Source organism: Cornus florida, unplaced genomic scaffold, assembly GCF_030987335.1.
Source record: "Cornus florida cultivar Cherokee Brave unplaced genomic scaffold, ASM3098733v1 CherokeeBrave_3.0.0_Hap2_Chr05, whole genome shotgun sequence".
NCBI lineage: Eukaryota > Viridiplantae > Streptophyta > Magnoliopsida > Cornales > Cornaceae > Cornus > Cornus florida.
This window is the reverse complement of record NW_026775575.1, coordinates 110,764,364-110,908,542: the sequence shown is the minus strand read 5'-3', so window position 1 is coordinate 110,908,542 and position 144,179 is coordinate 110,764,364. Positions and strand designations below refer to the sequence as shown.

At 35.1% G+C, this 144,179-nt stretch overlaps 8 protein-coding genes and 1 pseudogene across 10 annotated transcripts in view; 3 read left to right on the top strand and 6 right to left on the bottom strand.

Annotated features, from left to right (window-relative positions):
• The window catches only part of LOC132308567 (phytosulfokine receptor 2), a 4,642-nt gene extending 4,122 nt beyond the window's left edge, over nucleotides 1–520 (bottom strand). Inside the window, exon 1 of the mRNA XM_059806683.1 lies at nucleotides 1–520. This exon is cut by the window's left edge and continues 4,122 nt beyond it. The gene's annotated coding sequence lies outside the window, so the exon portion shown is untranslated.
• Nucleotides 521–16,637: 16,117 nt separating this feature from the next.
• Nucleotides 16,638–36,836, top strand: LOC132308566 (uncharacterized). 3 transcript variants are annotated; one of them, XM_059806681.1, is made up of 12 exons: nucleotides 16,640–16,980; nucleotides 17,945–18,009; nucleotides 18,796–18,894; nucleotides 20,056–20,188; nucleotides 21,125–21,184; nucleotides 22,429–22,488; nucleotides 23,696–23,818; nucleotides 25,692–25,763; nucleotides 27,799–27,936; nucleotides 28,888–29,043; nucleotides 35,412–35,519; nucleotides 36,442–36,836. In XM_059806681.1, exons 1-12 carry the CDS (start codon nucleotides 16,756–16,758, stop codon nucleotides 36,472–36,474), a joined length of 1,272 nt encoding a protein of 423 aa, XP_059662664.1. In that variant the 5' UTR covers nucleotides 16,640–16,755; the 3' UTR covers nucleotides 36,475–36,836. The 3 variants fall into 3 exon arrangements, with proteins under 3 accessions (XP_059662665.1, XP_059662664.1, XP_059662663.1); XM_059806680.1 differs by having other exon boundaries at nucleotides 16,641–16,980; nucleotides 28,879–29,043; XM_059806682.1 differs by lacking the exon at nucleotides 27,799–27,936 and having other exon boundaries at nucleotides 16,638–16,980; nucleotides 28,879–29,043.
• Nucleotides 36,837–51,160: 14,324 nt separating this feature from the next.
• On the bottom strand, nucleotides 51,161–52,718 carry LOC132308564 (early nodulin-like protein 3). The gene is made up of 2 exons (XM_059806679.1): nucleotides 52,342–52,718; nucleotides 51,161–52,160 (listed from the first exon to the last, which is right to left on the bottom strand). Exons 1-2 carry the CDS (start codon nucleotides 52,511–52,513, stop codon nucleotides 51,358–51,360), a joined length of 975 nt encoding a protein of 324 aa, XP_059662662.1. The 5' UTR covers nucleotides 52,514–52,718; the 3' UTR covers nucleotides 51,161–51,357.
• A 3,682-nt stretch (nucleotides 52,719–56,400) lies between these two features.
• LOC132308563 (probable bifunctional methylthioribulose-1-phosphate dehydratase/enolase-phosphatase E1 1) lies at nucleotides 56,401–66,154 on the top strand. Its single transcript, XM_059806678.1, has 12 exons — nucleotides 56,401–56,759; nucleotides 57,117–57,253; nucleotides 57,981–58,076; nucleotides 58,250–58,369; nucleotides 60,378–60,467; nucleotides 60,795–60,977; nucleotides 61,075–61,230; nucleotides 62,798–62,947; nucleotides 63,026–63,127; nucleotides 65,225–65,334; nucleotides 65,435–65,553; nucleotides 65,971–66,154. Exons 1-12 carry the CDS (start codon nucleotides 56,522–56,524, stop codon nucleotides 66,060–66,062), a joined length of 1,593 nt encoding a protein of 530 aa, XP_059662661.1. The 5' UTR covers nucleotides 56,401–56,521; the 3' UTR covers nucleotides 66,063–66,154.
• A 1,829-nt stretch (nucleotides 66,155–67,983) lies between these two features.
• LOC132308562 (VQ motif-containing protein 4-like) lies at nucleotides 67,984–69,127 on the bottom strand. Its single transcript, XM_059806677.1, has one exon. The coding sequence runs from the start codon at nucleotides 68,841–68,843 to the stop codon at nucleotides 68,184–68,186; it is 660 nt and encodes a 219-aa protein (XP_059662660.1). The 5' UTR covers nucleotides 68,844–69,127; the 3' UTR covers nucleotides 67,984–68,183.
• Nucleotides 69,128–71,890: 2,763 nt separating this feature from the next.
• LOC132308560 (dynamin-related protein 5A) lies at nucleotides 71,891–78,819 on the bottom strand. The gene is made up of 9 exons (XM_059806676.1): nucleotides 77,725–78,819; nucleotides 76,844–77,035; nucleotides 76,529–76,735; nucleotides 75,634–76,062; nucleotides 75,084–75,311; nucleotides 74,813–75,008; nucleotides 73,565–74,234; nucleotides 72,337–72,644; nucleotides 71,891–72,228 (listed from the first exon to the last, which is right to left on the bottom strand). The coding sequence occupies exons 1-8, from the start codon at nucleotides 78,091–78,093 to the stop codon at nucleotides 72,458–72,460; spliced, it is 2,478 nt and encodes an 825-aa protein (XP_059662659.1). The 5' UTR covers nucleotides 78,094–78,819; the 3' UTR covers nucleotides 71,891–72,228; nucleotides 72,337–72,457.
• A 1,589-nt stretch (nucleotides 78,820–80,408) lies between these two features.
• On the bottom strand, nucleotides 80,409–86,511 carry LOC132308559 (uncharacterized). Its single transcript, XM_059806675.1, has 10 exons — nucleotides 86,289–86,511; nucleotides 85,171–85,271; nucleotides 84,826–84,957; nucleotides 84,273–84,346; nucleotides 84,066–84,171; nucleotides 83,372–83,440; nucleotides 82,583–82,647; nucleotides 82,387–82,485; nucleotides 80,769–80,868; nucleotides 80,409–80,661 (listed from the first exon to the last, which is right to left on the bottom strand). Exons 1-10 carry the CDS (start codon nucleotides 86,464–86,466, stop codon nucleotides 80,599–80,601), a joined length of 987 nt encoding a protein of 328 aa, XP_059662658.1. The 5' UTR covers nucleotides 86,467–86,511; the 3' UTR covers nucleotides 80,409–80,598.
• A 17,837-nt stretch (nucleotides 86,512–104,348) lies between these two features.
• On the top strand, nucleotides 104,349–105,399 carry LOC132309969 (G-type lectin S-receptor-like serine/threonine-protein kinase At2g19130; annotated as a pseudogene).
• Nucleotides 105,400–106,737: 1,338 nt separating this feature from the next.
• On the bottom strand, nucleotides 106,738–111,505 carry LOC132310481 (proton pump-interactor 1-like). The gene is made up of 6 exons (XM_059808653.1): nucleotides 111,338–111,505; nucleotides 110,983–111,162; nucleotides 110,569–110,763; nucleotides 107,977–108,075; nucleotides 107,330–107,884; nucleotides 106,738–107,232 (listed from the first exon to the last, which is right to left on the bottom strand). Exons 1-6 carry the CDS (start codon nucleotides 111,488–111,490, stop codon nucleotides 106,924–106,926), a joined length of 1,491 nt encoding a protein of 496 aa, XP_059664636.1. The 5' UTR covers nucleotides 111,491–111,505; the 3' UTR covers nucleotides 106,738–106,923.
• Between the last annotated feature and the right edge of the window lie 32,674 nt (nucleotides 111,506–144,179).

The window sequence follows — 144,179 nt, the reverse complement described above, 5'->3', positions numbered from 1 at the left end:
TGACAACTTGCAAATGAAGCAATCACCACCAGTAAGCCCCAATTAAACACTCAATCAAAGGACATCAAATCCCTAGATCGTATACAATACACTCTGAAACGAAGAAAGAAACTTCTTCAGTACTTCAACACCTTTGAACCAAAAAAGCTCACAATGAAAACCCTAGAAGAGACTGTCTATCAAAAACCCATCACTTGAAAGTGAAGCAAGAAAGGACTCCCTGTGAAACCAAAATCAATTTAATACAATTTTTTTTCTGAAAATGGGTCTTCCCATTTTAAAACTAGATGCCTAGCTTTAAATTTTCAAACACAAAAGAAGAGGCTAGGTCTAAGCACACTTAAGAAAAGGACCGTAATTGCGACTTTAGTAATGCAAAAAAATCAAATTTTTTCCTTTTTAATGGACAAAACAGTGAAACACAGTGTGGGGGTAATTTGAAATGGTGACACAAGAGCTGACTTTGGTTCTTCACAGTTTTCACAGATCTGAAGTCTGACTGATTGTCAATACCCACATTTGTCTCTTTCTTTCTCTCTCTAGAAAAATATTTAGTGAGGGAGATTTTTTTTCATAGTGCAGATCACGAGTCAGATTATCATAACCCACATTTGTCTTCTTACCTTTTTCTCACTAATCTCCCTCTAGAATATATTTAGTGGGATTAGTCCATTTGATGACGCGGGACATGTTTGGTGCGCTTTAACGACGACTATAGAATTATCACTCCCAAGTTTATGTAATGCGCGTTAAATACACGCTTCATCTTTTAAAAATAGAATCACGACTTCAATATCTTAAATGATAAAAATTATAATTTTGTTTATTTTAAATTAACCAGGTCAGAGCTTAAAGTTAAATGAGATAAAATTTATATTAATTTTTTATTAACCCCTAAAAATGTTCTAATACATACATGTAGCCATTGTATCTATACAATTTTTATTTTTATTTTGTACCATACGGCACTTACTATGATACATATACTAAAATTATATATTTTTACATGTATATATGAAAAAAAATTACATAATTCTCTCTTAAAATTTTTATTTTTTAAAATTATTTTTAAAATATTGTATTTCTTTTCTTTGTTACTTTTTAAATTTGTTTAATTTCCTTAATAAAAAAATTAAAATTTCCTTTTTGAATCAAATTCTAATTTTTTTTCCTTTCAAAATTCTCTCATTCTCTTTTTTAAATTTTGTTAACTATTTATCTTTCTTAAACGTAATTTCTGGCTCCGTCCATGCTAGTTGTGTTCAAATAAAAATAAAATATTAACTAGTTATGTCCTGTCATAATTAGGATATAGTTTGCTTTTCTTCAAAAAGAAATATGATAAAATACCAATACAGATATGATTGACATAATTTTCTTTCTTCAAAAAAAATTCAACCGCGTATATACTATTTTTCTTCTTGTATACCTAATATATTCATTCTAGTAATATAAAAGATTATATACATTCCATATATTTATATATATAATATTATAACTAATAAGAAAGTATGGAACTTTGTAGAGAGATTGAGAATTCTGAAGAAGATTGAAGAGTTGGTAGGAATTGATAGGAGAAGATATTCAAGTTGATTTAAATTATAAATATCACAAAAATATATTACGTAATGAACATGGTTATGAAATTAGAACACTACTCATCAGATGGTTTTCTTACCAGGTGAATGAATCGCCTCCTTCTCAAAGTCTTCTCTTCTTCTTTAATTCTCCCATTCTCTTTGCCTATAATGACGAGAGTAGTATAAAACTCTATTTACAATTACTCTTTACTTAAATACTGTAATACTTTTCTTTTTTTTACATTCTAATACTTTCCTTTTTTTGATTGCCTTGTTTTGTTATTAAAAAAAAAAAGGTATACACAAAGTATGAATATTTACGAATATTTATTTTTGGTGAAAGTAACTTCTAATATTTCACCCACATATGAATTTGTCATTCTGGATTTGAACATAGTTAATTATATATATACACACACATATATATATATTCCTGTATCACCAAATATGATAAAATCTGATAGTAATATAAAATAATATAATTGGAGGATTTTTTTGTAATTTAAAGTAAAAGAAGAAAATTGCACGAGCGCGTGACATAATTAGAAATGTGGGGGAAAAGAAAGAGGTGAGAATTTGATGAGCGGTGGAGTGATGAGATTTGACCTCATTTGGACGGTTTTGATGCTGCGGCGCGGTAGGCGCACGTCACGGGGTACGGCAGGTGATCTCTAATTTCCATCCCCAGGGTTGTCGGGTCAACCACTTTAGCCTACTTTCATGTGAACCCACCAAATCCCACTCTCGAGTCTTTGTCACTCTCAATCCCAATCACTCCTCAATTCACTTTTCTCATTTGATAATATCTCCCAATTTCTTCTTAATTCCTAACCTTCTTTTCATCATTATTCTACAAAAATATATATTTATATTTATATATACACTATAATAAAATATATATAACAGGAATTAGAATCTCAAATTTCATTATTAGAGCGGTGAAATTCAAAGTACAAAAATTCATTTTAAACTTGGATTAGAACATCTCCGAGGCCTTCTCAAATAGTTTTTCAAACTCAAAATATATCAAGTGGATAAAAATAAGGCACTCTAATGGCCTCTCAAAAGACCTCTCATATTTTGAGATTGTCAAAAATATTGTTATATATAACAACTCTCAAACTCAAAATATAACAAGTGGATGAAAATAAGACATTCTAATAGATTGATATTATCAAAAGTTGTCAACAACAACTCCAATGGACTGATATTTGGGTTGTTATTTTCAAAATATAGCATGTGGGTTTAAAATTGGCTCTCCTCCAATGGCATGCCTAATGGGTTGCCAAAATATGACATTGCCAAATATTGTGCTATATTTGGCACAACACATAGCTATTGCAAAATCTGCTATTGCTCTCTCCTTCTCTTTTTTCTATCGCATGGGCTGCTAATTTGGTGTTATACTTTTGTATATATATATGCCAGTTGTGCTTATATATATGTATATGTCAGTGTTGTATGTATATATATGTCACTGTTGTGTGTATATATATGTATATGTTAGTGTTGTGTGTAGATATATGTATATATATATGTCTGTCGTGGTGTTTTTATTTATTTATTTTTAATAAGGCAAATAAGCTAAATAAAATACAAACACTCACAAAAAAATAATAAATAAATAAATAAATGGTTGTTGAAAATTGTAGTTGGGAATGATAGTTGAAAAATAATAGTTGTTGTGTCAAAAAATAATATGTTGGATGAAATGTAACATTAGAGCAGAATTGCTAAAATATACTCCATCTGTCCAAAAAAAAATGTTATGTTTGTGAGTCACGATTATCCAAACAAGACATCTAATTTGGGACGGAAGTAGTAGTATTTTGACATTGTAACTACTCTCAAAATATAGATTTGTCATGCAAAAATAGTATTTTGCATTGGAGATGGTCTAAAATGAAAATAAGGCACTCTAACAGGCTCTCAAAACATGTAATGGTTGTTTTGTAAAAAAATAACATTTTAGATGAAATGCACTATTAGATCATAATTGTAAAAATATAGCATTTTGGCAGTATAACTCCTTTCAAATATAGATTTAGCATGTAAATGTAGCATTTTGTATTGGAGATGATCTTAGAAAAGTAACTTCAGTGCGTCTATCATTGCATTTAAGGTCATATTTTAAACTATATGTAATTAGAGTTAATTTTATAGTAAGTATATTTTAGGCAAAATAAAATTTTGGATTTCTTGAGTAGGTTAGTTGAACAAAAAGTAGAAGTGAGATTAGATTCATGTAATCTAACATGAATATAATTAAATATAGTCCTTTAAAAAAAAAAAAAAAAACACATGAAAGCACATATAACTTATGATGTGTAGAAATATTTATATTATAAAATTTACAAAAAATAGAAAAGCCTATTTAGCTTTTATGCGACATTTATCAAACATATTTTGATGTGAAAAATAAACATGTAACCCATTTTTGTGTTCTTAAATAAGAAATTAAAACAGAAAGAAATATAACTTACTCTTACTTCTTGTGAAATTTGGAATAATGACCGTGAAATGAAAAATTTAAAAATATCATTGCAACTCGATTAGGGTTTTTAAAAGTAACGGCTCAAAACGTTTGTCGTGATTTATCAAATCAATATAATGTGGTGACCTTGTGGGCAGATATGTGTAAACGTGTGCAAGTGACATTAGTAAGTTATTATACTGGGTAAGTTATATGTGCACAATCAATTCCATATCGCCTAGGTATGAAAAGAGAAAGTACTATTATACTGTGTTCGACTGAGATAGGAGATGTTACACATGATAATCTTCCCTAAAATACTATGGGGTGATCCCTCTTGATTCAATATTCCTCAATCCATTCAGAATTCGCTACAAGGTGGGTCCACTAATTATGTCAAATTAACAACTCCATTGACAATAATAAAAATTATTTTGTGAGTCACAATTTTGGGCGGGAGGAAGTAAAAAGTAAATGTGTTTCGGTGATGGTTGATATATATCCATCATATGCTACTTTGGCCAGCCACTAAGTTTTTTCTTGTTTTTATGATATGAACTCAAATTGTTTTAAACTTTCTTGGCAAGCTTCATTCCAATCAATTGAGTTTTCCCATGGGTTGATGGCCCATGATGAACCACACGAATGATTTTGCCTTTTAGAATGTTGACATTGTTTAGTGCTAACCTTTAGGTAAACAAAAGATGTCCACCACTTCTTGTTTATGATCATCCTGATCATGGCTTCATAAAGTTTGTGCCACCCAATTTATTATATCTGTCTTAACAGGTGTGTGTGTGTATATTTTATACTTATATCAGGATTCATAAATGCAATTTGTGTGCGCCAATCTAAGTCCAACCCCCTTTTCATGATCTTGGATTAATATTTCTATATATAAAAAAAAAAAATTTAATATTTCTTAATTAGGATTGGACCCGGACTAAAAAAAACTCAATTCAAATTTAATTTGGGTTGAAATATTTGTAAACCAACTAATTGTAACATGCGGTGTTTAAGGATGGCAAAATATCCCACTCATCGGGTACTCGCCTTATCCTGACTCGTTTAGAACAGTTATGACAGTTGTTAAATGATTTTGGGTCGTTTAAAACAGTTATGACAGTTGTTAAATGATTTTGGGACGGGAATGATGGTTAAAATTGAAAACCAACATGGTTATGGTGGGGAGATGAAAAAGATCATCCCACCCTGTCTCATGTATATTGATAAATGAATTACAATTCTATCCTTATATTTTATTTTATATTCAATAATATTATGTATATATTAAACAAATCCTAATTTATTCTATTCCAATCATTAAATATTATTTTGTATTATTCTTATTTGAGAACTTTTATGTATTATTTTGATATTCTAACAATAATTTTATTCTTAAGTTTCAATTGATCGATAAGTTGAATCTTGTTTTTATCAGCATAATAGAAAAAAATTATTATCATTGTTTAAAATTTATTTTATTATTTACTTTCATTAGATTCATATTACAATTACGAAAATACCCTGTAAAACTCGCCCCTGCTTTGCCCCACCCCGCCTCCACTTTGTTTAATAAACGGTTTTGAGGTGGGAATGAGGGTAGTTATTCTAAACGAGGATAAGGTCCATCGCACTTGCACCCATATATTTGTTTTTAAGAGCTTTAATAAATATAGTGGAATTAATAAGAAACTCACACACTACCCTCATAGTCCCTTTTATGTGGTAAAAAAAATACCACTAGACTGCAGGCTGCAGCGATTGATGGCTCAATACTATCTATAAATAAGCATAAACTCGATTAAAAACCAGGAATCACCACATTCAAGCTTAATGATTGGAATTAGGTCGATAAATTCAGACACTACCGTGCTATTGAGGACAATTACCTTGAAAGATACGGGCCTTAGGAGTCAAGAACAATTACCAAACAATTACCAAACGGTCCACACTTTAAGACGGCCCATGGGCCCTGGGATGGTTTATTGATTAATCCATCACATTCACATCCAAGTAGCTGAGCTCGTAGTCTTTTGCAAAAGTCAATTGTTGTTAGGGGTTAGTTAAAAAAACCTTAAAATTCTTAAGCTTTCACTCAAATTTCAATCAATTGGTCAACAGTCCACATCAGATAGTATATTGAAAAATGTTCTTCGTTGCTTGCCAGCCCAGAAATCTTTTGTCTGAGACAAAGAGATAAATGATCAGTCCCTCTTATTCAAAAAAAGTGGCCAAACATGACCCCACTATATTAAGAAAAGTAATGTTCTTCATATTCAAGGACAACCCCACCAAGCTGTCTTTGATAGGAAGGCATCTTTTAAAGGTGAAAGTGACTGAATTGGAATTTGATTAATTAACTATAACCCGAATGATTAAAATAATAATAATAATAATTTGACAGAAAGAAGATAGAAAGAGTAATTAAAGTTGAACACTATTTTGCACACATATTGGTTATATGTGAGCATTTTGAGATGAGGTGATGAGAGAAGAGCAATGAAGTTCTTGTTTCAGTGCCCCTGTTGCTCTTGTTTCTGCTTCATGAAGCCCAAGAAAGGCAAACCAAAGGAGAAGGAAGTTAAGGGAGATTAAAATTCTTCAACCTTGTCAGATCGCCGATGCAACTCAGTAATTTTTCTCTATCTTCTGCTTAATTTAGTGATCCTATAATGGAGAAGATGAAATGTATCTACTTTTAACTGAAGTAGGCTAAATATGCCTATATTCTCAATGTTTTAGATGGAAAATAAAAGGGTACTGTGTTGATCATTTTCCAAATGTTTTTGTTGCCATTTTTTCCCTGCAAATGTGATGATCCAAATGTGATTTGCAGAGAATACGTTTGCTTATGCATGCTAGAGGTGCTTTGTCATTTATTAATCTTTCTCCAACATAAAATTTATCTATGTTTTAATTACAATGGAATGATGTAGATTATCCTAATACCAAACAGTCAAGACACCACATTAACATATGACCATGGTTTCTTCCCTTGTGTTTTGATTGTTGTCCAAATCAGAGATATCTACTATGCACATTAGCCCTGTGTGTGTAGTGTGTGTCAGAGAGTGGTTGTCAATTAAATTGCTGATTGGAGGAGAGGGATTAAAGACACATAATTATTTCTTTGGAAATTAGTGCGGCGAAGGCGACTCGGACAATTTGTCAATTTGTTGGTTACAGGGCAATGGAGACCAAAGATGGAAGCCGATAATAGTGAGCATGAATTTGATGCAGGGCTTCTGCTACCTGCAATTGCTTGTTTAGTATTTGTAAACTCAATAATAATAATTGAGCTAAATTTATTCTCGTGGTTGATTTATTGCATAAGTGGGAGAAATGTAGGTAGGCCTCTCTTACTAATTTGCTTCATTTGTGAAGCAACCAATTCAATCACATGATAGATATATAATTGTAATGGAATAGAAAGACATTAAACAAAAGGGATCAACGATTTAACTCGGATAGTATTTCTTCATTCCAAATGAAAATTAAGGATTTGAGTTTCATGTGAGTGCTTGCGTGAATGACAGATTTTATTATTATTATTATTAAAAAAAAAATGAAAAGTATATAGTTTTGTTTTTTAAAATAATAATAATAAAAGTTTCAGTTGGATGGAGATGTCACATTAAAAGGAAAAGAAAAATGGAGAAAGAAAGAAGGGTATATATTGTTTTTACAAGTCAGGCTAATGCTTTTGAGAAACTAGTTATCCTCTACTATGGAAGAAAAAAAATTGATTGGATAGATATGAGGTTGTAGTCCAAATCTTTGATGGAATTTGGTGAGATAAATGGAGAAATTACATGATGTATTTGGTGAGTTCTAGAACTATATATTTCAACCAATGACATGTGAAAAATATGTGCACAAAAATCTATGATCTGTAATATGAGAAAATAATATACAATTGCAGATATTTGATAAGAAATGGAAAAATCCAGAAAAACTAAGGAAATGAAAGTATGCTATAAATACTAGTAGGTTGCTGTTAGAGAATTATCCTTTCAACATCCTAACGTTGGGCTGCTCGAAGCAATAAAAGAAACATTGATGTGCAGGGTTGTTCAATTTGTTATACATCATAAAAATGTTAAAACACTATTATGATAAATGTTATTTACTCTATTATTAATAAAATACAGATACGGAGAAGTATAGTACATCCGCCTCGTTTTGTTTTTTTGCTACTTGACTCGAACTTTGTTCGGCATGGTTCGGTATGGTTAGAGGTGAACTTGATTGTCTGCGCTCTACCGTTTCATATTTTGTATTTTATATAGTATTTTTCAAAAATCCTCAACTCCCCGCACGATAAATTCATGAGCCTATATAAGGATGGAAATGTAATGGAATAAAAAAGTCTCATTGTTATATCATATTTGTCCTAATTAACCAGTAGTGTAGTGATAAAAGAGAAAACAAATTAAAAGATATATTTAAAATTACACCAAAAAAAAAAAAAAAAAAAAAAAATTGAAAGTAAAATAGACTTTTTAATTAGATGAATAAAAGTATTTTTAAACTTATTTGTTTACAATAAAGAAATAAAAATACTTCTATTTCCTTGATTTTGGGTAGAAGACATTTGGATTCAAGGTTTCAAAAGAAAGGATTTGGGTTCAGTTGTATAAGAACTATACTTTGATGGATTTGAGATGATTTCGAATGAATGATTTAAGAGAACTATACTTTGATCGATTTGAGATGATTGCAAAATGTTTGTGATAAACTATTTCTCCACTAAATTTTATTATTTTGAATTCCTTTAAAATTTGATAAATGTGATCAGCGACATTCTTAGTGTTTCTTTCAGACAAACTTGTTTGACCAAATTTGTTAAAAATGACAAATTTGTCATTCCTTAAATAATAATTTTGCCTTTTTTTTATATGAAAATTAGGATATTATTGACTTTTCACATTTAAAGTCATCTTTTGGTAGTCGGCAAACAAGTTTAGAGGTGGTCAAAGTAATAAATGATGAACGGTATACCTATATATAATTTGTCTAAATCTTAAAGGAGGTCATTGTAATTAACCTTTATTAAAAATATACTATGCATTTTCAATAATTTATAAATTGTTTCATGTTTTGAAAGGACTAAATCAAACGGCATAGTTTTAAAATTGCATGCATTTTATTAAAATTTTGAACTAAATTTCTTCTTATCGAAAGTATTGATTTAGTGATTCCCAAATGCATCAATAATTTTGTATCCATCATATGCAAAGAACCGAATCCAAACTGGTGAAAAAAAAGAATTCAAACTCCACCTTGGATTTCAAATGTGACCTAGACCCAACCCATTCTATTACACAGTTAATGGATTAGATGGGCCATGGTAGCGTGAAGAGTCCCACCAATGGGAACGTGCCAGCACTCTTGGAGAAAGGATTTATTTGAATACATGTTCTATTATTTTATTTTAAACTTATAACATTGTTTGCTTTTTATTTATATCTTTCTATTCCCATAGTTGCAAGTCACAAAATTAGCTTCGCTTGTGCTTCTGATAGTCGTTTAGTGTTCCTGTTGGCACAGAAAAATGACCATTTATAGTTTTTAGTCCCTTGAACCTCATAAATTAGGGGCTTGTTGGGCTGGTTCAACGCTTGGAGTGTCTCTTCAGGCCTTCTGGTTGGTTGTTGTGACATGGGCCTCCTCCTTCGGCCCAGTTTTTTGGACTCGCTTCTTGCTTGATTTATTGACACGTGACCTCTTGCTAACGACGTTTCTCCATTCTTATTCTTATTATTATTATTATTATTTTTATTTTGTCTTGCAAGAAATTCAGCTGCGTTACTATTTTGGAGACTTAGAACTCCCACTTAGCTAAAGGGAGATACCCTCTAAATTATATTTTAAAAGATATAAAAAAAGAGTGACCAAAACTTTGGTGGAATGAAATAATTTTAAAATTAAAAAAAAGGAGTGCAATTTTAAAGAATAAAAAAAAAAAATTCATGTGACTCACCTATTCGCATGGGATAAAGGCCAGGAGGAGGAGGAAAAAAAAAATTAAAGAAAATAAAGGAAGAAGAAGGGAAAAAGAAAAAGAAAAAAAAAATAGGGGTAATAGATATGAGGAAGTGTTGGCCAATTAGTAGGACAAAAAAAGGACTAAAAAAGGGCAATAGAGGAGGTGTTTGGTAACAGGAGATAAGGTGCACCAGAAATAATCATAATCCAAGACAAACCAAACACCCAATTCTTTCGGTCCTGTTTGGTGTTTGTTCTACCTTGTTCCCAAAATGCTATAGTTTCACTATTCTAGCCCAAAACTTGTTTGGCATGGCCTGTAGTGTTTTCAACAGTGGTGGAGCATTTTGGAAGAATGGCCCAAAAGTTGAAACAAAATTTTCTTGTTCCGCCTTGTTCCCAAAATGAGGCCGGCCCATTAATAATTGTAGCGGGTGGAACAACAACCTAAACTTGTTCCATTTTGAGAACAAGTATAAAGGGAATCGGTGGAACATTTCTAGGGTTTTTTGCAAGGCTCAACAGAAGCGATACACAGGTTGTGTTGTACTTGACACAAACGCGGGGTTGAAGCTTTCCGAGAGTCGTTTTCTTCTCACCGGTGAGTTCCTCTGCTTCTTCTTCATCAGAATTCGTTGTGCTCTGTATAAAATTGGTTTTATTGTTTGAAGATCGGGCTTTAAATCGACCAGTGTGTATGCAAATCTGAAGAGAGGAACCCTCTGTTTCACCGGCGAACCCAAGCTTCGCCGCTGCTCTCTGCACTCTCGGATTCACAGGCGATTCTCAGTCTATTACGTTCATCGTTGACACCAAGTGAGTTTCTCGGCATTTTGGAGTTCTTAAAAAATCTTTAGAAGTGTGAAATTCACCAAATCTCACTTGGCATTTCTGGTTATGTGTGTGAGCGTATATTTATATTTGTGTGTATATACACACACACTGGCACACATAGGTATATATATGGATACATGGATTACAGAGACTCAAAATGTTTACTATTTTTGTTGATTCTCTGTTTTGTTCTCAACTATTTGGAAAGTTGAAGTTTGCTTTGTAGATTTGGTAAAAAAAATGCCTGAAAATGAGACGTTTTGGAAGTTTGCTTTCTGTTTTGGATTATAAAGACTCAAAATGTTTTGGAATTTTGATTTTCAAAAATGCCTGTGCTCCCAAATGCAGCATTATAAAAATTTAAAATATTGAAAAGGGTGTTAGGATTTGTCTCTCAAATCCCTAGTTTGATTGACTTTATATTTTACGAGTTGTATCTTAAGTCCATGTTTTTATGGGTCAGTAGGAGTGTGTGTGTGTGTGTGTGTGTGTGTGTGTGTGTGTGTGTGTGTGTGTGTGTGTGTGTGTGTGTGTGTGTGTGTGTGTGTATTGGCACTGTACTATTTTTGAGATCTCTATTTATTGTAGTGAAATCTCTTCTTTTTTGTGTATGAAAGTTGGTTTTGACCGAACCGTGTTAAATATTGTGTTTGTTCGAGTACTTTATTGGCTTTCATTGAATTTCCATATTTGTGTGCTTCCCTTGACCTAACAGTGTACTTAATTGTTGTAGCTATCAATTTTATTTCTGTCTAGTTAATCTCATTCTCACTGAATGACTCAAAAAATGAGATAGACTAATTAAGTGAGAAGTTGGGCCATTACAGGGAGGACATGAAGCATTAAATTCCATCACCTATTGTTATTCAATTAAATATAACGATAATTAACTACTAATTTTGCTCATGCTAAAGATTTCTGATAGAGAGATCATTGTTTAGTGCGATGGTAACAACTTTAACCTAAGCTCTTCCTTATCTATAATGATCTAACCCAAACAGAGCCAAAAATCCAAACACTAACTCTGCTTATTCCAAATCCTTTATTGCAAACACAACCTAAAAAGTTTTAACCATCGCTGACACCCAGACATGAACTGCATTTCTTGAAATTCCTCTACCCATTTCGATATAAAATATAGGGGGAGAAAATTATGGCATATAAGCATTTAAAAACTTTATAGTGTTGTTATGCTGCACTCATGGTTCTTGTAGACATATAAAACTAATTACTTGAACAATTATATCTATTTAGAAATCTACAAAAAAATTATGCGAGTGTCATATTATGACAGCTTAGTAAATGTATTCGTACTTTCTTAATAGGAGATTACAGTTGTTAATGACCCTTTTAACACATTCTTATTAAAACTATGTAATTAGATGGATATCAATGCTGACAATGTGGTGGGAGAAGAAATAGAGGACTTTACAGACAATACCGATGATGGAAAACTAGTATGGGATGATTCTCATCTTGAAACTTTCATCATCTGTATGGAAGAAGAAGTGAAGGCTGGTAATCGGAATAACATAACTTTTTAGTCCAAATGGTTGGAAGAATATACGAAAAGGCATGACGGTCCGTACAGGTAAGAACCATGTACCGAAATAACTTAAGAGCAAATTCAACCACATGAGGGTAGACTGCAAAGCCTTTGTGAGTTTGTTAGGAGAACAGGCGTGGGATACAATGCTGAGACGGGCATGGTTATAGTTGAAAATGAAAGATGGACTAGATTGATCAAGGTTAGTTATTCAAATAAATGTATGTTGATTTTACAAAAAAGTATACTTAACTAATATTAATAGTAATTTAATAATTTGTAGGTGAATGCTCAATATGGTAAGTATCGAAAGAAGCCATGCAATCATTTTGACAAGCACACTACCATATTTGGAGACACATACGCTACAGGTGCACATGTCCATACTTCCTACAGTCCACCCATTCTCAACCAAGCCCCCGTACACCATGAAGGCACACATACCTCATTTGACCTTAATGATGATTTTGCTGAGTTAGGTCGTCATGAGTTCACTCCTTCTCCTGAACCTCGTGGTAAGAAACGAAAAAGAGAGAGTTTTGCCTCCATATTGGATCGTGTCATGGAAAAAATGAGTGACACTTATAGAGAGAAAACATATCGAATTGAAAGGGCCATGGTCACTTCTTCATCATCTAATATGAAAACAGTTCATGAAGTTGGGCAGGTTGAAGTCAATAATCCAGATAAGATAAAAGGTGATTTTAAATTATGTTGTTATATTTTGAATAAGTTGGAGGGCGTTGATATGAAACAATATGCTAAGGTCACCCAGATGTTACGTAATGATGAAGTTTGGAGGGATTTATTTCTTAATGACCTTCCTGATGATAAGAGGGTTGGTTGGATCAATGGAATTTGATTTGGTATGTTGGTTTTATTATGATTTTGGATGACTATACTAGTACGTTTTTATGACTTTTGGTGTGTCACTTTTATTTCTTATTTGGTTTTGCAATTACTTTGGTTGATTGTAATATTAAGTATACTCGTATTTATGTTATTTAGTTTTATTGTAATGACAATATAACTATTTCACTTGCTTTGATTTTATTTGTTGTCTTGCTTTTATTTATTATTTGGTATTTTGCTTGAGATAATTGTAATTTATCTCGTTTATTAAATGTTGTATTATACAGATGGATATTAGGACAATAATCGACTTGTATGATGATGGTGATGAGGAGAATGATTGTGTCATCATAATGGCATGTGTGTTGGACTATTATAAGAAACATTACGAGAAACGACCTTGTAGGGATTCTCTTTTAACCGGGGAAGCATATATAATGGAGATCTTGCATGGGCATGGAAGTAGATGTTTCAAAAATTTCAGGATGTCTACCTCTGTTTTTTTGAAGTTGTGTGGAGAGCTTAAGTCATTAGGGTTGAAAGACTCTACAGGGGTAAGTATTTATGAACAAGTTGGCATATTTTTGCTTACTTTAGCTCATAATGAAATGAATCGTGTGGTCGTAGAAAGATTTCAACACTCTACCTATACAATTTCAAAATACTTCCATGCGGTTTTACAAAAAGTCTGTGATTTAGGGAAACAGATTATTGTCACCCCAGATTTTAGCCAAGTTCCTAACCATATGAAGAAGTGAAAAAAGTACTACCCTTTTTTTAAGAATTGTGTAGGGGCAATTGATGGAACTCATGTCCATGCGAACGTGCCTGTGGACCAGCAAATACCATTTCGTGGTAGGAAGGGGGATGCCACACAAAATGTAATGGCTGTTTGTGATTTTGATATGATGTTCACGTACGTCGTAACAGAAGGTGAATGTCATACTTGCTATAATTTTGCAATACTTATTTAAAATATCATGGTAAAAAAACGTGCCTTATAGTTTGTAAAATGGCAGGGAAATATTATTTGGTGGACTCCGGGTATGTCAATCAACCGGGTTTCTTGGCTCCCTACAGGGGCCAACGGTACCACTTCCAAGAGTACCGTAGAGCTTCTCGGCAACCCCAAGGTAGAGAAAAAATATATTGCGCAATATAATTGAGCGTTGTTTTGGGATGCTTAAGATAAGATTCCCCATCTTGAAGCAAATGCCCCTATATAGGTTTGAAGCTCAAGTTGCTATTGTTTTAGCTTGCTGCACACTTCATAACTTTATAAGAAAGGAGGCGCATGTAGATCCAATATTTAATGATGCAACTATGGAGGCGATGATAGATGAAATTTTTGGAGATGATGATGTTGATGTTCAGCCTAATGCGTCGCATTCTCGCTCGCGACCAATGAGTATTGTACGCGATCATATTGCTGATACTATATGAAATGCAAGTCAGCACCCTTGAAATATGATTTACATGTTTATCATGTTTGGATAACTGTAATAAGCTTTTTAAACTTGTTCCATTTGTTAGTATTTGGATAATTGTAACAACTACTTTATTTTAATTATTTGTTAGGATTTGGATAACTGTAATAACTACTTTATTTTAACATTATTTTACGATTTCGATAAATGATTCTCTTTATATTTTTTATTAACTTCTTTGGCTCAGTTTAATAACTTGTATATGCAATCATGTATAAGATACAGGGTGACGGGCCACCTTGTGCATGTGGAAGGGGTCGAATGAATCTTTATACTGCTGGAACTTCTAAGAATTATAGACGTTTATTCTATAGATGTCCAGCTTGGGAGGTATACAATTTTCTTTGTATTAATAAGAATATTTTAACTATATCTTAGTGTTACAAGTGCATTTTAGTAATGTACAACTCTTTGTTCTAATTTAGTCATATGATCGTGCATTTATATAGTTGGATGACATGCACCAACATCTGCAAGTGGGTGGTCATGTGTAGGAAGAGTTGGAGGATGTGTTGCTGTTATGCAAGCTTAACAAAATCGGTAAAACTACATTATATATGGATGTTGTTGTTGTCTTACTATAACTATATTCTTGTTATTTTTGCTCATGTTGTTGTTGTTGATTATTGCGGCTGTTGAGAAATGATACAATATATTAGTTTAATTTTATTTCATGAACTTTTATTGTGCCTGTTGACCAATGCTGTAATATTTTTGAAACTCATGTATGTAATAAATTAAAATTCATGAAATGTGTAATATATTGAAACTTTATTTCAGTTCCATATTGAAATAATGTATGGGACAACTGTCAAAATAATATGCAGCATTAATAGGTTTTGCATTTTATAATTTATTTTAATGATTTTTATAATAAACTAAGATAAATGGAGAAACAATATATATATATATATATATATTAAAAGTTATATCAATTATATATTAAAATTATACAATAATTAATTTTAACTTTATACTTAATACAGTTAGAAAAAATGTATTCAAGAAAATATTATTTAAAAACATTATTAATCCAACATATTTAATTATTTTATTTTTCTACTGATTTTGGTTACACTTTCAGTCTTCCAAACATGTTTTGTTCTCATATTTCTTAGAATAATATATATTACCAAATATGTTCTACCATGTTTTTGTTTCAAAATTCTCAGAGCAAATTTTCGTCACCAAACATGTTTTGTTCTCATTTCAGAATATCACACTACAAAACACTTGTTCTGTTCTAGGCTAGAGTATTACACTACATCACACTACACTTCCCAAACCGGCCCTTGGTCTCGATTGTTGGGCTGATTCAACGCTTGAGTGTCTCTTCAGGCCTTCTGGTTGGTTGTTGTGACATGGGCCTCCTCCTTCGGCCCAGTTTTTTGGACTCGCTTCTTGCTTGATTTATTAACATGTGACCTCTTACTAACGACGTTTCTACATTCTTATTATTATTATTATTATTATTTTTTTGTCTGGCAAGAAATTCATCTGCGTTACTATTTTGGAGTCCCACTCAGCTAAAGGGAGATACCCTCTAAATTATATTTTAAAAGATATAAAAACAGAGTGACCAAAACTTTGGTGGAAAGAAATAATTTTAAAATTAAAAAAAGGAGTGCATTTTTAAAGAATTAAAAAAAAAAAAATTCATGCGACTCACCTATTCGCATGGGATAAAGGCCAGGAGGAGTAAAAAAAAAAAATTAAAGAAAAAAAAGGAAGAAGGGAAAAAGAAAAAGAAAAAAAAAAACAGGGGTAATAGATACGGTAATAGATACGAGGAAGTGTTGGCCAATTAGGGGGACTAAAAATGGACTAAAAATGGGCTATAGAGGAGGTGTTTGGTAACAGGAGATAAGGTGCACCAGAAATAATCATAATCCATGATAAACCAAACACCCAATTGCTTGAAGTACTTCCAGCGAAAACTTTCCGTGGCACCAGCTTTATCCTCTCTCTCTCTTTCTCTCAAACCGTACACCCATGTCGAGAGGAACGGACCGTCTGCTGAAGAGCGCGAAGCAATTCGCAGACATTCAGTACAAGCTCTTCACTCGGCGTTATGGCCAACAATTGATAGACATTTTTGAGTTCCCAATAAAGTTCGTGTTGTCTCCTTTCACTCTCGCATTTGACATTGCCGGCTCAGCTCCGCGTGGGTTCGGCGTGCCCGAGTTCATCTCTAAGCTCTCATATTCTGCAATCTTTGTAAGTTCTTGTATCATTATTTTATCTCTTGTCACAGTTGTATGTATGTGGGAATTCGTTAATTTGAAGAATTTGTAGTTGTTTTCATTGATACACATCATTTGCTTAACTGGGTCAGCATTTGTTTCTTCATTTTGTTAGTAGGATGTATATATATATTGATCTTATGTCAACCCTGGTAATTTTGGTTTAATTTGCATATGTATCGCTATGAGTAACAGGTTGAATTAGATGACCTTTTGTTATTTGGTGAAATGGTTAACCAAGTGTTTGTTTATTTTTAAAGTTCTGGTTGAACTGCGGCAGGATTGTTTAAGTGGGTCATTTGAATGATACTAGTTAATTTGTTAGTGTGGGTCACCAGATGTTTGTTTGTTTGTCTCCGAACCTTTATCTCATTCCGATTGTTTGTGAAGATTGGCATTGAACTAATCTGAAATTTTTGTTGAAGTGATAGTGCTCTGTTTACTTGCTAATAACTGGTTTGTGGAGTTCACTTATACCAATTTCACTACGCTTGAAAATGAATCGGACAAGTCCAGCAAATCACAATAATACGTCCTTGTAGTGGCCATTTAGGTTCATTAGAATTAAAATCCTATGAATTTCACCATTGCTTGATGTAAATAGTGGTAAAAGCCTGAGCTGAGCAGTGCAAGGACACGTGTTTGAGTTTAAGAACAACCACTTCACGTACAGATAATCCTAAAATTAGGTCTGCCTACAGTCTTTTCCTCCTGGTACTTATGTGGCAGGACCAACAGTGGAGAGTGACCTAATTTAGACAATTGCATCCTACAATTGTACTCTCGCATTATGCATTGTGGTACTCTCGCATTATGCATTGTGGTAGTTGGTAATGAGAGAGTGCATGTGATATGATATCCATTTATGTTCTTGCTAGCATCTTTGATACTAACGTATAATTCTAAATACTCTTGCTTCTTTCATTGGTTGATTGCAGGCTGTTGCTACTCTTGGGACTTATGATATCACATTTGAGCTGGCAAAGAAGGTGCTATGTCAGAGGTGCTTTTAATATCCCAGCTTGTCTGTGGTTTATTTTCCTGATACTATATGATTGATATGTATTCGTCATTACCTATAATGATAAATGGGATGTGTTGATCTCTTGAACTTTGATCAACATCTTGTCTTGATTGTCTTATACATGATGCACTATGTGATCAAGAGATCCCAACCACTGAAATTACTTGGCATTTATGAAATCTTGACTACATGGATTAAAGTTTCTTCCCCCTGGGTAAGTCTCATTAAAGTGGCAGATGGTTTCCATCAGATGCCTGATGTTGCTATGAATATTTGAAATGATTCTGGAAAATTTTATGCTGGCTGTCATTTGAAGAAAGAACATTGTCGTACTGTAATGCTGTGTTTTTTATTTTTTTTATTTATAATTATTATATTGAGCTTGTAAAATGATCTTTTCAACACGAATTTCCACTTTTGGTCAGAAGATGCTGTATCTGTTTGTTATATACTGTTTTATGTTCTAGTCAACAATTTTGAAATTATGCTTGTTATCACTTAAAGCGTGAAAGTAAAGAAGATATTTTGTCTGGTTTTTTTTTTTTTTTTTTTTTTGGTGGCCAAATTCTCTCTCATGAATTAGAAAACATAAATTAAAATTTAGTGGAATCAGATTAAAATTTCTCAAATTAGAGGCATTACGAGCTATTCGAACGAAAAACAACTTATATGTTTTACCGTTTAAATTTATCCTGGTGCCTTTTGAAGGTAACAAAATTTGGCTGAAGTTAAATGATTCTTACAAGAGTCAGAATTTGATTGCAGGGATTGTAAGACTTGCAATGGATGGCAGGCATTGCAGTGTACTATGTGCAAAGGCTCAGGAAAGGTGCAGTACCAAGTGAAAAATTGTACTTTGAAAAGGTAGATTCATCTCCAACATTTTTTTTCCCTCAAAACATATAGTACTGGATGTCATTATATATTGTGTTGTGGCCTGAATTTGGTGCCAGGTCGTGTTGCAACCCGAATTTTTGACCCATTTTGCTCATGGGTCGTGGACCCTAATTAGTACTCTCTTGTAGCCCAATATATATGGGCGCTTAGGGTTTGGAGTGGGATCATCAAGAGACACTGAAAATTGTATAGAGAGAGGATAGGGTAATTTTCGATTTCACACATAGTGAAGACGTTCTCCAGATCTCCACCGTGGACATAGGCTTTGCCGAACCACGTACAAATCTGTGTGTTCTTTGTGTGTTGTGTTTCGTAATTGTTGCTTAGTTCGTTGTGTTTGTCATAACATATATATATTATTTATTTATTTATTTTTATTTTTTATTTTTAAAGGGCGTGTGTGTGTGTGTGCTGAATGTACTTGGATGCATAGAGAGAAAGGTCTAGGATGTCCCCAAAACATTGAAGGTTTGAACACACGTTGAGTTGCAGAATCTTTTCTTGCTACCATGATAGCAATTAAAGCTTATTAGCTACGATTTCCAGGAAGTCAGGCCCACGAAATCGTGAGATATTTAGGTTGCAAAGTGAACTCAAGTTGATTGTAATATTCATTAGCATGGGAAATATTGCATTTTTATAGAAGTTTGATTAGTTCATCCCAGAAAGTAAAGTTCATTTCCTAATTCTATTGTTCAGAAAGGTGAGTGCCTTCCCATGCGTTCTTCTTGCAGCTTATGCGGATACCATTCGGTTTTATAGATGATTCTTGTTGAGTAACTAAAAATGATTTGAAATGAAATCCCTGCAGTCTTGTATAAAAATTGTCCTTATCGTTTAGTGGGACTGTTACAAAGAAATTAATAACAATTTGGAAACCAGATAAAATGCCTATATGAACTTTTAAAACTGGTATTGTCCCCATGTATGGTGGTTGATCTGATGTAGCTTGTTTTGCCTAACTCCTTGATCTACTACTGTAATTGTCCTCATCATTATCCTTGTTTTTGTCATTGTCATCACCATTTAATTGTTTCATAAAAGCCTCATTCCAATTATTTCAAATGCTACATTATTTTTATTTTTTAAAATTTAATTTTATATAACTGTTGATAAATTCTTCTGCAGTGGAGAGAAGGCAACAGCTGAATGTGTTGCAGATGCAATCACTGCGAATCGAGCTGAGTTGGTGCACCTTCCTTCCGGCATGGATCTTCATTTGCCATTGCCATCTAAAGACTGTCCAAGTTGTGATGGAACGGTGAGATTTAGTATACTGTGCTTTGGCCCAGACCTGGTCTGCAGTCTCGGGTGGTTTTCAGTCTTTCAGGTCTTAGGTTGGGACTTGTGCCAGGACAAATTGGGCACATATACATTCTGTTAAACTGTATTTTAAAACCTTTTACTAATTAAATATATATATATATATATATAGTTTTTTTTTTTTTTTGGGGGGGGGGGGGGGGGGGGGGGTAATTATGGAGTGTGAGAGTCCTTTTAGAGGACAATTGGGTCATTGAGTTCTTTGGAACAAGCAAGTGGAGTGTGAGAGTCCTTTTGTGGAGTTCTAATATAATTTCATTTTTTCAAAATGTACATGTATTACACTTACCAAAAAAAAAAAAAAAAATGTACATGTATTATGGGAAATCTAAATATGAAAAGATTATACTTAATACCTATAGAAAATATAAATATACACACACATACACATACACATACACATACACATACACATACATTTTACGTACATATGCCTATGCAGATATATATTGATACACATACATATAATGTGTATGTCTACATATGTATGTGCATGTGTTTAAATGTATATATTAAGTATTTGTGTGCATACTCAACTCAACTCAAAAATAACCTTTTCCAACTAGTTAGGGTCGGCTAATATGTGGCCTGCCCTAATACCAATCAGGTTGGACCAGGCCAAACCTGATGGGCATAACATTTTGGATATATAGCTTCGGGCTTTTCTACAATCCTTAGTTCAGATAGTGATTTGATCTTGTAATGACTTGCATGCCAAGTAAAAGTTGTAGTCAATGCACATTCAGTGGTGATACTTGGCTTATGTTCTAGGTTCTGCTTGTTTTTGTAATGGTTCATACCTATTTACTTCACTTTTAGCCTAAGGTTCACAAAATTTATTATTATTATTTTATGAAATCCCTTAGTAATGCAGGGTGTGATGGGATGTCCCGAATGCAAACACAAGCTAAAAATCAGAATCTCTGCAGATGATGTGAGTCCCATCGTGAATTTCCATATATTTTCTTAAAATTCTCTTGTTGATTTACTATACGTCCATATTAATGTGGTCAACTTATTTTTGTTTCCATGTGATACGTAGAGCATAGAGCGTGCACTTCTGTGCCGTAAAATGTGTGAAACAAGTATTGATATTAAATTACTGCACCGTCTTTCATTTAAAAATGTGGAACTTGGGTGGTGTTTGTGGATTTGTGATTTTTAAGGTGTCATCCTTGTGGTGCTAAAGCTAAACGTATGGCTTTTACGAAATATTTTACAAGATATCCGTAAAAGAGTTGAGATGAATAATTGGACTTAGAAACGATGATATTAGTAGAATTTTGGGGAGGATTTCACCATAATGGCCATGAACAGTTGCTCCTGGGGTAGCCAAATAAAGCTTAGCTGATCGTATTACTAAAGAGTTAGTTTGAACAATTATAACTTGACCCGATTTTAGGTGGCGCGTTTATGGCTTATACATACCGATTCTTGAGCAGCCTTAATTGAAGATGATGAAGGTAAGGTATATAGTTCAATAAATGTAAAAGATAGAGCACATGTGAATCTGGTTTGAACATGTTACAGAAAAATATGATCTATGAATGGATAAGTTTGAATAGTGGGGAGTTAGATCTCCTCTAATACGTTCTGAATATCTGCAATATTTTTTTATTTTATTTGTAGACACACTTAATTTGGGCCCTATAAGCTTATGTTTAGTATTTGTTTTATAGTTATGGTGAAGTGGTTATATCCTCCTGGGATTTGAGTCATGAAACAAATAGTTAATATCTTTTTTTCTTTTTCCCAGAACTTGATCAATCCTTGATTGATACGAAATCAACATGGCAAAGGTGCTTCTATTCATATATTAAGTGTGATGCTGACTTTATGAGTAAACTGTCCAAGGAAAAAAAATGCGTACTTTAGGAATTAGTTTGGACTGGTCAGATTGTTCTTGACTGGTTGATATTACTCTCCAGGTTCTGGAGGTCAGTGATACTAGCCAGAGCTATAAGTTTCGTATAGTGCCCTTTATTTTGATTGGACATAATGTGATTATCCAATAAACAGAGTCTTGAATAATCCTGGAGTTAGCCTTGTGTCATTATATGAGTTCCTTTTTTCTCTTCTTAATTTTTGTAATACTTTTTGCTTTAATTTCTTTTTTCTCTCTTGTTGGTCTAATTGTTGCAATGCTTTCATCTTTACATCATCCTTTCATTTTTGCAGATCATGGAGCCTCCATGGAAAGCCTATAATGTATTGAGAAAGATGGATTACCCTTACGAGGCTAGTACCTTGTCTCTTCCTCTCCCATCCATTATTTATACTGAGAATATATTGAAATACTTGTTGGTTGCTCTTGTTTAAAATTTGGAACATCATGCAGCCTTAATACTCCAATTTTTTTTTTTTCCCCTTACTGTTGAAGATGCATTGCGTATTATTACAATGTAGTACCTGTAGATTTTATGCGCAAAGCCTTAGCCTCCCAATTAAATATTAAATTGAGGTGCCTGTTTTTACTTTAAAAACTGTTTCCAACTGAATTAAAAATTGAGGTGCCTATTTAGTTATGTCATTTCAAAATTAATTATGAAATTTTAGATACCTATAAATTTTCCGTTATACAAATTTAACTACTTAATTCAGATTATTAATTTCTTTACTGAAAATTTCCACTGCATAAGTTTCAGTTTTATCATAAGCACCTTAGTGTGTTTACTAATGAATATTTTGGTTGCTCTCCTGCTTCAATAATAGATTTTCTGTCTGATATGGACACTATAAAATGTTTTAAATGTATCAAAGAACTTCTCCCTGATGTAATGGGGCAGTAACATATTCTCGAAATTATATTTCTCCAGCACAGCTTAATAACTAATTAATAAGGTGAGATGAATATAAAGAGTCCGCATATAACACGTAAACACACTGCAACTTTGGATACATACATTTAATTCTTTTAAACAAAGGATTCTTTGACTCAAACTGAGTTAAACTGCTGGTAGAATGGACTAGCCTTTCTGACCTTTGTTGTCCTTTCGGATTCTTAAACATTTGTTTGGACTTCCTTGTGAAGGTTTTGCAACTGCTTCGTAGATGGTTCTGTAGTTGCCATAGTCTCTGGAGAGATCGTTTGTTTGGAAAAGTTAGTTATTACAGCAGTTAATTATAATGTACCAACTTAAGAAGAGGAATGCTAAATTTTTTTAAGGACTATCTCATCCAGGGTCGGGGCATAACTTTTTCTGTTTATTTATGTATTTATTTTTTTTGTTTGCCCCTTTTATGCTTTCCATTCAATTTTTTCTTTGTTATTGTATTATCTTTGAAAGGAACTCCTCTCTCTCAAAAAGATTTCTATGGATGTTACTGTTATAATTTTTTATTCAGTAAACAAGTGGTTCTTAAATATTGTTCACGTGCTTATGATTTAGTTCGCACATTGTAGCATTATTAGTATATTTATTTTTGATCTTGTCTACTCTTTCAGCGTATTGTTCACAGCATGAAAGATCCCAGCATTGCTGCATTTTGGTTGATTACAATGCCTCAGATTGTGGGAGGATTCGACTTTGATGATGATGTCAAGCAGAAAATTTGGTGGCAGTACAAGGTCTCTCTTCGATTTTGCTTCCTTATTTTCTCAGTTCTTTAGGCAGGCATGTCTGCTGTACAGTGGTGGTTCTTGAGTAGAGGAGGTAATACCCATAGGAACTGAAAGCTCTATGGGCTTGACCCAAATAAGAGCAGGGCAGTTTGGTAGAAGTGCATGGTTTATGGTATTTGCAGTAGATCGACCCAAGGGCATGTTTTTATACTTATTACCCAAAGACTGGCTCATTGTTTTGTGCTGCCTGCCTGACCATTATATAGAACACTTGGGGTTATAAATGACAAATAGGCTACGAATTTAGAACCAATTACAATGCACTTGAAATTGCGAACCAGTGGGGCCATCACTGGGCATGCAAGCACGAGTCAGGCAAGCAGTAATGGGCAATCTGTCATTAGGTCCATGAGAGACGCTGTTCAACCCATGTGCCATAGCTATGATGCCACATTATCATTGTATTTTGGTTCGGTAGAGACTTGACACAAATCTTGCCAACCCAAATTCTTGGGGCGAGACCACATCAACAAGCTCCAGAGCTCAAGCAACCACTCTAACACCTTTGAAATTCCCTGAGCCATCTTTGTGCATGTCATGGATTAGACAAACATTAAGCTTATTCTCTTGGTCCCAAGAGCCCTGACTCTTCTGACCTGGGTTCTCCGCTTCTTGGAGATGGGTGGAACCATTGCTCATCTCTGCTTTGTTCTTTGGCTATTGTCTTTATGCCACGTTGGCTATTTAGCGAGATTTCTGGGGGTAAATTTACTATCTACACTGTTATTTCTATAGATTGTTAACTGAGTGCAGCACCTATGATTGTTGAGTCAGTTATGTCAGACCTTTGCAATTTTGAATTGTATCTGTGAGCAAGTAACGGTACATGACACAATCAATGAACTCGTTTTTCTTTAACTGATCATGTGTAAATTTCACCCAAAACTGTAATGAATACTGACGCGGTATCACCTAAACAGACTTGAAATCTGGTCTGAAGAAAGTGGAACCTGCTCAATATTGACTGGGTTAAGTTATAACTGAATGATTTTTAATTAGTCTTGGCAAGCAATCTACAAGTCTGCAAGGCACGTGAAAAAGAAAAATTATGAACCTCCTGGCCTACAAGGAATGGAGAGTTCACTTTTTGGCTGTATTTCTACCGGGAAAGTTGGAGTAATTTGTTATTTATTTATTTTTTCTAATCAATAAATATTTATTCTATTGATATTTTATAGTCTTTTTTCCCCTCCTCAAACACGTGTTCTTGAAAACATCTCATGTCTTAATTTTCTTAGTATGTATGTGAGCTCATATTTGTAACTCTTTTCTCTGAACAAGTTATACTATGTTCTTTATGTGAGAGGGAAAAAATCTATTACTCAGTCTGGATAGTCCATTTTTTAGGATTTTACATGTTAGAATGGTTGGTTTGCTACTGAAATCTTATCACATGCAAGAATATCAGTTGCGTGCTTGCAAGCAAGTGCATATTTGTGTCTCTTAATGTCAAACCAGCTGTACTATTTCTCTAAAATAAGAAAATATCTACATTTATGGTTCACGTGGTCCATGGTCTAAGATCAAGACATATCTTTCTAGAATCAAGACATAGAAGTACATTTTTCATGATCCTAAATGATGGATCAGCTACTTTTTACACTATAAAGATTAGGCCTGTGAACTGGTTGCCGAAATATTATCACAATGAGGATGTGAGTGCTGTAAGCTGTTCTTGGGCCGCAAAACACCTTGTGGCATTGAATTGCATAATGTCTCTTTCTGGTTTGGTAATTTGCAACTTTATGGTCTGTTCAATAGCCTTTCATCATATGCTTGCTATAATGGCTTTTAATCAGTTCAATTTCAATTGGTTTAGGAGTCTATGCGGTATGATCAACTCCGAGATTTGGTGACCAAAAGACCACCTGGTTGGGAGTACTTGCAGGAAGTAAGATTCAATATTTTATCTTATCATGTATACTTCTTATATATATTCAAACAAATGTTGAATCATAGTGGACAGATAATTGAATTTTTGTTGTTTTTTGCTTTATATTTCTTATTTTGCTTCTTTTATTCTCTCTCTCTCTCCCCTTCCTGAAATCTATATATTTTATCTTTAGCTCTTGAGAATTCTGAAGCATATACCAGTAGTTGTTCAACTCAAAAGCACGAAACCATCTTTAAGCACCTTTCTTAATATCTGGAAAATAGTAATCCTATTCTGTTGAAGGTATTAAGTTTTATGTACATTTGTACAATGGAAAATCAAAAGGAAGTCAATTGAAGTCTTTTCCTTTCAATTGGGATAATATTTTGATTTAGGTGAACAATATAGTTTGACATGTTGAGGAAGTTCAGCGCTGTGGTAGAATTTTGTGATGCTATGCTCCTGTCAATCACTTCTCTCTCACATGCGCGCGCACTGACGCGCACACCTATATAAAATCTATATGTGGCTGGAATTTGAAGCTCTTCAATATATCACAAAGTCTTCTGTCATGGAAAAGACGGTTTGCGGTTTTCCTTTTGGAAGGCCACCTACCATATTCCTCTCCATCCACTCGTTTTGAGGACTGCACTGAAGTTGGATAGAGATTCTCATGTATCATTATTAAATTGAATGAGTCTCTCTTCTTATCCTTAGTTCTCCTCTTTCTTGTCAGCATTCAATTTCTTATTATCTGATTGAATGGGCTTTGCAAGGGTGGCTGATCTCCTTAAGTATGAGATGATTTTTGGATTTAAGATTCCAAAATTGTGATGACCTTGTGGGCGAGTGTGCCGTGGGCGGGTACGAGAGACACTGTCAGGCTACCACACTGGCGAGTCTGCCGTGGGCGGGTACGAGAGACACTGTCAGGCTACCACACTGGCGAGTTACGGGTGCACAGTCCCACATCGCCTGGGTAGAGGAAAGGTGAAGTGCTTATATGTAAGTGTGTCATCTCCAATTGGTATGAGGCCTTTTGGGGTGATGCCTAAGAGCAAAACCGTGCGGGCTCAGGCCCAAAGCGGACAATATCATACCATGTGGTGGAGTGGGTCGTTACAAATGGTATCAGAGCCTGACCCAGCCGGAAGTGTGCCGACGGGGACGTCGGATCTCCAAGGGGGGTGGATTGTGATGACCTTGTGGGCGAGTGTGCCGTGGGCGGGTACGAGAGGCTTCGGGTGCACAGTCCCACATCGCCTGGGTAGAGGAAAGGTGAAGTGCTTATATGTAAGTGTGTCATCTTCAATTGGTATGAGGCCTTTTGGGGTGATGCCCAAGAGCAAAACCGTGCGGGCTCAGGCCCAAAGCGGACAATATCATACCATGTGGACAACTTCTTGATTTTGTGAATGTATTTCTTTTGCTAAAAGATGTATTCATAAATGAGTTATTTTTACTTTTCATTTGATAAGGGAAAAAAAAAAAAAAAAGCATTGATAAACAAAAATTGGTTGGTGTACAGTGTTATTCCTGGTTATTGGAGTTTATAATATTCATTGAAAAAGTTAAGAAAGAAATTTGATACAACCACCACCAAGCCTTTTCCCAATTACTTGGGTTCAAAAAGAGATTTGATATCTTTAATAAAATAAATCGTGCACCATAAATACTGATATAGAAATTGAGGCACTTTGCTTTTATGATGATAAACAGTTACATGTAAGAATTATCATAAATAGATTTTTTGACGGATAATTCTCCTTGCTAACAACAATGGGCGGTTGGATAAGACGTTGTCTTGGCTCCATCCTTGTGTTGATACTAACTCATTTTATTCCGTATTACTCTGCATTTCTTTGATGATTGAGCTGCATTATACATGTTCATGATAATTGATCTATCTCCATTATTAATATGCATAAAGGCTTTTATACACATGCGCTTGTTCTTTAGATTGAATGTTTGAAAAGATCTCGAATTAACAATAAATCCTGAATCAGGAAAATGTTAGAGAAAATTCTGGATTAACGGTATTTGTCACTCACAGGCCCTAATCTCTATAGATCCCGTGCGCGCTAGGGATGATTCTGTCATTGTGAAGAACATCCCTTACTACAAAGCCAAGAAGGCATTGGAGATGGAAGTGATGACTCTTGATCCTCCTCCACGACCAAATAATTGGGGGGTATGTGCTCCCTCTTTTCATTTGTTCTGCTGGTTTCTTTAATCTGGAGAGTGGTGCAATTAGCCATTATGCTTGGTTGGTCAGAATAACTATTGATTTTCCTGTAACGTTGTAATTAAATATCACCTTTATTTTCTAAAGATATATATTTTTTTGGTAATCTCTTAAGTTGGTTGGGAGGATGACTTGGCGTATTCACTGGGAGATTTGTGGAGGTTATTGTGATTGGCATACCTGAGCTTCATTAGATAGTTAATTTTGTTCTTTCTTTCCTTTTTTTTTTTTTTTTTTTTTTTTTTTAATAAAAAAAAACTTCTAAATAAATTAGCGAAAAATGCTGAAAATAAATGTCTGCTTGTGTTTGTGTGTCTGTTTGTATGTGCAGGGGTGGGTGTGCGTGTGCATACACATTCTTTTTTTAGAGTTCTAGTATTGCACCTGTTTTGAATAAATTTGAAGTTTTGGTGTTTTGTATGACAACAATAGCAATATAGAACAACCCCTTATTATTTTTATAATACGTCTCTTCACTTCTTTCGGCTATATATTTCCAGTTTAATGAAATGCAAGTTTGTAGACTACCCTACAGTGACAACAACAGCAATATAGAACAACCTTTTTTTTATGTTATAATATGTTCTGTTCACTTCTTTTGGCTATATATTTCTTGTTTAAGGAAATGCAAGTTTGTAGACTACCTACAGCTTGCCTCAATACTTTGTTATAGTTCTGTCGAAGTAATATTGCATGCGAGCATGAACTTTGTGTACTGTGTACACGAGTAAAGTGGCTTCTCTATTCTCTTTGAAATGGTTAACAATTTGACTGCTGAGCATCTGCAGGAAGTAATATTGCACATGAGCATGAACTTTGTGTACTGTGTACATGAGTAAAGTGGCTTCTTCTGTTATCTTTGAAATGGTTAACAATTTGACTTCTCAGCATGTGCAGGAGCTGAACCTTCCCCTGAATGCATCATCTTGGAGTAAAGAAGACCTCAAAAATCCCAAAAAGTTATATGAGATGACAGTTCTTCTTAATGCCCAAAGAGAAATTGCGGATAAAATCTTGGATGCTCAGTGGGAAACAAAGTGGCGTCAGGAGAAGGTTGGTAATTTTTTTATTGGTAATTTTTATTCACAGTTAGGCATCACGTTATTAATTTATTATACTTGTGGAGCATAATATAATTTATATACCAGTTTCATGGCATCCTGAGAAAAGAACAGCACTGAATTTTCATCCTAATATTTCTTTATTTTCTTTCCCTGAAAGATGATGCAAGGGTATGTATTACAATTATCAACTATTATGGATAATATGGACATATTTTTACTAAATTAAAAATCTGGAACAAACTAACTGATTAAGACCGTTGAACTTTTTTGGAAATAGTTGGGAATGCATTAAATTTTGTAACATCCTAATTGCTTGCTAGAATGGTTTAGGATAAAAGAATATTCCATTTTGACCTGGAGGTCACGGGTTCAAAACCGGATATAGCCTCTCCATGTGGAGGTAAAGCTGCATACATCTAACCTTCCCAGACCCTGCAATGGCGGGAGCCTCGCGCACTGGACTAGCCCTTACTTAGTATTCCGTTATTTTGTAAAACTGGCAAGGCATCCCTGCATTGCCACCATAAATGCCATCATCATTGCTGGAACTTCCTTGATTACTACATCACCACAACATCTTCTTATGGTTCTTATTTTGCCTTCAGGCTTCAGCTCAGTCTGACTACAAATTGATTTCTTCTATATTTATCTTTCTTTTGCTTTCTGTTTCTCATCTCCTTTCTTTCCCTCAGATTTTATTTATTTAAGTCCTTTGTTGTGTTTGATGTTCAGAGTTACTTATATTTTGATTTTAAAATGATGCTTCCATTGATTTCAGCTGTCACTAACCCACGCTAGGTGGCTGGGGAAAGTTTATAGTGTTACCAGTAAATTGTGGCTCGGTTGCGACCTAATGGTGCTCTATTGACCTTCGACTAAGAGTTCAGTAATTTGAGCAATTAAGATGGAACAGGATTAGGTTCTTTTGAATTTAGCGTTTGTTGTTCTTATAGAAGTAGCCAGATCATCCAAAGCATAAACAGAATCACCTTTGTTCCAAAGGTTTAGCGAGTTCCTTTTTTTTTTCAAAGGCCTCACTTTTCATGGGTACCAAAAAATTAGTAGTTATTGTTAGAATATTTTGGGTCATTATGTAATTACATATAGTTGGTAGCGTCATTGTGTAATTAGCTGAGTCTTGTATCTTTATATAAGCCACTGTAGTAGGCTTAGGGTTTGATATATATGAAATACACATTGTGTAGCCACCATGTTCTCTCTCTCTCTCTAGTTTGAACATGGTATCAGAGCGGTACGAAACAATGGGAAAACTAAGATTGTGGTTGTGATTGCATCTATGGTGTTCTTCTACAAATCGAGATCGAAGTCAATTCTGTTCTTCGCGAAAGGTTTGGCCGTCGTTCTGTTCGAGCTGGAGGTTTGAAGTTGTCGTGGTGTTATGGTTTCAGCGCTTCTTGTCTGTCGTTCTCAGATTTGAAGCCCTTCGCTTTGTAGGCCGAGGCTGCCTTGGCTGTCGCAAGTTGCAGAGGTTCCATCATCGCGAACCCTCTCTGCTTGGTTGTTAAATCGCCGTTTGTGTTGGGTTGCCGTCGTCACCGCTACAGAGGTTGCCTTGATTCTTCATTGCGAACCTTGGGTGATTGGAGTTTATGGTCGGTGGCGTAGATCTGGTTCTTGTCGGCGCTGATTGTGAAGGAGAAGGGTGGTGTTTGGCTGCAGGCGTGAAGTTATCCCAACCTCGGATTTCTAAAACCGGAATAGCAGAGAACTGGTTTTGATTTGGCCCGTTTGCCCAGATCCGGCCCGTCTGCCCAGATCCGGATTCAGTTTTTTTTTTTTCCCAGGTTCAGTTTTCTTCTCTCTTTTTTTTTTTCTCCATGGTTGCCGGTTCAGACTTGTTTTCTTCTGCTTCTTTCAATCCTCCCATGACTTTTGTAAAGCTCAATGGCAAGAACTATATTTTATGGGCCAAGTCCGTAGCTATTTTTCTGAAAGCCAAAGGCTTTGGCTCTCATTTGGTTAAGGATAAGCCTAAATACAGTGATGCAGATTTCAGTTCATGGAACCAAAGGGATGCTCAGATCATTTCCTTAATGCTGAATTGTATTGAACAAGATATCAGCTCCCACCTGTTGTATTTGGATACTGCCAAGGAGATATGGAATCGCCTCCAACAGCTACATTCAGGTACTGGTAATATCACCAGAATATATGAGGTGTGCAGACAATTCTTTGACCTCCGGCAAGGTACTAATAGTCTTGCAGAATACTTCTCCCAGTCAATGGGAATTTGTGAAGAAATGAACTTGTATCAGCCTATCACCTCTGATGTGAAGAGCATACAACAACAACGTGAGGATTTTAATGTTGTTCGGTTTCTCACGGGGTTGTCACCTGAATATGAATCAGTTCGTGCACAGATTTTAGGTAGCCCTACACTTCCCTCTCTTCCTGATATGTTCTCCAGACTCCAGCGTGCTACTTTATCTAGTGGCGCTTCCGGGAGTGCTTCAAGTGGTGTCACTGCTCCTCCTAGCAGTGAACGTTCTGCATTAGTTGTGAACCAGGGTGGTTATCAGCCTTCTCGTGGCAGTGGCAGTCGGTTTACTCGTGGTCGTGGTCGTGGTCGTGGTCGTGGCAGAGGCAGAGGTAGAGACTCAAAACTCTGCAATCACTGTGGTCTTTCTAGTCACACTGTCAATTACTGTTGGGATCTTCATGGGAAACCACCACCTTCTTCCTATGCGCATCAAGTAACCTCTAATAAGGGGATTTTTCTTTCTCTGCCACACCAAGTGCTCCACAAGTGGCTGCTCCACAAGTGGCTATTGAGCCTGTTATGGTCACCATGACAGTTTCCTGCGATGAGTATGCTCAGTTTATGTCTCAACAACGGCCTTCCACCTCATCTTCCATGGTTTCCTTTGCCCAATCAGGTAGTGCACCTGTATGTCTCTTATTCTCTCGTCAGAGTCCCTGGATTCTTGACTCTGGCGCATCCGATCACATGACTGGTAGTTCTCATTCTTATCTGATTTTTAGTCTGTTCCTTCATCACAAAGTATTACTCTTGCTAATGGCTCCTCCACTAAAGTTTTGGGTGTGGGAACCACCCAACTCACCTCTTCTATGTCCCTTTCCTTTGTATTATTTATTCATCAATTCCTTTTTAATTTGATGTCCATTAGTCAAATTACTAAATCTTTTAATTTCTCCGTTACATTTTAACCCTCCTGATGTATTTTTCAGGATCTCAAGACGATGAAGAAGATTGGTACGGGACATGAAGTAGGTGGCTTGTATTACTTTGATCTTGGACCATCTCCCACGGCTCTTCAATCATCTTTGCCTCCTTTCCAGTGGCACTGTCGTCTTAGCCACTCATCCTTATCAGTTTTGCAGCGTCAAGTCCCCAGTCTTAGTCTTAGTCGTGTTGAGTCCATGCCTTGTGAAGCATGTCAGTTTAGTAAGCATTGTCGTGTATCTTTAAAACCGAGAGCTACCAATCGTGTTGCTAGTCCTTTTCAGTTAATTCATTCAGATGTATGGGGCCCAATAAAACATATTTCTCTTAATGGATTTCGTTATTTTGTGACTTTTGTGGATGATCATTCTTGTATGACTTGGTTGTTTTTAATGAAAAATCGTTCCGAGTTATTCTCTATTTTTCAAATATTTCGCAAAGAAATAAAAACTCAATTTGGATGTTCCATTAAAGTTTTACGTTCTGACAATGCCAAAGAATATTTCTTGGACCCGTTTGAGACTTATTTTCATGCTCAATCATCTTGTACTTATACTCCTCAACAAAATAGAGTAGCTGAACGTAAAAATCGTCATCTCCTCGAATTATGTCATGCCCTTTTATTCCATATGCATGTTCCCAAACGTTTTTGGAGTGATGCTGTTCTTACAGCCTGTCATCTTATTAATCGGATGCCTTCGTCAGTGTTAAAAGGGAAGTCTCCTCATTCTGTTCTATTTCCCGACTCCGCATTGTTTAATCTTACTCCTCGGGTCTTTGGATGTGTGTGTTATGTCCATAACCTTGGGCCCAGTCTTGACAAACTCGACCCCCGTGCCACTAAGTGTGTTTCTTGGGTATTCTTGCACTCAGAAGGGTTATCGTTGCTACAGTCCTCATTTTCAGCGCTATTTCACTAGTGCTGATGTCTCCTTTTCTGAGTCTCTCCCATTTTTTTTCTGATTCTATTACCCCTCTCGATATCACTCTAGAGCCACCTATGCCAACGGTTTCCTCTCTTGTTCCTGCTCCCACACCTCCTCGCTCTGTTGTCCCCTTGCAGGTTTATACTCAACGACCTCGACCGCCTACTTTGCTCCCTTTATCTCCTTCAGAGTCTTCGGATTCGACGCCATCTACTTTGCCTGATGATTTGCCTATTGCTCTCCGTAAGGGTACTCGGTCGTGTGTTACTGCACATCCCATTTCTAACTTTGTCTCCTACCATAATGTTTCCTTCTCTTTATCTTGTTTTTTATCCAAAATGTCTGCTACGTTTGTTCCCAAGACTTTGCAAGATGCTCTTTCTAATTCGGATTGGCGCAGCGCCATGGTAAATGAAATGGATGCCCTGCACCGTAATCGGACTTGGGATCTTGTTCCCTTACCTCCGGGCTCCAAAACGGTTGGTTATAAGTGGGTCTGTACTGTTAAATACCTTCACGATGGGTCTACTAAGCGGTTGAAGGCTTGTCTGGTGGCAAAAGGGTACACTCAGACTTATGGTATGGACTACGATGAGACCTTTTCTCCTGTTGCTAAGATTTCTTCTATTCGGGTACTTATTTCCATTGTTGCCAATTGTCACTGGCCTTTGTTTCAATTGGATGTCAAGAATGCCTTCTTGCATGGTGACTTAGTTGAAGAAATTTATATGGAGTAACCACCTGGGTTTGTTGCTCAGGGGGAGTATTGTCACACTGTTTGTCGCCTTAAAAAGGCTCTGTGTGGATTGAAACAATCTCCACGGGCTTGGTTTGGAAAATTCTCTGAGGCGGCATTAGAATTTGGTCTTAACAGATGCCAGACCGATCATTCGGTATTTCACCCGCGCACTAAAGCTGGTTTCATTTTTCTTGTGGTGTATGTAGATGATATTGTGATCACGGGTGATGATTCTGAGTTGAAGTTGTTTCTGGAAAATCGATTCCATACTAAAGACTTGGGTAAACTTAGGTATTTCTTGGGTATTGAAGTTGCTAGATCCAAGAAGGGTATAAGTTTATCTCAACGCAAATATGTGTTGAACTTGTTAGAAGAAACAGGTATGTTGGGTGGTCGTCCAGTTGATGCTCCTATAGATTCAAATACAAAACTTGTGTCTGATGAGGGTGATCTATTTAATGACCCGGGCAGATTTCGTCGCTTTGTTGGGAAATTAATTTATCTCACTATCACTCGACCTGATATTTCATATGCAGTTAGTGTTGTAAGTCAGTTCATGGGAGCTCCTAGAATGCCACATTGGGTTGCTGTTCTTCGGATTATCCGATATCTCAAGCAAGCTCCAGGTTTTGGGTTACTATATAAATCAAATGGTCATCTCAGGGTGGAAGGTTTTTCAGATGCTGATTGGGCTGGTTCTCCTTCAGACATGCGATCTACTATAGGCTATTGCACATTTGTAGGAGGAAATCTTGTTACATGGAAAAGTAAAAAGCAAACGGTGGTAGCTCGATCTAGTGCTGAAGCTGAGTACAGGGCAATGGCCTATACAACTAGTGAGTTGACTTGGATACAACATTTTCTAAAAGAACTTGGGTTGACAGTTGAAACTCCTACTCCATTGTTCTGTGATAATCAAGTAGCTGTTCACATTGCATCAAATCCTGTGTTTCATGAGAGGACCAAACATATTGAAGTTGATTGTCACTTCATTCGAGGAAAAATATTAAGTGGGAGCATCTCTACTCCATTTGTAAAGTCTGAAGATTAATTAGCTAATATGTTTACCAAAGTATTGGGTCATAATCGATTAAGGACTATCTGTTTCAAGCTGGGATTATTTGATATCTAATCTCCAGCTTGAAGTGGAGTGTTAGAATATTTTGGGTCATTATGTAATTACATATAGTTGGTAGGGTCATTGTTTAATTATCTTTATATAAGCCACTGTAGTAGGCTTAGGGTTTGATATATATGAAGTACACGTTGTGTAGCCACCATGTTCTCTCTCTCTCTCTAGTTTGAACAGTTATCAAAACTCATTAAGTAGACTATATGAAAAATGTTGATACCCACATGAACTCATGACCTGCATATTCTTTCCTGCATTTATGGACAAATTTGTGCAAATATTGCTTGTTTATTTGATACATCTATTTTATGAGTTGTCATGAATGGTCAAATCTCTGATCCATTTTGATTTTCAGTTGAATGAAATGTTGGAAGAGAAGGTGCAGCCCTATATCAAGAATATTGACAATGGAGTCCTTTCTCAGCCTATACTGATACAATCCCAAAAGAATCAGGATGAGAAGGTTTTGTTATGTTCTTCCCTTTGCCTCTTTCGTATTACATACTTTGTTTATTATGGAATTAAATTGAATAGACTTTCAAAACTACTTAACAAAGGATCCCCTAATTTTTGGTCCATGACATGGTTTTATGATTTTTATATTGATTATTTATGTCATTTCTACCATGTTATCGAACTTCTGTTTGGTGCCCAAGAAAAGTATATCCAAAATAAATGAGATTGACCTTATCACTACTGTGATTACAGCACAAAATAATGGACAATATCAATTACAAACTTCTTCAAAATGCAAACGTGGTTAAAAATTTGGTTTCTTTTGTTTCGTCGTAGCATAGATTTTTATTTAAATCCGTCGTGTATATGTGGGTTGCACTCCCTTTTGGCTCTTTGGTGATGTTCCTCTTAATTATTAAAAAGAAAAATGTAATAAGTGGTTAATTTTTAGAATTTCACTTCCCTCTCAGTGGTTGGGTTTATTTTTCGCTTTATTATTACATAATCTGGAGGATTCAGAGAGTTAGAGGACTTGAAGAAAGTCACGGCTTCGTTGCTGCAGCTAAAATTCTTGTATAAAGCTTGAATATGGAGAATGAGAGTCCTATAATGAACCTGTAGTTTTGGTTAATGAAATTTGTAGTTTGGACTTTGGCTGACACCTGATTCGTCCGAGCTTTTATGCTAGCCATGAAGCCCTTGGAGTTTAGCTGTCAATAATGAAGTTTGTTTATGGATCATTAGCACACATCATGGGTACATGATGTATTCATCTATCCTGCCTCGTATCTGTGCAATTTAATTTTTTGGGTCTTGCAATACTGGGGTGAATTACTTTTCATTATGGTAATATGACTTGAAATCATATCCAGTTTTGACAGTGATTGGAATCTAATAATATTTGCAACTTTTTGATATATTTGCTGCAGAGGACTCGGCGGCGAAGATGGTGGTTATTTTGATGATTCCAGAGCTATACGCTATCAGCAGAAACTGTCTCTTGACTTTGCCATGTCAATGTTCTTCATTTGGAGACTTACTGCTCTCTGGATCTTTCTTCAAAGAGCTTGCCTCTTGATGGGTTGTTCAATCTCCTTTTTTCTTCATTTTTTTAAGTGATCACTGTTATCTTTACTATTTGGTGAAATGTATTTTTTTTTAACATTATCAGTACCAGTAGCATTTTTGTTAACATTATAAAAAATGGATTTCCATTTTTTAAACATTATTCAATTTCCTTTTTTAAACATTTGTTAAAGTGATCGCTGTTATCTTTCCTATTTGGTCCAATGGAATTTGGTCATGACCAAAACCTGTTTCTCTATATGTTTGTTTGTGTGTGTGTGTGTGTATATATATATGTATGTATGGAAAAAGAAGTCGGATTTGCAAGATTTTATCCAACTTTAATTAGCAATCACGACAAGTTAAAAAAATAAAGCACTCTATGGAACATATTGTTGATGTTTTATTTCCATCCATTTTCTCGGTAACCAAAGAGAAAATAACATAACATGCAATTAATGAAACCATATATATGTTGAACCATACACATGTTGTCTTGTCCTAAGTTCTAAAATTTAATTTAAAAACAGGAAAAAAGAGAGAACATTCCAAATCTATAGAAACAAGATCGATCTTGTTTCACCCACATTACATAATACATATATGTATGTATATATATAGAACGAATGGTGATATATATAATACCATATTGGTTGTGCCAAGCATTTTGGTGGTGGGCACTAGCTAGGCGGTGTACCTTGCACAATTAGTAATGTAGGAGCAACCACGAGTGTAAGGGTTAGCCCTTCCACGTTGGTTGCAATTGTAGTAAGAACGGCCCCGGCGGCTGCATGGGATGGTGTTGGCCCTGAGTGCATCGTAGCTGATGAATGTCGCCCGAGCCAGCACACGTCGTGCTGCCTCGGAGCCCATCATCATCTCCTCCACCGGGTAGATGAGATCTCCCGCGAGTTGATATTTGTCCCAGCGCGTTGCACCGGACAAACGGGCAAAGCCCCATTTGGATTCGCTGAGTAGCTTGGACTCGGCCACTATGGCCAAGGCCAAGACGAGGATGAGGACGACCAGTCGGAGTCTAATTGTGATCATTTGGAATAAACGAGAATGAAGAGAGCTGAGGAGGGTTGGTGATGAAGTTTAGGGGGTGAGAAAGGGTGGTGAGTGCTGTTTTCTTGGCCTCTCCTTATGGTTGTGTGTGTTTGTTGTTATTGTTGTTGTTGTGGTTGTGGTGTGTTTATGGTGTAACGTGATTTACGTGTGTTCAATGTAAAATGTGATGTGAAATATTTGTTTTTTGTTAGGTCTTTGTTTTCTTTTTTTTAGGTATTTTACGACATTCATTTATTCGATTTACCAGTATTGATTTGGTTTGGTTTATTTATTTATTTTTAATACTCTCTCTCTAGTATATATAGTTCGTATAATATTTCTTTAGGTTTATATCTCGACTTTGATACTTGGACTAGTTTTCTCTAAAAAAAAAAAAATTCAACTTCCCACGTGTAAAAAAAATCATAAATTAATTAAATAAATTTCGTTTTATTTTTTATAATTAATGATGTTATATATATAATATATATATATATATATATATATATTTTCCTGACAAAAAAGATGTGATGAATTAGATGACCAAGTGTACGTACATAGTCGATCTATGTTATCAGCCGGTGAGTCGGTGTAGTTTGTTCCTATCTTTGACTGTTCCCAAAAAGAAAATAAGACTGCTCATTTTATGAGTAATTTGCCTAATTAAGTCTTTTTTTTTTTTTTTTTCCTTTATTTTGTGCTCTTTGATCCCCTAGCTTGATCACTTGAAGACATAATATTGAAATATTAAATTAGGGTTAAAACTTGTTTTATGTGTATAAATTATATACATATAACATAATATATATACACACACAAAAGATCATTTATGTACAGAAATATATAGATATATACACGCTGGTTATATAAACACCACCATCACTCGCTTTCGAAGTAGGACTCATCCCCTCCAAGAACGGATTTGGACGTATAAGGTGGATTAACAATTGTGATTTATCGTCTTTTTAATAAGGTGGGTCCTACTACATCTCCATCAGTGTAGTTAGAGTCTGAACGTAGAAAACTAATAGCTACGTGCTACATTAGGCATTGACGACAATGAGTCTATGACTCCATCATTTTAATTTTAATTTTAATTTTTTCTTTGTCTTAAGTTTAATTTAAAATGAAAGTAGAACACCCAAATACATCAAGATTATTACACTGATGGATGATATAAAACTAAAATTTATTTCTTTCATCCCAATATACTGGTTCATATTTCTATTTTGAGATGTTTAAAAAATATGTCTCATTTTAAAATTAAATATACTAATTTTTATAACATTTTTAAATTATTATTTTAACTAAATAAATGCATTAATTAAAAAAAATTATTTTATCTTTTAATAATAAGAACGTATTTAAAACTCACTCTTATCAATATAATAAAAAATTATTAAAATTCTACCACCATAAAAAAAAAAAATTGAATTTCCCTGAACATATATTTTTAAATAAAGGAAGTATTATACAATTTGTCACGTTAAAAGAAAATTCAGAAACAATATACCTACATTAATTTTAAAAAGAGAGAACTTGAAGAAAACTCTTGATGCTGTGGAGATATTTAAGAGGAGTGTGTGTCATATATAAACTGCCGACACAAGATATTAAGATTAAGATTGACTCTGTGGTGCAATGTGCAAAGTCTTGTACAAGAAGCTCAACGTGGAGGACATGACGTTGACAAGGAGTGTTTTGCTGTTAAGTTCCTTCCCGTGTTTCCTTTGCTACGTGGCACTGTCCCTCCTAGATGTGACGATGAAGTGCCACATCTGATTGTCCCACGTGACGTGAGATGTTTTGGACATACATTGTACTTTTTCTTTCATTTATAGTGTCTACCAAATTCAATGTTACCCTATCCAAATTTTTGCTCTATTTTGGTGCATATCTAGGGCAAATAATAGTTTTTCCACATTATAAACCCAACTCTTCTTTTTATTTATTTATTTATTATATTTTTTTCCACAAACCGAGAAATATATATATCAACCAAGAAAAGATGTAAAACAATCAAGAAAAAGAGCGTATAGTAACCATGAGGGTCAAACGTTCCATTCTGCATCACTACACTCGACTTCAAGAGTCTTCTTGCTCAATAAATGAGCGACACTATTTCCCAAACGAGGAACCCACACAAGACACAAGGGACAAACCCATACATTCCCGGAGAAGAAGATGAACATCATTGAAGATAACTAACTGGGTTGCCTCAGAAACCTTCAACTACATAACCTGTTGGCAATCCCTTTCAATAATCACACCACAGCAACCCCAGCGCTTGAAAAACAACAAAGTCACCCGACCAACATTATCAAGAAACACCGAAGCAACCTTAATTGGCTGGCCAGATGGTTGAGAAGGATTAAGCCACCCCACACAAATGACGAGACCTGTTAAAAGTGGCATCAAAATTCAGCTTAAAAAAACCCAAAGTTGGAACAGCCCATCGCCCCAGATGGCCAGGAAGAGGAACTTTAGGACAAGTAAGTAAACGATGTTGGCGAGACATTTCCAAGAATTCGCTAAAGGCAGTGAAAGTTTGCTGAGAAGTTACAAACGAATCCCACCGTTTGCGATTAAACACCAGATCATTCCGGCATTTCCAAATGGTCCAACAAATAAACGCCGCTAAACTAAAACAATCCGAAGGAGTGTCACGCTGTACCTAACCGTCCACCAACCCAGCCCACGCTTTAGCTAGAACGACGACTGCGCATAAAAAAAATCCAGTTGAAGAGGGCTAAGTTTCCACCCCTTACACGCAAAAGGGCATGTACAAAGGAGGTGATCAATAATATCAACCTTAGCTTTGTATAAAGGACAGGCGGAGAAGTCAGAAGCTTTACGAATAAAAAGAAGGTGGTTGATAGGGAGACGATCATGAAGGCTTTGCCACAAAAACAGAATAATTTTACAATGCATCTTAATTTTCCACACACTACGTCATAGAACGCCATGACCTGCATCAAAACTACACCCATCATCTGAAGCAGGAACAGACTCAGTTGGAAGGAGAGATAGCGCAACTTGATACGCATTGTTAACCGAAAACTGACCATCATGAGAAGGCCTCCACACTTTACTGTCCGAGTCACCCATAAAACTGAGAGGGATTTGTAAAATAAGAGCTTTGTCCCATTGGTTAAGGAAACGGTTAAGGAACGCCACATCCCAAGTATGCAAAGATGGATTAATTAACGCCGCCACTGAAAAGAAGTCGACACTAAGCCGAGATGATATAACAAAAGGATGAGAAGGGGTCAAGAAACCAATTATCCGTCCAACAATTAACCCGTAAACCATCCCCAATACACCATTTCAAACCTTTTTTAACCACCTCCTTAGCGGACATAATACTTTTTCAGACACCCGATGTTCGGGACCGAAGTGGCGCTTCCACGAAACTGCAGTTCTTAAAGTACCGCTATTTGAAAGATTTAAAAAGTAGGGACTCATCACCCACCTCCATACGCCTGGCTAACTTAGCAAGAAGCGCCAAGTTGAAGGCCTTAACTTTTTTAAACCCAATACCTCCCTGATTTTTAGGCTTGCAAAGAGTGTCCCAACTTATCCACTTAATCTTGGAAGATTTCGCCACCCCACTCCACCAAAAATTAATAAATAAGCTTGAAAGGGCCAAACAATTCTACTTTGGAAGTTTGAAACACTACATAGAAAAAATGGGTAAAGATTGGAGGACCGCTTTCACCAAAACCTCCCGACCCGCTTTAGAGACTAAGGAACCTTTAAGAGCTGTAGTCTTTGCCGTGACTCATTCCAAAATATAAGAAAGAGCCGCACTTTTGACCGACCCAAAAAAGAAGGGAGCCCTAAATATCGGTTATGCCAGTCAACAGAATAAATACCCAACACTTGTCTGCAGAAAACTTTCTAGGGCAAAAGAGTATTCGGAGAAAAATAAATGCATGATTTGTCAAAATTAATAAGTTGACCAGTTAAAGTGGCATAACGGTCAAGTAGAACTTTGATATGAGACACCTTTGGCTTTTTGGCCCTACAGAACAACAGAGCATCATTGTCAAAAAGCAGGTGAGAAACAGAAGGAAAACCACGACTTATTTTCAAACCCCCCAGCTGTTTGGAACGAACAAACTCATTGAATAAAAGAGATAGGCCCTCCGTATAGAATAAGAAAAGGTAAGGAGATATTAGGTTGCCCTGATGAAGACCTCGGAAAGGATTGAAGCTGGCCCCTGTTCCCAATTAATAAGAACCGAATAGGAAACCGAACCAACGCACTCCAACATCAACTGCACCCATCTTTTAAAGAAACCTAAATGCAACAAAAACTTGCCAAGGAAAGACCAGCTCACACGATCATACACCTTGGCCATATCAAGCTTAAGGGCTATAAAACACGAGGCCCCCTTTGTCTTAGACTTCAGAACATACAAAAGATCTTGAGCCAGAACAATATTTTCTTGGATAAGATGTTGAGGAACAAAAGCACTCTGGGTGTCCGAAATCAGAAGAGGAAGGAACAGTTTAGGACGATTCGCCAAAGCTTTGGAGAAAATCTTGTAAGACACATTACAGAGGGAGATGGGTCGAAAGTTTGACATTACAGTAGGGTGAGACACCTTTGGAATGAGAACCAAATTTGTTGAATTAATACCTAAAGGCAAAAGGCCGCCGTAAAGGAAAAAATTAAACCTGTGTAAGAGATCAAATTTGAGAACATCCCAATTAGTTTGAAAAAATAGGGGAGTAAAACTGTCGGGGCCAGGAACTTTATATGGGCCCATATCAACAAGAGCTGCCCAAAGTTCCTCCACACTGCCCTCCTTTAACGAGGCTCTGTTCATATCCTCAAAAACCTTAGGCCGAATTGCATTCCAAAAAATAGCATCATCCTGATCCGGTGGACCGCAAACAGAGATAGGAAATAGTCCTCGGCCACTTTGCGAATATCATCCTTGGAATCCTTCCACTATCCGGACGAATTATGTAACCCAAAAATCTCATTTTTTTTGCGACGAATTTAGGCTTTCCGATAAATTTTTTTTATGGTTTTATCACCATGGTTTAGCCAATTAATGCGAGACTTCTGGAGCCAGAGCATCTCCCCATCCCTCCAAGCAGAACCCAAGTTATACTCTAAAGCAAAAACAGCAGCCCGATCAACACTCGCCACTTATTTTTTTAAGGAATTTTAATTTGGACTCTAGTTCCTTAATTTAGACGTGGCATTATTATTTTTACCCCGATGCCAATACTTGAGCGCAAATTTACAGTGAGATAATTTGGAAGCAATACCTTGAAGAGGAGGCCCCGGAAAAGGATGGTCCCATGCGGACGCCACAGTGGCATGGTAATCAGATTCCTTAACCCAATGGGCATCAAAATGAAAATCACGCCGGGAATAAGAAAGATAATCGTTAAGACAGAGCAAGAGAGCTTGATGATCAGAGCCTTGGACGGTTAGGTGGTGAACCATACATCTAGGGAAATGCTGTGACCAACGATAAGAGCAAAGAGCTCGATCTAAACTAGCCAAAATCAGCTTCCCAGAATCGCGGTTATTTCTCTAAGTGAAAGGGAAACCATTAAACTTTAGATCTTGTAAATGACAATCTTCCAAAAACAACTTGAATTCCTTAAGCATCCATCATTGTTTTAACCGACCACCCTGTTTTTCATCCCGATGGAGAAGGGCATTGAAATCACCCATCAAAATCTAATTTAGCCCCAACTGAAATTGCAGACTATGTAAATAGCTCCATTGGTGAACTCATTCACACTCAGAGCAGGCCCTATAAACCCCGGTAAAAAACCACGGGCTGTTACCTTTCCCACCAATGACCTGACATGTTATTTGAAACTTCGTAAAATCAATAATATGAATTTGCCATTCCTTAGAAAATAAAAGGGCCACCCCACCAGATTTTCCCACAGAAGGAACCACAAATGAGTCATAGTGTCCTAATAAAACCGGAACTTTTTCAACGCGATCGCTAGCATTTTTTGTCTCAGAAAGAAAAATCAACGATGGAGAATGGAGGTGAACTAACCTCCTCAACTGGGAAATAGTTAGGGGGTTCCCCAAATCCTGACAATTCCACACCAGAACCTTCAGTGAAGGGTTGGGGGCCACGCAAAGCTGGCTACCACCACCGGAACAGAGTAAGGGACAAACATCGGAATTGGCTGAAAATTCAGGAATTTTGGGTGTCTTGGACTTAGAAGGAGACAAGACTGCGATATCCTCAGATCACCGCTTGAGAGTCATAACAGTATCCACTATACGGACCACTTCTTTCGTCCTAGCCTTCCGCTTCCAAGACCGGTGAGAAAAGGGGATAAAAGCCGCCGAAGGGAAGGGAGAAAATACAGAAGATCCAGGCACCATTGGAGGGGACGCTGTCGGACTAAGATCCCTTATGGGATGCTTCGCTGAAAAAAGGTATATGTCATCATTGAGAGCAGAAACAGGAGTGGAAAAAGAACAAGAAACCCCCGGTGAATTTAAGAGAGCCGACTGGGCTAAACCAACTTCATCCAAAATCGGGTCCAAAAAATCTGGCCCTCTCGCTCAGCCCTTGAAAGAGACAAAACATGAGAAAGGCTAGGTGAGATACCCCTCGGATCCGAGACACGGGTTGATCAGGCCCAGGCCCAAACCCGAGGGAATATCAAACAATTAATATTTTATAATGAACACGGAATACAAAATAAATTAAGAAATGAAATTAAAGCTGGAAGGAACTAAAAATAGAATCCGCAAAATATTATAATTATTAAAATCCATCAAACCCAAACTCCATCAGTTTACAACTTGGGAATCCATCTCTAGTGGACCCCTATTAAACATCCAAACGGAAAATAGAACAACTGTAATAAACGTCTAGAAATAAAACTATAGAGAGAGCCCTACATCGTCGGAAGAGTGAATAGAGACCTCTGCTCAGCACGAACACGTCTAAGCCTGGAACTATCGTGTACCTGAAAAATAGAAGTGGGTCAGGCCCACGCGCAAGTTCTATACTACTACAATCCAAACAGAGGCCCGATACGCATGTACATCCTAAACAATTCAACAATAGCTAATAGTCCGTAAATATATATATAGTCACACTAAAGGACTCTCACTGGACTACAGGCCGGTCTCAACCTGAATAGAGGTAACATGCTAAAACGCACACGAAGTGGGCATATGTACCTATACCTAAACAGGGTACACCTCCAACCATCGTAGCCAGCTACACATCCCGATGCATATACGCTCCCTAACCATCGGCCCTGAGGCTCAAGCTCATACCGAGGCACCATAATAGTACATATATAAAATCCATCCAAAATCCTTGGTATTGCCGCTCAACAAGTAGTTGCCATGACAATACAAATCCACGGGACTTAACTTTTAGTTAATCCCATTCTTATTCCAAGTAGGTGGGTAATGGTATTGATTTAAAAACCAAACCCATCCTTAGTATGCCACCGTCCCATACCGGTGCCTACTTTCCAATCCTCCAGTAGTCAATAATACCAATAAATCAAGTATATATCAACTAAATTCCAACATCCAACATTCAATGTTAGCAGTGATAAAATAAGCATTGATAAACAGGGTCACAACAACAACATATACATGCCCAATTTAAGTTGTTCCCTTTAGTCTGATATAAAGACAGAATTAATTAAAACTTCCATTTAATACCTTACAAATGACATACAGATATGTAGGGTATGTATCACAAAATCCTAACCTCCACAGTTGATACTAACTGTGATAATGTAAGCATAAAAACAATATTCACAGTATGTATGTAGACATGCTCAAATTATAGTGTTCCACAAAACCGATCTAGTGTTAAACTCAAATCCTCCTAGTATTTAAGTTCCAACAGTTGCTATTACAGAAGTTAAGATAGCTATCATCTAGACCCATCCTTCCAATAATTTATACTAGCAGTGGTAAGGAAAAACGTGAACCACAGAACCACAATGCATCCACAAACATGCTTAATCTAGGTTGAACAAGCATACAACACTACTGTAACTACCAGTTTCATAGCAAAACAGATATCATTTTAGTTTGGTTTAATCTTCATTAATCCTGGAACCATTTAAGAGTGCAAAGAGTATGAAGCCTAAGGGAAAGAGTAAGGATAGAATCTTGCCTCAGAAACTTTTGTTCAAAGTTTCAACGTTGTCTTCTTAAAAAATCCCGGCGAGTTCCAAAACCCGGTTACTGTTCACGGGTACGAAACACTATTCCCGAACTCAAAATCTGATCTTCACCGTTCAGACTGTGCGACACTGAGTCATGAACCTATCCTCTAAATTTTAGCTCGATCGGACCACGGACGAAGCGGGATCGGATGTTTGATGAAATCTGGGCAGAATGGAAAAAAAAACCTGTGCAACCCAGTTACCATTCACGAGTACGAATCACTGTTCCCGAGGTCAAACTCTGATCTCCACCATTCAGATTGTGCGTCACTGAGTCATGAACCTCTCCTCCAAAATTCAGCTCGATCGGACCACGGACGAAGCAGGATCGGATGTTTGATGAAATCTGGGTAGAATGGAAAAAACCTGTGCGACCCAGTTACTGTTCACGAGTACGAATCATTGTTCCCGAGGTCAAACTCTGATCTCCACCGTTCAGATTGTGCGTCACTGAGTCGTGAACCTCTCCTCCAAAATTTAGCTCGATCGGACCACGGACGAAGTAGGATCGGAGCTTTGATCAAACATAGGCAGAATGTGAAAAACTGCGTTTTTCCTTCTCCACTTCCACAAAACGTGTGCTTTGTTTAAAAAAAACCCTACACAGACGTCTACCTTATACTTATAGAGTTTTCCTAAACCCTAGATTCATTTAAGTTCAACTCACAATCCTAACCGGGCCATCCAATTAACGTAGAAACCTACGACGGCTATAATATAAAACCCTAATTTATACTGTAATTAAAACCCTAGTTAGATGTATTTACCTAATTACCCTATTCACCATTAAATACTTAACAAATAATCTAATTGAACAAAATACTAATTAGTAAACCCAATTAAACCAAATAAGACACACATAAAATAAGACACACATAGAATAATTAAACCAATTACACTTAAACCATTAATGCCAATTAAATAATTAAAACACTAACAAGTAATTCCAATCAAATAACTAAACCAATTACACTTAAACCATTAATGCCAATTAAATAATTAAAACACTAACAAGTAATTCCAATCAAATAACTAAAAATAAATATCATTTAATTAAATTAAATCACCACAAAAGAAAACAATTAAGCACCTAATAAAAAATAATGACACATAATCAAATAAAATGCACTTAAATAATAAATTAAATACCATTAAATACCAGGAATATCCTTTTTAAAATTAGGGGTATTACACTAGGCCCAGGTCCAAGCTCGTGGGCCACCGGCCCATCAGAAGACAAATGAGACCTTGTTTAATCCAAAGGAAATGATAAGGGGGAATCGACATGGAATCCACTAGCCCCTGTAAAGAATTGACACGTATATGATAGGATGAGGGGACAACAGTTGATGTTGAACACCGAACCTGATTGGCAGTGGCACTAGAATCAAGAGACGGTGAAGAGTCACCGTTACCACTACAGACCGCACCAGTACAACTGCCGAGAACCGGAACAAGAGGGCCAACTGACTGAGCACCCTAAGACTTCGAAGAACTGTTGGATGCCGAACATTTAGGACCTTTCCTCAATTTAACCGCAGTACCTGAAGCCTTCAACCACGAACTAAATTGTCGATCACCAATTAGATCAGCTAACGGCGACGGGCAAGAGTGTAAATCATGGCCAACCCGACCACAATTAAAACACAGGGAAGGAAGGCGCTCATATCGGAATTTCGTCCACCGTCGCTGCCACTGTGAACAAATTTAACCCCCTCGCGTGGAATGGCTTGGAAAGATCAACACCTACTCGAAGCCGAAGATACCTCCCCCCATTAAGACCCAAATCACTGACTTCAACCGTCTCACAAAGTGGGAAAAAAGAGGAGTTGTCATGAAATTATTATCAGTAAAATATAATTATATTTTTAATGACATATTGTATAAAGTATTTTTTTGTACTTTAAATTTTTTTAAATTTGTTTGGTAATAATATTGTATAAAACACTTTTATTACTAATTTTATTATATTACCCCTGCACTAATAAACATGTGTTAATTTTTTAATATTCAATATTATAAATTTCTAATGAATTCAATAATTTATGAAGATCAATCACATATTTTTTTTATGATATGATATTTTTATTGAGTACTAATATATAAATAATTTAATAATTATTAATTTGTATTTGATTTGGAATCTTTTAATAATACAGTAAAATAAACAAACTCATTCATATGCTATGTAATATTTAAATTAAATAACAAGACGTGGCCGCACTGGTGAGGTTGGAAGGTAGTTGCAAATTCCAGAAAAACTAGAATATTTATTTAAATTAGGATATTCATTTGCCTTTACAGAGTCCCAAAAAAATTAGGATGTTCATTTGGTATTTGTTTGTAACAGAGACAAAATTGCATTTATAAAAAATAGAAAGGAATTACATTGTTTCTAAAAAATTAATTACCTAAAATGATAAACCTCTACATGCAACGTAATTTTAAAAATTACAATTTCTAACTTCACTTAAACGTGCTTTTTTAACTTAACATCTACCACCTATAAGCCCTTTAATTTTTCACCACACATATTCGACCCCAAAATTTCAAAATAAAAGTATTTTTCAGTGGTAAAGAAGCAACCCCAAACAGCCATTAAAGTGCATTGAAGATGATACTATAAAAATCAAATATGCGAGTCAGTAGGATTTGATATAGTGATTTAGAGCTTGTTTAATTGATTTTTTACTTAGAAAATAGTTATTAAGAATTTAAAAAATAGATAATTGTTTTTAAAAAATTATGAAAGACAGTTATACAAGGTATAAAAATAGATATAATTTTTAATTGAGTTTTAATAAAATAGTTTTTTTTTTTAACTGCCAATTAAATAAATTTTGTATAATTTTTTTATTTTCAATTTTAAAAATAAAAAACTGTTTTGAAAAAACTAAACCAAGCATACTCTTTAGTTTTTTTTTTTTTAACCACTTTGAGATCCACTTAATTTTGTTTATAGACTTTATAAGATTGTTATGCGCGGATATCATTATAAAAAAATGCTATAATTGATCATCGAAATTTTGGCAATTAATTATATATGTGAACAAATAATACATATGCGTTTGTGGTTTTCTTTTTTTTTTTTTTTTTTTTTTTTTTTTTTTTTTTTTTTTTAATATAAAAAATGCTATCTCACAATCACCTCTCAATCTTTGACTTTTATACGATATCATCCGTTAGTCCAGTTAATTGTAAAAATGCTTTTGATATAGCGTTACTCTTTAATTATGTGTATAAATTTTAAAAATGTCAAAATTTAAATATGAATTTTTTTAAAGAAAACTCACTTAAGTACATTTCTTTATTATTACGTTTGGTGTGCAAAAATGGAATAAAAATCCATTTCACAACTAAACCTATGGAATGACTATTCTATTCTCAAGTAAATTTTTTTTAAAAAATCAACTTTCCAAAAAACCCTCATGTTCTAAGTTCAAAAATTACCATCATCTTCCACCACAACCACCACCACCGACTTTCACCACCACCACTACCACCGCTTTCCTCCACCACCACCACCGACTTTCACCACCACCCACCGCCATCACCTTCTTTTGCCCCAACCATCACTACCACCACCTCTTTTTACCACCGCTTTCTGCCGCCACAACCACCACCACCTTCCACCATTGCCATTGCTATCCACCACCTTCTTCCACCGCCGCCGCCACCGTTTTTCACCACCACCATCGCCATCGCCTTTCACCACTTTCCACCACCACCACCATTGCCATCACCGCTATCGTTTTACACCGCTGCCTTCCACCACCACCTTTCATCACCACCACCACCTTCCACCACTACCATCGCCTTCCACCACCGCGGCCACTGCCTTCCACCACCACCACCGCCATCGCCTTCCAAGACCTTCCACCACCACCACCGCTACCGTCTTCCACCACCGCCACCACCTTCCACCACCGCTATTTCCACTGCCTTCCACCATCACCACAATCATCTCCATTGGCTTCCACCATTGCCACCTATACCACTATCTCCTTCCACTACCACCAACACCCTTGCCACCATTGCCGCCTTCCACCATTGCCACCGCCGCCGCCTTCTAACACCACCACCTACACCACTATCGTTTTTCATTTTCACCACAGTCACTACCATCATTTATTTTTAAAAGATTATAGAAGAATGTCATTTGTTAATTTAATTTATTTTTTACTAACAAGGATATTTTGAAAAACTCAATTTGAAATTTATTTCATTTTAAATGTAAAATTGGTCTAACTAAATAATAAAATGATTATTATCATTCCATTCATATACATTTCATATTTGTAACCAAATAATATAATGAGAATGACCATTCTTATTCTAATTCTCATTCTTACTTATATTTTATTCCATTCTAATTCTCATTTTCATTTCATTTTTACATATATTTCATTCTTGCACAACAAATACTGCACACCAAACATCACATAGCATATACACCACATAGCATATATGTTCAAAAGATGAATACAAAAGTTGATTCGCCATAATAATTGATGGGCCTCTAACTGTCGTGACTCTTTTATAATGATTAATGTGTAATCAATAAGTTAATAATAGTACAATAACGTCTCGACCAGGTATCCGCCTTTATCATGTCCATGCTCATTGCTTTGAAAATGGACAAATGGTACAAGAGAGCACATATCCAATTGGATGGGATGGGATGGAACACTCATCACTATAAGTGAACAGTGATATTGGTATGGTCTTATTTGAGTTTTTTTTTTTTTTTTTTTTTTTTTTTTTTTTTTTAACATGTCATAATTAAAAATATCTCAAGTTTTCTCTCTCTTAATTTGTGAGGATTAAAAAAAAAAAAAAAAAAAGTGAATCTTGTGAATGAGTAGGAGTATTTTCCAAGTAAAATAGATAGTCTCATTGATTTATTTGATAGAATGCTTTTAAATAATATATATATATATTTATATATATATTTTTTTCATAACTTATATATGTACACTACATTCAACATTTGTACAATTACATTTCACTTATTTCTTATCAAAGAAAACGAAAAAATTACTCCTCAAAAGAAAATTGTAATATTTTGGAAATGATTATGAAGCATATTGAAGAAGATTGTCATTTTCTTTTTTAAAAAAGATATATATTTAAAAGAAAGTACCAAGTCAAAATTTTTAAGGGGTTTGTAGTGGCACAATGTCACTATCCAATGTTTTATATAACAAATACATGAAAATATATATTGGCATATATTTATTGTATATCTCAAAATAAACTGAATAAATAAATACAGTATGTTCATAATCACCCATTAATACAAAAATGTATTAATATATAGAAACAGAAAAATTTACTCATAAATGCGTACATTATGTCCATTAAAACTCAATCAAACACCGATCAAAACATAAAAAATAATACCAAATCCATCTGTCCAATAATCTAAGAAACCAGAAACGAACAAATCAATAACAAGGACTAATGGAATCCACCGATGAACAAAACCCAGTTCTATATCATATTTTTTTCATGATCCTAGTGAGCACTTACAGAGCCACACTCAACACAAGTGACAACCATGACACAAACACAACTGAATGAGTAAAAACAGCCGGTGCAGATGAACGAGGTGGTGTCGGTGCAATGACGTCCGCCGTAGGACTGCCGGAGCTAGACGTCGCCGGAGGCAATGATGTCGATGGAGATGGAGGAGTTACAACTATTGGTGCTGCAGAAGGCGAGGTTGTCGGAGTATTCACTGGAGAAGCGGTTACTGGTGCAATTGACGGTGCCGGTGAGACAACTGAGGTTGGAGGCGGGACCGGGGAGTGGGTAGCCGGATAAGGCGATTTGGGTGTCATAGCTCGCACCGGAGAACTTACCGGAGGCATAGTCACCGGAGATGGAGAGATGGGTGACGTTGCCGGCGGAGTGTGAGAAATTGGAGATGGTGACAGTACGGGTGTTGTGAATGGGGCCGACGAAGGGGAGGATCCTGTGGGTGACGGTGAAGTTGCCGGCGTAGTGTGAGAAATTGGAGATGGTGTTGTAGCTGGGGCCGGCGAAGGGGAGGACTTTGTTGGTGACGGTGACGATGCCGGAGTCTGACCCACCGGCGCCGGAGGAGACTTGTGATGGTTTCTGACTGCCAAAACAACAACGATGAGCTTCTGACCCTTTTGGCAATTATCTTTGTTTCCACTGATGAAGAAGAATGGACCCGACCGATCAAACTTGAAGACTGAATCACCATCGTCCATCTTCATGATTGGCTTCTCTGTGTTGCACTTGTCATAATCATCTTTCTTCACAACTAGAACAGAGTCTGATCCATTCTTGTACTTAAAAACTACAAATAATCAACACCCACAAACCAAAAAATTAATCAAATCAACCAAATCAATATTTAACTACAAAAACACAATTAAGAGAGGCTACAGAGAGAGTATGATCATTTATTATTATAGTATATAAACCAAAAATCACAACAATGAAATAAAAAATTAGATTAACAAGTGGAGAGACTTTACAGAGAGTGTCATTGACTTGAAACCTATTTCTCTGAGCCCAGTGGTTGTAGTTCTCAAAAGGGCTTAAGACCCAACCGTCTCCGCCACCAACAATGAATCTATAAGCGTTGGACGTACAGATTAAACCAGTGAAGATAATCAAGAAAAGGCAGAGAAATCTCTGAAAAGCCATGTGGGTCAGAATGATCTATAAATATATATGAATAAAATTTTATATATATTCACAGAGAGAAGGAGAAGGAACTTCACGGAATCGGTGTGAAAGGTTAGAGAGAGAGAGAGAGAGAGAGAGAGAATGGAAAGTGAAGCAGAGGAGGTGTTGGATTATATAGAGAGTTTGTACAGAGGTTACCGTTGCAGATAAGCAATTTCGGAATGGGTGTTTGGTAATTAAGCTCCGTGTAATAACTCACCTGCGTTTTAATTCTTAGCTATATATGGTATTTTACACGTGGCAAAATGTTTAGGCTTAACGGAAATATAAATATTTAATACGTGGACCTAATATAGGATGGGATGGAGTACTATCACAGCTGATGATGATGATGATGATGACAAAAGCAAGATAGTCGGCAGTGGATTCAATGGAGGCTTGTTCTAGCTTGACTACAGTCTACACCAAGGTGTGCTTGACTTTGTTACACGCACTCTACGAGTTTATACGTGTCTGTCACTGTCAAATCTTCAAAACACAATCGCAGATAAAAACTGTTAAATATTTACTTTATTAATTATTTAATAATATTTGTACCGATTTGTTACGCTGAATTGTTGCATTTATTTGTTACGCTGAATTGTTACACCAAACGTTTTTGATTAGTTATTTATATATAAGGGCCCACTTCTTTATTTATGCCCATTTGTTGTAATGAATTGTTACCTATTTATTTTAATCCATCCATTTATACATAAATAAAGAAGTAGGACCCTCCACTTACATGTATTATGCATAAATAACCAACCAGAAACATTCGGTGCAACAAAATCATTACTCTTAATTTATTTTGCCTTTTAGAGTAATTAATGTTATTAAATATAAACATTTCTTTCATTTTTAATAGGGTTAAGTGCCAAAAACTCTTCTCCACTATTGATATAGTGCATATTGGTCCTTGTGTGATAAAAAAAACCCTTATACTATCAATTTGGTGCAAATAGGTCCCTGTATGATATAAAATAACGATAATACCTTCACTTCAGTTGAATAAATTAATAATTATAAATACCGTAAAATGACTTTTTTGTCTAATTTATATAAAATTGTGTTTATTAATAAACAATTCAACAAATCATTGATTCCTTTTATGACTTTCACAATTGTATTCTCCAAACATTTACATTGGATTCTACAAAAACGAAGCTAACTAAACAACACTGGACGCAGGTCCAATCAAAGACAAGAAAAGAAAGCTCACTCTTGAGGAGAACTTGTAAGGCGCGAGAAATATTGGATTTTCTAAGTCTCATTGCTCTGTGGAAATGAATCAAAGAATGAATAACGTAAAGATGCAAAAAAGCAAGCGTCCGTCAAAAGACGATCTACCACGAGACTGGTTCGATCGACGCTTTTTATAGCATCATTTTCAATCCCTTTGACTCCCATTTACTTGGTTCAGATAGTGGGGTCTAATAACCTAATTTCAAACAAAATCATATCGAGCTGCTCTGGCAAGAAAATGGAAGAGTTCCCAAATCATTCTCCTGCCTGAATTGTAATCTATTGAATTGTATATATATATATATATATAAATTACCTGTACCCATTTCCTCCCCCTCTCCCCCTCTCTCTCTCTCTCTCGGGTTAGAAAATTTTTAAGTGTGTCTTATGATATATATATATATACATTTCCTCCCCCTCTCCCCCTCTCTCTCTCTCTCGGGTTAGAAAATTTTTAAGTGTATCTTATGAGATATATATATATATATATAAAATGGAAGAGTTCCCAAATCATTCTCCTGCCTGAATTGTAATCTATTGAATTGTATATATATATATATATATAAATTACCTGTACCCATTTCCTCCCCCTCTCTCTCTCTCTCGGGTTAGAAAATTTTTAAGTGTGTCTTATGATATATATATATATACATTTCCTCCCCCTCTCCCCCTCTCTCTCTCTCTCGGGTTAGAAAATTTTTAAGTGTGTCTTATGAGATATATATATATATATATATATATATATATATATAAAATGGAAGAGTTCCCAAATCATTCTCCTGCCTGAATTGTAATCTATTGAATTGTATATATATATATATATATAAATTACCTGTACCCATTTCCTCCCCCTCTCTCTCTCTCTCGGGTTAGAAAATTTTTAAGTGTGTCTTATGATATATATATATATACATTTCCTCCCCCTCTCCCCCTCTCTCTCTCTCTCGGGTTAGAAAATTTTTAAGTGTGTCTTATGAGATATATATATATATATATATATATATATATATATATATCTCATAAGACACACTTAAAAATTTTCTAACCCGAGAGAGAGAGAGAGGGGGAGAGGGGGAGGAAATGTATATATATATATATCATAAGACACACTTAAAAATTTTCTAACCCGAGAGAGAGAGAGAGGGGGAGGAAATGGGTACAGGTAATTTGCATACACGGGTGAGAGGCAAAAAAGAGAATCAAAAAGGTAAAATAGGATTTTTATATTTAGTTTTTGTGAAAAAGTGGATAGATGGACTTATTTGCACATTTTTTAAATTTTATGGATTAACATGCATATTTTTAAAAAATAAGGATTAGGTCTGCACAAACCCTATATATTAAAGGGATTTTTTGCACTTAACTTTTTTCACCAACAAAATATATTGGACACATGGTCATATTCATGTCTGAATGATGTGCGTTGGACACAAATTCGGAACACTTTATATTAAAATTAAGGTTTAAACTTAGGTTGAGATTGGTTATAAATTTAGAAATTAAAAAAAAAAAAAAAATCAAAAAGTGAAAATTTCAATTCTTATTAGACCTTATAGAAAATAAAGTAAGTTGAATTAATAAAAAATAAAAAAACCTTAAAGCTTAAAGAAAGCTTCATAAACTAATAAAAAAGCTGCTGGAGGTTGAGTGACAAAAGTTTGTGCTAGATAGGGCCTGGGCCAGCGTACTGAGTAAAATGTGGGTGGTGCAAACCAGGCCCAGCTCAGCTATTCTCTTAGGGGACTGTAAATTTAAGTCATAAAGTATTGTCATAAATCCATTTGATTCATATATGTCTATCCTTTTTTACGAATTTAACTTTCGTGTGGTCCATTTCAATTGAAATTTAATGTGCTTCTTAATTTAGTGGTGTATTCCACCACATTACAACTTAAAATTGAATTTTAAGTCTATTTTTTTTATTTATATATTTATAATTTTAAATATATTATATTTTCATTATGAACATTTTCTTTTCAACTTATTTTCTTTAAATTTTAACTTATTTTATATTAATCCATAGGACAATTAATTCATATATATATATATATATATATATTTGTAGTTTAGAAGCTTGTAGTTGGACCTTTAAGTTGGGCCGACCAGTATGCTTTTTCGGCCCGTGGTCTTAAAATAACATAAGTTGTACACTTGTACCATAATCCAAAGAACTCAACAATTTTCTCTTTTCTAATTCTGAAATGAATTTTTATTTTTATTTTTTTACAGTAGCTTCCTTAACACCAAGTATAGTAATGATTACTAGGTCTATATTGATTTATATTATAACTTGGGCAATCTGTTCCATTCTGGTTCATGGGATCTCATGAAATATTTCAATATATTTATTTTCTTATTTTACACAGAATGGATTTACCTGGATCCGAACGAAAAATTGAGAATGATATGCCAATCCGTGGAAAAGATGGTTTGATTTGTTTCACTGGGGAGAAAAAGATGAATGGAAGTGCAAACTAAACAGCCATTTAGGTTTAGCATTAATCACTCTATTAAATAGGAGTGTCAAATGCCACTTGGTCCAATCATGTTCCATATAGCAGTCACCGCTGGCAGACAGAATCACAGCTCAATTAATTTGTATGCCTTAACCCACAGAACCAACCTCCGCGGCCCGCCCCGCATCCGCACAGCTCTCTCCCTCTCTACCCACACACCCTCTCTCTCTCTCTCTCTCTCTCTCTCTCTCTCTAAACCATAAAGTATCAGAGAGCGGGCTTGACAATGGCTGCTGCTGCAGCCTCAGCTGCGCCACTAGCCGTGAACGGACTGAAAATGGTGACCACATCACAGGCGTATCTTGAAAGCAGCAGAGTCAAAGAAACTAAGGTTTTGATATCAGACCTTTGCCGTCAATTCTACACCCTCGGATGGGTCTCCGGAACAGGTGGCAGCATCACCATCAAGGTCCACGATGACTCCATCCCCAAACCCAACCAGCTCATCCTCATGTCCCCTTCTGGTATCACCCTCTCTCTCTCCCTCTACATACACATTCACATGGCATACACACACATATGTCTATATGTTGTTGTCCTTGTATGTATTTCTTGATTTCTCATGGGAATTGCTCATTAATGCTCAATTGGTCACTATTTTTAAATGGGTATTGTTCGTCATGTCTCCTTAATTCTGCTATTAACATAACCCCTTACCCTCCTCTCTTTTGTATATTTGTATACATATATTCACATTCATGCATATATATATGTTTGTATGTTGTTTTTTTTTTAATTTCTTTCTTGATTTCACGTGGGTATTATTCTTTAATTCTCAATTGTTTATTTATTTATTTATTTTTTTGTCTGTGTGTGGGTAGGTGTGCAGAAGGAAAGAATGGTTCCAGAGGATATGTATGTGCTTTCTTCAAGTGGGTCTATATTGTCTTCGCCATTGGCAAAGCGGTACCCCCATAAGCCTCCCAAATGTTCAGATTGCGCTCCTCTCTTCTTGAAGGTATGGGCCCTATGGCTCATTGATGTCAAATGAGATTTTTTTTAACTATTTATACTTTATTCAATTTCGGTCGGGTTAATTATAGTTTGATATAATTGCTAAAATTGGTCTAAAAGGTTGGCTCTTTTGCATGTAGTTCAAAATTCAATTTGGTGTTTTTAAAAATGATTCGTTATGCGGATGTTTAGCTTAGTTATTATGATTCTCCTAGTAATTAACATGGAATATTAGTCTAGAAAATGCAACTTCTTTGCAATGCTATCTGGCTACGTCGTTGGTTGAGCGGAAATTTGAGTTTACTAAGAAAGTTCTAAAATTCTGAAATTTGACTTATTTCTTTGCTCTTCTCCAAGCAAAAACAACTATAATATATGAAATCCAGCTGCTAATGATTATTAGACTGCTATTAGAATAGAGCTGAATAGAGTGGTGTCTTTAGGTGAATGGTTTAAAAGGAAACCTTACTACAAATTCTGTATAAGCCCCTCTCTCTGCATCACAATCCCTGATATTATAATCCTAGCTATCTCAAATACGTAGTTACTGCATTAGAATACTCTATGTATTTTACTCTTTTAGTTTGTTATCACCTGATTCATGGGGGATATGGTTATAAAAATTCATGAGAATGGTAACTATCGGTACAATCTATGATTAACTAATTTCTTTTCTTTCTGGCCCATTTTTTGGTCAAATAACGAAGACCCGTTTTGTCCTTGATTTCCAGGCATATGAGACGCGTAATGCTGGTGCTGTTATACACAGTCATGGGATGGAATCTTGTGTGGTAACAATGATCAATCCATCATCCAAAGAGTTTCGGGTAAGTTTGAATTTCAGCTTTTATAAATAAGGATAAAAAGTTCAACTACGTCTTTTCTTATTGATTCTCTATGTTATCTCTTATGTCTCATTTTTATTAAACGATTTGACTTTTGGTTATCCCTCCTGGTGGTCAGTTACATCTCATTATTGTGCTTGCTATTTTAATTACAGATCACTCATATGGAAATGATAAAAGGAATTCAAGGGCATGGCTATCATGATGAGCTTGTGGTTCCCATAATAGAGAACACTGCCCACGAGCAGGAGCTCACAGAATCTCTTGCTGAAGCTGTATGTTACTTTTGTGTTTCACTTTTATTGTGTGATTTTTCAAGTTCAACTGTGATTTTACATGATGTTGCAAAAAATATTTTTTGATACCTAAATAAAAGGGCTAGCCCAGTGCACATGGCTCCCATCATTGTGGGTCTGGGGAGGTTAGATGTATGCAGCCCTTACTTCCACCTGGAGAGGCTGTTTTCGATTTCAAACTTGTAACCTCCAGGTCACAATGGAGCAACCTTACTGTTGCACCAAGGCCCACCCTAGCAACAACAATTTATAACTATATAGGTTTATATCTTGGCATAATATCAACTTCTTTTTCAAGTTTTGATTTGCTTACTTAGCTTTGCTGATGAATGTTTACTCCAGTAACTTCTTTGACCTATATTCCTCACTCCCTGCTCAATTTTATACATTAGAAGTAGTAACTCAAAATTTGCTAATAGGATTTTGTGTTTCCACTCTTGCATGACTGTATGTATACTGGATTTACTTTATTTTATTATTTTTCTGTTTGTTTCAGATGAACAAATTAAACATAAACAGCGCATACTGAACTCTATTTAGCATTTCATTTTTCAATTATTACCTTGATGGCCAAATTGTTATGGCACCTCACCTTTGCATGCATGAATGATCACACAATATATATTTTCTACCCAGTATTATATGAAATAATTAAACCATGTTGAAAACAAAAAAAGTGTTGGAATAAAAGACGTGAAATATATTATATATAGTTGGATTTGAACTAAATTTTATCGCTTCAGTTGGCATCCTCTGTGCATTTTGTTGTGGTCATGGTGCTTAACATATAATTTTGTTGCACCTCAAGGCTTGAACTAGTTGACTGCAGTTGACCTGCTTGATAAATCAGCCAGTTGGAAGGACACAATGGATAAAAGTACGCCAAAATTTGAAGTTGGTCCGGTACAGAAAATTGAAAAGAGAAAAGAAAAGGGTACAAAGAAGACTAAACCTGGGGTGATTGAACTAAATTCTTGTATCTGCTTGAGTGGAAATGTTGGTAGGTGAACGGTTCACCAAATCAAATAGTTTGCATTAAAGAATTTAAAGTAACAAATCTTTCACTATGAAATGAAAGGACTTGAAATGAAATTTCTTTTTCTGGAAAAAAAATTGTGATCAATGATCTATTTAATGAAAAAAATATACAACCTCGGAACAAGTATATTCCTAAAACACAAAGAGCATACATTTTCCAGTATTCTGAAACATGTTACGAATGTAATAATTCATTTTCATGTGAGCGTACTTAATATTTATTTCTTGAATCGGGTTCCTCTCACGCTGTAATTTTCTAAGAAGACAACAGCTTTCTTAACTTTCACTATTTTTGGGCTCTAGCGGTATAAACAAATCTTTGAGCCCTCTAGACCGTTTCTTGCACTTTCGTCCATAAACTTCTAGTCTTTATTTGAGGGAAAAATTATGTGAACTGTATCCACAAGTCTAATGTGGTGCACTATAATGAAATAATCTTTTAAACATTTGGTTTTATACACTAAGTTTCATGTTCGTTGCATATGTATGTAAGAATTATATCTAAGTGGGTACTATCTATATGATTTCAGTCTTGAAGCTGCTGGTCCAATGATCCTTTTATGATTTGCATTTGTGGTATTATTGTGGATCTCATCATTGTCTCCTCATTATAACCATTCTATGTTTCATGTCTGGAAGAAACTTCAAACAAGTGAGGTGATGCTTTCTTTTTGCTTTCAGTCGATAGAGTTCTGGTTTAGATGATGTGTACATTCTTACTGTTTGGAGACATTAAGTTTGCAGTCAGACTTTCTAAATTGGTCTTTAGTTATATACATATATAATGGTACTGACCGATCTAAAGTGACTGCTTTTGGATGTCTCTGAAGGCTGTATGGCCACCTTCTCCAGAAGTTGGTCTTGCATTAAAGTCTTTGGAAAAAAAATTATTATACATCTTGCTTGCAACACTGCTTCAGAATATTTGATCTTTCTCCTTGTTTTATAGATTGAAGCTTACCCAAAAACGACAGCAGTGCTGGTTCGGAACCATGGCATATATATATGGGGAGATTCTTGGATAAGTGCTAAAACTCAGGTTTGTATTATCAAGGGTAGGATTTAAAAGTTCTTTGAGTTGCATGGGGCATTTATCAAATTTCCTATATTTGCTTAAATAGCATTTAAACATGCAATTTTGATGTATTTTATCGTCATTAAATGATTTTTTGTTTTTTAAATGTTCCCTTTGAGTCTCCCAAAATTAAATATATCCTCAACTCGACCTTCTTTCCCAAGTTTCGTAAACTTGTCGTTTAAATTTGTTTTTTTGAAATGTGCTTTACTTCATGATGATGAAGGCACCATATAGCTTTTGGAGTTCATTGTATATGCTTTTTGTCTAACTAACAACTTATTCTTTCAGGCTGAATGTTACCACTATCTATTTGATGCTGCAATTAAACTTCATCAACTGGGAGTGGATTGGTCTACTCCAAATCATGGTCCCATTCTTAGTTTTAAAGGCGTTTTAGGTGGTGATCGGAACATTAACATGTCTGCAAAGGCAGGAACTCTTATTTCAAATGATAAAATTGAGTCACCAAGAGTAAGTTTATTATGTGTTCTCCCTTTTGCTAGGTGTCTTTGGGTTCAGGTCTATCATGTTAAATTATCTTACTCTTTATTATTAAATTGTGTTGCAGCGTTGCATTGTACTGGATATTGAAGGGACCACTACTCCTATATCATTTGTTACTGATGTGCTCTTTCCATATGCTCGTGATAATGTGGGGAGACATTTATATGCGACATATCACAGTGCAGAAACTCAAGATGACATTAAGTTGTTGCGCTCTCAGGTAAGCTTCATTTTATTTTTCACTTTGGTCAAGAACACTGCATCTAAAGCAGTCCACCTTTATTTCTGAATGGGCAAGAAAAAAAATATATATTTTTTGACAAATTTGTTAGAGACTGATATATACTTGTTATACTATTCCTATATTAGTTTGTAATGTACTTTAACAGTCACATTATAATTCATTCAAAGAAATCATAAATGTTAACTTAGTGAATTCACAAACACATGTAAAACTTCGTCCTAGAATGTGGATTTTGGGTAGCTGCCATGAGCAGCACTTGGCATCTGTGTCCATAGATCAATCCATTGTGGCTATTGTGAATAATTTATTGCATTCTCAAAAATCTTCCTAGTTGAGCATTCTTAAAACTTCTGCGTTTCAAAAAATGTACATTGTTTTTTCTCTGAACATTCTATCATAATACATAGGTCTTGTCCCTACTACTCTTTTTTCATCTGGAGCTTCTTCTTTGTCCAATTTCTTCTTTTGCATGATGAACTGGGGTTGAAAGTTTCAGAAGAAAATGTTTTTTTTTTTTTTTTTTTTAGAAGAAAATGTTGGAAATAGACAGCTTAGAATACTTATAAGGATTGCTTGTTCGGTGGGGCCTAATATCTAATCTAAGCTATAGATCAATTGTAACACAAAGGAATTAAGTTTTAACTGACCTGGTTAAGATTCTTCTTGTGTAATTTGGACAATTGAACCATATAATTTATCCAAAGTAAGATTTGGATTTACCATCAACTGGTCAACTAATTGCACTTGTTTAAGCTATTTAATACTTAAAAGGTTATCTTCAGCATACTCGGAACTTGAATTATCACTTCCAATCTGATCAAGGAAACATACAAGTATTAAATGACCAATTGACAACCAAAACAGAATGTCAGCGGATTATCTTGCCACCTCTGTGTTTCCTCCAATGGTTGATTTGCAGGGTGAATTAAAATCAGACAAGGAACTCATTGTAATAGTCAGACTTAATTACACCATGGATTAAATAGAATGAAGTGTTTACTAAATTTTCTTCCATATGGGCGAAGAAATTGTGAACAAGAATTACATGACAATCTTCCTTGGTATTTAGGTGAAGTGCATTTATTATTAGTCTCTATACTACTAGAGACTATTAAGAAAATGATTAGATTTCTTTGGAACTTCTCCATTCTTGTACAGACCTTCAAGGGCTTCAAGTAAACACAGTTATAACTTATTATTGTGAATGAGTACAACTACAATGTTCTAAAGACGACTTTGATAAGCAAGTCATGATCTTCATCTTCTTAATGCTGGAATCATATCCTGCTGCACGAGACTTGGTTGGAATGTCACAAGTAAAACTGGATTTATTAACTACGAAACAAAAAACTGGATTTATTTATTTTATTTTTATAAGTCACAAATAAAAAATGGAAATTGTGCAAGACGAATTGGATACCGGAAGGCAAGGTTCTTGGTGCAATATCTGTTTGGCTTAGGTGTTCAAGATTTTCTGCTTTACTTGTCAGCCGGAGTCTAAAGTTGCTCCTTCAAACTAAACGATTTCTACATGTGCTTGCAGATACAGGATGATTTAGAACAAGGGATTATTAATGCTGTGCCCATCCCCTCTGATGATGCAGGGAAAGAGGAGGTGATTGCTGCTTTGGTTGCCAATGTGGAAGCAATGATAAGAGCTGACAGGAAGATTACTGCTTTAAAACAATTACAAGTAAGGAAAATGGAATTTGGAAGAAACATGCACTCTGGGGTTTATCTTTACGATTTGTGCTGACATCTACGCGTTCAGGGTCATATATGGCGAACTGGATTTCAGAATAATGAATTAAAAGGGGTAGTTTTTGATGATGTGCCTGAAGCTCTTGACAAGTGGCATGCTTTGGGCATCAAGGTATCTTTTTTACATCTTGTCATCCTCACATTGCTTATGTTTGCCCATTATTTTTCGTGGTAAATGAGCATATTAATAAAAGAGGATACTAAAATATTTGCAAATATTTTTCTTATGAGGTTAAAACTGCTACCTGAGACAGTAATTCACTTATATAAATGTTTATTGGTATTCCTGTTGAAGGAAGAAATTAGTTCCTTTGCCATTCCAAATTTCTTTGTTGGTTCCTTTTCCAAAGTGATTGTCTTATAATGTATCAAAACCTTCACTGATATATATCTTTATTTGTGTGAAGTTGACCTGTAGAACTGGTCCACCTTTGTCCTAGTGGCTTTGGGTCTTAACCCCCAAGTCCTAGGTTGAGGTTTCGAGACTGGTAGAGAGAGAAGAAAGAAAAAAGAAGTGGACCTGTAGAAGACATATGCTATTGTCCCCTGAAATTTTACATTTATTTATTGATTCTGTACTAGGGAGATATTTTAATACTTGATGTGCTTTTTTATCTCCTCAATATTCTAAATTGAAAAATTAATTCCTTCCAACCCCACCCCCCCAAACCCAACACACACATTGTTAAAAGGCAGCAAAAAAATAAAAAGAAAAATTGAAAATATATCCTTTTAAGTTCTATGATCTTTAAATATAGTGAAGCTGGTAGAGAGCTATATGATGATTAATTTCTTAGATTTCTTGTAATTTGGTCTTCAAATGATTTGTTAATAGATCCAAGCAGGGGTGGGCCATCCACCCCCCACCCCCCCACCACCACCATTTTTAATTTTTTCCAAAACCCTTATGTATTGGTCCCAAAATAGAGAGTTTGGAAATAAATTTAGCTTCTGTCCCATTGAAACATGTAGAATTTTCAACTTGATCCTTTTGGCTATACTCTAAAAGCTTAAGCTGAAAGCCTGAAATTCATCAACAAAATAGAGAGGGTGTAACTTAAATATTTAAATCCTTCAACAAGAAAGAAGTTACAAACTAAGTTACCAGACTCTAAGGCAAGAATCCCTTAGTCCCTTCCAACTCAGACTTAAGCAAAACCGAATCCAGATCCTCCAGCCACTGATCCATCAACTGACTCGCTCCTTACAGATTGCTTCTCCATGGACTTCTGGTCTCCAATGACCAGTGACATGTGGTTGACGCGTTTTTTTTCCCCCCTGAATACATGTGGTTGTCATTTGTTTATGTGATTTGGCGTTGATAACGATTTAAGCTTCACAAGTTGATGATTAATACTCTGTATAATAATCAACCATCTAATGCAAAATGCTAGATGATGAAAAGAAAAATATGCTCTCTAAAATATATGCCCTCTCTAATGTGCTCTTAATAATGTGAAGAGAGATCTTTTATCTATGTTTATGTGTGTTATGAGGTGTTTATATAGTGCTTTTAGTCCAAAAGATTTGGGGTTTCTTAGTTGTAATCAGGAAAAGAAAATAAACCTTTTAGAATTCTGATCAGTCAGCCCTGGCAATGTTTCGATCAGTCAACCCTGCCTCAATCAAAGTATTCTGGACTTGGATAAACATATTCTGCAAATCTTCGATGGATATTATTCCTTTAATATAGTTCCTAATACCACTTGAAACATTTTTAGCTGTTTATTTTATCATTATATTCAGATATATGAGTAAATAAAATTATAATTAGGCTAATTAGCAAGATTTCGTGATATGGGAGATAGATCAGTGGCATGCTACTTAATAAGGCCAATACCCAAATTTGTGCCTAATTGAGGTGCTGGAAGGACTTGATTGTGTACAGATGCAGCCTCTGGCTGTATTTGCACAAAGAAAATTCCCTTTAGCCCTAATCAATAATTTTGGCCTGAAGATTCTATTATGCACTAAAGGCCCTCAGCAAAGAGAATGATGCAAATATTGCTATATTTGTGTTTATTTTGGTTGTTTCTTGGTTTTTGCTTCATAATTAGTGCCATTCCATCTGATTTCCCTTACTATATATGATATATATATATTTTTTGGAGTTATTGAATGCTACCAATAGATTCCATTTGCACCTAATTCTTCTCGGTAGCAACTCTAAATGACTCTTGATATATTGATCCTGCTTTTCTTCCTTCAGGTGTATATATATTCCAGTGGTAGCAGATTGGCACAGAGGCTTATATTTGGCAATACGAATTATGGGGACTTGAGAAAGTACTTGTGTGGGTTTTTCGATACAGCAGTGGGGTAAATTTTATCATTTCATGAATGCACTGCTCTGTTTTATGATGCTTTTCCAATACCATTTGATTCTATTTAAACCATCTTTATCTTCTATTCTGGGCAGGAACAAGAAGGAAACAAAGAGTTATATTGAAATCTCAGAGTCCTTAGGAGTAGATAAGCCGTCAGAGATTTTATTTGTGACAGATGTCATTCAAGAAGCCATAGCTGCAAAGGCAGCAGGTAATACTTGTGATTTAAATTCCAACATTTTGACTTATCAAAAAAAAATAATAAAAAAAATAAAAAATAAAGGAAAAATCTAAATTTTCCCTTTTGAGTAACTGTAAGTTATTGCCTGACAAACAGTGTCATTCCAAACGTCTGAAATTTGTTTTGTGAAGTGGTAGAAATCAGGTTTAAAAGAATTCCCCAAGCATTAGTAGGAAAAGGGATTGTGGTGCTGAGGGGAATAATACTATTTTGAACCGGCTGACTGAATTTCTGTTTCCCAAAGCCCTAGATTTATTTCGAAGGCTGTTGATGACACATTTGTTGCAATGATTCTACCAATTTTTTCAGTGTGATTTCTGAATGAACCTTACGTTTATTATTCAGATGAACTTACCATTGGTATTTGAATCCTAATATATGTTTCAGGTTTGGAGGTGATAATTTCTGTCCGCCCGGGAAACGGACCTCTTCCGGAGAATCATGGATTTCGGATAGTAAATTCTTTTTCAGAAATCTAAGAATGGATGTATCCTTCTGTAATCTCATTGAATGTAATTGTTACAAATTAGTAAAAATATGCATGAATAAAGAACTCCTACTTCGGAACAAACTGATTGTTTTTAAGTTTTGTTGCTCCCCTTTTTTTTTGATTTGCAGTGCATATAGTTACTGGTCTGGCTTTGGGTTATATCAAGCTCATGCTTGTTTACTCAATTAATTACATGTTATATAAATGGCAGAGTTCATTCAGAAATCACACTGAAAAAATTGTATTAATATCAAATTCAATTGAATTTACACTAATGCCCATAAGTTGTGCTTGAAGGGATATGCTCATTAGTGGTTTACAACGGCAACTTGTTAATTGCTTGGTAATTATTATGAGTCTGTAATTAATTATATTTTATTATTCGTGCATGTCAAATCAAGTGACCACCCATCATTATTAGTTTATATAACTTTAATAAGATTTACAAACTTTCATAATTAAATTAGGTATGACTGAAAAGCAATCTATATCCAAATTGAGGATGGAGTGATACTGGTAAGTGTGTGCCTGGTAAAGAGGTGAACAAAATGTCCTTTTCTAATTCTATTATTATGGTAATCAGTCAATGTTAAAGAATTATAATCCGCATAGATTTGAAAATTACTTATATGTAGGTCAGTTAGGAAACCATTGACATCAGAAGTAGGAGCATTAGAAAATGTTCAACTTGCATCAAATAAGTACTAAATTGTCCTACCCAAATTTTGGTTCAATGTACTTGCTATTTTTAATCCAGTGCCTCCACTTCATATTCCACATACATATAATATGTATATATATGTGTGTGTGTGTAGGAAAGGAAAAAGGAAAGGAAAAGGGAAAAGGGAAAAGGCATCACAATTTTCCTGCTTTATTGTCATTTTGATCATACTCTAATAACTTCTTTTTCAATCAGAGTCATAATCAGTCCCACTTTCTCTCTCCTCCTCCCAATTTTCCTTTCTTGCGTTCCCATTTCACTAGGGTAGGGCTAGTCTTTTTTGTCTTTAAAGAAGAACATTAATAGCTTCAAGAAAGAAAAAACTAACTATTATCAGTTTGTGGCAAATTAAACTAAGCGACAGTGACTTCTCTTCTTCTTGAGAGATGTAAATACATACAGGAGGAGTCACTGAACATCTTCTCTTCATAGTTTCTAACCAACTTTACCTAATACTTAGATACCTAAGATTCTAAGCAAAACCCAACTCAGTAATGGAACAGTGAAAAGTTTTAGCAGAACTAGTCATGTAACAGTCGAGATCAGATTTTTTTTACCCAAATTTAAAATAAATAAATAAATAAATAAAAAAGGTCAAGAGATCAGATGCCCAAAATTATCAGATCTTACAAATGGTTGGTCTGCAAAAATATCTTTTAAGTGGGCCATTATCACGAAGGAAAGGATCTTTCTGCGAGTTTTCATTAGTCCATCAAGACTAAAAACATCTCTCTCTCTCTCACACACACACACACACACAGTCATGTTCTTGTACTTTGTGTGAATGTGTGTGGGAAGTATCTAAGGTAGTTTGAATATAGATGAAGTAATGAAAATGAATGAATTTGATACCACCCACTGACATTGTTTCATCCATGTGAATTCAGAATTTGATACTCCCACCTTCCATTAGCATTTTAAATTCATGAGTGTAATGTGCATATATGCAGAGAATATGAATTGATCCTACCCATTACTCATTAACATTTCTTTAACCCCTAAAACCTAAATGACTTTTTGTTTTAACACACAAACACAGAAAAACAACTGAATTGGACATGAAAGAACATCAGTTTAAGATATATATATATATATAGAGAGAGAGAGAGAGAGAGATTATTTCAAGATTTTCATCTCTGGTTGGTGGTTCTGATGCTGATGCAATGAGAAGTAAAAATAAAACAAGAGCTAAAAAAGAAAAACTCAAAAGCAATGAAAATTAACAGACCTTAACTTTACTTGGAACAATGGAAGTGAAAGAGATCAAATTGTACAATTGAAGCAAAGATCTTTGTCCACCTGTCTCTCCAATCCATTCCAACACTCATTAGTCCCTCCTCCTCTCAACGAATTACTCACGTACCCTCACATACATATACCGTTCATTAATCAAGAAGAAGACCCGGGAACTCGTGGGGAGGACACCGGAAACAATGGCAGAAGCCGTGGCTCGGAGTCCCTGGGCGTCGTCGCCGGCGACGGATGCATATAGAAACCCTTTTCGGCAATGGCCCTCTCTTCCTCGGACGAATTCCCGGTGGAAGGGGAAGACTTGTTTAATGCCTCTTCAATCAATGGCGTGACCGGACTGAGCACAAGAGAAGGGAAGTCAAGTATGCTGGGCGACAAGATCTCCGGTTTGCGTGGCGAAAAGCCGGGATTTTGAGCAAAGCCGGGCATGGAAGGGCTGATCATGAGGCTGTTCTTGAGCTGGTTCCTTCTTTCGTAGAGCTTGAAACCCTGTTTCTTTTGTCCACTCCTGATTGGTGGTATGCAATTCTTGGACGGTGGTGGATCGGAGTGGGGCGTTTTGGAGACATGCTTGGCCGTGTCGGACGATCCGGTGAGCATCTGAACTACCTGTTTGAATGAAGTGGTGTCTGCTTGGACAAAGGTAGTTGGGTATGGATTGACTTCACATCTAGAGATGGGTTTTGGGGTTTGAAATTGGACTCCATTGCTGTTGCTGCTGCTTCCATTGCTGTGTGGGGAGTTAATGGGAGATGGGTTTTCTCTCTCCTGAGCTCTGGAGGTAGAGGTGATCTCCATCGATGAGTCTCTCTCTCTCTCTAACTCCCCAGCCACCTCTGTCTGTCTAGAGAGAGAAAGAGGGACAGGCTCGGGCCGTGGGTTGGGTGGAGAAAAAGAGATGGATGAGTGAAAAACAAGGCTTGGTGAGAAGGGAGTTGCTTATTTGCTATTGTTTTGTTGCGCCTCTCTCTGTCTCTCTCTCTCTCTCTCTAAACTTTTTTTTCTCGCTCTTGTTTTTCTTTCTTTGTTTTTTGCTTTTTGGTGGGGTTGGGTGGCATTGATTGGTTACCGAGAAAATGCAACCCAACGGTCTCTGAGATAATAAAAAGCGAGAGGGCATTGGTTGTATTGGGAATTTGGTCCATCAGCATCAAGTGGCTAGTATTAGGAAATTTCAATCTCCACACATTTCAGCTTTGACTTCAGAGCCCCCTACTTCATACTCTCTTGCGTGTGTTTGGGATTCAGATATTCCGTTTTTAAAAGGGAAAATTACATATAAATGGAGTTAAAGTTCCATATTTACTTAGAGGCTGAGTCAAAGTTTTATATTTTTTTAAAATGGATTGCTGAGGTGGCACATGGTTTTTTACTGTTTAGAAATTGTGATGCCTAAAATACCCTTCCGCGAAGGTACTACTTTTTCTTCGAAGGTACTACTTTTTTGAACTGAAGGTACTACTTTTTGGCGTCCAGGTACCATGTTTTTTAAACACTCGCGAAGGTACTACTTTTTCTCCGAAGGTACTACTTTTTTGAACTGAAGGTACTACTTTTTTGAACTGAAGGTACTACTTTTTTTATTAGGGAAGGGCATTTTAGGCACCACAATTTTTTAAACAGTAAAAAATCATGTGCCACCTCAGCAATCCATTTATAAGAAATATGGAACTTTGACCCAGTCTCTAAGTAAATATGAAACTTTGACTCCATTTATATGTAATTTTCTCTTTTTAAAATAAAAAAAATTATTTATTATTTTTTTTATTCGTAATTGGAAAAAAATAATTTTTTTTTTTTTACCAAAGTATGGAGACGGTGAGATCATTTATACAGCATGCAGTAAAATAGTAATATATTTAGAATGACCTAAAAGGGTCCAATTTTATTACCTATTGCCAAAAGGAATCACAAGTTGTGCAAAGATTAAAAGCATTGTTGAGGACCACTCCATCTACTACTCAGGTGGTGGAAGGAAAAAATGAATTCTGACTCATACTTGGATTTTTCTTTTGCTACTCTTGAATTTCTATCCCCAGATTTGTTACTATGACTTTTTATTATTATACTGATTGCAAAGAAAGCAATGCTCAGTAGACAAACATTTAAGACAAGTTTTTTCAAAGTACTCTCATTTTTGGGATTGTTAAATTATATATATATATTTTTAACTGCGATCAAATATGCAATACCTCTTATTTTAAAGGTTCAACATCATAAAAAAACCAAAAAAAAAAAAAAAGTTTCAAACATCATTACTGATTGAAGAGTGTTGTTCACTCTATCTAATAGAGTTGTCAATGCATTGGAAAGTACGGTAAGATTTTGTAACAGAGAAGATCCGGTCGTTGGCAGAAAAAGTTCAAAATTTAGAAAACAGAAAGTAAAGGAACTTAAAATCGCAAAACTGTCTACGTTAAAATGCTTCTGAGTTTTCAAAGTTTGTTACTATAAATTTATTCTCATCGTCACATCAACAAAAGGAAGCAAAAAGATGTCAAAGATAAGATGAGTGAGACTGCGACATGGAAGCTGATGAGAGAGAGAGAGAGGGAGGGTAGGAAAGTATAATGTCCATGGCTTTTAGTGTGACATTTATTAGATGCATGTACGTTGTAGAACTTGGACTTTCGATCCCGCAGACATTTTGCAAACCGACTTCGAGTAATTTATTTTGAAGCTAGAAAGTGAAATTTTTGGACAGTTGAAATGCAGTGAACAATCATTTTTCATGTAGTGATGACAATGATTCCACGTTAGTTGCAATTTTTCCTTTTCAAATCCTACATCTATAATGATAAGATCGACTACCTTTGAAATTGTAACCCAAAAGAAAAAGAAATTGAAGACATCTTAAATCCCATTTAACTTGGGTGCTTTTAAGCTTTTCACATGATGACATATAGGTCATTCTTTATTGACTACTTTATATACATACATACATACATATATATATATATATATATATATATATAGTGAATGGTTGAAAATTATGTAAAGAATATTAACACAGATAATATAAACTTTGATTGGCCCGGCTTGACTAAGAAGTATATAAACAATGTTTGCATTGGTTGGCATTTTTTTTGTGGTTATTTGTTTGGAATAGTGACAACATTAGGAGAATCCTACTACTTTAATACTTAACCCTAGTAGGGTCCGCCTAAAACTCAGTCTTCTGTCTGGGCAGTGGGCACATGTTTGAACCGGCCACTCACTATAAATTCCAATCAATTTTCAACTTAAAGAGGCAATTCAATCAAGGGCATTGCCAAAAAACCAATTTGAATTGAGTCCTGTCAACATATACAAAACAATTTGTTTCAATTTTTGAAAAAATAAAAAAGGGTTTTTTATTTACTTGATTTTATTTTTTATTTCAAAATCTGTAGTATCAAGGGGAGGTGGTTTCATGCTTCATAGCAAAGCATAAGAGGAAGAGAGAGAGAGAGAGTGCCATGCATTATGTCAAGTATGAGAAGGCATAGGAGGGGCAAATGGGAAATATGATATATGGGAGGGATGAGAATATAAAATTCCCTATATAATTTTATATTGTTGGACTAGGTTCCTGGTAATGGGGACGTTGGACTATTGGAGCTGGAATGGGGGGACCATTTTACAGTAGGTATATGTTATTATTTTAGTCTCTCTGTGTTCTTTAAAGTATTAGAGAGAGAGAGAGAGAGAGAGAGAGAGAGAGAGAGCTCTTCAAGAAATGCTCATTTTCAACATTATGTTTTATGGGTTAGTGTTGTGTTTGAATATTACACAAGAAAGTGAGCATTACTTGGATTTGAAGTTAAAATAGCAGGTGACCACAAATTCATCATTTCCATATAGAGAGACCAGAAAGAGAAGCAATGCTTAAAAATTAAGTGACAGACATAATTTGTGTGATAGTCCATTGAAACAGCCTAGGAGAACTAATGATCCAAGTGCTTTTATAATTTAGTTTTATAAAAGCTTCATTCTTAAAAGTAAATTCACATAAGTAATTGTTTCAGTTCCACTCGAAGTACAATCAAATTGAAAAACTAAATCATCGTCTTGAATAAACCAAACGGAAGCAACTCACCTCGAGACAAGATACTATATGAAACTCCTAAAGAGTAAATGTTCACTAGATGTGAATCCTCTGGAGCCTCTTCTTTTGCTTTCATGGAGTCAAAGGAAGAATAATCTGTGCACACAACAACAAAATAAAAAATAAAAAAATCACTAATAAGTTCACTCACAATTGGTAAAAGTGAAGTCTTTTTATGGAACCAAACACAAGCAACTAACTCACCATGATAGAGAATGTTATGAAAGCCGCGTTGAAAATTTCATATTGGTTGACCATGTTAAAAACCTTCACAGATTCCCTTCTAATGGTCTATGAAACTTTGTTTAAAGAGAAAGGGTATTGATCAAAGTGCCCGCGCCACACTTTTGAACTCATTCAAGCAAGAATGAAGTATTTTCTGACGCTTCTGAATAGACTGCCGCTCACTCTGAAGGATGTCAATTGCTCCAGGTGCAACAAACATATCCATGAATTTCTCATCACTTGCAGCAAACAAATCCAGTCCGAGTGCTACCACTAGCCGATCCCGGCTGCATAAATAAGAAAATAAGATAAGAATAAATTGCTAATAATTAACTATCTATTGTGGTATCAACAGAATAATTGAACTTAAATAACATAGAACAAGTTTAGTTCGGAGAGCGCAAAATGATGGTCCCAATGCCAATCTTACTGGAAATACAATAAAGTTTGGCTCAGATGAGTAGGATGAAATTTGATTGGTTCAATCTGGCATATACAAATATATATATATATATATATATATATATATAAATATCAAGGAACCAAGGATTTCCACCTAGATGACACACTAGGACATCTTAAATTTGAAAATACATTTCTCCACAGAATTTACAGCCCAATTTCAACTGAATGTCTAGAAAACAGACCTGATCAATGCCAACAGAATAGCCACATTGTCTCACAATTTAAAGCAAGAGAATCAATGAGCAAGCATAAATTCATATTCAATTCGTTTGTGAATGTGTAACGGAAATGGTAGAAGTCAATATTTAAATGAAAAAAGGTTGCCTGAAGCATGTCAATAGATATTTAGTAATATAGCCTGGTCAGCCGACTTATCAAAAAAAACAAAAAAAAAGCCTGGTCAGCCAAACTAAACCAAAACCAACTAGTTCTTTAAAGCCCAAAACAGTAAGGAATGAAAAATAAATAAATAAAAAAAATAAGACGGAAATTGTTCTGTGCACCTTGTATTCTGGAAAAAGACAGAACATATTCCTCCTCGAGAGGGTGCCATTAGGAGTCAACGGTGCAGTACAATAGTCAGTAAGGTGGGTGCTACAATAATTATTATTATCTTACAATGTATTCTGCATTCAGATGTTTATCTGGATATGCATACCATTGCAGCAAGCAAGCAGCCCTAGATATGCATATTCACGTGCATGCAAATAAGTTTGAGAGAAAAAGAATCTTAAAAGCTTACCAAGGGGTTAAGAAGCCAGAGTTCAAGGTTGAAGTTACACTTCGCTCAACAAGAACTTCACGTATCCGTGCAAAATGCAGTGCAGCTGATGAACATATCTCTGAGTATACTGAGCCTGATCTTGAACCAATTTCTCCATTTGCAAATAGAAGACCACCACCATTTTGGCCTCTCAGATGATCTGGATTTCTGCTATTGCCTAACATTCTTGAATGCCGTTTTCTTGCTCCAATCTCAATGCAGTTTCCAAGTTCCTTCTTAACTACATCACATGGCTGATCAGGTGATGGGGTCTCGGGCACAGTCAGTGCATCTCTGGCTTCTGCACCTTTTCCTGGAGTGGTCTGCTGTGCACTCTTTTCTGGAGGTATATTCTCTTGGTCTCTCATAGTTTCATCACGCAAAGCTGCCCCCCCATCAGATAGCTCAAGAGATAAAGAAGCAGTGGATGCCTGGTTAAATCTGTAAAAAGAGTTTGCACCTGAGCTGAAGCTCCCCATTAAGTCAGTATCATAGCAGACCTGAGAATATGGGCTTGTAACTGAATCAAGATGGTGCCGAACTAGCTGCTTGCAGTGTTTTGCAAGGTCCTTTATAAAACAGTTGTAAGAGTGTCTTAAAGCAGCATGGAAACCCACATACCCATCCATGTCTCCATTTTTCCTCCCATCTACAGGGAAAATAAATAATAAAAAAAAAAGATTATTGACAGCATATAGTTTAACTAGTTTTGAGTAAGAACATGCAACAACCAAAAAACGGAAAGAAATAAATTCTTGTCTAGGGCTATGTTTCTTCTTCTTTGTATTGCTTTGTTCATGTCTCATTTCCCCATAATAGATACATATCATTACTATTCTAAATCTATCTTAGGATCTTGAGTCGTGGACACCATGAGAAAGATGCCACCAATTAAAGTTTTTGCTTCGCTACAATATACCAGAGCATAAAAATATTAGACTTACTACAACTCAAATTTAGCTTTATAGAAAATAATTTAAAACCGGCAGTAACTGATACTCGTGAAGGTGAAATTGTCATTAAAAACATAAGTGACTAAGAATTCCATAATTTATTTAGAAAATGATGAACTTTTGAATGATTCTGTTACTAATATTATTACTATATCCAGTGAATACCCATGCCATGGGAAAATCTTATGTAGTTTAATATGATCATCTAAGACTTTTCTAATTCAAGTGGAAGCATACTGTCAATTATGGGTAAAAGTTCACAAGGAATACTTACAGTCTGAGCAGCAGTGGTGATTTCTCTCAACAGCAAGACCAAAGAGGTTCCCCAAAACAAAAGCTAGCCGATCACATGCAGTGTCAAGAAGAGGAGCAAGCCATGATCGGGCAGCAGCACGTGCAATCTCTGCAGCTGCTTCAGTAATTCCTCTCCCTCCACCTCGACCAGCATGGGCAAGTAATATATTTGCCACCTGTCACAATTTATCAAAAATAAAAACCCTATGGTCTTCAAATCCCAGTATAAATTGCTTGTGGAGAAAAATTACCTTCTCCCTTGATACTGGAGGACATTCCATAGAGTATGTGGCACACCGAAATTCATGCATCACTCTTTCAAAAGCAGCTCCCCCATAGAGTCGAAGGGTGGCATTAGGAGGTTTAATGTTTGCTGTAACGCCAGGCCAGCTCCCAATCCCACTCTCCGACTGTTCCTCCTCTGTTGTCTTCCCCCATTGCTCTGGGGAAGGATCTGCTGCTCCATCAATCAATGCTCCCTTCAGTAATCAGAAAAAGCAATGTTTCAAAAAAACTTATCCAGTGTACCCTATTAATCAAGGATGTTGTGAAGGGTAGACTGGGTACAGATGAAACATTTGGCATTATTTGCACAAAGTGACTATCCCCAGACTCGAATATGTGTTCTCACACTTGCTTTCTAGAGCAACCATGTGCTTCATTGATTTATACTCTCAAAATAACATGTTTTACAAGAGAGTTTGGACTTCAACAACTCAATATTACCTATCCTTAAACAGCAAAGTTAGGTACATTTATGAGGCTCATGATTAAAATAATAAATTGTCTACTATTACCCACCACATGGTTGCAGATAGAAGCGGCATGCAGCATTGCAGATCTCCGAAGATGTGCAACATCAGAAGTGGCTTGTATTTTGGAGTCCATTCTCGCTAGTTCAACAGTGACTTCGTTGCAGCGTTGTTCAAGCAAAGCCAGAGTTGCTGGTGCAGCTTCTTTATATCGCTTTTGAAGTTCGGACTCCAAATAATCTCTGAGACAGCCAAAACCAAGGTGAGACCTGAACTTTTCTTCATCAAATCCCCCCTTAACACCCTCACGCAGGTGACGCAATATTTCAATGTCCACCTGCAATATTTGCCTGCGGAATTCATCATTCGAAATTGTGCTCCTGTCCTTTGGCAGGGCCACAAAAAATGGGCGAGTGTTCTCTCCAAGGTAACCACTTGCACTCAAATATCGATCCACTTCCCATCGGTCACTAAACTCCTGAACAATACAGAAATATTTAAATTTAACACATTTAGAAACCAATTGCATTGTGCAACACCAGGGAAACAAGGTTTCTTTCATTACGCCATTTACAAAAAGTTATTCCAGTTGTTCACAAAACCTACAAAAGCAACCCAGAACAATTTATCTCCATATTGTTTGTTGGAGTAACAACAGCGTCTTTATATATATATATCATTCTCCATTTTATTTAAAATCATTGTTCTCAAAATCAAAATAAGGAAATGAAACATCAAATTAGTTGCTTAACTTGCTTTAAACATTTAATTAAGAAATTATCATTGATTTTCTAATATAATAATGAAGATAACATCTAGTAAAATGTTTTGATGCATCTCTCGTCAATTGGAGGACATGTAATGGTGTCAGTAATTGATCTATCATATTCTCCATATCATTACATTTATCGAAGCTTTAACTGAGAAATGTTGCATAATTGTACCTTCAGCCGGTTATCAAATTTAGAGACGACAATTATTGTCCGTCTAAAGGTCGGATCAATATCACGAATGGCGTCCAACCATAAAGATGAGCACCATTCCACACTACTCTGTTGAAGAAACAAAAGAATTCGATGGGGCGGACTGGCCAATGACTTCACCATTGCTAGAATTTCATCCGGTGTGTTCTCTGGTTCACCCTTCTTTGCCTGCCAATGCAGCTTCAAACCATTACTTCAACGCAAACAGAAGAAACCTTAATGAAGCAAAAGTTCCAAACATTTGTCCATTGATATCTTCATTCTATGACAGCATACCTTGAGAACAAAACCAGGGGTATCAATGATGGTGAGATTAGGACAATGAGCATATTCAGCTCTCATCACAATTGGCTTAGAAGAAACTGCAGCTTTAGCCTTCTTCAAAAGTAATTCTGTTCGTGACTTTATGATATCTGCAATTGCAGATGCTAAAACAACGGGACTTCCATATTCTTCAGAGTCCTCCTCCTGTTTTAATAGCAAACTTCAGTATATGGTGCACATTAATTGAATCTGACACACACACACACAGAGCAGAATACAACAGAGCAAAAGAAACCAAAAAGACAGACCCTCAATTATGCCCAAATGAGGACTTGAAACCACAATCACTCGTGTGAGAGGAGGATACCACCAGAGCTAGACCCGAGTAAAGCAGAAGTAACTCATTAGCGTTGTTTCTCAAAGTTATAACATCTTAAGTGGCTTAAAGTTCAATTCTCAATATCTGAAACCCTAATAATTTGTTTGGTTGGTGAAAAAAACTGAGGATCTCTGTACTTCCTAAGAAAAATGGGATAAAATATCAACTCAATTCAGCCAAATGCGTCTATAAATTTACTTGATTAGGGTTTTCCTCTCTCAGAAACCAAAAACAAAACCAGAATACAGTTTCAAAATTTTATCTTTTTTTTCATCCAATTCCTGGCAACCAACCAGAGCATTCAAACTAAAAAAATGAAGTTGGAAAGAGATACTACATGCAGCAATAATACTCAAACCCAAACTCACAATCAAGTATAAAAGCCAAAGTTTTAATTCTCACAAGTAAAAGAACCCAAATTTAAAGGAAATGAAACCCTAGACTGATAAACGTATGAAAGTCTAGAAACCATAAGAACCCTAATAATCATAAGATCCCATGGATACGGAATTACCTGAAATCGGCATCGTGGCTCCAACGCTGTTGGATCGTGGACCATTTGAAGGATGAGAGGCCTTCTGGTGCCCATCTCAACCTCGCGAATGTTGAATCGGAAGCCGAGAAGGGCTTCGAGGAGCGAGCTCTTGCCATCGGACTGCCCACCGAGAGCGACAATCTCAGGGATCGGTAGCTTCTCGCCAAAGGCCACTGCGGCTGCCTGTAGGCGATTATAGGCCTCGAATCGGCTCTTGAATTCGGAAGCTGATCGGCTGGAAAGAGATGCGTCCGTTGATTGGTGGTGTTTTCTGGATGCGGACGAAGAGGTGGACTTGTCGCTTGGGGTCTTGGTTGGTGTGGTGAGGAAGGAATTGGTAGTCGCCATTGGGATAGGAGAAAGTGCAGAGGAGTGAGAGGGAGAATGAGAGGGGGGAGAGAGAATTTGAATTTTAACTTGTGTGAGCCGTTAGTTTAAAAATTCAAGTAGGGCCTGACGGCTTCCCTCGTATAGGCTCCTCAGACCGTCCAGCCCAAGTTTATGAGAAATTATTGCATCGGCCAAGTCCATACACCTCTCTTGGCTGAGTTGGTAGACTACACCAATTAATTATAGACACATGTAATAAAAAAATTATTTTTATATTCAATTTGCCACAGCTTTGCAACACCTCTCTCCTCTTTCGGCCTCCATCTATCTCTATTCTCGTTCTCAACTCCCCCCCCCCCCTCTATATCTCTGCAACTGCAAACTACAAAATCTACAAGAATCAGAGGTTCAAAACCCAATAGTCTCTCTCTCCTCTTTCTCTCTCTAAATCGATGGTGAGTTAAAAGGGTCGCGTGTGGTTGGGCCATCACGTGAGCGATCAGATTGTGATGGTAGGACTGGTTGGAGGGATTGTGCAGTTTTGGTGATGGTCTGATTCCCCGGTTGTGGCCACGAACCAAAGTACGAATCCACCAAGGACATCCACCGCCGGACGATGCTGAAGAAGAAGCGTGTGGCAGCGAGTGAGATATACTGACAGGAGTGCGTGGGTGCGTGTCGCTCCCGCGATTCTCAAGTTAGCAGTTGCAGAGAGAGAAGGGGGGGGGGGGGGGGAAGCTTGAGAGTTGAGAGACAGCGGCTAAGCTTGCGAACGGCGAACTCGAACTGGAACGGCGGGTGATGGAAACTGAAAGATATGGGTTTTGGTTTTTTGAACAATCTGAAATCATATGCCGATATGGGTTCGGCTGAAGCTTGCGAACGGCGAACCCGAACTGGAACAGCGGGCGATGGAAACTGAAAGATATGGGTTTTGATTTTTGAACAATCTGAAATGATATGCCGATATGGGTTTTGATATAGGTAATAGGTGTTTTGATATAGGTAATAGGTTTTGAACTTTTGATTCTTGCAGACAGATGGATAAACTGAATTATATGGGTTTTGAACTTCTGATTCTTGTAGCTTTTGTAGTTTGTAGTTGCAGAGAGAGAGAGAGAGAGGGCAAGTTCAGAGTTAAGAACGAGAATAAAGATAGATGGAGCCGATTGGGAAGGCTGAACGAGGAGAAAGGGGAGAGAGATGTTGCAAAGCGGACGTGGTGAATTGAATATAAAAATAATTTTTTATTACATGTGTTTAGAATTACACCAACTCAGCCGAGTAAGGTGTATGGGGTTGATTCATATAATAATTTCTCAAGTATATATCACGATGCTGATCTTCATGTATTACGTGGTCCGGGACCACCACATCATATGGTCCCAGCAATACCTATTATAAGAGAAATTATTTCATTCGTCCCAGCCCAATTAATATGTGACACATCAATATATATATAAATATATATATATTTCAGTGTAAACACTTTTTTTTATATTAATGTGTCATATAATGATTGGGCTACAGCCAATAATTTGGAAATCATATAATAATTTCTTATTCCCATATACTTCAGACTTAAATTTTTGTTTATTTTAGCAATTTTGTTCTTTCCAAAGGGTTGGAAAAGTACTGAAATTTGTAGAAGGGAATGAATTGAAAATGTGATCCTTAGAAAGTTTGAAGGTAAATAATTTATCGATATAATCATATTTGTTTCGGAAAAACATCGTTCAGGAAAATAAATCCCTGAATATTGCAGCCATCCAAAAAAATTCTCTCGATTTTATCAGAAAATCATCTCTAAACAAATTTAAGTCAAATTCATGTGTGTATATACATAAGAGAGAATATTATGAGAACACAATATCTTGATAAAAAAAAAAAAAAATCAGAAAACAAGTATACTATAAGAGTGCTTTCACGGCACTCGCGCTCTCATGCCCTTTGAATGGATGGGCTGAGGGCCCCCAAACCCATAATAGACCTTTCCTATTTTCTGTGTTTGCGTGCGTGCGTGCGTGTGTGTGTGAGAGAGAGAGAGCTTTCAAAACTCAACAAGAAGAAAGGCCATGTCTTCATGCTTTCTTCAGCCACACCCATTCAATCCAGCTCTTAACAGCTTTCAAAGTCCTCTCATGTTAAGGCATATTTTCTTAAGAAGAATTATTTTGAAATCTCAGTTCACATTTGTAAATATATGTTACATTGTATAAAGATAATTTCTAATCTCTTTGCCTACAAAACAAGTATTGTAAAGTTGCTGATCATATTTGACACAAAAGAAATAGAAGTCATGAGATGGTTTGGACGCATCACAATACGCAATATTATCATGTTAAATAGTAGCACTTTAATACTTGAACTTTCTTGGAAAATTTGCTTTAAACTTATATGAGAACCAATTTGTCCCCGGGAGGAAAAAAAAATCAGCGCCTGAGAGAACAAACAGGCAAGGCAGCCAGGAGCAACTGTTTAAACTCGATGAAAATGATCTTTAGTTGGCACCTCGCGCTGAGACTATAAATATCGAAGGAGCTCGACCGCAAACTTACCCTTCTTCGTCGTATTTATCTCTCCTATCTGAACCAAAGGTAAACTCAAAGAGTTTCAGCAAACATAGGAAGGCTAAATACATATGACTTTTGAGATACTTTAACAGCCATTTTTCACCGATATTGATAGCTTACCTGCAGTCTTCCTTTACCACTAACCGAGATGATGTCTCCAGTCTTGACTGTGGTATTATTTTTTGTCACCGTGGTCCAATTGACGCGCACATCCCCATTTCTGAAAAATAGAAAGAACATTAAATAATTATGCTCCATCATAAATTGGACCATTCAATTCATTTCTTAGCTCATGGCTGCTATATTCTACAGATCCATAAATATTCAAATATAATCGACATTTGTGGAAAGGAAAAAATTTATCATATAGTTAGTGAAATCTATTTAACGTATACAGTATTGGCAATTAGTACCTTCAGGTGTATACATCCAACATCAGATTCGTTAAAAAGGATAATGTCCAAAGCAATATAAAAATATAACCTCTAAAAATCATAGAAGGCAAATTATTTGTCAAGAAAGCAGCAATTCTTGCAAATAGCCAAAATAAGTAGAAAGAGTGAAGGAAGAATGCCATTCAGCAATGCCACATAATTTCTGAGAAGTTCAGTCCCAAATAAGACAATAAAAATCAAATACTTAGATGATCCAAAGATTGGAATGATAGATTTACAGCGGGTGGGGGGGAAGATTGGAACCATATAAAGTTCAAAGGCAGGATCATGATTATAACAATGAAAGTTAGTTTTGAAGTTTAAAGATTGGGATAAAGAAAGTTGGTTGTTGGTGAAATAGTGTACAGTAGTCCAAATAAATAAAGAAGAAGAAGAAGAAGAAGAAGATCATAAAATCTCACTAAGGCTTTGTGGAAGTCTCGCTTAGGAAGAATCTATGGAATCTGACTGTTTAATTTTAAGTGGAAAAATTCTCAAGATCATCCATTAACCATCAGAATTACTGAAGGAAACAGATATACAAATCGGAGACTTCTCAAAAATGTGAAAATCTGGCAAAGTCAACTATTCCAACCTCTGAATATTATTTAACTAATGCCAAACGATAATAAGAAGCAACAACATCCACAACCAAACACATAAAGACTGACATAACACTCATCATCATCATCATTATAAAGACTGACATAACACTAGTAACTACATTTACCCAAAAAAAAAAATAGAATGCTGAATATAAAATTTTCCAACCCAATAAGTGCATAAATTTATTAATGTATCGTCGATGGTAGACACCGCCGTGTGGTACCTATAGTAGGACAAGTCAGATGTGGGGTCACACTTCACAAGCACTGGGATGGCAAGAAATTTATACATCCAGCGTCAACTAGTTAGGATACGACTTCGTGGTGTTGTTAAGTTAAAGATGCGTGTTTAATATTTGGGGGAAAAAAATATGCATGTTTTACAGATGCTATAATCATCCAGCAAGCAACAAAAGTTACAAAACAGATTTCACAGAAAATTGAGGAAACAAAATAATTTGAATCAATAAAACTTTTAGTTTTAAATTCACAAGTCTGATAGGTGTCCTGCTTAATGGATGCAATAATCATCAATTAAGCAACAGAACAAATGTCATAGAAAATTGTGAAACAAAATGATTTAATTTTCCGTTTTAGATTGACAAGTTTGACAGGTATACACCCCTTCTGTAACCAGAAAAATACAATATAAAACCAAAAACCTCAGAATGAATTCCATCTAAATATAATAGGATATACCTGATCAAATCAACTAATTTTGATCTTGAAGTTTTAAATCCTGCACTAGCAATAGCATCAACCCTCAATGATGCTTCGATAGTTTTGAAAGACTTTGTCCTGCAGACCATAAACAGCTGTGTGCATTCTATTACTGATGCCAGATGAAATGTGTCAAATAATTGAAACAAAAGATCACCAATGAACGGTTTGTGACCTTGGTGGTTCATATACAATAGCAAGTAGTGGTATCCTTTTACATGAGACCGGAACATTACCAACCTGCAAGAGAAAAGTATATTACGGAGCTGTATTGGAGAAGTTACTGAGGTAACTACTACTCCATAGAGCAATATGGCTTACATATGTCAGGTGGGTTGTTGACACCTATTTGGAAAGAATACCTGTTTGCAGTTTCTATATTTTTCTAGGTTTATTAGAATGGATTCGCATGGCATAATCTGAGGCATATCCTTTCCGTGCATGATTTTCTCAAACCATAGTAATTTACAAGATTATTTCAATTTTGTATTTTCTTTAGTGTAACTTTTAATAAGGGGAAAAAAAAAAAAAAAAAACAGAGGCAGGTGAGGGCATTAGTTCCTGTTGCATTATTTTCTAGTGAAACCAACAAACAAATTACCATAATATAATCAATCAAAAATCTCATGAAGCTGAAATAAAGATTTCTGTATATCAGTGCAAATTATATTTGAACAACATAAAGTACTCCCAAAAACAAAGGGCTAAGGGCTAGCCTAGTACACGAGGCTCCTGCCATTCAGGGTCTGAGGATGGTCAGAAGTATGCAGCCTTACCTCCACATGCAGAGGAACCATTTCCCGTTTTGAACCCGTGACCCTTCAGTTCATGATGGAACAACCTTACCATTGTGCTAACACCCACTCTCACTCCGAGAAACAAAGGCAATTCCTTAAAATTTAATATTCATCAAGAAAGGCAAAAAGAGCTTACACAAAGGCTAGATATAAGAATGTATCATTACCTTGTCCAATGATGATGTCAGAAAGTCAATAAGTTCTGGAACAATAAGAATTTGAGCACCCTTTTCTCCCTGCACAGCAGAAAGACAAGCAAGATGCAACCCAACAAATCATCATCCCTTAAAGCAGGCAAATGATTAACATAAAAATTAATTTAAAAGAAAAGGCAGAACATCACAGATCTTTTGTCTTCCTTTTCGACAAGTACCCATTATGGGCTAAATACAAAAATAAATACTGCAATGTGAAGTCAATGGAAACCCAAAATGAAACTCTCCAGTGCCATAACTAATCTGTCTAATGACTGTACCTAACTCACAAATTGATCTACAACAAACAAGGAAACCAATCAAACAGATTTTAAGCAAGGGTATCAGCCACTGAGAAATTCCCCCCATTCAAAAGTGCTAAAAATTAGTTGATGGAAACAAAAGCACCTCACACTGATTCCACAGACACGCATATTTCCTAAAGCAACCAGATCTCAAAGAAGCAACAGGAATACGAATTAAGAAGTCATATTTTAGGTAAGGTAATCACACACAGTATATGAATCAGATTACAGATGAAGTTTCACTGAGCGGTACTAGTCCCGGCCTTTCAAAGCAAACTCATTTCAAATAGTACAATATTCACACAAAAAGCTTGCAAATGGTTAAAAAAAATTAGCATATGTATCAAAGATGATGATAATACCTGCAAGATTATGTCTCCTAGCTTCTCCCTAGCAATCCCTGTACGAAGAATTGCGCCAAGGAAGTCACCATGAGAACAAGGTTGAAACCCAAAGTTTCCCGTGATACTGAAAAGAGCACCAATTAACTGATATAAACATAGGATTCATTGATGTATACCTTGGATGATACTAAAATTACCAAAATGGTAGAGATGTTAATGACTCACCTCATCGCTGCAACTATATCTGGAACAGTTGTCAATGCTTCTGAATGTCCAACCAAAAGGCGACAGCGCTCAGCCTAAAATGTTTGCAATATATTCAACCTTTAAATGATAGTAACATTTGACACAAAATCAAGCAGAAACCTATTTTACATGGACTCCGCTAAATGTGTGAAGTGTCCAGGTCGGACATAACACCACCGGGTACGGTAATGAGTACGGGTACGGGATATGTGTCTTAACATATTCAGATGGACATGCACCTAGCGAGCATATATGATAATTCAAGTTTTTAATATAATTGTACAAAATACTATGGTATTATATTAATTGTTCTGCATTATTGCTTCAAAACAAGTGAAGTTCTCGTATTTATGTTACACAAGAACAACATTTCACTCTAGGAGGGAGAGACAAAAAAAAAAAAAAAAAACGAACAAAATTATTTAGCTGTGTATTTCATGAATCCAATACTTAGATACATATCCTCCCCAAACACATGTATCTGAGTTCATGTAATATAGATAGAAACCAACCGCTATTATTTCAGGTCAACCTGTGGGTATCCTCCTTGAACGACTGCTTCGGTGTCAGCTAATTTTTCCAATGCTAGCATCGACTCCTTCAGTACAGGTGGTGTGAGAAAATCTGTATGGAGAACTTCTCTTCTTGATGACGCCCGGTTTGCCTAAGTAATGCGGACAAAGATTGGTAAAATAGAATAACCCTTCCCTTAATAACTAAGTAATAGCCTTTACGTTCACTTTAAACAGTCCAGGAACTTAAAATTTTTATTCTTTCTATGGAGGAAAGGAAAATAACCAAGAAAGATGAAAAGTTCTTCACATGTGAGCGTGTGCAGTAGTTGTTTAGAAAAATTGTAAACAACTAAAGAAAATACCTTTTCAATTATTTGCTTCACAGCTTCAGTGGCACTCTCTCCAACTCCGTTGAGTAAAACATCATCACCACCCTTTATAGCTTGTGCTACATGACATATTCCTAAAGTGGTATTGCATAGAGGATGAATAATATTACTAAATAAGTCATCTTCTAATATATAAGAGGTTATAATTTAAAAGCCTGCACTTTTATTTGCTCTTCAAGATTAAGCATATGGGTTTTCTACAAAATGACATCCCTCTGATGGTGGTCATTAATGTAGTGATTGAGTTATATAAATAAGACTAGTCAATGGTATCAACTATTGTCATTGCCCCATCGTAGTGCAACAATTCAATCTTCAAGACGGAGAGGTTCGTGTTGCTACTTGATACAGGATTTGGAAGATAACATTTATTAAAAAAAATGCCATTGCTATTGGAGTTGACAATGGATAACATTACTCAAATGATTGTTTCTTAAGGTTCAATGTCTGAGACGTTCAGTAGTATTCATAATGGATGTACTGTGCACAGCCAACAAGCGGCTTCAAGCTACCCAAGCAAATTATGTGGGAAATTGCCCAAAAAAGTGGCATTCAAGACTGGTTGTCACACAAGGCTTCATTTCTGGTGCTATATTGGGGAAACACAGGATGTGTGGTTGCCTACCCGGCAACAATTGCCATATCTCCTGCAATCACATCATACACTAATTGTGCACCAAATTGAGGCACAAACTACCCACAAAATCCTACACTTCACTGTAATCTTTCAACTTTCAACTATATCCTACGCTTCACTGTAATCTTTCAACTTACAACTATTGCTTTCTCTTCACACACCCGGTTTCAGGCAGTACTAACTGAAACTTTTCGTGGAACACACACCATATTAGTCAATTTAGCTTTATTTTGTTAAAAAGTAAATATTATAAAACCGTCTATTGTAGTTTCCATCAAATACAAAATTAATTTTCTTTGTTCAACAGTTATCATGAGCCACAAATCAAATTCTTCTAAAATCAACTATATGGAATATCGAAATTAGATAAGTACTACATTTAAGCTAAATGAAGTGACCATTTCTCAGGTAAATAGATAAACCTATATATATATATATATATATATTCACACACCTGAGGGACTCGGACTAGTTGTGAGAGAAACAGAGAGAAGGGTTCTGTTGAAAAAAAGCCTCTTGTTGTTGATGTCGATCGGACGATAGGCTCCAAATGCATGAAAAGTTCTCCTTAGGATCGAGTGTGTAGCGAAGGCGGAGGCAGCGACGATCGGTATGCGTACTGCGCACATCATGGGTTGGTCCTCCGTCCTCTAGCAGAAAATGGTGGGATTCGCAAACGTGCACTTATCTATTGTATTAATAAAGTCGGCCCAATCGGGTTAAAACCAAATTCGGCATAGTCCAAGCCCGACAGCCGACAGGGCATGATAACGAATTCATTTTAATTTGAGCCCACCTCCAAATTTTAGTGCAGATCCATATTTAGAGGGAACCCTAGTTGGGTCCAGGAATATAATCTGTATCTAACCCATATCGTTAATATTCAATTTATATAACATGTTATCAGTTTATGTACACATATAGGTATATAATATATTAGACCTGTTCAAGATGAATATTCTAAAATTTATATTCATCTCATTATAAAATTTGGTTAAAATTAAAAGTCAGACCCACTAAAAATCATTTTAAATTTCAAATTAATGTCACAATATTGTGTGTCCTGAGTTAATGTCTAATCTTATTAGTTGAGTTTAAATAATTCATCTCATTTCCTACTCGTTAAACTGAATATATATATATATATATTTTTGGTGAAAAAAAAAATTTAAAAAAGGCCAATTTTTAGTTTGAACTTGAGATCATGATTCTTAAGATGGTTAAAAGAAATTGTGAACTATAAATCCAAATAAGTCCTAATAAAATAGATTTAACTAACCTAATCCTAATATGTTTGCTAGCATAACAAGGTGAGGCAATTCATTCACACCACAAGTTCAAAAATGTTGTTCATTCTCAGCTCTATTATCTACTAAAATCTGAAGTCATTGCAACCTTGAAAGGGGGTCTCTTACTTTTTGACAATCAGCTAATAAGGTTTTAGCTAATAAGGTCTTTGTGAACATAATTAAACAGAAGGATTTCTTCTTTTTTTTCTTTTTCTTTTTTTTCTTCGGAAGAATGGCATAAGCTCAAAATCACCACCACTTCAATAACACTTGTGCTAGGTTTAAAGGCATCAAATAAGCACCTTGGATTTGGAATAGGAGCAAATTTAGTACAAATTTTAAACTAAACTTCCTTCAATCTAAAATTTAAGGACTAATTTCACTGACACCCCCTCAAGTTTGACCAAATATCACCTTCAAACATCTTTTAAAATAACTATCACTCATATTACAATTTTTTTTTCCGTTTTTCACTCACACCCCTACCGTTACTTGTACCGTTCTGACACAATGTAAAATGACCTAAATATCTTTCAACTTTGTCAAAACAACTCATTAACTTAAATAATTAGATAAAAGACTAAAATATTCCTAAATATTTTGTAAATATATCTTTATTCTTTCTTATTCTATGTGTGTGTGTGTATATATATATTATGTTCTATATTATATATATATATATATATATATATATATATATATATATATATATTATGTGTGTTATATCGGTGCAAAACAAACAATTGAGGTCTGATGCTAAATTGTTTATATATATATTGTTGGAAACGGGGGCATTAAAAATATAAACTTTGGATGAGGTTTGGAATAGATTCCGCTAATAATTGTTTGTGGATCTCTAGATGAGCGCGTTTCTCTCTGCAATGAGATGAACGTGGTATATTTACTTTCTCAAATCCGCTTCCGGGTGAATGAGAAATTAGCTCCAAAGTGTGGTATTTTGATAAGCTTAAATGGGTATGCAAAATGTGGGGAGTGTTTGTCCCACATGGAAAAAAATGTTGAAACTAATTGGAATTTAAATAAGCCAAATTTGGGCTTGGGCCTAATTGTAAAGTCCAATTATTCTTTTTATTAAATGGAATCTTGGATTGGGCCTTTAATTTTGGGCTGGGCTTATTTAAATGGGTAGTTAGTTTTTGAATTTAAATTAAAAGTTAGTTTTTTTTTTTTCTAAAGGGTTGTATCTATTTCTAAAGGGCTGCATCTGTTTTTCAAAGAGTTGCATCTGTTTCTAAAGGGTTGCAACTCAAAACCAATAAACATAACTATTCGTGTGAACCATTGCAACCTATTGAAGTGGATGTGTCTATTGGTGAACAGACACCATGTGAACCATTACAACATATTGGAGTGGATGTGTCTATTGGTGAATAGACACCATGTGAACCATTGCAACCAATTGGAGTGGATGTGTCAAGTGTGAAGAGACACATATAAATGGTTGTATCTAGTGATGAAGAGACACACCCAATCTGTAAAGGCACCTTACTTAAAAAACTACTTTTTAGTTTTTTCCAAAGGGTTGCACCTAATCCGAAAAGACACATTAATTAAAAAACTACTTTTTAGTTTTTTTTCCAAAGGGTTGCACCCAATCCGAAAAGGCACCTTGTTACCTATAAATACCCCCCTTTGGATTATTTGCAAATCATTTATTTTTCAATTTCTTCTATCTCCCTCTCTAGATTTGAACCCAACCCAAGTGGGTTCAAACCATAGGTTAAGTGGTCTGAACCACTTAAACTCTAATTCAATTTCATCGAGCCATATTAAGATTGGTCCGAACCATTTGGTTCGGATTGCACCCAATTCAGCATTTATATAGTATAAATGGATTTTTGAGTCAGAGAGAGTATTACACGGAAGAGGTTCGCCGTATCCACGAGTTTGTAGTACTGCTACTGGTGGATGTAGACCATTGTATCCTAGGAGATAGACGCCACTGAGTCCGTTAGCACCATAGCGGGACGAATCTGTCTTAAGGACATAGTATCCAATACTAGCCTCGGTCTAGATTCATTCCTTGTATATTATTATTATTTTATTGCTTTATTTTGCATATTTAATTAAATATAGAGTTGCATATTTAATTAATGATTTCTTAACATATTGTTAATTATCTCATAACATATCAGTATAAGGTTTGTTATATTTTAAAAGTCACATGAAGCATATATTTTCCAACAATCTTAAGACAGATTCACTCATTGCGTATGTTTTATTATATGCTTCTATTTAAGATATAAACAAGTAGAGATCATACTAATAAATGAGATCTAATAAAATAATGTTATATACATTATTATATGATAATATGTTAAATATTGATATGTTCAATATTATATGAAATTGAAGCATGTTATATAAGTAGAATATTGAATTATCTATATAATTCAATATTAGTTGAATTTTTTTAATTTTGTAATATGATATAGTATATTATATTATCTTAAATTTATATCAACGAGTGGTCGAAAAGGGTACTTCGTTTGTTTTATCAACGATTGCACAAGCTATTGTTATATATATTTGCTACGAAGCAAATATAAAACCTTAGAAATGTTTTAAATATTACAAAAATGAAGTTGAGAATCAACTTAGCAAAAAGATCAAAACACTAGTGCTAATATTTGTTCAAAACATGATATCATTCATGAAGACATGATGAATGCTATATTGATAAATTCTGGTTTAACTCAGAATTTTAGAGGGAAGTTTTGCTTTCAACAAATTATGTTCTCAATAAAATACCTTAAACTAATGTGACACCATATAAGTTATGGAAAGGTCGAAAACCTTCTTATAAATTCTTTAAAATGTGGCGGTGTCTAACTAAGGTTATATTTTCTCCTAAGAAAGTTAAAGTGAGACCTATAATGTGGCAACCTTGTGGGTGGGTGTGCCGTAGGCGGGTGCAAAAGGCACTGACATGCTATCACACTAAGCAACTTACAGGTGCACAGTCCCACACCACCTACGTAAGGGAAAAGTAAAGTGATTTTATGTAGTGGTGCTATCTCCAATTGGTACGAGGTCTTTTGAGATAAAACTCAATAACAAAATCGTGCGGACTCAATCCCAAAGTGGACAATATCATACTATGTGGTGGAGTGGATCGTTATATAAAACCTTTGATAGGTTATAACATCAGTGCATATCATTTTCTTGTAGGCTAGAACGTCTACATCTTTTGGTCCTAATTTTCTAGCATGTTTATTGGAAAATGAGCCACAAATCTTTTTTCTTAAATTAATTATGTGATACAATTAATCGTGTGATATAATATGAAACTATATTGTTATGCAAGTTCAACATTATTTTTATAAAAGTTTATTATTTAATACTATAATATTAAACTATGTAGTTGAATTACTTAATGTGTATTGTAATTCAAATTTACAACATAATTTATTTAATATGTGATATTATTGAATTTTGTATGAATTCATGACTGGTTTGTGTATGTAATACAACAAACAAAAATTAACTGGTCCAACTATGTCAATTTTTCTGATAGTTAAAGGAAAACGATCTATACTAGTGTTTAAGGCACGTATAGCTGTAAATGGGCTGAATAAGAGAAGATTTTCCAATAACTCGAAAGAGTTTAATGAAAAATGTTATGAATACACTAAGCAAATACACCGAGACAAGCTAAATCAAGCTAGTTAACTCTAATGTACAATTTAGCTAAAAGCTAAAATGTTATTGAGTTGCAAACTAGGTAGCTTAGCTATAAGCTAAATGAGATGCACAGAACCTAAGAGGAAGATGAAAAACTGTCAGTTGGTTCTAGCTCTTAACTTGATAGTAAAAAACACGAGGGTGATGAGTAGCCATTTTAGCCATAGGCTATTTGAGGTATACATCACATCTGCTCATGTAGGAGTTAATAATACTACTTATAAATTTGTAGTTTTTGAAGAATATTCTTCAAAACAAATTACTCTACTACCAAGGTAGACTACTTAGATAAGTGTGTACTAAAATTAAGAGTTACTAGAATTGATAACTGAGCAAACTTAACTTCAAGCTAGTGGTAATAGCAGAAAAGTGGGTGCTCATCATAAACTAGTAGTGATTAATGAGAAGAGTGTGCTTAATCTAAGCTAGTAATGATAGCTTAAAAACTCACTTTTAACTAGTAATAATAACTAAGAAGTGAGTGTTCACTGTGTGGTGATGTATTCAAAGCTTAAACAATAAGTAAGTTATTTGTTTATATGGTTGAGTTATGTGATGTGTGACACATGAAAGGTTATGACCTGTTAATATGACTGACTTAACATGAACGTAAACATGAATAGCTCAATTCATAAATACAAGAGATGTAGAAACAAATATTAATTTGAGCCCATTGTAATTAATATTTCTAGCATTAATTCACAGTAACGTGCCACCCAAACAATCGTACGAATTGGAAGGTGTTTGTACCAAATGCCTATATAATAGTTCAGGGATTTACCTGGTTGGCAGGGGTGGCTCAATGTTATTTGAGGCCTTAGGCGAAAAAAATAAAGTGGCTTTTTAATTAAATCTACCCATATATTTATGTCAGTGTTATGCTAATTTTTATTTTGTGATTTTTAAACCTATCACTAAATTTTTTCCAAACTCTAGTTCCATTGTTAATTAATTGGCCATGTGCTTTCTAATAGTTACATTTAACAATATAAATAAAAATTATAAACAAAATATATAATTTTATGATAACAAAAATTAATAAAACTATAAACTAATTTAAGTTATAGAATAATAGAAACTGATTTCGAATAATTTGGCATAATACTCCAATAAATTCTTTAATAGAATATAAATGTATTCAAAATTTTATTACACAGTGAGATTGTAAATTGTAACAGTGGAGAAGATGAAAAAAAAAATTTATAATGAGAGAGGAGAAAAAATATATAAGGAGTAAGAAAAAAGAGAAAATAAAAGTTAATAGGAGTCTTAGAAAAATATAGAAAGTTTCACCAATTTTCACTTAAATATATATTTAATATTTAGTGTGTGTATATATGCTGATGTAATGAGGGTGAGAGAGCAATATATATATATATATATATATATATATATATATACAAGGATAGAAATATTTTGGGCACACTTTGTATTTGTTGAGGTTTAATAATATAAGAAAATAAAATATTTTGGTAAGTTATAATATATAAAGAAAAAAATTTTGGGGGCCCCTCAAAAATAAAACATAAAGAATAGAAATTTTTTAGGTCCACTGTCAAATTTCTCTATATGTTAAAGTTTAATAATTAAAGGAAACGTTAAAGTTTAATAATTAAAGAAAATACTATAATTGTTTTAGGAAAGTTATAATATATAAAGAAATAAAAAAAATTATAGGGCCTTCTTATTGGATGGAGCCTTAGGCAACCGCCTAACTCGCCTAAGGCTCCAGCCGCCCCTGCTGGTTGGAAGAAACCAAGTTCAAATCTTCCATCTTTTGATGTTAATCTCTGCTTACCAGAGATTTATTGGCATGGGAAGATGGTATTTGTTCCAATGGAGAATTGGGTTTCGAAAGATAAAAAGAAAAGAAGCAGAATTTGAAGAAAGAACAAAGGCCTGATTCCGATGTCCATCACTTCAAGTGTGGAATAGATTAGTGAGAACTGAGAAAATAGGTAATGTTGTCATCTAAATGAAGCATATACAGACCCTATTTATGCAACAATTTTCACTCTTTTACTCATAAATTTGCAGTTGTCAACCTTTACCATCACTACTGCATTGTGTAGAATTGGGACAAGGAGATAGTGGAAATTACATTAGCAGTGACTTACTACATATATAATTCTAACACTTAATTTTCGTTGGCGGATGGTAAATGTGATTTTTGACATTGGTGTTCTTCATGACCAACAAAGTCAAAAAGAAATTACTACTTATTTTTGAATTCCATTCTAAAAGATTGGTGAAACGGGTGGGCGCTTGCCCATTTACCCAAAAGCTCGAACTGTTGGGTAGTGCTGCATACCCACCAATTTATACCCATGTCACTTCCCATCCGGATCCGATGTGGGACAAGTTTTCCCTTGTAACATTCTCCCCCACCCGAACTCGCAACGCCCTCGTTGCGGTCGGGCCACCCTGCCTACCCGGGGTGGCACACCCGGACGCCTTTCGGGCCGGGCGCTTGGCGTGACACCGGATCAAGGACTGGGTCTGCCTCTGATACCAACTGAAACGGGTGGGCGCTTGCTCATTTACCCAAAAGCTCGAACTGTTGGGTAGTGCTGCATACCCACCCATTTATACCCATGTCACTTCCCATCCGGATCCGATGTGGGACAAGTTTTCCCTTGTAACAATTGGGCACTGAGAGAGAGAGTGGGCAGTTGTCAATATCTTGAGGATCAACCCCTTATTGGTCAGTTGGTGTTAGCATATTTCTCTAATTAATAGTCCAGTCTTTAATCATGGCTCAACTGGCCATTTGACCTACTGTTTTCTTGAGTGTTGAATAATCCTTTGGTTGTTGTGGTATTATGACGTTGTGCGCGCGTGAGGTTTCAACTTTCAACTTTACAAGTCTTCCACCGAGCTTGACTTATGTGTTTCTAAGTCTCTATGTCAAGCTAATTATGAGCTTCACATGTTATGTGTATTAGAAAATCATGAACAAATGACCAAGTTAAAATGGAGCACCAATAGAATTAGAGAAAATATTGCCATGGACCGCACCAAAATTTTCATTACTTACAACTTATACTTGGAAGCATTCCATCAGTGTTTTGAATTTAGGGTTAATTTTATTGACCACTTTTTAAATTTGATCAAATATCAACCTCAAATAACTTTCAAAAATAATTATCAAGTTTTCATTAAAAATATTAAAAAGACAACTTTATCCTTGATTTTTTAATCCCATATATTCTTAAATACCAAGTTCTTTAAATGACCATTATACCCTGACTGACACACTTCAGAAAGTGTTCACCGCGCAGCAAGGCCACCACCGCAGTCAGTTTGATTGGGTCAAGCAGTATCCGTCCAATTGTTACAATAGAAACAATTCAAATTCAAAGATTTCTCCTCCAATTGGAAAAGCAAGTCGTTGTAACCCAGTCTGATCGTAGATAGATACTGAAACCAGTGCAGGTAGTTCGTTCTTCAAATTCTTCAAAAGTTTCTAGGGTAGGAAGGTAGAATAGAGTTTCGTTTTGCCTTGGGATCTGCAGATCCGGTAGATGGGGATGGTGAGAGGACGCCGAGCTATTGTCCATTCGCGGAATATGGGTTAAGGAGTCCCTTTATTTCATTTGTGAAAGATCGACGACGATGACCTCTAGCTGGCTCTGTTCTATAGCACTGTGCAATGTTGTTGGAAAAGATGATTTAATGGGTTGTGATTCAGTGCTTCGCGGTTGCAATACAATTGTTTGATGGACGACTGAGATGAAGGGAAGCATAGGGAAATAATCCGCTGCTTCTTGGTGCAAAATAAACAATTGAGATCTGTGCAAATATATAATATAATATATAATGTAACATATATATATTATGTTAACATACATATAATATATGTTGGAAAATATATGCTTCATGTGACTAGTATTGGATATTATGTCCTTAAGACAGATTCGCCCCGCTATGGTGCTAACGGACTTAGTGACGTCTATCTCCCAGGATACAATGGTCTACATCCACCAGTAGCAGCACTACAAACTCGTGGATACGGCGAACCTCCTCCGTGTAATACTCTCTCTGACTCAAAAATCCATTTATACTATATAAATGCTGAATTGGGTGCAATCCGAACCAAATGGTTCGGACCAATCTTAATATGGCCCGATGAAATTGAATTAGAGTCTAAGTGGTTCAGACCACTTAACCTATGGTTTGAACCCACTTGGGTTGGGTTCAAGTCTAGAGAGGGAGATAGAAGAAATTGAAAAATGAATGATTTGCAAATGATCCAAAGGGGGGTATTTATAGGTAACAAGGTGCCTTTTCGGATTGGGTGCAACCCTTTGGAAAAAAAACTAAAAAATAGTTTTTTAATTAATGTGTCTTTTCGGATTAGGTGCAACCCTTTGGAAAAAACTAAAAAGTAGTTTTTTTAAGTAAGGTGCCTTTACAGATTGGGTGTATCTCTTCATTACTGGACACAACCATTTATATGTGTCTCTTCACACTGGACACATCCACTCCAATTGGTTGCAATGGTTCACATGGTGTCTGTTCACCAATAGACACATCCACTCCAATAGGTTGTAATGGTTCACATGGTGTCTGTTCACCAATAGACACATCCACTCCAATAGGATGCAATGGTTCACATGAATAGTTATGTCTGTTGGTTTTGAGTTGCAACCCTTTAGAAACAGATGCAACTTTTTGAAAAATAGATGCAGCCCTTTAGAAATAGATACAACCCTTTGGAAAAAAAAAAAAAAAAACCTAACTTTTAATTTAAATTGAAAAACTAACCACCCATTTAAATAAGCCCAGCCTAAAATTAAAGGCCCAATCCAAGATTCCATTTAATAAAAAGAATAATTGGACTTTACAATTAGGCCCAAGCTCAAATTTGGCTTATTTAAATTTCAATTAGTTTCAATATTTTTTTCCATGTGGGACAAACACTTCCCATATTTTGCATACCCATTTAAGCTTATCAAAATACCACACTTTGGAGCTAATTTCTCATTCACCCGGAAACGAATTTGCGAAAGTAAATATACCACGTTCATCTCCTTGCAGAGAGAAACGCGCTCATCTAGAGATCCACAAACAATTATTAGCGGAATCTATTCCAAACCTCATCCAAAGTTTATGTTTTTAATGCCCCCGTTTCCAACAATCCCCTACATGAATGGAAATTTGCGTAAAATGCAAAAGATGATCGTGCAGACACTAGAGAGAGTATAGTCAGAAAGTTACTGCATCAGGATAGGTAGTTTTTGGCTTTGAACCTTCCCTAGTGTATTGCTATCGGATTTACTGGCTAACTAGTGAATGCGATGTCTTGAACTGTTCAGCCGTTTGTATAAACCAAGACAATAACAAACACATAATACCTTTCCTCACAAAGTTGGTTCTCATTGTTGTGTTCATTTTGGCCCTGAACAAGTCCTGGTATTCAATGAGTGCTCCAGAAAACTTAGCCTTTATAGTTCTCATAGAAGCGGCCCCACTTCACACTCATATAGGTGACTTCTTATTAAGAGTATCCTACCAAACCCTACTTGAATTTTCAAGGTATAAGAGTCATTAAAAGCGTAGCTTATCATAATCTTCGTTGTAGGTAGCATTGTCTCATCATAGAAATGGGCAGGAGATTTATATCTTCCCAGTGCTTCTGGTGAGTCACTCAGAATTTCTGTTGTCCCTTTAAACCTAGATCTTGGGATCTCCAGTCAACTAGGTTGGGTTTCCATTAAGGTGACTCGTTAGCTTTCGGCTTTTAATCCCATTCCCCTCGATGATCTGTACAATTGCTCTCTAGTACAACCCTCAATTTTATATGTGGCCATAAGGTTGTGTTTAAAAATATTACACTCTTCAGATATTTCTCTAGGTAAGAGCAATTGTATACTTTGTGCCCTAAAATTATTGTCTTTAGTGGCACAGGTGTAGACTTACTTTGCAATGTCCTCTAGGTGAAGTCTATTGACTTTCCTATTTGATTTATTCAAAGTTTCTAACTTTGAGTTATATTACGAACATACAACTACACCTTTAATATAAAAGACATATCCACTCTTGGATTTGAAGTCTTTAATATCCCATATCCAGATTGCATCACTGTTACACCTCCAATTTAGTTAGATATCTCGATATATGTATATTGGATTTAGGGTGTATCTCAACTACCCAATTTATTATTTTTCAGTGATCCGATTCTGGATTGAAAATGTGTAATTAAATACAGTTATTAAAATGCCTTACAATCTTAATCAATGATATACTTTGACTAGTATTTATATTTGAGATTTACATCTACAAAAGTTAACTAGGCTTTTGTTATCATAACTAGTATTATCTCAATCTCACTCTATTGAGAATATACTATGTTATCAAATGTTAAATCTTTCATATCAAATATACTAATTAGTATATCATTAATTTTTGTAAGGCATACAATGACTTATACATCACATTTATGTCATTGTCTTCGTACTAGCTTTAATCCACTCAAGGACTTATAAACTTGCACACTTTCTTCTTCAACTAGAACAAATAACTCAGCTCTTCCGTTGGAAAAAGAACTCTTCTAGTTGTTCCATAATATTTTTCTCATAGGAAATAACATGCACTATTGTTATAATACTATAAATGATTTTTGGTTCTATCAAAAATCTCTTAGGATTAAGAACCTCCATATTTATAAGTATTTCTTATCTGATGAGGTAACTCGTAACAAATTTCATCTATGGACAATATCACCCCACAACTTTGGGATATTCCTAAAATTTTATATATGATATATTTCTTATGGTTTTCCAACTCTTGAAATACCATATATTAAAATTTTCACCTCATATACCTTTCTAAGGTTCTATATTCGCTTCTCAACAAGCATGTATAACAGTCTCTAGTGCATATGTATTCTAGTTTGTTCTTATAATATGTCACAAACAGAGATATTCCCCTCCATGACCCTTTTTCTTCTAAACTTGAACTCACTCAAAATGGTAATCTTTTTCTGCTGAACCGATCCAACCATCACATTTGGTCAACCAGGTCATTCTTAATGTAATATTTCTTATTTTTTTATTTTTCTGATGGGCTCCACTTTGACTTGGTCATTATAATGACCCATGGTCGTTTTGCAAATCATTTTTCTTTCTATCTCGCTCGGCAGTTTCTCTTCTCTCCCTCTGTAATTTCCTTTTTCTTTTACTTTTCACCATTCAAAGCTTGATCCTCACCATTCTCTTGGGTATTTGGCTTTGCCACTTGAAGCAAAGTTGATGAGTGCGTCGAGGCCGACATTTTGATCGGAGCAAAGTTTAATTTGGCCACCATTTAGGATTTTGAATTTTTGGTTCAATTTGGGGCTTTTTCTTCTAATTGAGGTAGGGGTTCTAATTCACATTTTCTTGAATTTTAGTGAATTATCTTTCATTAATTGTTGTAGAACATGCCTAAATTTTGTGGATTCGTGCAAATGTGACTTAATTGTTATACAAGTAATATGTGGTTATGTGTTAATTGTTATTTGAGAAGAAAGCATGCTTAAATGATATATATGAAAAATGTGATTATGTGTTAGTTGATGTTTTGGGTATAAGCATACCTTTGTGCAATAAAAATTGTTTACTATATTAAATCAATGTTGAATGAAAGTATGAATTACGCATTTTGAAATTTATTATGGAAAACATGTGAGAAATTCAATAGTTGAATTGTGTTTAGAAGCATGAAGCATTTATGCATCCATTGGGAAAGAAAGAGAAGGGAAAAGTGTTTTTTTTTTTAAAGTAAATGAAATCGTTTTTGAGAAAATTATTTTTGAAAAGTGTTTGTGAAAACCGGACGCCTAGGAAGCGCCTAGTGAGCCGCGATGTTAGTGTAGTTTAGAAGGGAGCGTGGTTGAGTTAACTAGGCCGGATGCGACGCCTTGGAGGTACCTTGTGGTCGTGGATAGTTAGCCAATACTCTTTTCGTGACGCCTTGGAGGTGTCTTGCGTCGGATTACACTAACGGTTTGGAAGTTAAAACGGAAAGGTTTCGGATAAGGGGAGCGACATTTGCATGATATTGCACTTCATTGGCATACATGGTATGTGGCTTGGATAATAATTGTGGTTATATTTGACATTGTGGTTATGGTTTATATCTCCGGTATAGTATGATCTCGTTCTCTTGATTTCTATTCTATACGTGGATTCACGGGGCATAAGAGGTGTGTCTTAGGTACTTCCTACTGAGGTTATGCTCACCCTAATATCTTAACATTTTTCAGATCACAGGAAGGAAGTGGCGGACGATACTCCTCCACAAGTTTAGATGGGTTAGTAAACTATTTTGATATATTTTGTAGTTGTGTTATTATTTTATTTTTTTTTATTTCTTATTTATAAACCCTGAGATGACACGTATATTATGTATTGTCATAGGAAAAGATGGTATCGTCTTTAGTTGACCTCGGGTTCTGGTAACCGGTTAGCAATTCGGACCCTCGGGTTCGGGTCGTTACACTCAAACACCCTAAATTCTACTATCATTGTTCTTGAGGACAATGGCAATCTTGTTTTGAGAAACAGTTCAAACTCCTCCATCTTACTGTGGCAAAGTGTGACGACCTGAATCCGTGGATCCGGACCGTTACCGGGTCCTAACCCGAACCCGAGGGCAACTAGATCAAACTCTTCATTTCTTATGTTCAAACCTGTTGTATGGCTCACTCCGGGACTCAAAATACTCAAGGAAACAAGCATACAATGCTGGTCAACACAACCAGTCAAAATGGAGCAGTCAGCCGGCTGACAAGACAAAATCGGTCGACCGACAAGGCAGGATCGGCCAGCTGAAATGATGGTAAGGAAAATGGCTCTGGGGACTTTCACTGTGCAGGCATTTCGGTCGGCTGACGATGAGGTTCGGTCGACCGAGCTTGGGGTTTCGGTCGGCCGATGAGGAGGATCAGCCGGCCGAAAGGCCCTGGGATGCAACCCAACTCTTTGGAATCTGCATTCAGGCTGTACATTATGCACACAAAACCCACATTGAATCTGTTACGGACTCAAATTCCGAATTCACGGCAAATACACATCATTATACAAGATTAGATGTCACTAAATTTACCATTCAATGCAAGCAACTACATGATTCCTATATACATCAAAATAGGGCCAAATGTCTTAATTAAATTACATGGCCATAGTTTACAAGAAAGTGGAAGATATACAAAAGGTCTAAGATAAACTTCTAGTCATCCTCATACTTGTGGAAGGTCCGTCTCAACTACGTCTTTTCCGGTTCCTGAAAAATATGTTAAATGATAGGGTGAGCATAAAGCCCAATAGGTGGCGCCTAAGGCACACCCCTTACAGCCTCGTGAATCCAAACAAAGAATAGAACAATAGGAGACGGGGATCATACAATGTCGGGATAATATCACATAACTATCAATCTCAAGTATACACAATATGATGCAATGTTATGCAATGCATGCCAATGTCACTCCCCATTTTCATCATTCAAAACCATCACTTTCAAACGGTTAATATAACCCTTCCTTTGGTGAACCCGCAGCGACACGACAAAAGGATTGGCTAGTGTCCCTGACCCTTGGTACCCCCGCGGTGTCATTTTGGGCCCAGCTAGCTCAACCACGCTACTGCAATCTCCCTAGTTCCCTCTAGGCTATATTAACCCTCCGGCCCTTTGGTACCCCCGCGGCGACCGGGTTTTCACAAAACCTTTTCATCAAAATTCTCCCGAAAATCCCCCCCCCCTTTTTTTTCCTAAGAAAATCATTCCCATCCATGCAAACCCAATGATGTGCATAAATATGTCTCATGCCTTCAATGCTATGTTACCAAGGGATTTTCAACAATACAATTAGGCATACTTTCCAAACATCATAACTAGCAATTTATACACTTTAGACATAGAAACTTAACATTTATCATGCTTTTCAAGTAAACCAATAATTTCACATATTTACATGTTTCATACACTAATTAGATCATCTAAGGAAGTAATTAACTTAATTTAAGCATGCTTGACAACAATTCGAGTAGATAGACTCACAAAAGTACAAGGAAAGTGTGAATTAGAGACCCCTACCTCTAATTTGATGAAAAGCCCCAAATTCACTCACAAACCCTAGAACTTGAGATCCTCCAAATGATGGCTAAAAAGAGATTGGCTCCAATTAACTCGAAGCCCTCGACGCGCTCTTTAATTTGCCGCAAACGGCACTCCAAATCTCCAAAAGTTGAGAGAGAGATCTAAGATTGAAAAATGAAGGAAAAGAAAAAGAATAAGTGAAGAATAAGAAGGGAAGAGAGAGTGACAGGAGAGATAGAGAGAATTGAGACCCAAAGTGGTCTTTAGACCACCTAAATGGGGGGAGGTGGGTCCCACCCAATTTTCTTTTCTTTTCTCTTTTTCTTTTACTTCTAATTTACACTAAGAACACATGTATACACTTAACAATTTGCACTCACATAAAATACACTAATTTAAATGAATATGATGCAAATGAACCTAATTAAAATCCTGTACGCTAAACGTGAAAAGACGAAAATGCCTTTACGGCGACAAAATTTCTAAAAAATGAAAAAAAAGCTGAAAATTGGAAACATCACACAAAGCTTTGATTACCCTACTGATACATGGCTTCCAAGAGCTAAGCTTAGCTTGAACAAGCTTACTCATCAACAATAAGTTTACTTTTCCTGGAAAGATCCTAATGATCCTGCACAAGGGCCCTTCTCGCTCGAGCTAGATCAAAATGGAACAAGACAATATTTCATACTGTGGAATGGGTACATGTCACGACCTGAAAATGATACCAATTCTAAAAAAAAAAAATTCGATATGACCTCTGCTAAAAAGGGCCATCCCACAACCTTTTGAAATGTATAAAAAAATATAATGGTCTCACTTGGCCATAAACTAATCTATCATGTCCCAACGCACAATGCAAACAATATACCAATTTCCAAAATAACTATATACATATAAAAAGAGTCCATTCCCTCCAATAAAAAATAAATATATAGAAGTGCCAGTTCACTACTTAGTCACATACTCCTTTACAAGGAACATAATCTAATTACATCAATTTACAGTCCATGAAATACAACTGAAATCAAAAGTTCATAATTTACAACATTATACAAATTATACTAAAGTTTTACAGAATAGTCAAAATTTACATTTACAAAATATTAAAGTTGTAAAACAAAAATAGTAAAATATAAATCTCCAATCCCGTCTAAACTTATGTTGGATGGTCATTCGCCACCTCCTTTCCATGTCCTGTAAAATATTAATAATAAGGGGTGAGCAAAATTACTCAGTAAGTGGTGCCTAAAACACACATCTTATGACCCCGTAAATCCAACCAATGAATACAACAATAGGAAGCGGGGTCAAGCAATGCCAGGAAATAATACAACATTACTTTTCAAGTTCAAAACAAACAATGCCGTCCATGAATGCAATGTATGTCACTCCCCATTTCCAAAATCCAATTCCATCACTTTTCAAACTGTTAATATAACTCGTCCGTTGGTGACTCCGCAGCGACACGAGAGAATGATTGGCTACTGTCCCTAACCCTTGGTACCTCTGCGGCGTCATTTGGGCCCAGATAGCTCAACTAAGCTAGGGTGTTTCCCTAGTTCCCTCTAGGTTATATTAACACCACAGCCCTTTGGTGACTTCGTGGCGACCGAGTTTTCATAAAAATCACTTTAATCAAAACTTTGTCCCCAAAAATCCCTTTTTCATTCACTTCAAATCATTTGCTCTTTTTCCATACCCAATGCTATGAATGTATGTCACATACTTTGACATTACTGTGTAAATAAATAAATTTCCACTACACAATTTAACATACTTTTACATAGCAATTTCTAGTAAGAACTCAAACATCATGGCATGAAAATTTACATATAGGCATGTTTTTCATACAATTTAATTAATACATATAATCTTAGATTTCATCTACAATAATAAAATCATTTTCAAGGCAATTAATTCAAATTAAGCATGTTAATTTGCATAATATCAACTACACACAAAATCATATACTTCATATACACAATTAAATCACTTTAGAGTAAAATCAACACAAATTAGCATGTTAGGACACTAATTAAGTAAAATTAACTCACGAAGGTGCAAGATTTTGTAGATTAGAAACCCCTATCTCAAATCAAGCAAAAAAATTTCAAATTGAGTCTCAAAACCGGAATCCCTAGAGTGCGGTAAAATTGAAATTGTTTATATGGATGTGAAGATCTTGCCGTACTCTTCGAATTGCCGCAAACGGTTTCCAAAAATTTCAAGTAATGAAGGAGAAATCAAAAAGAAAAAGAAAAAGAAGAGAAAATGAGAGAGAAAAAGAACCTACGGGAAGGGGATGAGAATGAGACCAAAGTGTGGTCTCATAGCCTCCAAAAAGCTAGTGGTGGGTCCCACCACTTTTTTTTTATTTTTCTTTTTTCTTTTACTTTCATTTTACACCACACACGTACATATACATACACCTATTAAATTACAATCATATAAAATACATTAAATAAAATGATTATGATGCAAATGTACCCAATTAAAATCCCCGTATGCAACAATCCCGGTAGCGGGTCCCACACGGAACTGTCCAGCTAGAAAAACAAAAATACAAAAAAAGGCCAAAATGGTCCCTTTCATTTCAAAGAGTCTTGAACTCAATGAAATGCTCCAAACAACTCTCGGACACGACCGCAATGCCCGGTACGTAAAACGGTAAAAGACTAAAATTCCTTTGCAATAACAAAAATTTGGGAAAAATGGAAAATGATGAAAAATGAAAATATTACAGTACAAGCACTGGACTTGTGGGATTTGGCCTGGACGGGTTTCTGCCTTCGGTCCAGATATGCTAGCAAGCAACTACCACAATATGACATATGTCTTGAATGAGAATGAAAACTACTTCACATACACAGTAACCAATTCCTCTGTCCTAGTAAGATTTGTGATAGATTCATCCGGGCAGCTCACGTGGCGTGATGATGAACAAAAGTGGGAATTGAGTTGGGCTAGACCAAAGCACCAGTGCGAGATTTATGCCTGTTGTGGTGAATATGGTGAGTGTTATTGTGCCCACTTGTAAATGCCTTCAAGGATTTGAACCAAGAAACGCTCAAGAGTGGCTTGCAGGCAATCATTCGTGTGGATGTGTAAGGAGAATCCCTTTACAGTGCAGTAGAGGAGGAAAAGATGGCTTCCTAGTGATTCCAAACATAAGACTACCTGCAAATTCAGTGTCGATGACAGTTAGGAGCTCTAAAGAATGCGAACTAGCTTGCTTGAACAACTGTTCTTGTACTGCATATACTTACGATGGTGAGTGTTCGATATGGCTAGAAAATTTGCTCAACATTCAGTATCTCTCGTTTGGTGACAATCTAGGAAGAGATCTACATTTCCGCCTGGCACTGCCGGAGCTGAGAGCTATCAGAAGCAAAGCAAGGGGAAAGATCAAAGGTGCCATTGTGGGTGGTGCTGCATGATTTGTTGCTTTGGGTGTTATCCTGGGGCTCGTTCTCATCATTTGGAGATTGAGGAGGAGGAAATTTTCTGGGGCACTGAAGGCATCAGATAATTCATTAATGGTTTATACGTACAATGATCTAAGGGCTGCAACAAAGAACTTTTCTGAAAAATTGGGTGGAGGAGGATTCGGTTCTGTTTTCAAGGGGTCATTACCCAGTTCAGTTTCCATAGCTGTGAAGAAACTTAAATCTTGCAGCCAAGGAAAGAAGCAATTCCGTGCAGAAGTGAGTATGATTGCAACAATCCATTACATTAATCTTGTTCGTCTAAGAGGGTTTTGTGCTAAGGTATGGAAAGGTTTCTGGTCTACGATTACATGCCAAACGGTTCTCTGGAAGGCCGTCTCTTTGGAAAGCATTCCAAAGTTCTAGACTGGAAAACAAGATATCAAATAGCACTTGGTAGAGCAAGAGGATTGGCCTACCTCCATGAGAAGTGACGTTAAGCCTGAAAACATACTACTGGACAACTCCTTCAATCCTAAGGTTTCTGATTTTGGTATGGCAAAGCTTCTGGGTAGGGACTTCAGCCGTGTTCTGACAACCATAAAAGGAACCAGAGGCTATCTTGCCCCAGAATGGATTTCAGGCATACCCATCACTCCAAAAGCTGATGTTTTTAGCTATGGGATGATGCTTTTCGAGATTATATCAGGGAGGAGGAACTGGGAAACGAAGTATGATGAAACAGATGACTACTTTCCAACTCGAGTCATGAAAATATTAAGTAGAGGTGATGAAGTTCTTAGTCTGCTCAACTACAAGTTGGATAGGAATGCAAACACAGGAGATCACTAGAGCTTGCAGAGTTGCCTGTTGGTGTATTCAAGATGATGAGGAGGACAGACCATCCATGGGGCGTGTTGTCCACATTCTAGAGGGGTTGCTGGAGGTTAATACACCACCAGTCCCAAGGCTTCTTGAACACATTGGACTGTATCAGATGGAAGAGAAGGTCAGAGATTCATTTTCTGCCGCAACACTTCCAACTGAAAATAAGGATGTTTAATATACATTCATAGATGTATACGAAATGGAAAGCACTCTTTCCAAAAGGATCCTAACTTTCACACTCTCTTTTATCCTTGGTTTCTGTAGCAGATCTCAGTAGTTCCACTTTCAACCTTGGTAGCAGCATAGATATTTCTAGCTGCTCATGGATGGGTGAATTGAACAAACATAGCAATTATGCATGTATGAATAAGTTAACAGCAATAGATGAGTTCAGCTTCCTAATTCTAGTCAGTCTATTTCTGGATGTAAGCTTAACATGCAACAATCATACAATGATCCTCATCTGAACGGAACTCATGGTATTTTGTCACATAGAGCATCAATATAAACAATCGACTAACAGACAGACTAGTGTTACATGCACCTTAACCTCAAATAGCCACGTATATACCTCCATATGAGGTTCTAATTATGTTCTCTAGTATAAAACATACCAAACAAATTCATCATCATCAAACTCCCTATCTGGCTTTATATTTAGCATATACTTATACAGGCTTAGCCACTCGCTAAAAGTATCAGTGCCAAAATGATAGCAGGAGCAGCCCATATCACTATTGCAAGCAGGGAATGGTGCCTCTTTTGCATCTCAGCGCAAAATCACTATTCCAAGTTTCTCCAAACAAGATTGAATTAGGTCTAACATTATGTAGTAGAACAGTATATCATAGAGTTTGTTTTACTGTCTATTTCTGATCATCACACTTATTATTCCTGGTGTTAAAGTACATGTATTGTTCATGGATTTTAGCAGTTCTTTGTCATCCCTGCAATTTTTATAAGGATATTGTTATCTTTTCTACTACATGCTTAGCTTCTACCTAACAAATGCCCAGTTAAACCCACCAAGTGTGGAGTTAAATTGAGACGAAGTACTTCCAACTGCAAAATCTATTCATGAGTTCAATTTTTCCTAAGCTAAGAGATGAATATTATGAAGTAGCTTGCAATAATATGAGATTAATGAAGTATATATAGCAACCTATTCTTGAACATCATTTGGGTAGGGATTTATAATATAAAATCATGTAGAACTATGACCTAAGAACTCTGTTAATCAAGTGCACATACGAGCATCAATATAAACAATCGACTACCAGACAATTTGTGTTACATGCACCTCAACCTCATATAGCCCCTTATGGACCTCAGTATGAGGTTCTAATTATGTTCTCTAGTATAAACCATATCAAACAAATTCATCATCATCAAAATCCCTATCTAGCTCTATATTATCATTTATCTTAAAGCAAAAGCTTCAATAACAACATTTATTTGAAGTCAAAATTTCAAATTACACCAGCCAATCCAGATGTCTGTGGTGGTCCCCCAGTAAATTTTTAAATTGCATGATCTAGCAACATTATCAGATTTGAGTCCACCTCTGTATTGGATGTCAAAAGGGGAAAAAAAGACAAAAAGGAATAAGTTATGCTTACTTATACAGACCTAGCCACTCGCATGATCATCAAAAACAAAGTTGGTCAAAGGATTCCTCTCAATTCAAAACTTTGCTTCTTCAGAGAAAATAGTTGTATCCAACCGCTAGAAGCATCAGCACCAAAATAGTAGGAGCAGCCCACATCCAATAGTTTGTAGACTTTCTGCGTTTTAGTATGATTTTTGAAATTGAATCCGGACCTTTTGGTCGACTTCTATGTCTCAGAGCATTTTCCTTTCGATCCCTATTCTTTGAAGGAACTGGAGCCTCAACATTTTCATCGGCCTTCTCCAGTTCAGCAACCTCTGCATCTGCTTCAACAATTGGCTCCTCAGGTTCAGAAGCAGGTACAGAAGTTGCAGACTTCTTCTTTGCTTTCTTTTCCTGGTCCTGTAGTAAGTTAAACACCATTGTATCAGTTTAAAAAATGGCTATGAATTGAAAGTGAACAAATTAAAAAGAGATAAAGAACTGAAACAATAATTTCCTTAAGCTTTTTTTCAGCTTCCTTCTGAGCTCTTATAGCTGCTTTAGCAGCCGCCTTCTCTGCCAACTTCTTCTTCCTTGCCATGGCCTGCTTAGCTTTCACCAGCTCCTCTTCTTTTTTCTTCTGCTTCAGCTTTGCTGCATCAACTTCATTCACCTTGGGAAGAGGATCCTTTTTTGGTTTTTCAAATCCAGGGATTATTTCTTTGTCTTCTAAATCAGGAGGCTCCATGGTGGTTCCTGAACCTGTTTGTTTACTTTTTGCTTTTTTCTGGAGTTGGCTGCTTGCTTCTTTTGAGACTTTTGGAATGGGGGAAGAGTCATTTTGCGGAGGGGAAATGGAATCTTCTTTTGGTCGTCTTACGTTGGTTTTTGCCAGTGTCTCAGTTTTTGAGGGAGTTGGTGCCTCATGTAACACCAAAGGCTTCTCATCTGGGTTCCTTATCCGTCCATCCTTGCTCAATTGTCGCATGTCAAGAGAAAGCAAAGTTCTTCTCTCATAGTCATCTCTAAAAGCCTTACTACTACTCCACTGGGACATAAATTTCTCAACCTAATCAAAAGAGAACAAGAATGGATAAGTAAATAAGTTAATAAAGTCTATGAAGTAGTGGAGTAAAAAGGAAGTCTAGAGATACAACAAACCTCTGTATCACAAATATTTTTAAGGGCTTCAACATCCCTCTTTGCGGCAACAGCTTTGGCCATGTTCAAAAGTGTACGATTTTGATAATAGCAGACATTCTGAGTAACATGAAGTTACGGATTACACATCCTCGTACAGTATCTCCAATAAACCAAGTTTAAAAACATGATAAGACAATTTCCTCATCTTAAAATGTCAAAGATCAAAACAGAATGACACAGATTATGCAAAAGGAAAATATTCATAAGTATACAACAAAAATAAAATAAAATAAAATAAAATATGGCAACTACAGGAGGCCCATTGGTGCTGAAGAATCTGCATCTTCATTTCCAACGTCAAAATACCTGCAACTGGTCATGCTATAAGTCAATATGTTACTGAATTTCATGAAATACTTCTTTTTCAAATGCCAGTGAGCAACAAACATGATTTGCATTAATGATTCTATGGCTAACTTAATACTCTATTCCGAAATGACTTCTAGTCAATAAAAGTTTTGAACTTACCATTGCATTTTGTCACCTCAAAACTACTACAAAATCCTTGAATTAGCAATTAATTCAAAAGTTTGAGTCTCTATATTTGTTTAATATAGTTTTATTGATTTCTTAATTCGGTCTTCAGAATAATTCCAGATAAGTATGGAGTTTTTCATTTGCTTAGGAACAGAGGAGTCCAAGATGGGTACTTCACTGCTACTGGATTTGACAAGCTTTGAGCCTTTGACTCACCTCAAACTCCACTAATTGAACTGTAAACCTAGATCCCCACAATAACTTCAAATGGAAAAGTTTAGTTCACTGTAAATCACGAATAATTAAAAAGTTGGATTTAATGAAACACCGTAATGGTAACATGAATTCTCGCCCATCAGTTTTCCTTATTAAATTCTTGGGGTGAATTAGGTAGGGATAAGTTGGCCTCTGTGATTAAAGAAATTAAAAGGAAAAAAACAGAATTAAAGCCTCCATGCATGCGGCGTTACAACCTTCATGTCTCAACAGTAAAGTGACATCTTGCCACCCTTCAGTTTACTTCTAATACAATTGACCATCTCTTCCCTTGTAATATCAAAACTTCCCTTGCATATCAGTGGCAAAGTTTAGTTGGCCTGTTTTTGAGGAACCCCAAAAATTCTTATATACAGACAAAATAAATAAATTTGTTTCACCACATAATTGAAAATTTTAATGGAGAAATATTAAAAATAAACAAAAAATATACTATATCCCTTAAAATCCAAATACATCATAAAGTATATCATCATGCAAATTGCCAAAAGTATTAATCAGCCATTGGCTCTATGCATCAATTAACATAATATAAAACAGAATCATTAATTGGCAGATCAGAATAAAAGAATTCAACTCTTCATTTTACCACAACAAAATGGAATATAGTAACAATATGGTAAAAAAAAAATAAAGGAACTAAAACAGAATGCCTGTAAGGATCAAAGGTCGGTTGATTATGCATTCCGGATTGGTGTTCTCATAAGCTGGACCAAAGGGATTTGTTTAAAACAAAGAGACATATGAGTTGTTAGTTAGTGAACATTAACTTGATGGGTAAAATGAAAAAGAAATCAAAGAATTTCCATAGTGTTATGACATCAAAAATATAATTTCCAGTAACTATTGGTCTTAGCTCTTACAAGTATTCCTTGCTCAGAAAGTTAAAAAGAGGCAATCCCTTTCATCATTCGTAAACAAATCTGTTTTACCAATGTATGGGACATTTTTCTTTTTTTCAATACTTAAAATTAAAATAAATCATCGTCATCCTTGCTTAATCTCACATGAAAGGGTAGGCCACATGAATTCTCTTTTAATTTTAACTTAAATTTCAAATGGTCTTAGTTAAAACACAAATTCTCTTAACAGTCGAAGAAAATGAATTGTTTTAATAACTATTATGAACAATCCAACATGGCAACGCCAAGAGTAAAAAAGGGGAAAAAAAAACTGGACTTGTTTCAGCTTCGACCAAATCAACAAAAAAAACGAATATGATAACCTATATAAAGAACAAATGATAATTATAAGACAGGAAAGTACCAAACATGGAGCATCCTGGCAATACCTAAGAAATTCAACTTCTCTGAGCAACTACATACTACATACCTTATGTAGCGCCTAGGCAATTTAGGAAACTGAAAATTAATTATACTACACACGTGTATGTGTATAAATGCCCAAATGAAAGAAAAGAGAAAGGAAAAAAAAAAAAAAAAAAAAAAGACAACGAAGAAGAAATGAAAGGAATTTTTTTTTCATATAATTGACACCATGAAATACTACAACTGCAACTTACTCCTGCATTTGACGAACTACAAGAGTATATTAATTCAGACATTTTAATTGATTAACTGCAGATTTTCTAACAGAAAAGCACCTGAGAATACGGGCCTCATTTCAGCAATGGTCTGCCAAGGCCTTGATAAAGGTAAAAGGAGTCTTGAAAAGGCAAATGAGGCCTAATCATAATTCATTACTCCAAAGAAACAATTTAAATACCCCAGCATGGAGTAGTTCAACAGCATATAGTTCAGAAAGAATAATTATACACAAGAAAGGAAACCCACGTACCCCCTCTTCTCGCTGTCTCTTTAATTCCTGATGATACTGTTTAGCTTCATCCCGCTTTTGTGTCACAACTTTAAACTCAGCCTCTAATGATGCAATGTGTTTCTCTATGGACTCCTTTTGTGCTTTAAGTTGATCACGCTTGAACTTTACTACCTGGTGTTCCTTTCTAACTCCTTTCAGATCAACTCCCATGAGCTACAATGGCATTAAAATCCACATACAATAAAAGAAAATAAAAAAAAAAAAAAAAAAAAAAAAAAAAACCAACCATGGTATTAATAATAGCCAGTTTGCAATGACTAGAGAGGAAAATCAGTAAATGACATACTTTAAATGATACAACTTCATTGAGAATCTATAAAAAAAAAAAAAAAAAAAAAAAAAAAAAAAAAAAAAAAAAAAAATTGATCTTACTTTGACCTGGTCTTGAATGGATTCTTTTTCACCCAATGACTCCTGAATCTTTGCCCTCGTAGCAGCATTAGCAATAACTTTATCCCTCGTACCTTCAAGCTGTTTAATTTCTCTAAGGAGTTGTTTCTCCTCAGTAAGTGGAATGCTTTCATGTTGAATTGTAAATTGCAAGCTTTTGATCTGTAATAACAATTATGGAGAGAAATGATACAAAGGAGAATACAACGAATCACTACAGTTTTAATTATATTACTAAAATTTCATATTGAATATAGAAAATGAAGCTAATGAGTAACGCAGCACTGAACATGAAAATGAATTCCAACACTTCGAAAAACTTAAAATTATAGCTCACAAGATTATCAAGCTCTTCCTCAGACGAGCATAGGCCAGCGCCCCTCTCTCGGCCACGCAAGTTGCCCAGAGCCTTTTTCAGAGGTTCCATTTCCTTTTTCTTTTCGTCCAAGATTTCTCTGAACTGCTTATTCTCAACTTTCAGAGGCTTCATTTGAGCAACCACCTGTGCTCGATCTGACTACAGAAAATAAATGCAAAAAGAATCAAAGCCAACCATCTAGAGGTTTTGATAATTGTATGACTTGTTGTTTCACTGTACTTCGGTGGCTTATTTAGAATCCACAGCTTGTTCTATATATATGTGTTTTTTTTTTTTTTTTCCCTGACAAAGCCACAGCTTGTTCTATTGATTCACTCTTAATTTTGATCAAATATAATAAGTTACAGATTAAAATGAAAAACTAAATTGAGTAGAGTCTCAACTTGGTTTCAGATTAAATAACTTAATTTTACTGACTCAAGGTATATATTTTGCGATATTTGCATTTATTACTAGATAAGGAAAGTATATTTACAAGAAAATATAAACATCTATATACTATCTGAAAGACAATCAACATATAAATATTTTAGAAATTAGATGACTGGACTACCAACACTTATACATAATCCTGGATATAACAAGGTCAAAAGGCTCATGTCCATCACATTCTCTATTACCATTATCTATTCTATCCTCTCATTATATCTACATGTTACCTATAAAATTAATTTAGTAATGGAAATACTTTGCTTGAGAAAATTCAGTTTACTCATAAGTACTTTTGAGCGTATCCCATCTTCGTTCATTTAAAATATATATTTTAGCATTCAGATATTAAAAGATCAATTATCAATTCTAAACATTACAAAAAAAAAAAAAAAAAAAAAAAAAAAAAAAAATGTTGTCAAATTTTTCTTACCCTAATTTCCCTTAATTTATCAATGATCTGAGATCGGGCTATGATCTTCTTTTGCAACTCTTTATCAGCCTGCTCCAGCTTCACTTTCAGTTTCGGATCGTCATATGATCTGTACTTGATGAAATAAAAGGAATAGGTTAGCTTGGGTGCAGGCCATTCATCAACTGCATCCTTTGGGAAGATGGCTTCTCCTTTAACCGGCTCATCTAAACCATGTGAACCAAACTTTATGGCCTCATTCTTGTTTTGCTGCTCATTCAAAGATGAGCTTTTCTCTTTACTTCCAGTTTCAACGGCAACTTTGGCCGACTTATTTTCCGCAACCTCCACACCCATGATTTCTAGCAAAAGTTGTCAAAGACACAGCCTCACTCCCTAAATCTGTTGCAGAAAATTTAAAAAAACAAATCATTTACATGTAGCAATAAATGAATCCAAAAAAACTCAGAAACATTTTATATTGCAAGTTTTTCAATTGAAACTGATTGAAAATTCACCAAAGGTTGAACAATAAAATAATTTGAGACCCTTTTTCATTGGTAAGTGTATCAATTGATTGATCATGAAGCAAAACATCATAATCTTTATCATACTAGACATTTCAATAAATTAAAAAATATATATATATATATTAATGAATCTAAAAGAACTCAGACAAGTTCTCTTGCCAGGGAATTTAAAAACTATAATTTGAAAAAAAGTGCACTAGCTGATTGATCATGAATCAAAACATCATAATTTTAATCATATACTAGACCTTTCAATCAAAAAGGCTGAATAGATGAACATACAGAACAACAAGAAATATATATATATATATATATATATATATATATATGGAAGATGCTTGAGCACTATAAGCTTCAGATACCATTTAAAACGAAAAACAAGCTAACAAATGAAAGAGTGCATATGACCAAAAAAATCCACAAACCCTTTTACATAATTGCAAAAATACATACACATATATGTATATATAGAGAGATCAATATAAATATGCATATGCATTGGATACAAGCAATATTACCGCAACTGAGAGACAAAACAAGTTCACGGAAATAGAAAGAATACAAACGAAACTAAAATGGTTATGTGGCTATCTGAATCAGCAAACAACAATGTGATCAAAAGAAACCCGAAAAAATCGAATCTTTCTATATTACATGTATAGAGTTGATAAAGCAAGTGACCCAATATGAAAAACAAAACAATTTGTATTACCTTGAAAGATGGAGATAAAAAAAAAAAAACAAAACATAGAACAGAGGGCAAAAGGAAAAGGAAAAAATATGAAAGAGTGGAGAGACAGAGAGAGAGGAAATAGATATTATTATAGTGGGGCATTAAAAAGAGGCAAAAATGGCGGAGAGTTAGCGGAAATGGAAAAAGAAAACAGAGATTTTCAGGAGACCCATTTGGAAAGGACCGTCCAAGACGAAACAAATGTTCGGATCTTTGGAACCTCAAGTTTTTATTTTTTTTATTTTATTTTTTATTTTAGAGAAAGAGAGATATATTATACATACGGACCTTTTATATTATAGAATAGATTTAAACAGAGTAAATTATTTCTTTTTTAGTAAATTTAATTACCCCGTATTTTGTTTTGGGTAGAGAGAGAGAGAGAGAGAGAGAGAGAGAGAGAGTTATCTGGTTGAAACAGAAACTATCACCTTCTTTTTAAGGGATGTGTATGTGTCTATTTGAAAACTTGAGAGACAGACAAACGTGGTGTTTTTGATAAAATTGAAAATTTTAGGAGTTAAATTTTAAAATGTTAAAGATTTTAAGTGATAATTAAAAAATAAATTATTTTTTATTACTTTTTTTAATTTTCAGCATTCAACATTATTAATTAGTAATAAGTAATACCCAGCCCTTGAAATACTTGTTTTTAATTCATCACTTAAAATACTTGTTTTTAATACTTACTTGAATAAACTATTAATTCGTTCAAAATCACATGTTAAATTAATTTATCAAAAGAAACTAACCAATTAGAGCAAACGAAGAGCCAAAATCAGTGGGGCTTAAATACAATTACCATGTGATCACAAAAGATTTCAAGAGTTTATGAGCCATATTTGTCCCGTTGGCATTAAATATTAAGTATTGTATCTTATTTTATCAAATTGCAAAACAAATTAAAATATAAAATAAGAAATTAAGAATAAAATATTTTCAAAGAAGAAAATATTAAAACTTAAAAAAAAATAACTTATTCATTAATTTTCATCAATTTATTTTACACGTCCCACCGATGGACTCGACTTCAACCTCGGCCTAGCTTAACCTTTATCAAATATTGAAAAATAAAAATATTTTTCGAGAATGATATTTCACGTTAAAACAAAAGGAGTTTATCATTTTTCTTTATATGTGAATTCCCAAAATTGTTTTGTAAATTTCTTTTTGACTCAATTATTGAATGGTATTGAATTCTAAAAAAAAAAATTGTTGTTCATGTCTCAAAATAATGCGACGCCAATTACTTAGGTAAAACTCAAGACACAAAATAAAATTTTGAAATATTTATTGGCTTTCGAAGTAAATTGTTGAACGCGCCTATGTTGTTATTGATAGGGAAAAATAACCTACCTTGACCAGCCGTCAGACCTCTTCGACATATTTCGTTATCAGAAATAAAGATTTCTATCGGATAAGAATGATGACATTTCTTATCTAGGATAATGAATGATGACGTGATTCAACAGGGTGAGAATAACCTTGGCATAATTTGAGAAAGTCAAAGGAGCAAAACATATCCCCGACAAATCTGGCAACAGACGATTTCCTCTTATCTCGCACAAGCAAATCTCCCGCGGGACCAATTTGATTACGATCGACAGCCATAAATAGGGCACCAAGCCGTCAAAGAAGATACGAGAAAAAACTCCTAAACAGAATATACATAATTATTATGTGATACGATTACAAGTACTAACTTGATCGTCGGAGGGTCCTCGGCCGGCACCCCACCGGTGCCATTCGAGGTGACGTCCCTTTATTTTGCAGGTAAACGCCATCGTTCCGAGTTGTGAGGATTTCCGCATCAACAGCTAGCGCCGTCTGTGGGAACGATTAGTGCTCTGAAGAAATAATTATCCCGACACGACTTGGCTCGGACGGCAAGACGAAAGTTTCCGATCACGGAAACCAACCCAAAGTCATCAGTTGACAACGAGTTTCCATGTTCTTATATAAGGACAGGACTCTACATCTTGGTTACCCGTCCATCATACTGGGGGCAAAACAGTGGGTTGCATGATGTCACCCAGTGTACGATGACACTAATCAAAATTTGGCACGTCGACCCAGGCCGTCCAATATGGTATTTTCCATCTAATGATGCTTGGTCCCCTCACTACTGAGGTTTGGTCGTCTAAGACCAGACTCCATCTCATATCAGGCAGCAGCCAATTACCAAGGCCTGATCGTTGAAGACTAAGACATGGTCCTTCTACACCTATATAAATGGGTAGGTCTTCACCTATCAAGAAGATCACCACCAACAAGGGGGTCTCTACCTACTAGTAAAGCCTCTACTACTAAGGATGTCTCTAGCAACAGAGTCTCATTACTCCATCCGTTCGTGCAATCAGGGTGGCCTTCTACACCCAAGAATGTATCGAGGCCTTCAGATCCAAGGAGTTCAATGTCCCTCAAGATCCCTTGAGGTCTGTATTCCCAATGAGGTTCCTAAGTTAAGGGCGATCATTGGACCCAACGAGATACTGGCCACCAGACCGTCATCTGTCAGCCGTTGGGTACCACGCCCCTATCCACCAAGCATCAAGCTAGTTGCTGGACACTAAGCCTGCACCTACCAGACGACAATCGTCACCTCTTCCCTTGCAAGAATTGCCTATCGACTTCAGATTATGCAGAATTTTGGATTAACTGTGATACCCCCTAATTTTGGAACACGGATTGATCAAGTCCGCGCACAAAATCAAGGGATATCAACACAATTTAAGTATTTAACAAGCACAGAATACAAAGATGAATAATAAAGAATAAATAAACCGCTGAAGAAAACTAATAAATAAATATTACTTAATGATTCTCCAACAATTACAATTCGGAAATCCCATAACTCAAGGACCCCTTAAAACATTATCCAATAATCCAATACTATTTAAAAGTACACAAGATGAATAGACGAATGATAGTCTCCCAGCCGCGGATCCTCAACTTCGAGACTGGAACCTCTAATAACCTGAAAAATAAATCGTGGGTTAAACCCTACGAGCAAGTTCACTCTACCAGGCCTCTGAAAACCAATAAGTAGATCATCTCTGATCAAAACCAAACCTAATAAAGTTTTAACTTTAATAAAGCACGATATACATGTCTATATATAATTATATATACTATACTAATCACATCCATTAATGGGTTTATTAAATTTCCATACCTATTAAATAATTATTAAAATAATATTCATACCTAGACCAATCTACCATTTCATTTTATAAAAACTCCTTTGACCTTAATCCCATCCTAGTCAATTGTTTAATCATTTAAACAACAAATTATAATAAAAGAAATACTCTATTTAATCCCAACCCGATAATGATTTTAATTGTTTAAATCACATATCCAAAATCCAAGTTTTGACAAATCATCCACGTTTTCCCCAATATTATTTTATTAATGTAAAATAATACACTAACCAGTAAGTACTAAACTATTCTCATTTAAGAATATCTAACCCTAATCCAATCCATACATACAACAACCATAGATGATATTTTAATCATCTAACACATAACAACGTAATTATGCTTTGGCAAATCAACCATGCCATTGTAAATATTTTCATTTATATATTGGCAATTCAACCATACCTCCATAAGTATATTTATTTATACATTGGCAATTCAACCATGCCTCCGTGTATGTATATTTATACATTGGCAATTCAACCATGCCTCCACATGTATAGTTATTCATACATTTAATTAGCAATTCATCCATGCTTTCCATATATGTATTCTATTCATACAAATATTTAGGTAATATATTTAATCATTTGACAATTCATCCATGCACACACTTTAACCATGAATTAACTTTAAAATTAACAATACGCTAAATCATACATAGCCATCACATGCATATTATACGCATATCATTAATTTAACAACCAGCCTATTAAGATATGCCAAATAAGAATGATAATATTAATCATCTTAAATGATTTATATATATATATACCTACACATATGTTATTTAATGTATATATGTGTTTAACACCTTCTTTAATCAATATACATACATACATACATATATATATATATATATATATATATATTCATCTTTCCATACAACTCATAGACAAATTAAACTATATATACACATATATAAATAATTATATATATATATATATATACACTTCCTTCCATAACAAATTATTAATTTATTATATTTACACAAATTAGTGCAACTAAATATGTCAGAAATAGTTTCCTTTAAATACTCCATATTGGTTTAAATAGTTTTCCGACACTTTCTCACTAAAACATAAATATCTCCTAGTAGGATGGGAATCTGATAATGAAATTGGTACCATTGGAAAGAAGACGAAAAATCCTTGAATTTGAGCTCAAGAATGACCAAATTTCGATTTAAAATGACTAAGTTATGACCGTTTTAATTTCTAGTGTCGAATTAGGCCAACATAGTTTCCCACGCGCGCCCACGTGCTTACTATGCACTTGCACGCGCTGGATTCAAGCCTCCTTGTGTGCTGGTATTGGCTAAGCTCTTTCAGCTACCGTGAGCTCACCACACTGAATCCATCACTTGCTTTATGCCGCATCCAATGGTCATAAATGAGTGCGCAAATGAACACGCTCACACTAGATTATTTTCTATTAACTATAATAGATCTAAGGTCCAGATCAGCGAGTGCACCATCTTCTCATGGTCTGCAATACACCAAATAATCCCATAGTTGACCAGACCACTTCTATGGTCCAGATACACCTGCGCACCAAACTTTTATGCGCCGCGATGCACCATATCAATTCACATAAGTTTAATTAATCAAATGGCCCTAATTGGCGTATACACCATATTATCCTACACCGCGCTGCACTGGATCAATTCTTTATTGTGCCGCCGCTCCACATGCGCCAGTTACCTAGTATATATATATATATATATATAATTATTTTCCTAACAAATAATAGGAAAATAAATCCTAATAAATTCCTAAAAATATCAGAAAAATTCCAGAAAATTACAGAACAATTCTAGAAAATAAAGAAACCATAATTAACTCTCTTGGGTCACAAATCCACCTATAGATTGATTTTAAAATATACATAACACCTATATATATCAATTAAAATCCAATAATAGAAAAATCAAATATAATAGTTTATACTTTTTAATTATTCCGATCTAACCATAATTTTTAAACAAATAAATTTAATTAAAGCCTTGATACTCAAGGTGAAATCCTTATGAGTTCTAAGAGGAAAGTTAGAGAAAACTCGCCTGAAGGTTTCGAAACGAAACCGACGCTTTAAGCTTTAATTATCTCTTCCAATTCCGACGTCCTCCTTTTCAGATCCGACCTCCTCCTTGTCAGCCCTTCTTCTTCCTCTCTCTCTGTCTGTTTTATTTTTCTAACGTGTAAAACCTTTAACCCTAAAGCCTTATATGTATTTTTATACACCTTAAATTCCAAATCCTATTCCAACTAGTATTATGAATTAAAATAATAATCTTTAAATAATTTATATCTATAAACATATATATATATATAAATATATATTCCTTCCATAATTAACTCATTAGTTAATTAAATCATATATACTTATAAATATCAATAAATATATATCTATATATATATCTTTCCATAACAATTATTAATTAATTATATTTATATATAATTATATATATATATATATATATATATATATATAATTGATACAAAAGTGATCATTTAAATAATTAAATAACCACGGACCTTCATTAATTAACCCAACAAGGTTTCATACAAGCCCAAGACCACATCTTTTGGTCCAACTTTCCTTAAGCCCAATCCAATTAATTTAAATAAATAAGATAATTAATTAAATACAGAAATTAAAATAACTAATTACATGAAGCACATAAACAAACAAGAATTTACAACTAAGTCATATAATACCAATAAAATCAACACACCAATAATTCAATCAATAATCAACAACACAAACAATCAATCATCATACATAATCACGAAATATAACTTAATTAAAATAAGATAATTAATCTAGCACTCAATAAAATAAAATAAAATAAATCATTGAAAAATAAAATAAAATAATTAATCCTAATTAATAAATCTTTTAAAATTATCGGGGTATTACATTAACAATCCATTGCAGGTTAATTTTCAGTAATTCTTTCTAACACAATTTAATATTTTTAGACAACTGTAAATTGTTGCAGCACCAGACACCCTGTCTGTTGTATAAACGTCCATAGAATGGGTCATCACCCAAAATCCCAACATCGGGGACAGAATAGTGGATCACACGATATCAATCGTCAATCTACATATGATGACAAGGTTTAGAAGATTGACGTACCTTTGTTCATCGAGCTAGTCGGGTTTTTAGTCTCTTTCCTTTAGCGACCCATCGGGGGCACTAGTCGTCCAAGACCGGTGCTTGATCCTCCGAAACCATAACCAGGTAAGTCCCTACACACCGAGAAGGGTACAACCCTTAGTTATCATAAATCAAGACTTGGTTATTCAAAACCAAGGCCTAGTCAACCAAGATTAAGAATTGATTGCCCAAAGTCTACAAAGGCTCGGTTATCCAAGATCAGTGCCCGATCACTCCAAGTCTGGTCATCAGAGACTAAGACCAGGGCCTAACTGACAAAAATATGGTCATCAGAGACCAAGACCAGGGCTTAACTGACAAAAGTATGGTCATCAGAGATCAAGACTTAACCTACAAAGGTCAGGTTAAAAAACGATCCTCCCCCTCACGTGTTACACCTATGTGGTAATTAATTCCCTTACTAAAGGGACGAGCTGAGTTAAGCTCGTAAAACCTAATTCCCTTTACTAAAAGGACGAGCTGAGTGAAGCTCGTAAAATTTATTCCCTTACTAAAGGGACGGGCTGAATGAATCCCGTAATCAATATACCCGTACTATAAGGGATAGTAAAGAAATGTCCTGTACTAAAAGAACTCGGGTTGGATGAATCCCGCAATCAATATCCCCGTACTATAAGGGATAGTAAATAAATGTCATGTACTATAAGGACCCGGGCTGAATGAATCCCGTAATTAATATCCCCATATTATAAGGGATAGTAAATAAAAATTCCTTACTAAAAGGGACGAGCTGAGTACAGCTCGTAAAATTTAATTCCCTTATTAAAGAAGTGACGATCTGAGTGAAGCTCATCCAATTTATTCCCTTACCAAGGGAAGAGTACCCAAGGGTACCAAAAAGAATACCCAGGGGCAGAGTACCCAAGGGTATCAAAAATAATACCTAAGGGCAGAGTACCCAAAGGTACTAAAAATAGTACCCGCAAGGAGATTACCCAAAGGTACTAAAAATAGTACCAAAAGGAAGAGTTCCAAGGGCAAGGAAAAAAAAAGAAAGAAAAATGAACAGTACCCCCGGGAATAGTACTGTTCCAGGGCAAGAAAAGAAAATAATAATAATAATAATAATAAATCTACTGTTCACATGAACAGTACCCGCGGGGGTATTGTTCCAGGGTAAGGGAAAAAAAAAAATTTCTACTGTTCACATGAACAATACCCGCGGGGTACTGTTTCAGGGTAAGGGAAAAAAAAAACTTCTACTGTTCACATGAACAGTACCCGCGGGGTACTGTTCCCAGGGCCAAAAAAGAAAAAAAAAAAAAAATTACATTCCCAAAGCTAGACTAGCAAGCTTGGGAATGGGGGGGAAAAATAACTTACCTTGACCAGCCGCTAGACCTCTTCGACATATTTCGTTATCAGAAATAAAGTTTCCATTGGATAAAAATGATGACATTTCTTATCTAGGATAATGAATGACGACGTGGTTCAACAGGGTGAGGATAACCTTGGCATAATTTGAGAAAGTCAAAGGAGCAAAACATAGCCCCGACAAATCTGGCAACAGACGATCTTGTAACGACCCACTCCACCACATGGTATGATATTGTCCACTTTGGGCCTGAGCCCTCACGGTTTTGCTCTTGAGCTTCACCCCAAAAGGCCTCATACCAATTGGAGATGATGCACTTACATATAAGCACTTCACCTTTCCTCTACCCAGACGATGTGGGACTTGTGCACCCGTAACTCGCCAGTGTGGTAGCCTGACAGTGTCTCTTGCACCCGCCTATGGTACACCCGCCCACAAGGTCATCACAATCCACCCCCCTTGGAGGCCCGACGTCCCCGTCGGCACACTTCCGGCTGGGTCAGGCTCTGATACCATTTGTAACGACCCACTCCACCACATGGTATGATATTGTCCGCTTTAGGCCTGAGCCCGCACGGTTTTGCTCTTGAGCTTCACCCCAAAAGGCCTCATACCAATTGGAGATGACACACTTACATATAAGTACTTCACATTTCCTCTACCCAGGCGATGTGGGACTGTGCACCCGTAACTCGCCAGTGTGGTAGCCTAACAGTGTCTCTCGCACCCACCCACGGCACACCCGCCCATAAGGTCATCACAATCCACCCCCCTTGGAGGCCCGACGTCCCCGTCGGCACACTTCCGGCTGGGTTAGGCTCTGATACCAACTGTAACGACCCACTCCACCACATGGTATGATATTGTCCGCTTTAGACCTGAGCCCGCACGGTTTTGTTCTTGGGCTTCATCCCAAAAGGCCTCATACCAATTGGAGATGATGCACTTACATATAAGCACTTCACCTTTCTTCTATCCAGGCGATGTGGGACTTGGCACCCGTAGCTTGCCAGTGTGGTAGCCTGACAGTGTCTCTTGCACCCGCCCACGGCACACTCGCCCACAAGGTCATCACAATCCACCCCCCTTGGAGGCCCGACGTCCCCGTGGGTGGGTGCGAGAGACATTGTTAGGCTACCACACTGGCGAGCTACGGGTGCACAGTCCCACATCGCCTGGGTAGAGGAAATGTGAAGTACTTATATGTAAGTGTATCATCTCCAATTAGTATGAGGCCTTTTGGGGTGAAACCCAAGAGCAAAACCGTGCAGGCTCAGGCCCAAAGCGGATAATATCATACCATGTGGTGGAGTGGAATGTAATACCCCGTAATTAATTAAAGAGTTTAGTGTATTTAAATTCAATTATGTGTGGATTCCTGTACCTATTATTGTGCATGCTTCATTGTTATATTAAGTTCATTTAATGGTGCATGTAAATTAATTGTGTATGTTAAAATAGTAAATTTATGTATTTAATTGTGCATGTATTATTATAATTAATTTTATTTGTTGATTATGTTTAATTAAGCAATATTAGTTAATTAGAATATTATATTTGTGTTATAAAGTATTATGATGATATAATATATTATTTTGTAATAACAATAATAATAATTATATTAGTTTAATAATAATAATAATAATATTATAATAATAATAATAATAAAAGTTTATTAATAATAATATTAGTAATAATAATAATAATAGTTATAATAAATCAATGTAATGATGGAAAATTAAATACTAGGATAGAATTTCATTTAGTATGGTAGAATGGTGGATCAAATATCTTGATTAAAGATAGCATTGTCTTAAAGCCATATAGGTAGGAATATGAGAAATGGGTGAGAAGTTATTATAAATTAGATATTTGTAATATTTATATTATATATTTTGTGTATAAATTAACTAGCTTGCCTTAGAAAAAAATAAAGGGAGTTAGAAGCAAAGTATAAATTCTAGAGAGCTATTTTATAAGAGTGAAAGGAAAAGAGAAAGAGAAAGAAGCTTGGACCGGTGTAGGCAATTTTACCCGACTACGCGCAGACCGGCGGATTTATTTTAAATTCAAAAAGGCAAGTTATTATCTACTTTTCCCCTTTGAATTAATAAATTAATTGTTTAGCTTATTTTTATGCATAGAGCCAAGGTTTGGAGGTTAATAAATTATTAATTTTATTTTATTAAATTAATGGAATTTTAATTATATAGGATGGTATATATTTATTTAATGTCCTATGAAATTAATAATGGCTAAAAATAATTAAATACGACTTTAGGGATTTTTCTAGAATTTTCTAGATTTTTCCGGGCATTTTCTGCAATTTCCGGCGACCTTCCGGCGAGTTTTCCGGTCGCCGGCAGTGGGGGAGACGACCGGAGTGATCCGGTGCGACGCGGCACACCATAGGAGGGTGTACGCGCGCATCCTGGCCATTAGTGGAGTCTGATTGATCCGGTGCATCGCGGTCCATGATACCGCGGTACACCCGGATCTGTGGGCGTTGGATGGAGGGAAGATAGGGTGAGATGATCCGGTGTGACGCGAGTACGGAATCCGGATGCAGCCAACCAACCAGGAAGTGACACGTCAGCAAGGCACCCTTAGTGCGCGCGTGGCAGCGCGTGCGCGCGCGTGGGAGCGCGTGGCTGATGCCAGACGCGCGTGGAGGCGCGTGGGAGAGTGGGGAAGGTTGGGCTGCGCGTGGGGAGGCTCTGGGAGGCGCGTGAGGGCGCGTGTGGGGTCCCTACAGCTGCTGGAAATTACCAGAATACCCCTAGGGCCTGTTTTGTAAATTCCAGAACCTTAAACTTGGATTTTTAGGTACTGTGTTGGTAATTACGGGTTTAACGGGCCACGAAATTATTATTTTAACACCCGTTACTTATTCTTATGGCCGATTAATCTTTTCTAAGCATTTATTGGCTCGTTCGCAGTACGGATACTAATGTGATTTATTTAACGACATTGTTAAATATAAATAGTGTTATTATCGTATTTAATGGTATCAAACATTACTGTTAAATTAAATAAGGCCATGGTTTTAGTCAGATAAATTATCCATGATATCTTATAGGATGTTTATACTGTTAATAGATATATAAACCATGATTATTATGCTGTGTGCATTTCAGGAAATAAATGGACTGTTTAATTATGTCGCATTTATATTATATGGATGTGTTGTCATATAGAACCATATGAGCTGGCTAATAAGTTTAGACTCATTTATACCTTATGCATTCGTTGCGATAGACAGATGTGTGGCTGTCGGGGTATGTGGTTTAATATTATTGGCATGTGTTGCCTAATTGACATACTCGGTATATTTATTAATATTATTGGCATGTGTTGCCTAAATTGACATTCTCGGTACATTTATTAATATTGTTGGCATGTGTTGCCTAATTTATATGCTCAGTATATTCATCAGTACTTTGCGAGGTGTTATCACTGTGTAGTTCGTTATAATCTGTGTTGTCAGTACCGTACACCATGTATAATAGCTGATTTCCCGGGTAGGGAAAGGCGACACTTGACCACCTAGTGTGAGTCTAAGTGATCACCGTCTATTCTGGTTGAGGTCATGTTATACATCGGATAGTTCCCGTAGGATGTATACAGATATAGTACTCAACCGATTCATAATGATTAATTTATTTGATTCTCTGATTTGGGTCATAGTAGAGAGGACTTGCTCGTGGGGTTGACCCACCATTGTTGTTATTTCAGGATACGGTCAGTATCCGTTTCAAGGCTGAGGTTAGCAGTGTGGGACCATCATCCGAACTCATCTACTCTTACGATCCAGTGCAGGGTAGAAGTTTTATATACTTTAGTTTCAGTTTTTATTTACTTTTGACGTTGAACTCTCAGGGTTATATTTAGGGATCCCTGACGTAGGATTTCCAAGTTGTAATGAAGTACTGCATTAAATAAAGGATGGATGGATGTTGTATTATTTAATGTTTCTTTCCTGTCTAAATTCTTTTAATTCCATCATTTTGTATTCCATGCTTGTATATTGCCAATTGTTTTTGATATCCCTCGTTTTTCGTGTATAAGCCTGATCAACTTATGCGTGGAAAATGTGGGGGTGTTACAGTTGGTATCAGAGCATTCCAGGTTCGAGTGTCTTAGGGATCTGTGATTACTATACTTCCGCGTTGTGTATTCTGATAATTAGAGCCTAAATATTAGGGTTCTTTGTATTCTTTTAGTCGGTCCATTATAATGTACTGACGTTAGATTTTTCTGAATTTAAAAGAAGGATGTCTCGGCGTGGGACAAGGAATGCGAACCGTCATCGCAGTATTTCCCCAACTCAAAATGAGAATCAGGAATTTTCTCCTCAAGTTGCTGATATCATTGCACGAGCGGTGGCAGCAGGAGTAGCATCTGCTCTACGAAACCAGCAACCTCCTCCGATAGTACCTGTTCCTGAACCAGTGGCACAGCCAATGTCATGGGACAAAGTTCGTCACTCGTTCATCCGGGGAAATCCACCGACATTTGCGGGGTCCACAGATGTCTTGTTAGCATATCAGTGGAAACAGGAGAGCGAGCGTCATCTTCGGATGGTAATCTGTACCGAAGTGCAGAAACAGATGCTGGCTACGTTTATGCTGATAGGCAATGCATTGCAGTGGTGGGAGTCTATTACTACTGTCGATGAGAGGACCAGATTGACGTATGCTGAATTTCAGACTCGCTTTGACGGCAAGTATTTTCCTATGTCAGTAAGATCAGCGATGAAGACCGAATTTCTGGATCTGCAACAGGAAGATATGACTGTGGCTGAGTATGAACAGAAGTTCATAAATTTGTCATTATTTGCACCAGAGGAGGTCAATACGGAAGAAAAGAAGAGAGACCGCTTTGTGAAGGGGTTAATATGGCCGATTAAAGTGGTGATCTTAGGTAGTCCTGCATATACTACTTATATCCAGGTGGTTAATGCCGCCTTACAGCACTGCCAGATGAGGAGTGATTACCGGAAGTCCAAGGGAGATAAGCGGACTAACCGAGACTACCAGACAGGGGAGAAAGGAAGCAGCAGTGGTGCCAAGTCCAATGATCGGGGCAGATTTCAAGGACATCAACCTTGGAAGAAAAACAAAGGAAACCTAGATGTGCAGAGGGATGGAGTCCCTAATCAGGGTAGACAAGGTGGGATACCTCAGACCGGACAGGAACAGTGGTCGGGAAATCAACAGAGAAGGCAGGCAGGTCCTTTTACGGGACGTTGTTATCACTGTAGAGAGATTGGGCATCCGGCCAAGATGTGTCCCAAAGCTAAGCAGGGACAGTATGGGCAGCCGAGACCTAATCAGCCGTTACCTCTACCGTCCCCACCGATGCCACGTGGGCAAGTTCAGAATTTTCCGGCACTTCCAGCACCACCATTTCCTCCGGAACAACCTCCACAGCAGTTGCACCATGGCAGAGTTTATAACTTCATGCCACATAATACGCAGGCTCCTCAGGCTATTGAGGGTATGTTTTCTATACATGGTAGAACTGCTCGTATACTGTTTGACACTGGTGCATCACATTCTTTTGTGTCTAGATCTTTTGTTATCTTATCTGGTATGACGACTCAGTTATGTGACCAACCTCTTAATATTTATACACCATTGGGAGTTGGCGCAATTTTACGAGAGTATAGCGGTGATATCCTTATAGATATGGGCCGACTTCGATTTCTTGCAAATTTGTTAGTGTTAGATATGCATTCGTATGATGTTATACTTGGGATGGACTGGTTATCTCAGTACCATGCTCAGGTTAACTGTTACGAAAAGTCTATTGTATTTTCTATACCAGGACAGGAGATGTATCTTCTTGTTGTACCACAACCTGATAGAGGGCCTAGCACTTATTTATTCGTTCTTGAGGAGGACTCACAGGAAGCGACTGCGGTATCTCTTGACAGCATCCCGGTAGTACAGGAATTCCAGGATGTATTCCAGGAAATTCCAGGCTTGCCACCGAGTCGAGAGATAGACTTCGTTATTGATTTAGCTCCAGGCACTACGCCTATTGCTAAGGTGCCGTACAGAATGGCACCAGTGGAGATGCGAGAGTTGAAAGATCAAATTCAACAGTTGCTCAGCCAGGGATTTATTCGCAGAAGTACTTCACCGTGGGGAGCACCAGTACTGTTTGTCAAGAAGAAGGATGGATCTCTTCGTCTTTGTATTGATTATAGAGAACTGAATAAGGTCACTGTTCGCAACAAGTACCCGTTGCCCAGAATTGATGACCTGTTTGATCAGTTGAAGGGAGCTACTTACTTTTCAAAGATCGATTTGAGGTCTGGTTATCATCAGCTACGAGTCAGAGAACAAGATGTTCCGAAGACAGCATTCCTCACAAGGTACGGATCTTATGAGTTTCGTGTTATGCCTTTCGGTTTGACGAACGCTCCAGCTGTCTTTATGGACTTGATGAATAGAGTATTCAGAGAATACTTAGATCAGTTTGTCATTGTTTTCATTGATGATATTCTGGTTTACTCTAAGTCGGAGAAGGACCATGCTAGACATTTACGCACAGTATTGCAGACACTTCGAGAACATCAGTTGTTTGCGAAGTTTGAGAAGTGTGAATTTTGGCAGAAAGAGGTCAAATTTCTAGGTCATGTAGTGTCAGAAGAAGGGTTAGCAGTAGATCCAGCCAAGGTTGCGGCCGTTATGGAGTGGGGACAGCCTACCTCACCGACAGAGATTCGCAGTTTTCTGGGATTGGCGGGGTATTATCGCCGGTTCATCCAGGGATTTTCCAAAATTGCGGGTCCACTTACTCATCTGACTAAGAAGAATGTACCATTTGTATGGGATGATTCTTGTCAGGCTGCTTTTGCTGAATTGAAGAGCAAGTTAACTTCTGCACCTGTCTTAGCCACACCTCAGAGTGGAATCGAGTATTTCGTATTTACCGACGCTTCTCTGAAGGGTTTGGGTTGTGTGTTGATGCAAGAAGAGCGACCAGTTTCTTATGGGTCTAGGAAGCTTAAGCCTCATGAGCTTAATTACCCGACTCACGACCTAGAGCTCGCCGCAGTGGTTTTTGCCTTGCGTATTTGGAGACATTATCTTTTGGGGGAGACTTTTCGATTGTTTAGCGATCATAAGAGTCTACAGTATTTGTTCACACAGAGGGAACTGAATATGAGACAGCGCAGATGGTTGGAATTCGTGAAAGACTATCACTTCTCTATTCAGTATCATCCAGGGAAAGCGAATGTTGTAGCAGACGCACTCAGCCGCCGACCCTATGTCAGCCTTTCAGCTTTGTTTACAACAGAGTGGGATGCTTTGAAGACGGTTGATGAGTTAGCAGACGCTTTTATGGCATGTGTGGTAGTAACTCCTTCTATCATTCATCAGGTCATTCAAGCGCAACTCTCAGATCAACAGTGTATTGATCGGGTTTCGGAGTTAGCCTCCGGAGATGTTCCTTTTTATTCTATAGGGACTGATGGAGGATTGAGGTACAAGGGACGTTTAATTGTGCCTTCAGCTGACAATTTGAGAAATGTTGTGATGAGAGAGACACACACTTCTCAGTTCTCGGTACATCCAGGGGGAGATAAGATGTATCAGGACATGAAACGCCAGTTTTGGTGGGCCGGCATGAAAAGAGATATAGCTATCTTTGTCTCTAAATGTAGCACCTGTCAGATGATTAAGATTGATCATCAGAGACCGCCAGGATCGTTACAGCCACTTCCCATACCAGAGTGGAAATGGGAGAGTATTTCCATGGACTTCATAGAGGGATTACCTACTTCACAGCATAATCACAACTCTATTTGGGTCATTGTTGATAGATTGACCAAGTCCGCTCACTTTCTGCCTGTTCGGTCAAACTTTACGTCAGAACAGTATGCTAAGCTGTATATTGCAGAAATGGTGAAACTTCATGGAGTACCATTGTCCATCGTATCAGATAGAGATCCGAAGTTTGTATCAGGATTTTGGAGGAGCTTTCAGCAGGCTTTGGGTACAGAACTTTATCTTAGCACTGCTTATCATCCTCAAACAGATGGACAGACTGAGCGAGTTAATCAGATTCTAGAAGACATGTTGCGGGCATGTGTTCTTGATTTTAAGGGCAACTGGGAGGAATATTTGCCGCTTTCAGAGTTTGCTTATAACAATAGTTATCAGAAAACTATTGGTATGGCACCATTTGAGGCTTTGTACGGTAGACCGTGTAGGTCTCCTGTCTGTTGGCTTGGAGTTGGTGAGAACAGCTTTCTGGGTCCTGAATTTATTAAGGACACGTCAGAAAAGATCGCTATCATTAGGGATCGGATGCGTACAGCTCAAAGCAGACAGAAAAGTTATGCTGACCGTCGAACTCGTGTTTTGGAGTTTAAGGTTGGTGATCAGGTTTTGCTTAAGGTTTCTCCTATGAAGGGAGTAATGCGGTTTGGGTCAAAGGGTAAGTTATCGCCTCGTTTTGTGGGTCCTTTTATGATTACAGATCGGATTGGGGCAGTAGCTTATCGTCTGGCTCTACCAGATAATCTTCATAGGGTACATAATGTTTTTCATGTATCTATGCTGCGAAAATTTCTACGGGACGAAGACCGATATCAACACATTGATGTGGGTGAGATTGAGTTGCAACCTGATGCAACCTATTTGGAACAACCTTACTGTATTCTCGATCGTAGGAATCAGATACTGCGCACGAAGACTATTCCATTAGTACGTGTACAGTGGAGTCATCATAGTGCTACAGAGTCTACTTGGGAACGGGAAGATATTATCCGTGCCAAGTATCCAGAGCTCTTTAATACAGGTATGTAGTGAATTTCGGGGACGAAATTCCGTTATTAGGGGGGGAGAATGTAATACCCCGTAATTAATTAAAGAGTTTAGTGTATTTAAATTCAATTATGTGTGGATTCCTGTACCTATTATTGTGCATGCTTCATTGTTATATTAAGTTCATTTAATGGTGCATGTAAATTAATTGTGTATGTTAAAATAGTAAATTTATGTATTTAATTGTGCATGTATTATTATAATTAATTTTATTTGTTGATTATGTTTAATTAAGCAATATTAGTTAATTAGAATATTATATTTGTGTTATAAAGTATTATGATGATATAATATATTATTTTGTAATAACAATAATAATAATTATATTAGTTTAATAATAATAATAATAATATTATAATAATAATAATAATAAAAGTTTATTAATAATAATATTAGTAATAATAATAATAATAGTTATAATAAATCAATGTAATGATGGAAAATTAAATACTAGGATAGAATTTCATTTAGTATGGTAGAATGGTGGATCAAATATCTTGATTAAAGATAGCATTGTCTTAAAGCCATATAGGTAGGAATATGAGAAATGGGTGAGAAGTTATTATAAATTAGATATTTGTAATATTTATATTATATATTTTGTGTATAAATTAACTAGCTTGCCTTAGAAAAAAATAAAGGGAGTTAGAAGCAAAGTATAAATTCTAGAGAGCTATTTTATAAGAGTGAAAGGAAAAGAGAAAGAGAAAGAAGCTTGGACCGGTGTAGGCAATTTTACCCGACTACGCGCAGACCGGCGGATTTATTTTAAATTCAAAAAGGCAAGTTATTATCTACTTTTCCCCTTTGAATTAATAAATTAATTGTTTAGCTTATTTTTATGCATAGAGCCAAGGTTTGGAGGTTAATAAATTATTAATTTTATTTTATTAAATTAATGGAATTTTAATTATATAGGATGGTATATATTTATTTAATGTCCTATGAAATTAATAATGGCTAAAAATAATTAAATACGACTTTAGGGATTTTTCTAGAATTTTCTAGATTTTTCCGGGCATTTTCTGCAATTTCCGGCGACCTTCCGGCGAGTTTTCCGGTCGCCGGCAGTGGGGGAGACGACCGGAGTGATCCGGTGCGACGCGGCACACCATAGGAGGGTGTACGCGCGCATCCTGGCCATTAGTGGAGTCTGATTGATCCGGTGCATCGCGGTCCATGATACCGCGGTACACCCGGATCTGTGGGCGTTGGATGGAGGGAAGATAGGGTGAGATGATCCGGTGTGACGCGAGTACGGAATCCGGATGCAGCCAACCAACCAGGAAGTGACACGTCAGCAAGGCACCCTTAGTGCGCGCGTGGCAGCGCGTGCGCGCGCGTGGGAGCGCGTGGCTGATGCCAGACGCGCGTGGAGGCGCGTGGGAGAGTGGGGAAGGTTGGGCTGCGCGTGGGGAGGCTCTGGGAGGCGCGTGAGGGCGCGTGTGGGGTCCCTACAGCTGCTGGAAATTACCAGAATACCCCTAGGGCCTGTTTTGTAAATTCCAGAACCTTAAACTTGGATTTTTAGGTACTGTGTTGGTAATTACGGGTTTAACGGGCCACGAAATTATTATTTTAACACCCGTTACTTATTCTTATGGCCGATTAATCTTTTCTAAGCATTTATTGGCTCGTTCGCAGTACGGATACTAATGTGATTTATTTAACGACATTGTTAAATATAAATAGTGTTATTATCGTATTTAATGGTATCAAACATTACTGTTAAATTAAATAAGGCCATGGTTTTAGTCAGATAAATTATCCATGATATCTTATAGGATGTTTATACTGTTAATAGATATATAAACCATGATTATTATGCTGTGTGCATTTCAGGAAATAAATGGACTGTTTAATTATGTCGCATTTATATTATATGGATGTGTTGTCATATAGAACCATATGAGCTGGCTAATAAGTTTAGACTCATTTATACCTTATGCATTCGTTGCGATAGACAGATGTGTGGCTGTCGGGGTATGTGGTTTAATATTATTGGCATGTGTTGCCTAATTGACATACTCGGTATATTTATTAATATTATTGGCATGTGTTGCCTAAATTGACATTCTCGGTACATTTATTAATATTGTTGGCATGTGTTGCCTAATTTATATGCTCAGTATATTCATCAGTACTTTGCGAGGTGTTATCACTGTGTAGTTCGTTATAATCTGTGTTGTCAGTACCGTACACCATGTATAATAGCTGATTTCCCGGGTAGGGAAAGGCGACACTTGACCACCTAGTGTGAGTCTAAGTGATCACCGTCTATTCTGGTTGAGGTCATGTTATACATCGGATAGTTCCCGTAGGATGTATACAGATATAGTACTCAACCGATTCATAATGATTAATTTATTTGATTCTCTGATTTGGGTCATAGTAGAGAGGACTTGCTCGTGGGGTTGACCCACCATTGTTGTTATTTCAGGATACGGTCAGTATCCGTTTCAAGGCTGAGGTTAGCAGTGTGGGACCATCATCCGAACTCATCTACTCTTACGATCCAGTGCAGGGTAGAAGTTTTATATACTTTAGTTTCAGTTTTTATTTACTTTTGACGTTGAACTCTCAGGGTTATATTTAGGGATCCCTGACGTAGGATTTCCAAGTTGTAATGAAGTACTGCATTAAATAAAGGATGGATGGATGTTGTATTATTTAATGTTTCTTTCCTGTCTAAATTCTTTTAATTCCATCATTTTGTATTCCATGCTTGTATATTGCCAATTGTTTTTGATATCCCTCGTTTTTCGTGTATAAGCCTGATCAACTTATGCGTGGAAAATGTGGGGGTGTTACATGGGTCGTTACAAATAGTATCAGAGCCTGACCCAGCCGGAAGTGTGCCGACGGGGACGTCGGGCCTCCAAGGGGGGTGGATTGTGATGACCTTGTGGGCGGGTGTGCCGTGGGCGGGTGCAAGAGACACTGTCAGGCTACCACACTGGCAAGCTACGAGTGCCAAGTCCCACATCGCCTGGGTAGAGGAAAGGTGAAGTGCTTATATGTAAGTGCATCATCTCCAATTGGTATGAGGCCTTTTGGGGTGAAGCCCAAGAGCAAAACCGTGCGGGCTCAGGCCCAAAGCTGACAATATCATACCATGTGGTGGAGTGGGTCGTTACAGATCTCCTCTTATCTCGCACAAGCAAATCTCCCGTGGGACCAATTTGATTACGATCGACAGCCATAAATAGGACACCAAGCAGTTAAAGAAAGTACGAGAAAAAACCCTTAAACAGAATATACATAATTATTATGTGATACGATTACAAGTACTAACTTGATCGTCGGAGGGTCCTCGGCCGGCACCCCAACGGTGCCATTCGAGGTGACGTCCCTTTGTTTTGCAGGTAAACGCCGTCATTCCGAGTCGTGAGGAATTCTGCATCAACAGTTATAATGCCAAAAGTCATTTTGTATATGATCTGAACTCGTAAATAAAATTAATAAGCTATAGTCCGCATGGTATAAATTCCATTTCCTCTTTGAAGAAATTGAGTACTCGAGTCCTGGTGGGTGTGTGTTTACATAAAAAAACCTCCAAATAAAATATAATGAAATTAAGATTTAACATTTTAACACAAAAATCAGAATTTTGTATAGTATACAAGAAAGCCTTGCCAAGATATAGAAAAGGATAATGCTTACCCCTACTCACACCTTGTATGTCCCAATAACAATTTACCACATCAGCTTTAATAACAAAATAACCCACGTTTATTCAATAGTTGATCCGAAAAAATATAAGAGGACATGAGTTATTAAAACTGATGTGGTAAATTATTATTGGGACACATAAGGGGTGAGTAGTGTGAAGCTACTCACCGATGAATTGCTAAACATTATCCTATAGAAAATGTCATATCAAGAAAGGAGAAGCCACGTATTTTATATTCATATGGTGCCGTGCATGTTAGGTTGGCCCACACTTATACGAACGGGAAGCCATGTGTGTGTGTGTGTTTTTTTTTCTTATTCTTATCGAGTGTTTATGTGTACATGCATACACAAATGTACGTGTTGAGAGATTCTTTTGACATGAAAATGAAAAGTTTATCTTTAGAATCACAAAAAATGTTTTAATATTATATAAATTAATTTGAAATATGACATAAGAATGATCTTTCCAAATGGAAAGTTAGGAATTCCAATAATAAGTAAATTCAGAAGACTTTGTCAATTTGGTGATTTTCTTACCAATTCCTTTATTTAATGACCCACCGTTACAAACAATATGATTAAGTTCATTTCCATTGCTTCTCTCTTTTTGACTCACTCTCACCGTTAATCACTCTTTGTAATTTGTTGCTTGCAAATCAAACTTTTGGCTATTATATAGTCATCTTTTTCGCTAATAGAGGGTGAGGATGCATTACAATCAATGATTAAGATTAACTATGTAGAATGCATTTAGATAATTTGCAACTACACAACTTTATACTTTTTTACTTTTATTGAATATTATCTCCTCTAAATATTACTCCGTCTCACAACTTTTTAGAATCCTCCCATACCCTTCATAAATGCGGAAGGCTTTATGAGTTTATGTCACTTAAATTTGTAAAACAAGTAGAACAATACATAAACTCTTACATGATAATATACAGGTAAACTGCATTTAACCCCATTAGCTTGTAACAGTAATCTCTTTCAAAAAAAATTGTAACAAAATCTCCTCAACTAATTGAGGGGATTGCTTTTACTAAAATACCCCCACCAAAGTAATGAGTGAATTTATTGCAATTCAACCAACTATGTAACTTTAGCTAAAATAATTTGTATTTTCTTTCTTTCTTTCTTAAACAATAATAGTTGAACTTATATTTTCTATTAAAAATAAAATAAAATACAATTCATAGTTATGAATGCAGCTATATATAAGTTCAAATCTTATATGTTTACTCATATTACATATACCATAATTATATTTTTATTTTATACAATGTGTATATATATAAGAATATGAGATAAATCAATAAAAATAAAAATTAATTGCAAAGAATAATTGAATGGCCATAAACAATAAGTTTTTTTCTTCTTTTGTTTGGTTGAATAAAAAGAAAAAAATGAGGGAAAAATTAGATAATAAACTGAAAATAAAATTATAACTAAAGAAAGGCACAAGTAAGAAAACAAGTTGGGCCATAACTTTAATCCAGCCAATATACCCGAGTTTTGTTTCACATTTGTTAAACCCATGTCAACCATGATGAGATATTGGGGCAAGTAAATTGGGCCTTACTAGGCCTCACATACTCCACATGCTTGACAATGTTGTTTGGACTAATGTTATATGAAGGGACATCATCAGTACCGCAGCTTGACCATGTCTATGTGAATGATGATCCGGATGAGTACTCTTATGCCAAAACATCCATCGATACTTCTATTCGTTCATAAACTAAATGGGTTATTATCTCGTAAAGTTATACTAATCTCACCTTATGTTCGAATAAATTATACACGAAAATATGAATCAGCATTTTGAAATTATTATAAAATAATATTTTATTATATATTCTCAATTCTTTTTTAATATTTATCTTTTTTTTCTTTTTTTCGTTTTTTTTTTTTTTTTAACACACAAAAAGCTGCACCTTCAAACTAATTTCTCTAACAGTCAGTCAATTCTAAAATGATGTTGGGATAATGGGTACGGAGTAAATGATAAATGTGGATTTATTTACTCACACAAAAATTATGGCTAAATGTAACCTATGATCTGAAATTACTTTGAGTAAAATTCATTTCCACTTGAATCATTCTTTGTGACTCACTCTAACTCTTGAGGCTTCACTCTTGTAACTTCTTGTTTACAAAGAAGACTTTGGGCTATTATATAGGCATAGGCATCTTTCTATACATTACAATCAATGCATGGATAAGATTAACCCTGTAGAACACCCATACATCTAGATAATTTACAACTACACAACTCTATATTTCTATAGAATAATTCAGGAAATATTTCTATGGAATATTCTATACCCTAAATATTACTCCCTATTACAACTTTTCAACACTCCTCACAACTCTATATTTATTTATTCTTTTAATAAATAAAAGTATAAAAAAAATTAAAAATAAAATAAAATTTGTAGTAATGAACGCAACTACATATAAGTTCAAATCTTAAATGCTTACTCATATAATACATATTATTATTATATTTTTATTTTATACAAAACGTAATTAAACCAATAAAAATAAATTTTAATTATAAAAAGTAATTAAATGGCATAAAATATTGGTTGAAAAAAAAAAAAAAAGGGAAAAATCAGATAATAAACTGAAAATAAAATTATAAATGAAGCCGCAAGTAAGAAAACAAGTTGGGCCATAACTTTAATCCAGACAATACCCCAGCTTTGTTTCGCAATGTTTAAACACAAGTCAACCATGATGAGATATTGGGGCAAGTACATTGGGCCTTAGTAGGCCACACATCCTCCACGAGTTTGACCAGGTTGTGTGGACTTGTGTTATATGATGGGACATCATCATTATGGTAGCTTGACCACGTCCATGTAAATCCAGATTAGAGTACTCTTAAGTCTCTTATGCCAAAGACATCATCTGATCCTTGATGAGGATAAATCCATTACTTCATAAGCAAAATTGGTTTATTATCCCTTAAAATCGTACTAACCAGTAACCTCTCCTTAGGTTAGGATAAATTATATACGGAAACATCAGTAAGCATTTATTACATCGATTTGTCTTTAAATTTGAAACCTGTGTTGATGATACCCTCTAATATTTTCTTTTCAACAAATTTATTGTCCAAATTTTATAAAATAACAATTTTATTTTTTTCTTATTATTATAATATAAAGACATTATTAATTTTTTAAGAGTGATGATACTCAAGCAAAAAAAATTAGACCATTATAATTAAAATTCCCTTAAATTCCTTTTATAAATTTTATCAAAACACTATCTCTCTCTAGATAGATATATATATATATGTATATAAGCATACTGCAATTCAATCCCAATAATTTTGTTTTTAATATTTTATCAAAACATTCTCCCTCTCCTTTATATATATATATATATATAAGAATATGCAAAATTTCGCAAAACATAAATAAATAAATAACAAGTTTATAAAATTTGTGTATTGTGATCGGGAATCAATGATGGTAATGGAGAAAATGGTTAGAGAAGAAAATAAAGAATGGTTTGACTATGGAACAGAGATGAATGAAGAGAGATATTGATAAAGGGAGATATTACTGGTAATTGAGATTCTTTACTAATTAGGATTTGTAAGAACAGTTTTGTCTTTAAAATTTTATCTTTCTAAGTGTAGTACAACTATAGTGACACATCACCATCCACTTAAGTTTTGGGCTTAAGTATTTGGTGCAAGTATCATTTTTCATTTTTTAATTTTAAAATTACTTTTCAACAATTGGTCTAATTATGTGTAGTATGTCCAAATTTTATGGAAGTTTGTATGATTTACCTTATTTATTAAGTGTTAACCATGAGAGCAAGTGCATATATTTCTTTCATAGTTCATTTTTCAGTCCAAATGTCAAAAGTCCAGGAGGTGAGTCGTTGAGGTTTTGCTTTCGAACAGTACTTCTGACTTAAATGGTGCGTGTGTTATGGACCCGATACACATATTCTAAAATAATAATAATAATAATAACAAGTGATTATTTATTTTTTATTTTGGCGAAAACAAGTGATTGAAATGAATTAGAAATAAACAATTATCCAGAATATCCAATAGGAAATAATTAATACAATCCTTCTAACAAAGTATAAAACTATATCACATGTGACCAGGGTGAAAAAAACAATTAAATAGTACTTCGAGTCTAGCTTGAGTGAAAAGTCCAGAGGTCAAATTCTTAATTGTACCCCCGCATACTTGAAAAAAAGAAAAAAAGAAAAGAAAAGTGCATTAAATTGATATTTACGACTCTACATGAAAATAATTTATCTGCTTTTATATATTATATATTTTTTTATTTTCTTTTTTATTTTTGTAAGACACGCACTCCTACAATTATCCCTCATGTAGACCTGGATCTTCAATATTTATAATAAAAAATTTAAGATAGAAAAACAAATACACAATTTGTAAACATGAAAGTATATTAGTAAATGACACAAAATGCAAATAGCCAATACAAATATTTATGTAGGTCTCACAAATGACAAAGAGAATCAATATTAAATGCCGACCTGTTCATATTAAATCCTTATAAATTTGGTGATATAGTCTACAACGTGTAATCCTTTATCTTCTCGGTTCTATACTCCGATCTTAATGTTACACACGTTTTTATGTACTGTATATTGTATAGTATAATAATATACGTGTGTCTTTGTATTGTATATACTGAACAATTTAGAAGAGATCAGACGGCTGCAAATTGGCGAAATGATTGGGTAATTGATCACGTCATCAGATCTTTGGTCCCCCAAACCACGTGGGGAAGAATGTTCGTACGACAATAATTGTATTGGGGATTTTCGAACGTCCCCGTAAGTGCATACACAACAACATGTATCCTTTGTGAACTTCTGCGCACGTGGCAACTGAGACCATTGCATTGGCGTGACGCTAGGTTTAGAAAGGGAGGTTGGAAAATGGTCGGTCGATGCATGAATAGAGTGGGAATACAAAACTAAAGTCTTCACATTCATTTTATATCTATATATATATATACATATATATATTATGAATTTAAGAACAGTGATAAGTACTTCGAAAACGAAGGATCGAAATTAAAAAAATAAAAAAACTTTGAATTTGGACTAATATTTCTGTCCTTCATTTTGGTCTTTGGAGGACAAATCATTTCATTTATAAGTGCTTTTCAAAGTTAATAATAGATGATATTGAAGTAAGTTTCAGAAGATGTATCTCATTAAATATACATTAATTTACTTGGTTAAATTTTTTATTTAAAAAGTTGGTGGCAAAAATTTATGATGATATTTATGTAACTTTTGGGATCACAGTTTGTCAAATTCAATAAAATTTTGGATTACTTGATCATCCAATTTCGTTAGGATTGTGTTTGACCATTTAAAGCATTAATTGATTTTGTTCCTTGTTTGGAGAAATACAAATACTAGGACATATTTACAAGGTGAACTCGTACAGTGGCATGTTGTTACAAGGTGGAACTTGTATCACATTCTCATTAAAAAATAAATATATATAAATGGATGGATATATAATACTATCTAATAGTTTAAGATTTTTAATAAATGGACAAGCGTCCAACCATTACAATTGATATCAGAACAAAACTCATTTTTTGATCCGATATCACGACAACTTCAACCCAAGTAGGCAGGGTGATTCGAGGCGCAACAAGAGCGTTGCGAGTTCAGGTGGAGAAGAATGTTACAAGGGAGAAGCTTGTCTCACATCGGATCCGGATGAAAAAATTAATAGGTATAAACACCAGCGGAGCTAAGGGAGGGCTGGGCTGGGCTTGGCTCCAGTCCACCCCAAAAAAAATTATTTTTTATATTGCTATGGGTAAATTTAGCCTAGCCCCCACAAAAAAAACTTTAGTATTAGTATTAACCCACCCAAACAAGCCCAAGTCAGTTAAGCCACAATATTAAAATAAAGGCCCAATTCAAATAGGCCCAAGCCAAACATGCCCTAATACATAACTTAAATAAATATTTTGAGCACGTGTCTATTATCGACGAATTCAAGTCTTTAAATAGTCGTCGAACACAACTTAGATAGATATTTTGTAATCTTTGAATTCAAATATTTATCTAGATTATGTTATATATCTAAATCTATACTATTATTAAATGTGTAAAGTGTTTCAGTATTTCAGTATTTATTTATTAATTGATATAAATTCTATAACACTCAAAATTACCTAATAAAATTAAAATTAATTCAAATTAACAAAATAAAAAAAGAGTTTAATTCAAATTACAAAGTCCCACATTGGTTTTAAATAAAAAGGATTATACGAAAGCCTCTTATAAAACTATAGATTTAAAGAAATAATAATCACACCTTTTCAGCCTTTTGGCTAAGATCAAGTATAGTACTAAATTTTTTTTGGTCGGCCTTTTGGCTAACCTTTCTTAGTCTTTTGGCTAACATCAAGTGTAGTACTACTTTCTCGGCCTTTGTATAAAGAGTTTCAGTATTTGTTTATTAAGTGATATAAATTCTATAAAACTCAAAATTACCTAATAAAATTCAAATTAACAAAATATAAAAAGAGTTTAATTCATAATAAATAAAAAAAACTCTTATTAATTATTATATCCCACGATGAAAATTCTATAAAACTCAAAATTACCTAATAAAATTAAAATTCAATCTATAATCAATTGTGCTTGACCAAATGGTCCATAAATTAACCTATTTATCTATTTATTGTTATGAATTTTTTAATAAAAAAATCTAATTAGACAATAATTATTAATATAAAAATATTTATTAATTGATATATAAAACAAAATAATTTTTCTAAAACTCTACCATAAATTAGCTTTTATTATGAGTTTCTTAGCAAAATTAAATCTAATTAGACAAGGATATCTTTAAAGAAAATAAAATAATTTTTATAAAACTCTATCACAAATTACCTATTTTATTTTCAATAAAACTATATCACACTAGAAAAAGATATATTTAAAGAGTTTCTATAAAACTCTAACACAAATTACCTATTTCTTTATTTATTATGAGTTTTTTAATAAAAAAAAATCTAATTAGACAAGAATTGTTAATATAAAAAGAGTTTAATTCACAATAAAGAGCTCTCATTAATTATTATATTACACGATATAAATTCTATAAAACTCAAAAGTACCTAATAAAATTAAAATTCAATCTATAATCAATTGTGCTTAACCAAATGGTCCAAAAATTAACCTATTTATCTATTTATTATTATGAATTTTTTAAAAAAAGAAAATCTAATTAGACAAGAATTATTAATATAAAAATATTTATTAATTGATATATAAAACAAAATAATTTTTCTAAAACTTTACCATAAATTAGCTTTTATTATGAGTTTCTTAGTAAAATTAAATATAATTAGACAAGGATATATTTAAAGAAAATAAAATAATTTCTATAAAATTCTATCACAAATTACCTATTTTATTTTCAATAAAACTATATCACACTAGACAAAGATATATTTAAAGAGTTTTTATAAAACTCTAACACAAATTAAATATTTATATATTTATTATGAGTTTTTTAATAAATGGAAATCTAATTAGACAAATATTGTTCATATGACAAATTATTTATTAATTGATATAAAAAGAGATTTTAAAAGAGTTTCTATGAAACTCTAAAACAAATTACCTATTTGTCTATTTATGATGAGTTTTTTTAATAAAATAAATCTAATTAAACAAGAATTATTAAAATAAAAAATATTTATTAATTAAAAATTAACTAATAAAATCATGCAAAGTGTTTCAATATTTATTTATTTATATATAAAAATATTTATTAATTGATGTAAAAATAGTTTTTGTAAAAATAGTTTCTATAAAACTCTAAAAATTACCTAATAAAATCAATCACATTCTATATAAAACTCTAATTTTTAGTTCAATAAAAAAAGAATAATTATTTTTAATGGATAATTATCATAATATAACCGGCCTGGCTCAGTTATGATTATGTAATTATCAGAAAATGACACATATCATCATCCTATTAATCCAAGAAGCCTATAAATAGAGGCATGGAGGAAGGAGGAAGGGGTACAGAAATTGAGAATTCTATAAATCCAGAATTCCATAGTAAAATACAGAATCTCTGCCAAAGAGTTTCAGTATTTATTTATTTATATAAAAAAATATTTATTAATTTATATAATACTTTTATTAAATGTACAAAGAGTTTCAGTATTTAAGTACAAATTACATATTTATCCATTTATTATGAGTTTTTTTAATAAAAGTAAATCTAATTATACAACAATTATTAAAATCAAAAATATTTATTAATTGAAAATTACCTAATAAAATCACGCAAAGTGTTTATGTATTTCAGTATTTATTTATTTATATAAAAAATATTAATTAATTAATACAAAAATAGTTTTTCAAAAAATAGTTTTTATAATACTCTAAAAATTACCTAATAAAATCAATAACATTCTATATAAAACTCTAATTTTTAGGTCAATATAAAAAGAATAGTTATTTTTTATGGATAATTATCACAATATAAACGGCCTGGCCCAGTTATGATTATGTAATTATCATAAAAAGACACATCGTCGTTTTATTAATCCAAAAAGCTTATAAATAGAGGGAAGGAGTAAGAAGTACAGAAATTGTGAATTTTAGAAATCTAGAATTTCAGAGTAAAATATGGAAACTCTACCAAAGAATTTCACTATTTCAGTATTTATTTATTTATATAAAAAAATATTTATTAATTGATATAAAAAGAGTTTTTATCCATACTATTATTAGATGTGCAAAAAGTTTCAGTATTTAAGTATTTATTTATTTATATAAAAAAATATTTAAAACATTAAAATCTACATAATAAAATTTAAATTAACCTATTTATCTATTTTTTATTATGAATTTTTTAATAAAAGAAAATCTAATTAGACAATAATTATTAATATAAAAAAATATTTATTAATTGATATATAAAACAAAATAATTTTTCTAAAACTCTACCACAAATTCGCTTTTATTATGAGTTTATTAATAAAATTAAATATAATTTGACAAAATATATTTAAAGAAAATAAAATAATTTCTATAAAATTTTATCACAAATTACCTATTTTATTTTCAATAATATCACACTAGACAAAGATATATTTAAAGAGTTTCTATAAAACTCTAACACAAATTACCTATTTAGCTATTTATTATGAGTTTTTTAATAAAAGGAAATCTAATTAGATAAGTAGTATTAATATTAAAAATTATTTATTAGTTAATATAAAAAAAGGTTTTAAAATAGTTTCTATAAAACTCTAACACAAATTACCTATTTATCAATTTATTATGAGTTTTTAAATAAAAATAAATCTAATTAGATAAGAATTATTAAAATAAAAAATATTTATTAATTACAAAATTACCTAATAATATCAATCACATTCTATATAAAACTCTTATTTTTAGTTCAATATAAAAAGAATAGTTATTTTTCTATGGATAATTATCATAATATAACCGACCCGCCCCTTATGATTATGTCATTATCAGAAAATGAGATATGTCATAATCTTATTAATCTAAGAAGTCTATAAATAGAGGCATAGAGGAAGGGGTATAGAAATTGATAATTCTAGAAATCTATAATTACAGAGTAAAATACATAAGTTCTGCCAAAAAGTTTCAGTATTTATTAAAAAGAGTTTTTATCTATACTATTATTAGATGTGCAAAGAGTTTCAGTATTTATTTATTTATATAAAAAAAAATATAAACACTAAAATCTAGATAATAAAGAGTTTCTATAAAACTCTAACACAAATTACCTATTTATCTATTTATTGTGAGTTTTTAATAAAAGAAATCCAAATTAGACAAGTATTAGTAATACAAAAAATTATTTATTAATTGATATAAAAAGATATTCAAAAGAGTTTCTATAAAAAAACTCTAACACAAATTACCAATTTATCTATTTATTATGAATTTTTTTAATAAAAGTAAATCCAACTAGATAAGATTTATTAAAATAAAAATATTTATTTATTGATATAAAATTTTTTTTTAAAAGAGTTTATATTAAACTCTAACACAAATTACCTATTCATTTATTTATTATAAGATTTTTAATAAAAAAAATTTTAATTAGACAAGAATTATTAATATAAAAAATATTTTTTAATTGATATAAAGAATAAAATAATTTTTCTAAAACTCTAACACAAACTACTTTTTATTATGAGTTTTTTTTTTTTTTAATAAAAGCTAATATAATTTGACAAGAATTATTAAAATTTAAAAATATTTATTAACTGATATAAAAAAAGTTTTTAAAAGATTTTCTGTTAAACTTTAACACAAATTACTTATTTATTTATTTATTATAAGTTTTTTAATAAAAGAAATCTAATTAGACCAGAAAAACTCTTTCACAAATTACCTATTTTATTTTCAATAAAATTATAGT

Bases quoted from the DNA above. Each gene is read 5' to 3' on its own strand.
- LOC132308566 (XM_059806680.1), top strand. From the start codon at position 16,756: ATGTCGAGAGGAACGGACCGTCTGCTGAAGAGCGCGAAGCAATTCGCA. The intron at 16,981-17,944 runs GTAAGTTCTTGT...GGTTGATTGCAG, and splicing joins TCTCATATTCTGCAATCTTT to GCTGTTGCTACTCTTGGGAC. The intron at 27,937-28,878 runs GTATGTGCTCCC...TTGACTTCTCAG, and splicing joins CACGACCAAATAATTGGGGG to CATGTGCAGGAGCTGAACCT.
- LOC132308562 (XM_059806677.1), bottom strand. From the start codon at position 68,843: ATGGAGATCACCTCTACCTCCAGAGCTCAGGAGAGAGAAAACCCATCT.
- LOC132310481 (XM_059808653.1), bottom strand. From the start codon at position 111,490: ATGAAGCCTCTGAAAGTTGAGAATAAGCAGTTCAGAGAAATCTTGGAC. The intron at 111,163-111,337 runs GTGAGCTATAAT...TTGTTATTACAG, and splicing joins AGGAAGAGCTTGATAATCTT to ATCAAAAGCTTGCAATTTAC. The intron at 107,233-107,329 runs ATTATTGTTTCA...TTACTACAGGAC, and splicing joins CTGAAAAAAAGCTTAAGGAA to CAGGAAAAGAAAGCAAAGAA.
- LOC132308564 (XM_059806679.1), bottom strand. From the start codon at position 52,513: ATGGCTTTTCAGAGATTTCTCTGCCTTTTCTTGATTATCTTCACTGGT. The intron at 52,161-52,341 runs GTAAAGTCTCTC...GATTATTTGTAG, and splicing joins TCAAGTCAATGACACTCTCT to TTTTTAAGTACAAGAATGGA.
- LOC132308559 (XM_059806675.1), bottom strand. From the start codon at position 86,466: ATGATGTGCGCAGTACGCATACCGATCGTCGCTGCCTCCGCCTTCGCT. The intron at 84,347-84,825 runs GTTGACCTGAAA...CAAACATTTTAG, and splicing joins TTCAAGGAGGATACCCACAG to GCTGAGCGCTGTCGCCTTTT. The intron at 84,172-84,272 runs GTGAGTCATTAA...TGCTCTTTTCAG, and splicing joins GATATAGTTGCAGCGATGAG to TATCACGGGAAACTTTGGGT.
- LOC132308563 (XM_059806678.1), top strand. From the start codon at position 56,522: ATGGCTGCTGCTGCAGCCTCAGCTGCGCCACTAGCCGTGAACGGACTG. The intron at 58,370-60,377 runs GTATGTTACTTT...CTTGTTTTATAG, and splicing joins CAGAATCTCTTGCTGAAGCT to ATTGAAGCTTACCCAAAAAC. The intron at 60,978-61,074 runs GTAAGTTTATTA...ATTGTGTTGCAG, and splicing joins ATAAAATTGAGTCACCAAGA to CGTTGCATTGTACTGGATAT.
- LOC132308560 (XM_059806676.1), bottom strand. From the start codon at position 78,093: ATGGCGACTACCAATTCCTTCCTCACCACACCAACCAAGACCCCAAGC. The intron at 77,036-77,724 runs GTAATTCCGTAT...CTATTAAAACAG, and splicing joins AGCCACGATGCCGATTTCAG to GAGGAGGACTCTGAAGAATA. The intron at 76,063-76,528 runs GTACAATTATGC...TGTATTGTTCAG, and splicing joins AATTTGATAACCGGCTGAAG to GAGTTTAGTGACCGATGGGA.